Source organism: Conger conger, chromosome 15 (genome assembly GCF_963514075.1).
Source record: "Conger conger chromosome 15, fConCon1.1, whole genome shotgun sequence".
Lineage (NCBI taxonomy): Eukaryota > Metazoa > Chordata > Actinopteri > Anguilliformes > Congridae > Conger > Conger conger.
The window spans coordinates 13,616,671-13,760,849 of NC_083774.1; the positions used below are offsets into that span (position 1 = coordinate 13,616,671).

At 43.1% G+C, this 144,179-nt stretch overlaps 3 protein-coding genes across 6 annotated transcripts; 2 read left to right on the forward strand and 1 right to left on the reverse strand.

Moving 5' to 3' along the window:
* The first annotated feature begins 8,290 nt into the window (after positions 1–8,290).
* LOC133111601 (SH2 domain-containing adapter protein F-like) lies at positions 8,291–75,929 on the forward strand. Of its 3 annotated transcripts, none has more exons than XM_061222072.1 (7): positions 8,291–8,974; positions 23,374–23,503; positions 57,571–57,789; positions 58,351–58,452; positions 69,510–69,684; positions 69,863–69,982; positions 75,011–75,929. In XM_061222072.1, exons 1-7 carry the CDS (start codon positions 8,531–8,533, stop codon positions 75,195–75,197), a joined length of 1,377 nt encoding a protein of 458 aa, XP_061078056.1. In that variant the 5' UTR covers positions 8,291–8,530; the 3' UTR covers positions 75,198–75,929. The 3 variants fall into 3 exon arrangements, with proteins under 3 accessions (XP_061078056.1, XP_061078057.1, XP_061078055.1); XM_061222073.1 differs by having other exon boundaries at positions 8,291–8,962; XM_061222071.1 differs by lacking the exon at positions 58,351–58,452 and adding an exon at positions 63,955–64,101 and having other exon boundaries at positions 8,291–8,962.
* A 14,311-nt stretch (positions 75,930–90,240) lies between these two features.
* Positions 90,241–101,671, forward strand: scamp5a (secretory carrier membrane protein 5a). 2 transcript variants are annotated; one of them, XM_061222323.1, is made up of 7 exons: positions 90,241–90,442; positions 91,432–91,502; positions 92,864–92,983; positions 94,754–94,910; positions 99,667–99,768; positions 100,829–100,946; positions 101,482–101,671. In XM_061222323.1, the coding sequence occupies exons 2-7, from the start codon at positions 91,496–91,498 to the stop codon at positions 101,668–101,670; spliced, it is 693 nt and encodes a 230-aa protein (XP_061078307.1). In that variant the 5' UTR covers positions 90,241–90,442; positions 91,432–91,495; the 3' UTR covers position 101,671. The 2 variants fall into 2 exon arrangements, with proteins under 2 accessions (XP_061078307.1, XP_061078309.1); XM_061222325.1 differs by lacking the exon at positions 90,241–90,442 and adding an exon at positions 90,689–90,710.
* A 14,571-nt stretch (positions 101,672–116,242) lies between these two features.
* loxl1 (lysyl oxidase-like 1) lies at positions 116,243–131,245 on the reverse strand. The gene is made up of 7 exons (XM_061222341.1): positions 129,621–131,245; positions 125,774–125,882; positions 124,286–124,423; positions 120,288–120,444; positions 119,097–119,192; positions 118,839–118,954; positions 116,243–118,255 (listed from the first exon to the last, which is right to left on the reverse strand). The coding sequence occupies exons 1-7, from the start codon at positions 130,894–130,896 to the stop codon at positions 118,249–118,251; spliced, it is 1,899 nt and encodes a 632-aa protein (XP_061078325.1). The 5' UTR covers positions 130,897–131,245; the 3' UTR covers positions 116,243–118,248.
* Between the last annotated feature and the right edge of the window lie 12,934 nt (positions 131,246–144,179).

The window sequence follows — 144,179 nt, forward strand, 5'->3', positions numbered from 1 at the left end:
TTTTATATTCATATAAACAATTGGTTGTTTAACTGGAAACAAACAAAAAGAAAAATGCTGGTTAAGTGTCTTGCATAGAGGCACAGAGGCAGATGCTGCCCTGGGAATTTGAATTTGAATCTAATTACCAATTTCGGTTAAACTACATTTTCTATATTGATTTTGCCCGGGGAGTACAAACAAAACAAAGTGGTCCAAAGAACATATTCCTGTAAAATCTCTTTATCAGCTTGTCTCCACTCAACCCATAATCTAAGCTTTTCCTTGTTTTATCTTTGCCATCTGATTTTCACTCCAGTTTTTCCTGTTTAAAGTCCCAACAGGTATTTTCATTGGAAATCATTGGGATGTAGATAAATGCATCACCTTTCCACCATTTCAGGTCAATGGTCTGATATAAACTAGTCTAAATTACATTTGAATTGAATACCAACAAATTGTTAACTACCAGATCCGTATAGGTAGTCCTGCCTACTTCCTTAAAATGTGTGCATTTACCAAATTAGGAGCCCTGCTGTGATCCCATTTACCCAAATTAAAGGGGATTCACCATGCGTCGTAAATGGAGCAAGGACTGTAGAATCACCTGCGTGCATTTCACACGATAGAGCGTTTAAATAGTACCGTGCACACAATGACCCTGCAGTCACCACAGCCGATTGAGTCATCCGCAGCCGCCTGGTCCGGACGTCCCCCTCAGACCCCGGGATCGTACACCAATCATCAATCATCTTCAGCATCTAATCATCCTCGAGACGTCCGCGTATCTACCGAGTCCCTGAGATTTGCTTTCCCACATCATCATATTCCGCAGGAAACGCCGTATCCGTCATTCACAGCCTGCTGATCGCGCCACGTCTCTCGCTGCCCCGCAGTCAATTTAAACGATTCTGGCAACTTATTTCCCTTTCTTTGTTTCCGAAGTAGCAGCACAATCGCCATGCAAAATACGCTGCCTTAATTTCCCCTGGGTGAACTTCATTAGAATCAAATAGGCTTGTGTCTAATTCTTTCTGCAAATGTGCTTAACTTCAGGTATACTGGTGAACACTCCGACTACTTGTCTAGCCACATTTAAAATCTGCAAAATAGGCAAGCTTCCGCACATGAAAAGCACACGTGCACGTCTGCCTTAAAATGTTCTCAAATATTCCCCAGTGGACTGCTTTGTCAAACTACTGCATATGCATGCATTTCTGAGGAAAACAAGAATGGGTGATCATGTTGTACTTTAATTGATTACATTTTTGACATTTATTAATGAATTTCATAGTTGCTTTCAATTATGCATTTAATCCAAATTCCTTGTAGGGAATGAAGGTTCAGATGTTAATTGACACATTCAATGTTCACAGTGTGTTTACACATCTACTTCTGTTGAGCACTGATATCTCAATGCAAAATGTCACAAATCAATTATAACACAAAATAAAAATATTTCCAATCCTATTGAAGAGGAAAACCCTTCAAAAAGAAAATGCTCAGTGTAACTTTGAAACAAAATGTCTTGCATGGCAGGGTAGTTCATCCTGAAAGCATTTTTCTGGACTTGATTGCCACACAGACAAGTAAAAATAGCAGGTTCAAATCCCAAGTAATAAATCAATACATAATTAAAAGGCAAGTGAAATATTGATATTTAATGAAGATCCTCCCGAGTCATCAACCTAGGACATTAAAACAGAAACAAGAAATCAATACATAATTAAAAAAGCTGGAGCCTTGAGTTAACAATTCCATGGCTGCAGGACCCCCAGCTCCTCTTCATAATTTAATATTTGGTTCAAAATATTGTTGGGCACAATAAAAGACTGTTTTCTTTGTTGTGTTCACAAATTTACAGAAGACATGACAAGCACTCATGAAGTGGGTAGGTACCAGTGCTATAACAAGACTGTGTATGATTACATCACTGTAAACCCACCGATCAGGTCTGTCACTGGGCCCACAGAGCTGCCTCAGTAATCACCCAATGGGTGACTATGACAACCACCTCTTGCAGGCTACGCCTTTAACTTCCACTACTTTTTAAATAGTGAATATACGATGCACACCATAAGCACAGCATATTATTTCTGTAAGAAAAAGAAAAGCCTGAATGAATGTTAAATTCACATCCACAGTGCGCCGTATCTGGGAATGCTAGTGCGGATTACTGCTGCATTTGACCGCTGTCCTTGCTGATTGCAGACACTAGACAATCGCCTGGAAAATGTCACTTGCAGAAATGTGGCTGCTACATTTGCATGTAAATAATTGTTGTCAAGATAGGAAAACTAGGCAAATAGCTTTTAAACATGTGAATAAAATGATCAATGTATCATAGAGCTATTTTTTTCCAGGCTTTAATGATGAACTGGAGCCTGATGAACTGGGTTTTCTTTTAATATTTTAATATTTTAATATTGTATTATGTATTTCTCCCTTTGCAATTTCTGTTGATGATGATGATTATTATATTTTGCTGTTTCTTTTAATTGTCATTAAACCGTATCACATGTGTTTCATTCCACAGGAAATATAAAGCCAAGTATCCTAATTTCATAATTATGATTTTTCCTGAAGTTTACAAAAATGACTCGATGCCCTTGGCTAGAATTAAGTCATTACACGAGTAGCCCACTTGCCATATGTTTCTACTGAGACCTGAAGTACACTAACAATGTGACTGAAGTAGTCTCACTTTAACATTAAACATCTGCTTTTAACTCTTAGCCCTTTAAAGGAGCATGTTTGACCTTTTTGTTATGAGTACATAATCTGCTTATTCTCTTTAATGCTGTGCCATGGGAATGACTCAAAAGACCTGTGTTTGCTTGCGAGTGAACATTCATTTGACTAAACTCTTGGTCAATGGCAGAGTTGTGACTCAGAAAACCACACTGAGAGGTGGTCATCATTGACTATGACTGGTGCACTGCTGTGGGTCAAGAGTAACCCAGTGTTATGATCACATCTCCTGACGCAGAGTGACTCAGAGTACAGATCGTACAAACTGGATATATATATTGCAACTTTGATATGAAACCAGTCATGACAGTTCCACATAGAGTATTGTTTGTAATATTTAATCTCTATTAACCAGGAAACCCATTGATATATAGAATCCCTTTTACAAGAAGGCCTATAAAGGACTATAAATTCACAAATGACACAATAACAATTTTACACAAAAAAAGCAAATCACAAAAAACATCCAGTGAGCAGCAATTCTGGGAGCAAAAACACCTTGCTAATGAGAGACGTCAGAGGAGAAGGGCCAGACTGGTCAAAGCTGACAGGAAGGTGACTGTAATGCGAATAACCACGCATTACAAAAGTGGTATGCAGAACAGCATCTCTGAACACACAACACACCATAACTAAGTGGATAGGTTACAGCAGCAGAAGTCTCACTGAGTGTACATATATTCCAGCTTTTGCTCACTGCTCTTGGTACCCAGAATTTAAAGTATTCAGAACTCATATTGTAAGAACTCTGATTTCAACTTTTTATTGTACAAAGGTATGGGAGAGTACCCAGTATAGCTATTCAATATATATATATATATATATATATATATATATATATATATATATATATATATATATATATATATATATATTCTGCAGGTTGCCAAGAAAGACATCCCCAACATATCATACAGTAGACCTTGATGAGTAAGGGGTTTACAACCTGTGATAAATCTGAAATTCCCATGATACAAGGATGATGTAGTGTTCTCATAACAATTTATCAAAATCCAGTGCAGGAGGAAAAGTTGCAGGGAGAAGTTTCTTTCTCGCAGTCAAAGAAAACCATGGCTTATTGCATTACAGTTACAGCTTACTCTTTTATCCAAAGTGACTTACAGTTGATTAGACTAAGCAGAGGACAATCCTCCCCTGGAGCAATGCAGGGTTAAGGGCCTTGCTCCAGGGCCCAATGCCTGCATGGATCTTATCGTGGCTATGCCAAGACTTCAACCACAAACCTTCCAGATCCCAGTCAACAAAAATAAACAACTAATAATCCATCTTTCCATCCATCCATTATCTAACCTGCTTATTCCTGCTCAGGGTCAGGGGGATGCTGGAGCCTATCCCATCATGCATTAGGTAAGAGGCAGGAATACACCCTAGACAGACTGCATATCTATCACAGGACACACACACCATTCACATTCACAGAAAGATCTGAACCCAGGACCTACTTACAGTGCAACCTTCACCATCTAATAACACACAACTAATAATGTTGAACTGAAAAGAAGGACAGGGACTCAACCCCCTAATCAAAGACCCAAACACATATAGGCACAGACACATGCACATACAGACAGACAGACACACACAAACACACAGACACACACGCACAGACACATACACATACAAACACACACAGACACATACACATACAGACAAACACACACGCACATATGCATACACATACACACACACACAGACCCATACAGACAAACACACAAACATTTGTTTTCCAGGTGTTTTTTTTCAAAGGGCTAACATAATGCACACAACAGGTGTTTGTCTCTTCTGGATCCGAGATGAAACGACTCAATGTCTTTGGAATATTACACCCGAGTCCACGGTATTAAACGCATCCACACAAATCGCGGCGGTAATCTGGTAATCTTGCCCACCTGCGAGGGTCAGGGAGCCATAAATATTGCATTCGGTTTCCCCTCCCGGGGCTGCCGGTGCCTGCTTCTGCTTCCTGCATGAGCGGCTTCCCCGCACATGACAGGCAAGGGGCCCCAGCACTGTGCCTGAGGAGAGGGGAACAGAGCCGCTCAAACCAGCGCTGGAGGCCGCGAGTCTCCCAGGCTCAAATAAAGATGAGAAACTGAAGCGTGGCCCCGCTGCAATATTGACGTGTGGCCGGGGATTCAGGAGACAAATTCTGCTTCGCTTGGTGCTTACGCGCTTTAATCTCCCCTAATACTTTGATTGTTTTGTTTTCCGCGGTGTTTTCTTTATGCCGGTTGTGAATGCCGATTGACGGCCGTGGCTGGTGCATTGCTGGGGAATGTAATTTAAACTGCGTTCGGGACTTCTTCCCCAGAGACTGCAGCTATCTGTAACAGAGGTGTGTTCTCTGCCTAAGCCTGGCCATCTCCGCAGGCTCTGTGAGGCTGTCGGTAAAGCCGTGGGACTGTCTGATGCACTTTAAAACCTCACCCTTTGTATGAAATGTAATTAACCTTTAAATTGCTGTTGATCTTTTGTCAATTTGATGAATATTTTTTAATTATATAACTGATGAACACATCATATATAACTTATGAGAAGAAAAAATATGTTTAATTTCCATTTTTTTTCTTAGTTTCCAGCATCACTGCCATTGTGTGCCTTGATTTATGCAGCAATATATCAGAGCGCTCATGATGTTGATGCATATTGCATATATTTGATGTCTTATTCGGTCTGAGAAGCTGAGAAACTGCTGCCCATTGGCATTTCAGCACATATAAAGAATGGACATGTTTTACAGCTGTTCATAGGTTAATAAATATCATAAAGGAAATGCATTTGTCGAACATAAAATACTGCAAACATCTTGACAAATCATAGCCCTCTACTGTAAATAATGGATTTGACTGCAATGAAGTCAGCATGAATCCATGTGGGCTATCTGTAGACCAAGCTCCCTGTATTATCTTATTTCAGCGCTTTTAATCTTACGCTCCAGCAAAGCTTTATTGCTTTGGTTGTTAGTTTATCTTGTTGAGTGTAGCAGTATATACTCATGAAATGCCATTGAAATAAATTTAAAAAACTGAAAAAATAAAAAGTGAGAGACTCTACACAGCTCTCATTCCCTTTCTGGGGAGAGTCTATGGGGATGTGAGCTACAAGAATACATTTGGGGAACAGCTGCATTCATGATGCTTCTGTAATTAAAAAACGTGCTTGTTTCAAAAATAAGCTTTCTATTACCAAAATGGTGAGGGAATTGTAAATGTCAGTATTGTTTCAGCTGAAACCAAAGTTTTCTTTTCTGTTGTTCATCGATAAGATGGGTTGCCCCATCTCCTCTGGAAATAACTGGATTTCTGACGTCCTTACGTTCAACTGGAATACATTGTGAAGTAATTGAACAATTTGTTAACATGGAGAGATGACAGTCATGCCAAGATAGATGGAAATTAAATGAGCATGCACAATTGCATGTTTAGACTCCCTCCCTTCAGCAGTGCACTAGCTAAACGGGGGACTCTGTGGTTCCTGTGATGGTGCAGACTGCATAAATGCTTGTGAAAGTAAACAACGGCAGCCTGAATCACATGGTGTACTTGAGTTTGGATAGATTGAGTCAGGCATAGAAACAACAACTGTAAGTTAGTAGCTCCTGTATCATCTTAACAAATTCAGAATTTGGCAAGAGCTTGAGTCCTCCAACCTTTTTTAGCACTTATACTAATTCTTCACTTCCCTGGAACTTTATTTGTAAATGCTTTTCTTTTTACATTACATTACAAGGCATTTAGCAGATGCTCTTATCCAGAGCGACGTACAACGAAGTGCAGTTCAAACACAGGAACAAGTGTGAAGAGGACCCTAGAGGACAGCACAGTTCCGAGTCCTAGCCTGACCATACAGATACAGTTGGACCCCTTGAAGAATACATCAACTTCTGAAATAGCATACCACGGTTGGCAGCTAGAATACCCAGAGTACAACAATACAACATCTAATCTAATAGCTTTTTTAGTTATAACTGTAATTAGCATGTGATTGATCAGGAGCCACTACTGCTGTTTAAGTGAAATGTGTATGGATTTGTGTGTCCCTGCTTGCATGTTTGTCCATAAAAAAGGAAAAAGAATCTTGATCCAAAATGTATTCATGCAATGCTTCTTCCCATGGCCTTGTTAGGGTGACCATCACTAAAAATGCACCATGTGCTCTTCTTAGAGATGAAGATTTATTGCATCATATAAAGTCTGTGTGCCACAGCCTGGCTGTTGTCCACATCTGCCCAAGTCTGGCTCTGTGTATGCCTGTAAGAAAAAGCACTGACGTCAGTCTACCTTTGTAGATTTCAAAGTCAATTAGCCTTTACCACATGGCTCTGAGGCCTGAATTATGTGTGGGTGACCTTGGAGTGAAATGTGTGTGTATCGCTGTGAAGTGTTTTCAAGCCATATTTCTCTCCCAGTGTCCAATACACAGTCAGTGTCATCAGCATGTTTTATTTCAAATGGAAAACTACTCTAGGCATGGCAATATCGTTATCTCATGCATACTGACAAAATATCTCTTAAAGGGTCTACATTTTCACCAAAATGGTGCATCCCACAAGCTGCATTTTGAATTTGAAGTATATTGCTTCAAAGTTGAGATATGCCAACAACAGTATAGGAAACCATTGCATGCAAATAGACTAATCTGCATGCCGTGTTTGTTAGATGAAGGATTTGTGGCACCGTAATCACTGCAACTTTTCTTGCTGCTCGTGGTCATTTGCAATTCCGATGATCATTTCAGCAAGGAAAATGGACATGACGAGATGAATGTGTCTCAGCTCACACTGCACGTTGGCTGACACATCCGCCCCTGACTGTATTGTGTATTGCAGTAAAAGGATGCTGTCAAACTTGAAAATATTGAATCATTTAAGTATGTAAGGTAGAGTCTGACAGAATGCTTATCACACAATTACATTTTTTTCTCCTGAGGCAGAACTTAGACTAGGACAAGTGCCCTCCTTGTAGGACAAGACTAGGAAAGACTGCTCTTGAGACATGGAAAACATTAATTATTTGTATCAGTAACCTCGGCCAGACTTAATAGGTCATCCAATACAACTCTTAGGACAGGGGAGACAACAGCTGGACTGCCATTGTCATTAGTTTAAAGATAGCAAGAATTTTAGTTTGATACAATTTTGTAAATTATTGAATTATGTCATTTCTATCCTTTTTCTGAATTTCTTGTGTATGTATGGAGTGTTGTGAGTGCTTGTCCTCTATTCCCCCCCCCCCCCCCCCCCCCATGTAAAAGGTTCAAAATAATAAAAATACCTCCATTTATATAGTATCTGTTGTCTAATGTATAATTAGCTGTATTGTGATTTAACACAGACACACAAAAATCGCATATAGTATATGAGATTACTAGAATAAATGAATAATGGATGTGAACTGGAATCAGTTTTTTGTCCGAGTCTGTTAAATTAACATATTGGTCCAGTAGGTGGCAGTGAGCGTTCCCAGGTAAGTAGACAGAGTGGATGACTTTAAATACCCAGCTGCCAGCTCTCCCATATTGCTTAGCGTTGCGAGTGTGCTCAAGTGTACAGTAGCTACTACGACTGCATTTGCAATTTAGTTGGAGTAGTTGGACAAGATTTCAGCTCCGAAGACTCCTGAGCGGCGGAGACAGCATAAAGAGGAACTGACCTAAATAAATAGTCAATACTTCTCGTCGGGGAGAGCCAAAGATCCGGACGCGGGGAGGAGATGAGGACTTAGGACTGGAAAAGTGGATCGAAATTTCAAAACTGACTTGTAAGCGATGCGCTGGCAGCATGGCCAAATGGTTCAAGGAACACCTAGGGTTCAAAACCACCAAAGCGCCACCACCGGCTCCACCAAAGCCGGACTACAGGAATTGCCTCTCCGCTGTGTCAGGCAACCACCAGCCAAGCTCTGCGGCCACTTGTCACTACCCGAGTCCCGCACAGCCGGACATTCTCGCAGCTTACAAACTACAGAAAGAAATGGATTTCGAGGACCCTTACACAGGAGGTGGAAACGTTTCGCTCTCAACAGGTTTGAGTTCTTTAGGGTCGCCGGATATGAAATACGTGTCACCAAAGCACCGTCTTATCAAGGTAGAAACGATCGAGAAAAGCAATTCTGTTCCAGGCAGTGGCATAATACCAGCTACAGCTGTTTCTGCTGTGAACGTGAAATCTCCCACTTCCCCTCCCGCTGAGAAGGAAAACAAACAAGAAAAGGTAAGGCTTAATGTACGTGCAGCGTGAACACGCGTGCAACTGTGTAGATTGTGTAACAACAATGTAGCCGTTTAAAGTTTCAGAGAGTCTGTAAGGTTAGTGAGAAAAGTTGAGTAGGCTATAGCTAAGCATTTAGACTAGTCAAGTCGGACACGTGAAATACATACTTGCATGTAATGAGCCGAAGTGAGTAACCTACGCTAGTCTACGCCTAGTTTACTAAATATCCAGTGCCATAATTTAGTTTTAAGAAACAAACAAACGGAGAATGGCAAAACGTTCGTTTTAGTCAGTTCCTTAAGAGTGGGAATCAAATTAGCGTCAGACACTTCCACGCCTGGTATCGGTTGGCAAATATCACTTGAAAACACGAGTCCATTCCAACCAAGACATATGTGTAGACTACAGTTAGTTCTGATTTTCTGTTAATTTCTGATTTTATACAGATACTAAAATAGCCTGAAGTTGATCGTGCTTGAAGGCGACGTATGGAATAGAGCGATACATTAATTCCACAAAACGTATCCGACGTGCAGGTGCCGTATAGTATATGAGGGGTTATTCCTCTGCCTTAAAACGAACATTAGCCTGCCTTTGTTCTCACACTTCTCCCTTTTACATTGTTCATTTCTACTGGAAAATATATAGTTCTTGTCCGTACCGCTTGGTTTGCTAAATGTAACTTATTGCACATATAATTACACAGACTGATTTAAATGTGCTTCCAGAACATGATAGACTAAATAGCTCACTTTAAGCTATCCCTAAAGCAAGGATGCATTGGATCTATTCGCTAATCACATATTACTCTGAACCTCTAACTGTCCGCCAAGGTGCACAGTTCAAAAGATCATTTGAATCATTTGAGCGCGTCCCTGTGCCTTTTTAGAAATAGGGTAATCTGATTAACCAATCCAGGAATGCACGGGATTCTGTGTCGTGATATTGCTGCTTTGCCATAGGCCGATATCTATGCAAAGAGGAGGAGACGATCCAGGAAGTACACCTACGCTTTTGAGAAGGGGTGCAAAAGTAGGCTATTGCCCAATGCAGGCAACACCCTAGCTGCATAACTCATGCAGGCTACTCACCGTTACCAGTCACCACGTCCAGAAGTTTCTTCATTTCTATTTGCTAACTTGACTCACCATGACAAGTGCGATCACGGGAGCTTTGAAAGCAAGGTCCTGTCAGAACACAGTCCAATATTGAACACTGGCACAATTCTACCCTTTTACATGCATTTCTGTTGCACTACATAATTTCTGTCACCATGACCTCCAACCCATAAAAGTGTGTTACTTCTTCTGCCTCGTTCTAACCCCCGCCTCAGGGTGTGAGGGGCACAGGCGCTGCAGTTGTGATCCTTGGCTGGAACTGAGGCGTGGTTTGAGTGGGTGAGCTGTCAGAAATGAGCACGTTCCCCAGAGCTCCTGCAGTTGCACACTTTCAGTTTGGCTGTTCTGGGGGGAAATCTGGGGTAGAATCAATGAATCAATCAAGACAGTGTAACTAATAAATTGCATTCAGTCTGCAATTGCAATTAGTCTTAGAGTCACTCAGTCAGTGGGACTCAGTCAGTCAGTCAGGCTAGTCACTGGCAGGGACCGATAAATAATGTTTCACTTCCACCTAGTTGTTATATATCATAGATTCTGCTGAGATGTTTCTTTTTGCATCTCACTTTAGGCTGCAATACCTGCATTTGCTTACTGCGAGCATTCCTTGGTGACATTCAGGGGACTGTTGTGCCCAACTGAAAAAAAGCATATGGAAATGCATAAAATTTAGTTTTCTTTGACCAGAACACTTTGTGGACTGAGCTTCAATCAGAATCATACTGGCAGCGAGTGATGCAGTTGACATTGCCTTGAGAAGTTGCCTGTTGTTTATCTGTGAAGTTCATCTTTTGATACACCCTAACATCTGATTTCTGGTAAAACAAGGTGAAAGTGACACCGACAGTGAATGAGCTGAGAAAGGAATGTCAGTGGATATTATAGCTCATTCAGTAACTAAACACTTCCTTTTTGAATAAGGAATCAGGAAATATCATGCTTTGTTGTGGTTACTGATATTGTTATTTTGACAAGATGGATGTCTCAACAACCTCAAAGAAATATCAACACTTGATTTATTCTCATCACATTCAGAAGCATTTAAAATGGCTGTGCTCGATATGGATGTCAATGGCCAAATATGCTAACATTGGCAGCTGCACTTTTATGGAGAATGTAATTTTTTATCGAACAGCTAACAGGCTGCTAAATTGTGAGGGCACACAAGGCTCAATTTTGAATGGCTATGACCAGAGAAGGCCAGCCTACAGCCTTTTTATTTTTGCCACGCCACTCTCCCGTTTCTTCAGCGCCCGTATTGACGTTTTGATAGGGCTACTTCAGCAACGGGTGCTAATTATGTAACTGCTTCTCCGACGCCTGCTTCATCACGTCCGAGCAGTCCTTCAGCATTGCTTCGTAAGTTCATTATCCTCTCCAGCTGTTGAAATGGTTTGTGCAGGGGAAACGGACCCTGCGGCTGCCTTCATTGGATTCTTTGACCGGGTTGTGTAATACGCAGCGATCTAAAAACGGGGCGAGCCACCTGCGGTGGTTTTACCGTTTCACCTATTGCATGATGGGAACTGTGAAATAACAGCACAGCACACATTTTTTTTTCGCGGATGAAAGGGCTTGCATTGATTTAAGAAGTTCTCCTTTTTGCTAGTAAGGCACTTATGGTACAGTGAGTTATGGTGGATGATTAGCCTGTCGTATGGATAACTACTTTGAGCTACTCCAACAGTTTACATTGAGCTACTTTGAGCTACTCCAACATTTTACCAGAATAGATGGATTAAAAGTAAAACATGAAGAGGATGAACTCGCAAATGCAGAAAACCCAATGTTGAACCAGTCACATCCTCAATAGAATTGGAGCATGCTTGTGTTTATGGTTTGCTTGACCGGAGAAAACTTTTGTTAGTGCTAGGAGCCCTTCTGGATACCAAGTGATAATTAATTTAGGTTATGTGAATCTCACTTTCGTAATGGTGTATTGATAGTGTATCTTTTCTCTCTTGCTCCTCTGCTAAGATGCACATCTGGAACCAAAATACCTTTTTTTACTTGGTGCCTGAGTGTCTTTGTAATGGTGAATTGTCTCAGCTTTACCCGAAAGTGTTGGTCAACATGGATTCAGTCAATATCGCCTTGTACTGTACCAAATTTGTTTTGGTTTCTCTTTACATACACAATTTAGTGAGCTCAGATCTACAAAATTAATAAACCATGTATGGTTGAATAAATGCCAAAGAGTTACATAACTTCTGCTTCCATCTGCACTGGAGCTGAAAACAGAAGAGTCGGATGCAGGAGGGGGGGTTGATGATTTGGGCATGGGTTCAAATCCCTGAGTGACTTACATGCTAATCCACCCATTTTTTGATTTGACGAAGCCCGATTCTCCATCCCTACATGGAAGCAGTGCGGGAGTTATTTTGGGAAAACCACAGCTTTGGACAGGCCCCAGAAGAGCAGGCAATGGCAGAGAGGAGCAGCTGCTGTTGGGTCAGTCCGCTTTAGCTCCAGCGTGTGTCAGGCCTATATAGTCATCAGCAAGCCTGATGGTTGTATAACATCAGTGCCATTACAGACGAGCATTTGATTGTGGCCTCCTTAAAGGACAATGACTAGCTAATCATCCATCATAGCACTCCGTTTGTAGATACTCTTAACGCTGTTATCTGCAGCCTACTGAGGCGTGAGTATCTGTTAGAGTTGCTGCATAGAGATTTGTACATTTCCGCTTTTGGCAAAGCTTACTACGGGGAACTAGATACAGAGTTACAGTTGAACATTTGAGAAGATTATGTTATGTCTGTTGTATACTGTGTGTTCCACTCATTGAATTACTTAGAGGTGAAAACAAAAAGCACTTAAAACCCAGGAGTATGCTATATATTCACAAAAGACAAATGGCAGAGATGGTAAAAAATGAATTTCCATAATATTTTTTTTATTGCCTTTTCAGATACTGATCCATTTGAACTATCAATTTATTGAGTCCTCTAAATGGACCGATTGCTCTTATTCGCCATGTTATCCTTTGTCTTTGTATTTCATTTATTCTAAGGTTAGTCGTGCAGTTTTATGTTAATAGCTTTATTCTTTGTTTGTCAAATGTAATCTTCTTGCTAGGGCTCTGTCAGTATATTTGTGAATGGTAACTTCGAGGTCACTCTTACATAGGAGGTCTGAGTTGAATCAATTTTGTCACTTTTCTTTTTCTCCTGATGATTTTATAATATAATCAGGCTTATTTCTGTGATATGTGTGAGTCTTGTCTTTACCTATGAGAGCACAGGGCACCACTTCCAAAGCATTGAATGCAGGAATAACCTATTTGCCAGTTAATTTTTTCCACAATCCCATGGTCTGTCTTTGAAAGGTTTCAGTTTGAAAAATAATGTTTCAGGTCTAAGGTGAGGGGCTAAGTGTTTAGTGTATCCATGCAAGGCCTTTGTTCTCCACAGGGACCACAGTCTGCTGGGAGGATTGAATGCATATACATGTCGGCATATACATGAAATTGCTGTAATATTTTTCTTTCAAGGCATCGAGCTAGACTGATGGATATTGCACATCCCCCCTTATTAGCATCCAATTAAACCTGTGGGGTTTAATAAGCACTTCTGCTAAATGTCAGAACAGTGTTGGAAGTGGCCCTCTTAATTTAGCTTTCAGCAGCCAGCAAGCAGCTTTTTAGCAGAACAGCATCTGCAGACAAGAAATTGCATGCTTTGAATATTTCTAGTTTTATTTTATTTTTCTGACTTTTGAACCTCCAATGTAAGAACAACCCATTAATTTGCAGTAAAGAACATCTGTCTGTTTTTAGGTCTTCTAAATGTGCAACGAAAGCTTACATTTTTTATAATATTGACACAATGGGTCTGAAATGTGCATGTGATATCGGTTTTATGAAATCATGTGTTTTTATAAACTTTCTCACAGTCTTTGTGGTTCCATAGAGAACCCTGTGTCCTCTCTAGATGTAAATGAATATCCGGATATTCAGATGAAATGTAAAACAGGAATAATGCAAATGTGAATCATAAATAAATAATAAAAAGTGTTTAGTTCATTTCCATACCATTCTTATTCACGTTGAATTCTGTAGCCGAAGTTAAAACTCATATCAACCCAGTGTTGGGTGAACAAAACAATCCATATTGGTGTAATTTTAACATTAACTTTTTTACTTTCTAACCTACTGTTAAAGAGTATCCAGATCCTATTCCAGTAGAGTAAACCAGTATCCATTGACCAAATATTTAGTTATTTACTTCCGTAGTGCTTGGCTATCCAAACCGATCTGATTTGGAAAGTCCTCCTTTGAGGAAGGAATTTGACAGTTTGAGCAGTGTGCCAATACTGCCTGTGTAAGTTTTCTTTTTAAATGTTCCAGCTCATTATCTTAGTGATGTCAGAACGGCATTGCTGCAGGAAGATGAGGTTGACCTGGGAAAGGTATTTAGCTCGGAAATTTTGGCTGCACATGCTGTTTGGAGTTTAAAGCATCTAATTCCTGGCTTGTTTTTACTGTAACTGAGTGCGTGCGTGCGTGCGTGCGCGCGTGATAATGTGTATGTGTGTGAGCGTGATTGTACCATTTAGGCCTTTATTCTGTCACATTCTACAGCTTTAGACTGGACTAAATTCTTTGTCTTTTGAGGCACTGCATTACGTGAAGTGTTCTCCTTCCGTCCCTGGCTAATCACTGCCTGCCAGTAAGAAAGCTGTGCTGGTCAGTGCGCTGAGAGTGCCAGTAGACACATGGCACTGTTTTATTTAATGACAAAGTAAAGTGCTGCCAGCCAGAGGAAACCATGGCTGGGAAACCAGACCATTACAGGCTGATTAAAAGGGGTAGAAAAGAGTCCTTAGGTCCTATGACATCTCACGCGCGTATGTTAAGGCCGCAGGAAGGTTAGGTATTTTTAGCTGCCTCGCTGGTAAATGTTGGCGTGGTTTTGTCTCTGAATGCAGAGCTCTCTAATTGGGATAATCAATTCCTGTCCCAAAGCAACACCTTGATCCCATTTTTCCTGTCTGCTGTGTAAGCACGAGAGTGCTCCTAGACAATGCACACTGGCTGTTTCGGGCTCCCTTTTTAACAAAGTTACAGCAGAAGCCTATTATGGCCGACTGATATGGGTCAAAAGTGTGAGATCTGTGCTTTTGCTAGTGGTACTAGCTCGTTAGCGCCTTCAATCACTGAGGAGTTATACTGCCGGGAACCGTGTTCTCGGGTGGGCTGTGCTAGATTAGCTTACGCTGCTTGGCTCTGTTCTGACACTGGATGATATAGAGCACGGGTGGGCAATTCCAGTCCTGGAGGGCCGGTGTGTATGCAGGTTTTTTTCCCACCGATTTCTCTGGCTAAATGAGCTAATTGGCCGTATACACCAACACTAGTTCACTGAGATTAGATCACAGTAAAACCATTTCATACAGGGACACAATTCTTTGACTGTTATTCATGCATTCATCAAGAAATGTAGCTAAAATGTCAGATGGCATAAATGTTAGAGCCAATTAAATAATTAAGACCAGCAGTTGGCATGAAAACCACCTCTGATATAGAGGGTTTGTCTGGATGTGCATTTGCGTCCATCAGACGTAGAGGTGAGAGGAGCTTGGAGAGTTTTCCTCAGTCTTCCATTCAGATTTCAGCCTCATGTTCTTCCCCGTTTTCTCATATTTCAGGGGACGTGTATGCAAACCTGTCAGACTCACTGGCTGCACCCGCCAGGTCTGTACATAACTCTGAACTGATATTCGAGAGAAGCTTCGTTGATTTAAACCCAGTCATAATTTGTGTACGTTAAATTCTTCTTTCCAGAGGCAAGTCCTTCTGTTATAACCACAACTTGTGACATGCCCCTATTTGTTACTATTGCTTAATTCCTAATTGAGCATAGAACATTTACTGACTCATCCCTCTGTAACATCAGCAGTGGGCATGTGTGCGGAGGCCACTGAAAACCTGGGGCTCTTCTTTCTTTTCCGCTGTGCTCCCTTAGTCATTGTGTGGGAGGACTGCACTGCTAGCATGTCTTTGACTGATATTTGCATTTTGCATTTAATAGAAAACATACAATAGCTGCTTCTTTGGAAAATTTGCATCATTTTTATTTCCTTGTTTCTTTATTTCTTTATTTTACATACAAAGTAATGTATTCGGTTCCGTTTCGTTTTTGCAGTTCGGCTTAATTCTGTGTATTCATTGCTACAGGAGATAAGAAAAGGTCAGTGTTAGCTTCATGAAGCTGAAATCTCTTGTCTATCTCTGCCTTAATGTATGGTCTCCTTCCCTGGCAAGAACTTTGTAGTTGAGGGACACAGGAGGAATAATTTTCTTTGAGACGAGAGGCAGCCAGTGTTTACTTCTGCTCGTGGAAAATAATGGCCAAGTGGGCCATTTCAGGATTAAGGAAGTGCTCCCTTCCTGAGAGGAAGTGTTTACAACTTGGTGACATTCCCTTTTCCCTGGGCTCACCGCTTGGAATTCTGCTAGATTCAGTTTTTTTTCTCACATTTTCCCCATTTGAATCCAAACGGAATTCTATATTTTACTCGGTGCTATCTGACAGTGTGTCCCAATACGTCCTGCGGAATCATGCTCTCTTGGTCTGTATTTATACATAAAGCCATGTGAAGATGGATGTTTGATATTGGGCCCTCCCAGTGCTGGCCTCTCTCTGGTCTGACTTGCTTGAACTTCCCACCACAGAAGGCCTAACTCAGGCCTGGTTTCTCCTGAATGCGGTAACAGCATTCACTCCTCCTCCTTTTCTCTGCGCTGTTTGTTTATGCACCGATTTGTTTGTCTACAGTCTCTCCACACATCCCAGCTGAACAGTAGTGCCACAGTACAGTATTCTTCACTGTCCTGTTCCATTACACAGCGGAGTACTGTAGCGACAGGTTGTTTGTGTTCGCATTTGCAAGCCCTCTTTCGACACCTTAGATTTGCGGAGGAATAAGTGCATGGCTGTGTAAATGACAGTTCTCGTGTGTCTGTGTGCGCAGACGTGCACAAACCCGTTCATCCGTAACAAATTGCCTCAAATTACGTTCTTTTATTCTGAACAGTAGCCGTGACGGATAAATCTGTAACGCAGTGCGAAAGCTGTGCAGAGAAAGGAAATTGGAATTTGTCAGGCACGTCGTCAAAGTTCTTGATCTCGAGTACCTTTTTGTATATTAAGAGGGCTTTAATCCCGTAAAGAAACACTTAATGGAGGTCCTGACGGGAGGCGTTTCAGTCGCTGCCTGGGTCGCTGCGAGCCGTTCCCAGCGGGAAAGCCGGGACTGCGGCTTTGCTCCCGGTATCTGGGCAGTGAAGACAGATCCGGCCTTCTGGAGGGAAAGGGACTCCTGAAACATAAGGGAGTGATTTACCCACGAGGTAGAAGAGTTAAAATGGATATTTCATCCAGGCTTTGAAGGGCACGGACAGAGCTGAAGGCTCCTTCTGTAATTTTGGAAATGGAGAGGAACATTTTTAACAATGTTCTCAGAATGAGATGTGGGCAACGCTCACTGCTTGCTTTCTAATGTAACTGTCAGCCATGAGGTAATGAATATGTTCACCTTTTCCATAACTTACAAATCCCAGCTTGTGGATGAATTACACTAATTTTTACACACTTAGCAGATGCTGTTATCAGAGGTGTATACTGGACATTGTACAGCTGGATATACACTGACGCTGTTCAGTAATTCGGGTCAGGTACCGTGCTCAGGGGTGTGTCTGCAGTAGCCCACCTGGGAACTGAACCTGCACCCTTGGCACTGCTCCCTAACAGTCATGCTCCGCTGCAACCCTGCAGTTTGTTTTCATGAACTGCTTTACTGTGAGCTCGGGGAGAGGAGGATAACATATACATTGTGAAAAGAAGGGTCTGGTACAGTTTAAATAGCGAAGAGTTTGGCTGATGTGTATGCATGTATTCATTTTTTTATTAACATACTGCATACTATATTGGTTATACAAATAATATCACAACTTTAGTAACTATTATGGTATACCTATAATTTACAGCACTATCATTCAGAACTGAAATGTTTGAGGGTTTCTCCAGATATTATTTTTTAGTATCCTGTCTACCACACACAATGCAATATGCATGCAGCGTCTTTGGGGATTTTATACTTTTATTCAGGAAAATAAACCTTCTCAAATGCCCCTGGATTTATAGATTTAAGTAACTACGTTTGTGTGCTTTGAATTTGTAAGGAGCAGCTAATAAATAAATCATTCAAATCTCAGCTGGTTGTTCTAAAGCGCAGATGATCGCAAAAAGAATTGTATTCGCACGTATGATGTGCACCAGATAATGGCTTGATTAAATGCATACATCACATACACTCATTGAGCAATTTATTACGTAGACCAGTAGACCTGCTTGTTAATATTTAATCAACCGATCATGTGACAGCAACTAAATGCATAAAAGCAGGCAGACATGGTCAAGAGGTTCAGCTGTTGTTCGGACCTAACGTTAGAATTGGGAAGAAATGTGATGTAGACTTTGACCATGGAATAATTGTTTGAGTATCTCAGAAACTGCTGATCTCCTGTGATTTTCACACACAACGCGCAAAACAAAAAACATTCAGTGAGCAATAGTTCTGCGGGCAGAAACACATTGTTAAAGAGCGAGGTCAGAGGAGCAGGGCCTGACTGTTCGAAGCTGACAGGAAGGTGACAGTAACACAAATAACCACACACTACAACAGTGGTATGCGGAAGAGCATCTCTGAACACACATCGTGTCAAACCTCTAAGTGGATAGGCTACAGCAGCCGAAGACCAATAAGTAAAAAAAAAAGAAAGAAAGTCAAATAATAAAGTGGTCTGAGTGTATATTCCTATAGGTAAAAGAAACCGCATATTGATGAATCAATTAATCATGAACTAAATTTTATCACATAACAGAGTGGTAATGATAATGCTTTTAGGTACAAGCGCTTTAGGGGTTTACTGCCTAGTCATTTGTCTTGAATTGCTTTTTTCCCCCTTCCCATTTTTACAGCGCTGAGCCATAAATTTTTCCATCCATGATTTTGAAGCTTTTAATAAGGCTGAAAGCAAATCTTGTGAATTAATTTATCTGAGGACATGTATGAATTCACTGCTCATTAGCGGTTATTGTGCTGTCAGAATTCTTTTACAGTTTACATTTCTGACTGTACACCACATTGTCAGATTTGACTTATGCAGCTTTTTACCATTAACAATACTGCAGTAACAACTGCCTTTTTAAAATCTCTGGACTGTTTTTACTTCTGACACTATGGCATTGTGTGATCAATAAGGCTTTGAAGTACAGGAGATGAGTCTACATCAGACATTTAAATATGGCCTTTCTTAGCATCCTATTGCAAAAATAAAAACCCTGATCAGTGCTGTATGCAGTGTATGAAGCCTGCAAGCCTGAAAGTTCTTGATGGGCGCAGAACATCACCTGTGCGCAACGACAAGGATCTTGTGCTGGTTAAATTCTTTATTAGGGACACACAACACATTGTTGTTTTTTGGTTGGATTTGTTTTACTTATAACAAGGAAAACAATAGTTGTGGTGAGCTACACAGTACAGCAACATTGTAAGGAATTAGTGTTATGAAAGGTGTGATGCTACTTCAGATAAATAATCATATATCAACTCACAGTGGGAGCCCATTTTCATTTTGGTTCTGAAAAGATTGATCGTGTGCAATTGTGATGCTCAATTTGTTCTAAGGGCAGTTTCTTTTTAAATTAAATGGCTAAGGAGTAACCAAGTCAACAAGATCCTTCAAATGCTTGAAGGCAGTTTAGTGACTTGCTGAATCCATGAGTCAAATAGCCTTGTATTTGGCTACAATCCTATGTGTTCTGTGAATTGAATCAAATATAGTGTTTGTGATCCCTTGCGTGTCTGTGTGTGTGTGTGTACTTGAAACACAGGGCCACCAAGCACCCAGCTCCAAAATCTCTTGTTTTTATGGTAAAGTGAAATCTTTCCCTCTGTGTCTGTTTGTCTCTCTCCATGTAGTAAGCAGACTCAGCCTGGTTGCATGACTCCATTTGTCTATTTGAGCATGCAGTATCTGCCAGGTCCTTACTGGTTGTTCTGTTTGACACATTGCTCAACTTTTCAGGTTGAATATGGAGGTTTACTGAACAAGGACTTCAGGGCAAAACTACAGTCAGGCACCACTTTTGACTTTGGTTTCTGTAAAATTAAAATGTAATTGCCTTTTTTTCTATCACTTAATACGGCATCAGACGCACAATTGAGTTTTAGCCTTCAGGAATATGAACACAGAATGGAAAATGGCTGTTACACCATTACAGCTCGGCTAATGTGCTTAGTTAACTTGGACTGATTTGAAATAGACTTCAATCCCTGAAACCCCATAATGCATTTTAAGCAGTCTTGGTCCATTTTCCCACATGACTACAGGCTATCCCTGTGCTGGCAGGTGTAAGACATAGAGGGGTTTTAGCTCAGCATGGTACCAGAGAGCAAATAATTGGAGAAATCCTTCTCTATCTCTTTGGCATGGTAATATTGCTGAAGGTTCACTGGATGGAATAATATTCACTTGCAAGGTTCCTTTGTAAAGCCCTCTGAGCAAAGTTATCTTCTGAAGTATTTTGGACAGTGCCTGCTTTCAAAGGGGCCTAAGCTTATATTTGTGCTGAGAAAATATCATCGATGTTTGTGGAAGTGTTTGGTCCTACAAAGCATAATTTATAAATGTGCTATATACCGTACACTGTACTGTGTGCTTTCAAAAGTCCTTGGGTGAAAAATGCTTATTTGGATTTTACATATATTTTAGAAGATAATAAATATATTCTCCAACAGCATGCACATATTTTAAAGCAGATGACTGATCAGAGAACAGGCCACGGTACCCTTCGTGAGAGGGTTCGGTGCTGGCGTGGAATTTGACTTCCGTGAGGATCTTGATTCAGTTTTTTCCAACACGCCCGCCCTTACCAGCCGGCAGATGGTTCCTCCGTAGCCTGCCCCTCGCTCTGAAGCGGTCCATTTCTCTCCGTGTCGCCCTGTTATTACTGCGGTCCGTTAATTACTCCCTGGTAGGGCACTCCAAGGGATTTGAAGGAGGAACTCTCACTTCCTGCACAGCTAATGAGGAACACCTTTACTTACCAGTCTGCCTCCCACCACCCACCATTTTGCGAAAACTGGTGACTGGCTGTTGTAGTTCATGTTACAGTGTAAACTGTCAAACTGGTTGCTTTTCATATCTGGACTTACGAACAGTGGAGCAGTGTTGCTATAGTTAAAAGGAAGTGACCATAAAGCTGGAATAGACACTAATCATATTTGACTTGAATGTTTTATATTTCTTGGTTTGTTTTGACAAAAAAATCTTGTTCTGTCCTTATGTTCTGTGACAAAGAAACGTATTGCTGCAAACACTGTTGTCAGAGCTGTTTAATGACTCTTCAGTGTGTGATATCAGTGCACAGAGCCTCACAGAGCCTGCCAGTGTTTGAAACATGAAAACAAATGTACTTTGCGCTACTGCTGCATCCATTAGCGGAAGAGCTTGCTGTCACATTCTCTTATCTTTCTCTTCAGGGGCTATTGAATTAAATCTAGCCTGAGATAAGACACCACATATGATTCAAACAGATGGCTTTTAGCATATGGTCAAGGACTCATACATATTGTATGTTGTTGACAGCATGTAGGCCTGTTTTCTCCATGGAAACCATCCAGTCAAACTACACAGACAGGGCTGGGGTCCTTTTGATTCTCTTTCATGTATTTTGCTTGATTTATTTTTTGGTTTGGTTTGGTTTACCTGTACTTATTGTTTTGTGGTGTTATGAAGACAAGGTTAAACACAATGAGGATGATTAACTGCAGTTTTGCTTGCATTAAGCTTTTTTGTGGTGGGAGAGAGAGAGAGAGAGAGGGAGAGAGAGGGAGAGGTACATACTTTCTGCATTTATCTCTGAGTCTGGCACGCATTTGAAACCCCTCTGTGAAGTCCATCTAATCCACCTTTCATGTATCTGATGTGGTTGAACATACAGCCTGCCGCGCACCTCCATTCTTTGATGTCCTAAGCTGTTCTTGCCTTCTCTGCAGTCGCATGGCCTGTATGGAGGGATTAATATTTTACTGGATATTCTTTCTTAGTTGATCACATTTTCATGTTGTGTTCACTGATATACTTATTGCGGAGGGAGTGCACATTTTCAAAATGAAGGTCCTCTCTGGCATATAGGAGAGAGTGGGAGGTCAGAGTGGTGTGTCTCTGGGATGCATGCTGGGGAGCTAAGCATAAAGCTTGCGAGAGAGCTGTTGTTGCCACTTGGTTGCTTTCTAGCTTTCTTGTTTATTTTCTTGATGAATGATGTGCTATAAATGAAGCAAAGGTTCTTCCCCGGAGTTACCCGGCACATTCATTATGGGAGCAGCCACCCTTTTACTTTCAGTTCCATTTTATTGGTTTTATGTTTGTTCATCGTCTCAGTCTCTCTCCCTCTGCCTCTCGATGTTGGAGAGCTGACCGGAAGCCGTGCGTGTGCGTGCGTGTTTTTGTGCGTGCGTGTGTGTGTCTGTGTGTGTGTGTGTCTGTGTGTTTGTGCCGTAGTTACCTCGTATATCCTGGAGTCCAGCAGTGTTTGTGTCACCATTTCCTTTGCAGTCTGTGTTCAGGGAGCTTTCATTGGCTGCTGTGGGGTAGAGGGTGGAGCTTATTCTTAAGGACTATGCTGGCCAGTTTACTCCCCAACAGGCTGTTTATATTTGTGCTCACAACAGATGGGCTACTTTCACTGTTTTATTTTGCGTGTTTATCATATATAAATGATTGGGAAATGGGTCCTAACATAATCACATGTTTAAAAAACCTCTGTTTATGTCTTAAGATGTTAATTCTACCTTTACCATAGTTATAGCCTGATGCAAGCAAGGACCTCTCTTTTATGAATAGGAAGCTAGTTGTGGAAACAGCCCCTTTGTAATTCTTTGTTTGGTTTGTGGTATTGAACATATCACAGGTATGTGTGGATCAGAAAGTGTTTCTGCGATTATTATGCATGTGGAGAGACCTCCTCCCTCTGCCTTTGACTTTGAGTCAACGCTTCCGTCGGTAAAAAGCACGGCTCCTTGGTCCAGCTTATACTGTGGCTCCATGTGCCATTCTCTCCAGCTGTTCCTTATCCGTGTTTTTGCTTCTGTTGTGCTGCTCCCTCAAGAGCTGTGCGCTGCTGTAGAGTCAAAGAGAGGCACGATTTACTCATGTTTTCTCCTTTTTTTCCTCCCCTTTTCTTTCTCCCCCTCTGCATTTTTGCCTTTCACACTTAGCTGCTTATCCTGGAGGACTATGCTGACCCGTTTGACGCCAAACAGGCCGGCGGGACCCAGGCCACCACGGAGAAAGTCCCAGAAAACGACGGCTACATGGAGCCCTACGAGGCCCAGAAGATGATGGCGGGTAAGACCCGACTGTGGATGTATTGCTCCACAGATATGTGGTGTCTGTAGCATAGTGGTTAAGGTTCATGACTGCGACCCGCAAGGTCGGTGGTTCTAATCCCGGTGTAGCCACACTAAGATCCGCACAGCCGTTGAGCCCTTGAGCAAGGCCCTTAACCCTGAATTGCTCCAGGGGAGGATTGTCTCCTGCTTAGTCTTATCAACTGTATGTCGCTCTGGATAAGAGCGTCGGCCAAATACCATTAATGTAATGTAATGTAATGTGGTGTATTACAGTTTTGAAAAATAAGAGAAGAGATTATAAAAATTAACTGGCGATATTCAAAGGTTGTATTCAAGATGCATGAATAGCTAATCACCTGTGGAAAAACACGTACACTCCACTCTAGTTAGTTCTGTACTGTTTAGTTGGTACAGAAGGAGTGTATGGCAGTGTTGGAGAGGTAAAGCTGTATAGCGCTGGTGGCAGTAAAGTAGTTTTTGCTTATTTTACTTTTGAATCCGAGTTATTGATTTGAATCCACAACAAGACTGGAGACTGTATTATTGTCAAATGGAAGATTGCTAATGGGCACATCCAAAGGGCACATACAGAATGAACTTTTCTTTATGAGAAGTGCTCCTGTAATGTCAGTGCAATTTATTTGTCCTCTCCTTGGTGCAGACAACTCAGCTGCATTTTTTTTTATTGCACCAATTATGTGAAGTGACTTAACGTGTCTTGTCTGTTGTTGCCTAGCAGGCGGTGATGAAGTACTGTTTTGTCGTGGTATATACTTTGTTTGTTGGTGGCTGTACAAAAAGTGCTAATAAAATAAGCCTGCATTGTTCCGGCGTTTTGAAAAGGTATTCTATGCAGGGTGTGTATATGATGATGTGGTATGCAGATCGCAGCTGTTGGAGGGCTGCATACAGTGTGCTCATCTTTTATGCCGGTCTCAATAGCAGACTGCCGTACGGAAGCAGAAGGCTTTGTTCTGAGATAATGATTCATGTCTCTGCCAAACTTTACTGGGACATTAACCATTTTGTCATCTGCTGTCAATCCACAAACTCCAGACCAATTTATGACTTTCTCACTGAAATTAAAGTAAAACCTGTTTATGATGAGGACATTTTCTTTCACGTGCTTTCTTCAATCGACAACTTAATGTTTGAAGGAAGCTTTTGACGTCAGCGCTCTTCCAAGATTTTAAACAAAGGTAGTATCTGTGTGTGCAGCGTACCAGTTCCTCTTTTGTAACTACATGTTTATGTCTTCTGCAGTAGTTTAGTTTGGCGTGCTAGTATTCTCTGTGTGAGAATATCACTGTAGAAAGCAGAAGAGTGAGCCTTCTGCATTTAACTGTCATCCTATGCTTTACATGTTTTACAATGAGAAGTAGCTTTAGAGGCTCCATCTGTTCTTTACGGTATAAGAGCTGTTTCAGCCTTCCCTAGCCCGGGCAGATAGAGTGAGCGTGCCGTTCTCCGGTCTGGCGCAGATACAGGTGAGGGGGCAGAACACCTGCGGGTCTGGACGGGCTGTTTCCCACCGGACCGCAGCGCTTCGAAAGCCAAACGCCATGCAGTCATCTGCCAGGAATAATTCCATATCCGCGAGTGCTGATTGTGTCTGGACCGGCAGCCATTAGCGGCTCCCTGAGGCTTAAGTTGCTATGAAAATCGGTTTTGTGTCATGCATACCCCCCCCCTCTCCCCCTCCCCCTGCCATCCAGAGTGTGCTAACGGAACCATTTTAGACTCCTAAATCAGAAAATCCTTAATGGGCCTCGTGTCAGTCTGTTTCAAAGCTTTGACCTCTGACCCCGTGCTGTCTCTCTCCAGCACGCTGCCGATCCCCGGCGCGGGACATTAAAATTGCATGAGATGTCTAAGTGTCCCGCTATGAATCTTTTAAGTGCCTCAGTTTTCACGGGGTGAGGTTCAGAGCGTACATGTTAACAATGTTGCTCGAACAAAGATGGGTCACCCCTCCTCAATGACCTGTCTTCCTCCTGCAGATAAGGATAAGTCACACAATCAAGGCTTCTGCATGGTAGCACATTTTCATGTGTAAAAGTGTGGTTCATTCTTAAAATTGATATGGGTAGTGCTGGTATCAAACGCATTTGATAGAATCCAGAATTTGGAAGACTTGGAATATACTGCTTAAACTGTTATACTGTTTTTTTGATTGTAGGGTGTACAATTCTGGTGCTCCACAGTTGTGACTGTATCAATGTAATTTCGGTTAAAACCATTTTAGACTGAAAAGTCACAAATTCATCAGCCATTTTCTCCCAAGAACATTTCCAAACTTTGTAGATCCTCACGGAACCAGACGTTGAGTGGCACATTACAATTGCAAATGATTGGCTGTCTATGCAGATCAAGCTGGTTTCAGGCAAATGCATCTTTTCTGGTAATGATGAATCAACATTTCCTTCAGTTAGGTAGTCATAGCATCCAGGTAAGTCAGTGTTGGAACTTATTGCAGGAATAAATGTATTGCAGTTGCAACAAAAGTGGAGTGATACAGAAATGATGCATTTTTTTGGTTCCAGTTCACACTCTACGGCCAATAAATAATTAGCAATCTCAATCTGGAACTCAAACGAATGTTTAGGAAGTAGAAACCGTGACTTTCTTTGCTGGGCTTAGTGTAGACCCATTGTATAGCCGTTGCAATCCGTTCTGCTCAAATGTAAGCCCTGTCTCTGTCTGTTCTTGTTTTTCTGTGGGGGTGGAACTGCTATTGAGTTTTTGAAATTCTAGTGTCGCTCAGCCGTGGATTTATTTGACCCACTTTGAGCCAACTTCCTCTTGATAACCAGTACAAACTAGCTAGCACAAGAGAGGTCAGTTCTGCAGCATTGAACTCCTTCGTCAAGCTACTGCCAAACAGTGAGGTGAGAGGTAGTGTGATGGTTGCGAAATACTTCTTCTGAATGAGCCGTTTTTAACTCTTTCTGCATACCTACTTTGCGATTATGGTTTTGAAAAGTATTTAATAAAACTTTTATTACTTCTGTATATTTTAGTCAAATTATGTGTTAGCAGAGCTGCCTACACAATTTAAGCTTTACAAAAACAGCAATAATACTAGTACAAGTAGAAATTAATATGGCTTTGATAGTAGTCACTATCAAATATAATACAATTAGTAAAAGTATGTATTTATGTGCAACAATGTATCTAGTCTGTAATCCGTCAGACTAAGAATGAAAAGTAAGCTATGTCTAACCAGAACTCAAGGCCTTCATTAATGTATTAACTGTCCCTCAAGATAAATGAAAAAAAAGCCTTCACACTGCCCAGCATCTGAGAGAGTCACAGAGTCACAGAGTCACAGAGTCACAGAGTCACAGAGTCACAGAGTCACAGAGTCACAGAGTCACAGAGTCACAGAGTCACAGAGTCACAGCGTCACAGCTTTGCTGTTACAGCAGATCCCAGTCAAGCGTGACCTAATTAAAATCACCTATCTCACTTTGGTGTAAAAAATGAGTTGGTCATGGTTCTGTGGTGCCAGTGTTCTGGCTGGTGGCCGGGTCTGGAATTGATTCTCAGCTGAGGGGACTGAGAGAGATGGGCTCCTTCTGTTCCAAATGGCTTTTTTTTTTTCTTTTTTTTTTCTTTTTTTTTTTTAGTTCCTGACAAAGGATCTTGTGCAACCAGGTGTGTGCCATCCAAACTCCGAGTGCTTTATGTCCTAGAGGTCCAAAATTGGCTTGACAGAGACTGGCATTAGTGTTTTCACTTTTGCAGGTTATGTCTTACGCTGTATTTGCTGTTGTCAGTCTCAGGAAATGATGTAAACCCCACATTTATAATTCACACTAAGTAAATTATTTGAGTGCAAATGCATTGATCATATGTCTGTCGTAGCAGAAATTAATTAGACTTTGAGATGGAGGAAAAATTTCAATGAGCAATGATTTAATATCCTTATTCATTGTGACTGCACCTTCCAAATAAAAATCTTTTGAGATTTGTGTGATGGTTTCCCCCAGGAGTGCGCATTTTTTCAATATTCAGTTGACTGTTTCTGTCACTGCCTGTCTTTTAAAACCTCAGATTGAAAGCATCCTCTCATATAAAAAGTTCCCAGGGCATCCTTTGTGGCATAATCTTGCAGGATCTCTTTATGATTGATAACCCTAAGATGTCAGGTTTTGTGTGCCCCCATTATGCTATAGAACATTTTGAAGATATTCACAATGCGCTCTGTTATGAACTGATCATATTTTGTTAGCAGAAGAATGGCCACTGCTGTAATAAGCTCCTTGGACACTGTGGTCCTGGTGCAGGTGCTGAAGCACTGAAAGTCCCCTATCCTGCTGACCCACTAACCTCCCCTGTAGGGTATCCAGTCTGGTGGAGCATTAATCTACTGGAGACTGGGGGTCATGGCTTTGTAACCCCCACGGGCCTGCTGGTAATGTCCCCCAGTCGCACAGAGAGGCAGGCTGGGAGAGTCGGGCTCCAGCCTAACCTGGAGGTCTTCCCCACACTGCCGTGGAGCAGCGTGTGTGTGTCTGTGTGTGTGTGTGTGTGTGTGTGTGTGTGTGTGCTGTAGGCCTTGGCCATAAGGAGTGTGTCTCTCTCTCCCCCCCCCCCCCCCCCCCAGCCTTTCTCATTTATCTGGGCCGTGGTTTAGCGTTGCCTTGACGCTAGGCTGGAAATCCTTGTATCTGTCACTGCCATTTCTCAAGTGCTCCAGGAGTGCCAGGCTGAAGGTGAAGCAATGCAGGTGTGGCCTTCACAGGGGCAGTTAAAGGTGTTTTACTCTCTCGCTCTCTCTCTCTTTCTCACTCTTGCTGTCTTTCTTTCTATTTCCATCTCTCAGCATATCTTCCAGCCCTTTCTTTCTCCTTCTTTCTCTCTCAGCATATCTTCCAACCCTCTCTATCTCTCTTTCTTTCTCTTTCCATCTTTCTCTATCTCTCTATCATATTGTTCAGCTCTTTCTCTCTCCCTCTCTCTCCCCCTCTCTCACTCTCTCCCCCCTCTCTCACTCTCTCCCCTCTCCACCCCCCTCTCTCTCTCTCTCCCTCTCCCCCTCCCCCTCTCTCTCTCTCTCTCTCTCTCTCTCTCTCTCTCTCTCTCTCTCTCTCTCTCTCTCTCTCTCTCTCTCTCTCTCTCTCTCTCTCTCTCTCTCTCTCTGACACGCACAGTGTTGTTCAGGCTTGTCAGGAACTGGTAGGGCAGGGCTGCATCTTGCCCCAGGGCGGCTTTGTCCAGGTTATCGCTCCACATCTGCCGGTGGCTCTCGGCGTGTGTACTTACCTGTTGCCCCGCTGCGCAATCACGCTTCAATGCCACAGCCGGGCGGAAGGTCAGCCGCACCAGCCCCGTGTGTAATTCAGTTCAGATTAGTAAACGCAGCTAGCTGTGATATGACTGGCTGCAGGATCTTTTTGCATATTTAATGCTGCCACGTTCCTTAAAAATGCTTCCCCTCGGGTGAGGGAACGGCACAGCTAACGTGATTGTCCTGAATTTGCTGCCGTTAGCGTGAAACTATGGGTGCGTCAATAAAGTATTCCAAAATGGGATTATTCAGTTTATTTAATTTAATGAGACCAGGTGCATATTTAGCTGAATGTAGTGAAATATGTTTTTTCTCAAGGGACAGCTGTCAGTTTTGCTTTTCATCAATGCGGAATGCCTTTGTAGCATTTTACGGGGAAACAATTTAAATAAAGATTCCCCAACCCTGCTCCCTGTCTCCTTTTGCTAAGCTAATGTTCAGGTTCTGCAGAGATGTATTCACATAATAACTTGTCATAACATGGTGTCATACTAGACACTCATTCCGAAATATTTGTTCATCGTTTTGTCGCCTTGCTAATCAGCGACATGCACATTTGTCAGATTGTGGGTCTTGCTTGGTTTTATATACTTGTAGCTTATACTTGTGATTTTATTTATTGTGGTACTTATAGATGAATTGAAGGAACCCCATTAAGCAAAGTGTTTTCTAACTGTTTTATTTGCTGGAGATGCTTCAGGCTATGCATTGCAAGCTAGGACTTTTTTTAATCCACAACCTGGTTTAGTGTCTCATCCCAGAGGCAGTGTCATAATGTTTTCATGGTTGATGGAGAGTTTTATTTAGTCTATAAGAGGGGCATATTATGACTCCTTTTGTGACCGCTGCTATGTCGTAATCTGTCATGCACTCCTTGGGATTCATGACTTCCTTGAGCAAATGTGTTGGCTTCTACCATGCAATGTTTTTACATGAATTTTCCACAAATGTCTAAATCAATCTTTCTTACTAAAGATCTAATCTGGGTCATACCATAAGAGATAGGCAATGGCAAATGCAATGTTTGTTATTCGATTTCCAATATTACATCTGAACAGCTTACTGTACGTGGTACTTTGACTCGAACTGGACTGGGGGCAGTCTTGGGCATTTCATTCATGGTGATTCAGAGAATATTTGTTGAAAGTAACCCATTCTGCATGGTCACAGGCCTGGCTAAAGTACTGCATCCTGCAGATGGAAGGCATTAAGAGTGGAGGCCTGTGTGGCATTCAGGGAGTACTGAATCTCATGCCCCTGAGCAAGATTCAGCAGTTTTTCAGCATATTCACTGCTATGCTCTCCCCATAAAACATAAAAATCATAATTTTGGCTTGGTTTTTAAATACACAAACTGTAAAACTTGTTCCAAATAAAATTGAATTGCACTGGTTTTCAAACTGATAATACACGCATGTTCATTCATAGCTCCATGGCTTTTGAAGACTGCTTACGGACTTGCTTATGTCTAGGATCCATCTTCCCATAAGAGTCCTGGAATGTGCATTAAATGTGTAAGTCATGAGTGAACAGAGAGTCTTTGATCTCCTGGAGCTCCTGAAAAACAGCATCTAAATGCATTACTGTATTTCTGTCAATCAAAACCACGCCATTCAAGTTAATCTCCGGTATTATGTAAAGCAACCTCGCTGTAAAGATTCCTTTTTGCCACAAAAATAAATATTCATATATATTCTATATACTGTGTGGGTACTTTACAGGGTAGCTCTTTAGGTTCCTGCACTGCTCAATGCATCTTACGATTTTCTGGGAAAGCTTTGAAAAAACGGTTATTGGCTTTTCATTTTCCCTGAGGTGATTTCCGGTAACGGCTAAAATCAACATTTAGCTTTCTGTATTTTCCCCGCATGCTTGCAGCGGGGATCTTGTTAGCGCAGTGCTGCCTGTGTTCTGACAGTGGCTCTGCTCGGCGCGGCTGATCCGTGCGGCCGTGCCACGTGTCGCTCCTCGCCCTGATCCGCGCGGCCGTGCCGCGTGCCGTCTGCCAGCTGCAGGGCCCGGCGCTCCGAGCGTCGCTCCGGCCCGGCCGCCGGCCTTTCCCCATCTCCCCCCGCGCCAGCTGGTGCTCCTGGGGGCTCACCACCACCAGAGCTGGGCCTCGGTCTGCGCTCCTTAGATCATCAGCCTGGTTCCCCGGAGGGTAAGGAGCATATGTACAGGCCTGTCACATTGCACTACGTAGTGCATGCTACCTAGGGCAATAAATATGGCGGGTAGCATCTAGGCCCACCCGTTGAGAGAGGGCTGGCAAGGGCAGCCTGTAGCGTAGTGGTTAAGGTGCATTACTGGGACCCGCAAGGTCTGTGGTTCGTCCCCAGTGTAGCCACAATAAGATCCACACAGCTGTTGAGCCTTTGAGCAAGGCCCTTAACCCTGCATTACTCCAGGGGAGGATTGTCTCCTGCTTAGTCTAATCAACTGTACGTCACTTCGGATAAGGGCATCTGCCAAATGCCATTAATGTAATGTAATGTAGTGGCTGCCTTTGATGGATAGTCCAACAGACCAGTCTCATTCGTCATTCCACAGGAGGTGGGAGGGACATCTATGTTCACTATTGGCTAATGGGTCCATATATCCCTGTCACAGCTGAAGTAAAGATGGTCCTGATAATTCCGAGGTTCATCTGATTATCGGGCTTGGAGAGACGGGGCATGTGCAATTTCAAACATTCTCAGTGTCACATTCCAAATGCTTGACAGCTTAATCTCGTTAAGGATACCGAATCTTCTTTCTGCCAAGAGTGAATACCCTCGCAATTCAAACATAATTATGCCTCTTCACATGAGGCTGTCAAGGTAGTGTGAATAAGAATATTTTAATGGTATGATTTTGTCCTGAATTGACAGTCTTTCTGAAATATCCACTTTTCTTCCTTCTAGCCTGTCGCGGGCTTAATTTTTCCTGTGAATCGGGTGAACCGCACTGTGAATTCACCAGTGTGGGCAGCAGCAGCGGATGTTATGCTGTGTGAAACACACAGGAGATACGAGCGACCGCATATTTGAGCATCTGACAGTCCTCAGGTAATGTGATTTGTATAGTTTTGAAGAGTTGGATGGGAACTGAACAAAAGGCAGAATCTGGATGAATGATTCATAGTGTGCGCCTTCCTATCCTCCCAGTGCATTGCTGAGACTTGTTTCTATGAAGTTGGAACAATGTCCTGAAAAAGACCTCGGGGGGGGGGGGGGGGGTTTATAAAACTCTGCAGTGATCTTCGCCGTAGAGTCTGAGGTAATGGTTTGAGGTCTATATGAAGGAGAAGGCTCTGACACTGGGATGCATGAGGTGACTCTGCTGGTGAGTAAGTTGATGAAGCCATCATGTGTCCACCTTGAGCATACTCTGTAGAGCAAGAGCAGGAAGTCGGGTTGACCTAATGATCCGTGACTTTCCCCGTAACAGGCCTGCCCTCTTTCGTAAATAGCCGAAAGGTCATTGCGTTTTTTTTTTCCCCGCCTCTCCATTTCTGAGCCAGTGTATGTATGACATTTATACGGAAATTACCTTCTTCTTCTCTCTGCTTATATTTCAGAGTGGTTTTGTTAACTGTGCGCTGTTCAGGGAAACAGGTCAGAGACATAATACGTTTCAACATTCATATTTAATTTGCTTTGCCTTGCATGTTGCATGTCCGTAATCTTTCTCGGTCCAATACAGGCGTGTGTATGAATGTGCGTACATTTGCACCCACACACATGCTCACACTCCCACGTATGGTCACACACACATACACACGCATACACACACACACTCACAAAATAAGCATATAACCACATGGTTTTAAAAAAATGCTAAGAAAGTTATAAAAGGCTGTCATTGCAGTTATATCTGTGGTTGAGTAGCACGAATTTGTGTCTTGTTCTTTCAAATCTAAGCACTTAGTGCCACTGCCCCCCTCCCCGACTCCTTTTGTCTGAATAAAATAATGCTGTCTGGTTCAGCTGTATGATGTCTGATGTCTGATGATAAATAAATGTACTCCCTCAAGAAGACGTGTGACTCAACCAGTCGGGCCTTTCAGCATACTGCCTTCTAAAAATCTCAACAGCACTGCGTTTCTCCTCGGTCCCTCCCCCCCCCACACACATACGCATGGGGCTCATCCATTCTCCTCCATGAAAATCAATCACGGCCCTGTTTATGGAGGCCCTGTCTGCAGCTGTTAGACCGTGTCTCTGGCTGTGTGCGGAGCCGGTTTTAGAGGTGTGAGGCGTCAGGTCAGCGGAACTGCGCCGTCTGCTCTTAAACCCGCAGCCTCCAGTGGGGAGCTGAACTAGGTGGGTGGGAAAAGACCGAGGGGCTCAGGAAACAGCTGGTGACAGGAAGTCATAGGGGGCCATCAAATTGCCTTAAAGTATAGAGCCCACTTCCAGGATTAGAGCGAGCTGCCTAACACCTGCCTGTTCAAATGAATGCACAGGACCCAGAGAGGCACTCGGAGAGGCCCACAGACACAGACACAACTGACGGTGTCCGATGGGTTCTGTTGTTTCACGTCTGGTTGCAGGGTAGATCACCGTCCTCTGGAGATGGTTGAGTCACCCTGGAGGTTCCACACCCTGGCCCACCTGCAGGCAGACCCCCTCTTGTGGCACAGCTGTCGAGCCCCTTTAACCAGAAAGTCAATAGCGCTGTATGAGTCAATTACACTGCAACGCTGCAGTCACCGGGCATCTGGGCTTCCAGTATCCAGGCGACCAATCGCTACGTCACGCTACGCTTACTGCACCATTAATAATGTACCTCCTCCCTCGCCTCCTCAGTTTCTAACCTCCTCTGTAAACGGGCATCCCAGTCATTTACCTTAACCACTATGCTACAGGCTGCCCCACAGAGATGTTGCTCCACCCCTGGCCCATCCTCGAGGCCCTCTCCGATCCAGGAGCCCCGCGATCGGAGCAGAGCTCGCCCTCTCGCCCGGCTCGTGTCCCTAATGAACCTCGGTATTCAGATACGATTTCAAATTAACCGAGAGGGGAAAGCAATTACGACTCACCCCCGCCAGCCAGGCGGAGGCGGCCTGTTTGAAGTTCTCTGCTGTGGATTGATTAGCTCATGTTTGGCATACGCAGTGACATCTGGGAGATGGGAGGGAGACAGTGCGAGGAAGGACAGGCCACTTTTGGAAAGCAGGATAGTGAGGAAGATTATTAGTTTTCTTACCAACATAAAAAGGTTTAACAGTGGTTATTGTGTATGGAAATGCAAGCGGATTAGACCATAAACCCCACTACTATATCTTGTTAATGCTAGCATTATCAGCCAATTTAAGCTATTTCCATTTGTACGATTCAGCAAGTTTTAGCCTGTAGATTGTCTTCCACTGCTGCTGCTTATTTCTCATTGCTTCATTGTGCTCGTTACAGGCCCATCTCATTACCATACTTCCACCAGTGATGCTGTCTTCAGGCCTGTTCCATGAAAGTCCCAGCATATATGCGCTTTGCTTGAAACGGGTGTCCATTTGTCAAAAAGCATTTTGATGATGAAGAATTAGCGTCCGGTCGCATTTGCGATAATCGTCGTCAGCCTAGATAATATAATCTGTGAAAACTGGAATGGGCTGTTGTGGCATTTTTTTCTGCGAATAAATAAAAAAGAGAAGCCAAGCGAAAGGCCAGCTCTTAAATGTCACGGGTCCAATCGGGTGACATTTCCATTGTGCGGCGCTGGTGGAGGTTGCATTCCTGCGACACCCTGGCTTTGTTTTGGAGAGACCTTTGGACACGGGCTGCTCTCCCCAGGTTTCCAGGGCCTGAGCTCTAATCGTTTGTTGAGGTCACTGCTCGTCGACAGTGAGTGGATTGGACAGCACAAGGAGAGCACTTTCCTCAAGGAGACACCGTTTGCAGAGTGCAGCAGATGTCAACAGTGGTGAATGCGCGCAAGGTTTCAGGTCATGGGGGGAGACGTTTGCGCCTCCCAAAAGCCGTTGGCTTTCAGACGGATCGCTACCAGGTGGTGTTTTTCCTCAGGGGTGAAGAGGAGGTCTATTCATTATTTGCGAGAGAGAGAACATCTGACAGAAGTGAGTTATAAATCCCAATAAAAAAATGGTGGTAATTATCCTAGCATAGCATGCGTTCATACATTATGCTAACGGACCAGTGCGTTTTGGATACGGCAACAAAAATGTTGATGCAGTGTAATGGACTGTGAAAGCTCTGGGTCTTTTGTGGGTGTCATCCACAGATGTCAGGTCATGAGAGGACAAAAGTAGGAGACAGTTCAAAGTCCTGGATCTATTCATTATGACAAGCAATGTGGACATATGGCCATAAAGCACTAATACTGCCCCTCTGCCATTCTGTGGGAGTCTCATTTAGAGGCACAGGTTAAAGATTAGCAGGGTATCAACAGACTGTGGGCTCAATTACTGTGAAGGATCTCTAGCTGTTTTTATAACTTATAGTTTATAGTGTGTAGGTTGGATGAGGCTATAGATGAGATTTTTAACAGACCTACTGCCTCTTTCCCTTTAAGGAGCATTAATGCACTTAGTAAGCAAGAGCTAAATTGAAGAGAAGAAAATGACGGCAAGAAAAAACCATAGTTAAATTTTAACACCTAAGAGCCAAAGCGGAAGTTCTTGGAAAGTTGTGTTGACCTCAAAATTCCAGGGGTCACGTGCCCCGCGGGGCGCGTAAGCACCTGCCCCGGCATCCCGCCGTAAGGAGAGGCATCCGTCAGCGTGCGGCAGACAGGCGCACAGATGCCCGCCCGTCACCGCGCGCGATAAACCCCCCGCACAGTGCCGACCCCTCCTTTCAGCAGGGAGAAACGCCATCAGCCTCTCCCAGATGTAGGGAGGTCACAGGTGAGGTGGCGGTCTCCCCTCTTTCAGGAGTGGGGGGGTGAGGGGGGGTCACCGCGAGGTCTGGGGCTTTGTGCCGAAGGAGTTCGGCGTCAAGATGGCCGGTGTCTAAATGAGCACGTGACCGCGGAAGTGTGCTTGCGGCTTTGTTTCTGCTCTAAAGGAATTAGTATTGACTGGGACACAGAAAGGCCCCATTGTTTCCCTGGCAGTACGCTCTGCTCCCTTCTCTTCACACGACAGCTGTGCTCTTAGGCACGCCCTGCTCTTCTTTAGGTTTAACGGAGCCGCTCTGCGCTCAATTACCCCAATGCAACAGCTGGCCGCTCGATTGGCACCCTCCGCCGTACCGAATACGTCCCCTGATTGGGCACCGCCTCCCCAGACATAGTGGAGGGGACAGGGGGCTGAAATACAGAGGGAGAGGTGGATGGGGAAGAGAGCAGAAGGGACATGCTGTTCGGCAGATGCCCATCCAATGAGGTTGAATGTAATGGGTGGCCATTGTACCATTGTGCAAGGTGTTTGACCATACTAACGTGCCCTGTAAACTACACACTTATATATATATATATACACACACACACGCACTGCATTAAATTTGAGGTATTTAGAAGGTCTTTTATTAAACCCTGGTAAGTTATGTCAAGCTATAAAAAGATGTACCCTCAGTGAGCACTTTATTAGGCTTTTTTTTCTTCCCACCATTCTCTGCAAACTCTAGAGAGTGTTGTGCATGAAAATACCAGGAGTTTCTTGAGTTATTCAAATCACCTGTCTGGCATCAATAATCATTCCAAGTCACTTCGCTCACATTTCTTCCCCATTCCCATTTGGTCTGAAAAACAGCTGAACCTCTTGACCATGTCTGCATGCTTTTAGTTGCTGCCATATTTGCATTAACAAGCTGGTGTACAGGTCTACCTAATAAAGTGCTCGGTAAGTGTATGTCTAAAATTATGTTTGCAATATAAAGAATAATAAGACATAGATTTAGTTTTTATGTTTGAGTATGTCACAGAATAGATTCCTTTGAGGAACACAAAATTGGACATTTGTCCTGAGACCCTCCATCCTCTTGGCTGGAGCACGGTTATGAACAAGGAGCGCACTCCCTCAGGGGCACTATAAATGCCTTTTGACCCTTTACAATGTCTGCCCTGGCGCTTTGTGGGGGTGAATTATCCTGTTTCGAGTACTTCAGTGAGCTTTCAGCATGAATTGCCCCAGGTGGGTAATTTCCTGACTACAACAGAATGTTTACTACACAATCATCACCATAGCGACTCAGCAAGTGAATGCTGCTCTCCACTGGCAATGTCAATAATTTAAATGACAAAACACTCCTAAACTTGAAGGTTATAAAATCCATTGTTCTATTTACTGGTCCTATAACCTTTTTGTCCGATTACCATCAAGGACGTAGTGGAGAGTGTATAGTGCATTGTTTGCGTGAGTAACTGTTGAATTGCCAGGCCTACATAAACATACACAGTTAGAAGTGTCATACAAATGTGTTTGGACTCCCTCATCGACCGCATATATCATTCAAAACCATCTTCTGCATTCATTCTCACATATGTGCACGAAGATTAATCTAAAGTGATAAACAGACCTTTTGGAGAGACCATTTTAAAAGGATTATATTTATTTACTTAGTGCTTCTAGGTAATTACCTATTCCGAAATTCGGATACATTAATCTTTTGATAGAGGCATTGGGATGAAACATTTTTGCTTCATTGGTAGTTGTGGACAACCTTGCTGGCTATTTGTGAGGCTGGCACTGGGCGAGTCGGGGAGATGGCTCAGAGATGCATTCATAGACACGTCTGCAGAACACACAAGTACATGATTATGCTTGTATTGATAGTAATTGCACTGTTAGATACGGCTGCCTATGCATGTTTTCTGCCTTGTACACAGAACTGGTGTTGAAATAAAGCTTGCGTTCAAATTGGAGTCGTGGTGATAGGCGTATTAAATAAATTAGCTGAAGCCATCTGCCACCATTGCATTTTCCTGCTGCAGTTGCTTTTAGGTTCTGGACGGGTTATCTTTTACCAATAGCAACAAGTGAACTCAGTGTTGTCCTTATTATTGTCAAAAATCAATAATCAATTACATGTTAATATAACATTTTTGCTGAAATATAAGGAATTATGTTCTTATGTGTCAAATCTCCTTTGCTGCCATAGATGAAAAAATATCCTTTATTGGGAATGGTGTAATTTATTTACTCCTTATGACTTCCACAGTCAATGTCCTATTGACATCTGAACCAGGCTCCATGCAAACATTAATAAACGCATGTGCACTGTGGCCAAGTCTGTGCTGGCAAGCGTTCAAGGAGAGACCGTGATCTCGAGCAGCCATTAAGCTTTCAATGAAGGTCTCCATAGAGGAAGCACTTTGGTGGCCAGTTAGAGACAGATAAGTCTGCGAAAGGTCACTTCCTCATGGCTATTATTTTCTGCAGACTCTTGATTACACACAACCCGAACCCTATTATATTGGCCAGTGGTATTTTAATGGAAGTCTCGAGCAAGACTACCTCTCCCCATCTGTTCAGGTCTCTTCGCTGAATACAAAGAAGCTTTCATTTTTGTCTTTGTTAAAAATAAAATAAAAAAACAGCGGCATAACTGCTTTTTTTTACTGAAAATGATGTTTTTGTTCTTAATGTTACTTTGCTTTATGTGGCTTTTGATGGACAGTATCGTCAGTGAAATGACAGTCCCACGGTGTGCTTTAACGGGTCACGTGATTTGGCGTGAGGGATTCTGGGACGGGCGTACCCTCGCCCCGGTGAGCTCGGGCCCTCGGCAGGGAGTGTTAACGATTAGCCAACAGTAGCTCCGCGGAGTGCGATGCGTAACACTGCTCTGTGTGACCGGACTCCAGGAGCAGCATTGAACCTGGATTATTTATTCAGGAGGATAAGGCGCCCGAGCTGTTGAGAGCATCGGAAATTGGAAGGTTAAGGTGCTCGTTAATTGCCTTTGATCAGTCATTAATGCATTATTAAAGTCTTCAAAGCCAGTTCAAGTGGTTGCAAAGTATTGAATTGGAAGAAGAAAGCCTGATTGCACACTAATGAAATGGCTGACTTTGGTTGAACTTGTGGTGTAGTTGCACGAAGGGGGGAGTAAACGAAGGGAAAACGGCTTTGAATTTGAAGTGGGCCGACATACCAGACTGCAGACTGTCTGTGACATGCGGAATGAACCATTCAGATTGCTCTTCATGTCCTACACTGACTAACTGCATTTTCCTCTCCCTGCATATTGTCTTTTCAGTCACAATAACGATAAACAACGACCGAAGCAATAAAAAACAACTGAGGCCTGCGTGTAGCAGCATTATATTTTGTTCAACATATTGGTTTTGAGACTTGGTGGTGGCTTATTCAATACCTGCAAGACATGAGTTGATGAATTTAACATCATTGGGCAGAAATAAAACAAAAGAAATATTGACTTGAACGCACGTTTGTTACACAAACTGACTAAGCATGGTCATGTGATTACATCTGGTTAAAATTCAAATGGTGATGCATAGACTTGCCTGTGAATGGCTGAAATGTAGATAAAACATGCATCTAAAGAAATTGAATTTGCTTGCTAGCTGTTTTATGGATACGGTTATATTACCTAGGAGATTTTTCTTTTAAGAATATATTTAACATGTTTAGCAGGCTTAACAAGATCTCTTGTTCAAATATTCTTAAGTTTTATTTTGTCGGGCAAAAATAGTGGAATAACTAAATAAGTAAATCACTTGACTTGCCCGTCTACCCTGCATTATTTAATTGAAGGTTTTTTTTGCTCTCTGTTGCTTGTCACAAAAAAGTTTCAGACATTACCTTTTCCTGGAATTTCGAAAAATTCCAGGAAAAGGATTTACGATAAGCATTATGTTTTATTAAGAGGATAAAACATAATTCGTATTGTACTGCTGTAGGATATAGAGTCTTGCCTTTGTCCAGGCAGGCAAACAGATCTTCAAGCTAGGACATGTGCCCAGGACATTGGAGCATTAACGTGTCTTTCTGTAATGGGATTTAGGGCAGAGCCCCAAGTAAACCACTCCACTCTGCCCCCTAGGGGCCAGTGATGGCAGTAACTGCACTGCAGCACATGAGAAAAACCGTGCTCGTTCTCTTGATGTACAATGCTGTTACCGCTAGTCCAGGCAGACCTGAGAGTCTCTGTTATTAAATCTAATTTTACTTGCTGTCACTATTTTGAGGGAGACAGACAGTGGCATCAGTGTTGTCAGAAGAGCTCATTGGTCCATGCTGGTGCTGTCTTCACTGTGTATTAAGAGACAGGGCGTGGGGGGGAGATGAGGGCAGATTGTGCTTTCTTTAGGAAACTGTGATGAATTCGCAGAGCCCCCTGTCTGCGTTTGGCTCCTATTATTAGAACGTGATTAATGGGTTTGGAAAAATCTGCTCCCACAAACAAACATACATGTAATGTCCCTAGTTTAGGCCCCGAGGGGACCCATCCCGTGCAGCTGGGCAATACGGCTACCAGGGTGGGGAGAGTACTCCATTTTCACTCGTATCCAAAGCACTCAGAGAGATTGATGCAAATTTGGGAACATAAATCAATACATTGCTACTGAAATTGTAACGGTTTTTTCATACTTAAAAGCAAGTAATATCTTCACTGCAAAACAGTGGGTTTCGCAGCACAAGGGAATCACAATGACTTGTAAATATTTCATATAATGTAAATATTATGAGTTATTTTTCATGGTTTTCACCACATGCTTGACTACTTTAGAGATTTAAATTTATATTTGGAGTAGTCTCTTTGTAACTGCTTTCTCCACCCTGAATATTTCATGGTTATGACGGCCATACCTTCAACTTTCAATAATTTAGTATTGCTTTGATTTTGATTTTTAAGGCCCCTCTCCATGGGATAGTTCATTTTACATATTCTGAATTTAAATTGTGTTCTGCAATGTATTGAATAGTATTTAATTGAATATTTTAGGTGGCAGAAGCAGAACACTTTCTTGTTGGTCGCACATTGTTCTTTGATTGAGAAATCAGCTTTGTGTAAAAATCTGCATTATTATTATTATTATTATTATTATTATTATTATTATTATTATTATTTTATAAAAGAGCAAACTACCCTTTAATGTAATTTAAATCCAGTGCAGAAAACGGGAAGAAAATAAATCTGTACTTCACTTAATGATGACCAGGTGGCCAGTCATGGCACTGAACTTATAATACTGTATATTTGTGCACACACGCAAGCACCGGCTTAATAATATTGATATAAAGCCGGCTGCCTCCCGCTAATATTATATGGTAAATCATGCATCTGAATCCATAGTGATTTGAGCAGAATTGATATGCTGTAGGCCATCTTATCCCTCTCCATCATTCTTTCCCACTGCTGTTTCGCTGCGAAATAGATATGCATCGCACATCTGTATCTTCTGAAAGTTGACATGAATTGCCTCCCTGTCAGACAACTAAACTAACTACAGATACACCCCTTTCAATCTGTGGACTCTGGCTATTTTCTTTGCTCAACTGTGAGCAATTTATGTGAATTTGTCCCCACGGGTAATTTCAAAACGGCGGTACCGCATGTCCGCTGTAAAATGTTTTCCGCATTCAAGCAAATTTCCCTACCTAGGCCAGCTGTTTGGTGATCATTGAACAAGTGGTAGAATGGCCCTGATTGCTGGTGAGCTGAGCAATGTTTGGACAATGTGTGTGCTTAGCCATGAAGAGTGTTCAGTAGTGCCTGAGTTATTTTGTGATGGCCTCGAGCAAATGAGCACATGCACCAAGATTTTCATCTTTTCTAGCAAACACACAAGTGGAGACTTTCTGCAACCTTTCTTTATTAAGCTGGCCTCAAACTGGATGGTAGATTGTTGTTGTTATTGTTGGGTCAAAGAGTCTTAAGTTAGACATTGATTTGTGTCTTCTGAAAAAATCCTTTTTATCCAGTGACAGGATTGCAGGAAAATGGGAAGGTTTGAGTGGATTTATTCCATTTACATATACAGGCAAATCTTGTAGAAGCATGAACAAAGTAGAGCTCTGACTTGAACTTGCTTATATGAATATGAATTCCATCACTGTAACAAGAGGTAGTCTTTTGGCAGTTAGAAAGGATTTACACGTGAGGACTTCAAGGTGGACCCTTTCCCTAGCAGCAAAGGGTACACACACTCAAACAGGAAATAACGCATCAAAGCGGCATGTACATGAAGAAAATTTCACTTTGCTTCCATTTCGGTGAGCTATCAGCCTGGTAAACACTGCTTTGCGCTTTCTCCAATGCTCCTCGCTGTTCTCTCAGCTGTCTCCTGTTTACTCAGCAGTGTTCCAGCCTGCAGTGAAATCGCCTCATTATGCCATGTTAACTGTGCAATGCTGGAATGGTGCCTGAGTTCAGATGCATTTTGTTGGAGTATACAAGCTCCCTGAATGGCTAACTCGGCTCAAGAGTTGTCTGAATGTATATAAAAATAAATAAATAACTTGACTAGCAGTTTTGCTATGGATTTGTATACTTCCAGGAAGGTAATTTCTGTTTCCAACAGTCGTGGCTTTATAGCCGCACCCGGTCAGAATTCCGACGTAGCAGGTAACTGGAAAAGTGTCGGCTCTATAGAAACACCTAGAATGTCATTCTTGGTCCTCCGGAATGCTTGCAGGACTGGCTCTTCCTATAGTCTGCATGCTGGTGATTAGGAGATGCAGCTGAGCGATTGTGTAGGTGTATTGCCGACTGTAAGCGTGTCTTGCTCTGCTGCGGTATGTGTTGTATTGCTTTCTCTTTGCAGAAGTTTTTCTTCTTGCTGGAAGCACTGTGGTGTAGATAGATTTACACCCTCTTCTGTGATTGACTGTAAAGGTGGACAGCAATCATTTCATATCTGCATAGCATTACAGAAATCCACAAGAGAAGGGACAGACTTGTTAGACTGCATAGTACACTCCTATGAGTGGTGGCATATTCTACTTTCCATTCAGAGAAGTGGCTCACAAGTGTGTGAAAAAAAAGAAGAAAAAAGTTTGACGCTGTTCAGACTCGGGGTGAAAGAGAGGGTATGTTAATTGGGATCCACGGAAGAAGGCAGAGAGGAGTTTGCAATCTGATGCTATCTTTCCAGGATCCTGGCAGGCAGCCACGTCTTCCCATCACAGTAAACCCAAAAGCGTAATTGTCATTTTTATCAGATTGAGAAGAGCTTCCGAGCACCTTCTACATCTAGCCCTATTACTCATTTAATTGGTACTTTACCAGGGTGTGAAATTAGCAGCCGTTGACTGGCAGGGGTAGTAATAGATTTTCCTTGATAAGGTGGCCTTGTGATTTTTTTTTTTTTTCTATTTTGCCAAGGACATTTGGCTGGGAAAGGGAGATGGCTGAACAATGTTGGCTTCCACAGTTCCTGACATTAAGTGGGGTAGTACTCAATCATGTGTCTATTTACTCACACACCGGTGAGAGGAGAGCTCTCTCAAAGCTCTGGGACTGTTTACTGGAATAGAGGACGGGAAGGAAGATTCTTAGTTGGCGTGACCCTTGTGGGCCAGCTCTAATTTTAGAGGAGCCACTGGGCCCTTTTCTAATGGTCAAAAAGCCTCAGCATTTAATTGCCGCATGTTTGTATTCATCCTTTTATTAATCCTATGTTTTTTAATCTAACACTGACTTCAAGCTATCTTGTCATATGTTCTTGTGCCGGCCCAGTCCACAAGAGCAGATGGCAGATTGGCTAAGAAATGACCTGTGTTTCCGCTCGTGTGGCCAAACGCAGCTGACAGACACTGAGCTCCCTGCACAGAAAGCCTGTGGGTCAGTTGGTTGCGTGGGAGGTCCAACTCTGCGAGAGCTTCTCTGATGCTCTTCCTCCTCCCTGAAGAGCAGAATATAACGGCCTGTAGCATAGTGGTTAATACATGACTGGGACCTGCAAGGTCAGTAGGTCGATCCCCGGTGTAGCCACAGTAAGATCCGCAATAAGGGCCTTGAGCAAGGCCGTTAACCCTGCATTGCTCCAGGGGAGGATTGTCTCCTGCTTATATGTAATGTAATAACTGACACGTCTAGATTGGTTGTGGTGGTGGGATGGCGCGGGGCAGTTGGTGAACACCTGATTATATAACCACAAAGATGAAAAACCTCAACCCAAACCTCCATGCAGTCCTGCGGTCCATTTTCCCAGGCGGTGACTTTACAGAACGAGCACGTCATCGGCTTTGAGGTCCTCTGCCTGACATGCATCTGTAACAGCACTCTAAAGACTTGCATGGTCGTTTTGAAATAGCCTGGATGTTTAGCGCTCCTTTGTCAATGCGCAGCCCCTGATTATGATAAACTAGCCTCTTCGATGAAGCTGCAGCACCGTGGTGAACAAACAGCTTTCCTTAACAGGGTTGCAGAGCTGGCTTTATGTGGGCTGTGTAATCGCATGAAGGCTACCGATCACCCTGAAGAGATGGCAGCTCTTCAATCCTCTGTTCCGAATAGGTTGTGAATGCCTAATGAGGGTTATGAATGGGAAAGCCGGGTCACGTTTAAAGACCTTGTCTATGCTGGAAGATGTGTGACGGCTAAAGAAAGTGCGATGTTGTGTCTGAGGAGACCCCTCTGCTGTTGCTACACTATCGTCAATATTACCAGCTTTATTTGTCCTTCCTTGTGCTATCTCCCACGTCTCCTGGGTCATTAGGCCTCAGTCCTTCTGCACACAATCAGACATCTTCCACAGCAGTCATGCCGCGTGTAGCCCATCTCTTAGGTCTTTTATATATTTTGCAATAACGACATGAGAAGGCGACCGCACTGGAACCAAATAGCGATTTTTTTTGTAATCTTTTATTTGTATTTTGAACTCTATTCTACCAGACGTCCCACTGAGTTTGAAGTATCTTTTTTGCATGGGGGACCTGGCCAAGAGGCAGCACAATCAATAAAAAAATCATGTAATAACGTTTTCAATGCCAGGCGGCCCCATCTGCATCTCCCCGGTGCTCTTGTACTCATGCTGTCCTTGCCGCGTGCCAGGTTTTGTTCGACATGATGTGTTTTCATTCCTCTGTGCTGCGGAAGGGAGCCGGCACTGAAATTTGAATGAGGTCTTCGTAGCTTGGGAGGGGTTTATTGCTCCACACACAAGTGAAAGGAAAATAGTTTCATGGGGGGTGTGTTTTTAGAAAAAGCAGACGGTGGTTTCCTAGGTTGTCGTGAGACCGGTCGAGGGATATGGGTGTTCTGCTTCTGTGAATGAGGTGGTGGTTTTTCCGGCCGAGAGCGGGGAAACCCGAGATTCCTGACTGCCAGGCTCCTCCCCTTCCTGACAGGAATCTCAGAACTTCCCGTGTCGGGGGTGGGTGGGGGGTGGGGGGTGGGGGTACAAGAGCTTTGAGCCGCAGAACGCCTTCACTGTGCGCTCATAAACCCTACACGCCTCCTTAAAGGCTTGTGTTGTCAAGCTCTTGAACTCACATGTACACGCACATGCTGTGCACATGTATCCTAACCGCGAACTGACACAACCACATACTCTCTTACATATCGCTCTCTTTCAAGTCCTGAAAAGAGACCTTCCCTGAAGCATTCTGAACCAAGGACAGTGTGTGTGTGGGTGTGGGAGGCGTATCAGACTGGGCTGTATGCCCTGTGTGCATACTAAGTAGCCAGACTATAACCCATGTCCATTCTGATTAGCAATAGTAAGCTTTGTTGTTAATTGTATTTCATTGATTTCCCCCCCCCCTTATTTACCTTTTTTGACCCTTCACTTTCTCGCTGGGACAGGTGCGTGAACCAGCACAATAAAAAAGGGATTCTGCTGAGCCTAACCAGTGAGAAAGAATAGCCATTGAGTTTGAACGGCCTGTAGCGTAATGGTTAAGGTACATGACTGGGACCCGCAAGGTCGGCGGTTCGATCCCTGTTGTAGCCACTATAAGACCCACACAGCCGTCGGGCCCTTGAGCAAGGCCCTTAATCCTGCATTCCTCCAGGGGAGGATTGTCTCCTGCTTAGTCTAATCAACTGTAAGTCGCTTTGGATAAAAGCGTCAAGCCAAATTACATGTAATATAATGTAATGTAATGAACTGAATACGTGTCCTTCATATTCAGCCATTGGCGGCTAAAGTGGGAGTGATTCAAAAAGTAGCGGCCGGGGGAGGATGAGGCCGTTAAAAAGCCTCCCGTGGACGACGGCTCTCCTCGAGTCCTGTCAAGCGAAGCGGATCACTCGACAGCCCGTCGCCAGGTTCCGGGGGAGGCGGGCTGCTGTTCTGCTCTTTCGTGTGTCAGTAATGACCTGCGTTACTCTGCTCCGCTATCCCCGGTCTGCAGTCTCTCACATCGGCTGCGATGCTGCTCACTCTCTGTAAGGTGGAGGTTATTTATTTTCAGTGCTTTACTCGCTGCGGGGATATGATGTATGACACTTTTTTTGTATCCGTCACAGGAAACCAAAGGTTAAATGAGGAGCCGGCTGCCTGACGACTGTTTTTTTTTAAGCCGTTTGATTGGTGCGAACGGCAGTGATTGACGGTGCATGGTAGCTCCACCCATCACAGGCCTAATGCAGTCTCACTCTCCCATCTCTACTTACCACCTACTTTACCTTCAGTATACATAACAGGGGTACTTGGTGAATAGTATAGTCCTTGCCAGTGTTTATTTCATTCCTACACTGACAGTTTGGCAGCAACGGGGATTGGTTTGGTGGTGAGGCTGATTCTGTTAGTGGTTTGGTTATGACTGTAATTGGGAGCATTTACAGAAAGGCAAAATTTAGGGACACAATTTGTCTTTTTGGCATTTAGGGCATTTATCACCAGCTCCATTTCTTTTATTGATACTTTTAGCAAGTCCTGGATAGCGAGTCATCATTACAAGCCTGAAATCAAACTTGGCAGTCCGTTTATAAGGACGTTAGTTTTCAGATATCTGCACGGTTGCTCTTAAGAGGCACTGGTGCGTCGCGTGTTTCTGCTATGGTTTAGATTTTTCTGGCCGTCAGGTTAAATCAGGGGACCGGCATATGAGGGCCCATGCTCTTCGCCTGCAGTCTCTCTGAATGTCCAGGCCAGCTGGGATTCGCCAGACATTGATCTAATGGAAACCGAAGGGCTTATCAACACCCACACACAGGCCACCAGTGCTTATGGGTACCCCAACACGCATGCTTATCAACACCCACACACAGGCTGTCAGTGCTTATGGGGGTACCCCAACACGCATGCTTATCAACACCCACACACAGGCCACCGGTGCTTATGGGTACCCCAACACACATTACATTACATTACATTAATGGCATTTGGCAGACGTTCTTATCCAGAGCGACGTACAACAAAGTGCATACCCATAACCAGGGATAAGTGCGCTGGAAGACCCTAGAGGGAAGTACAATTTCAAGATAAGGACCAGGGCCTATTTGAATTTTTTATTTTTTTATTTTAAACAAACAAATAAACAAACAAAAGTTGAGAACTCAAAGGGTAACATCAGAATGATGGCTGGGGCAAAGTGTTACTTCTTTCCCTTAAAGAAGGAGCATTTATTTGTCTTTTTTTTTTTCAATATGCTGGTCAGATTCAGAACTACTATGCCAGGCTGTTGAAATGGAAAGTGGCCACTTTCTGCCTGGATTTTGAATAACTGATGGCGGAGTGTTAGTTTGGGAGGAGAAAGAAATGATGTTACAAGATCCCTCTGCTCGATTGGGAGCCATGCAGGCACCCAGCTCTTTCCTCCATTACATTACAAGTCATGCAGACGCTCTTATCCAGAGCGACATACAGTTGTTTAGACTAAGCAGGAAACAAACCACCGACCTTGCGGGTCCCAGTCATGTACCTTAACGACTACGCTACAGGCCCCCCCTGTGCAGTGTGGCAGTGATAGACTTTCAGCTCCCACACATTCACCCCTGTTTCTCACAATCAGCTTATCGGACATTAAGAAACATGATCCCTTTGCCCTCCACGAAAGAACAGCCTTTTCCTGGTTACATTGCAAATACGCTTTCGCTCTATCCTTACGGTGTGGGCTGCTTGTCGTGCTGACTGGTGCAGGCAGTCTGCAGAGGAAGCCATTGCAGATTGAGAAAGAGGCAAACGCTCTCAGACCGCTTTCTCACCCAGTTGCTGTGTGAATTATTTTTTTTTGTTGTGTGCTGTTATTATTTTCACAAAATGTAATTGGAGCACTGCCCTCCACTTTCTGCTGAGCGCTTGGAGGCAGTCCATAGCATTTCTGCCCTCTCCTATGCGAGCTACAGCATATCTGTGGCTAACCTGTGTCCCCCCGGAGATTTTTCGGGGAGAAGTACCCTGTTGCTGCAGGCCTTTAGTAATGACTGATTCAGTAATGGGCTATTGACCCCCCAGTGGGGAGGCAGGTCGAGGGGCTGTTTTTACATTACATTACATTATTGGCATTTGGCAGACGCTCTTATCCAGAGCGACGTACAACAAAGTGCATACCCATAACCAGGGATAAGTTCGCTGAAAGACCCTAGAGGTAAGTACAATTTCAACTGCTACCTGTACAACAAAGATGAGGACAAGGGCCATTTTTTTTTTTTTTTTTTTTTTTTTTTTTTTTGAACAAACAAACAAACAGAGCAAAAGTCACCAAAGTTAACTATCCAAACACTGCTTACCTAGCCAACTAAAATACTGATTTATCACCACTGCCTGTCTCCCGCCTGTCTCCTCTTCGCCATCGGCCAATCAGTGGGGGAGATCAGCCATCAGGCATGCAGACTCCTCCAGTTCCATCCCTGTGTCCGAGTGCCCCTCCTCCCGCTCGGAGCCAGACTTATCCCTGCTGATCAGGGCCCGTGTGAAAAGAATGGGATATAGGAAGTGAGACTTTCTTCCACAGGAAATGGCAGGCTTTGTTGCCAGCGTGTGCACCTGTCACCATGCCAACCACCTGAATCCGTCAGAACCCACGATCCTTCAGAGCTAGAGAATCGTTAGCCGACCTCAAGATGGAATGTTTTAACCTTGCCGCAGTGTAAATGAACTTCAGCTAATTGGACATTTCTGCACTATGATCAGGACGAGGGCAGTCTAACTTTGTGCCTTCCGTCTCCTTTTGAATCTCCATTATCTCTCTGCCCTTTATTTTCTATGCGTCTTGCAGTTCCGCCATCTTCCATTCTGACATGTAGCGTCAGCGAGTCCTGAGTCAAAGATTCAATTTATCTTCCATTGATGAGCCTTCTTCAGAGTCCTAATGATCTGTGCCACTGTGGCCTGCTGGGATCAATGCTGCAGCCTACACTGCACATAGCTATTTGTATCAAGAGGATACCATCTGATCCTTAAAATGGGGCCTGTAGAATCTGGGGCGGCCTGTGGTTAAGGTAAATTACTGGGACACGCAAGGTCAGTGGTTCTAATCCACAATAAGCCACAATAAGATCCGCACAGCCGTTGGGGCCCTTGAGCAAGGCCCTTAACCCTTAAGGGCGTCTGCCAAATGCCAATCATGTAATGTAATACCCCCCCTCAGTACCCCACTATACCTGACAGAATACAGCTTCCATAGTCATTAAATTATCAATGTGTTGGGAATTTCTTCTTTTTTGCTGTTTTTTTTGTTTGTGTTCAAATTCATTAACAGTATATATATATGTGTATATTTGCTTAATTAAAAGCTTTGGGCTTGCCATGTACACAGAATGAATGTGGCTTGTCAAGCGTGTTCAACTTACTTAAAGAAAGCTTTGGAGAACTGAATACCAGCTTGGAATTGCATACCGTTGTTCCACAAACTACTTAATAAATCTCTCATTACTTGGTCTCGACTGAATAAACCCTAAATTCATATAAAATATATGCACTCAGTGAGCACTTCATTAGGTATTCATTCGACTTGTTTTTTTAACTTAAGTCTTCTGCTGCTGTAGCCTATCCACTTAGAGGTTTGAATCATTGTGTGTTCAGAGATGCTCTTCTGCATACCTTCTGCATTGCATGGTTATTTGCATTATAGTCACCTTCCTGTCTGCTTTGACCAGTCCCTTCTCCTCTGACCTCTCTCATTAACAACATGATTTTCCCTGCCGAACAGCCGAACACACCATTCTCTGCAAACTTTAGAGACAGTTGTGTGTGAATATCCCAGGAGATCAGCAGTTACAGCAATACTCAAACCAGCCCGTCTGGCACCAACAATCATGCCACGGTCGAAATCACTGAGGTGACATATTTTTCCCCATTCTAATACTTGATATGAATATTAACTGAAGCTCCTGACCTATATCTGCATGATTTTATGCACTGTCCTGCTGCCACACAATTGGCTGATTTGATAAGTGCATGATTAAGTAGTTACTTAATAAAGTGCTCAGTGAATTGTTTTGGATCAGTAGAGTAGACTCACTCACTTCACAGATAGAGACCAGTTTGTATTGGAGAAAACCCTCAAACAGCCGTTTACATACGTCTATGGAACACCATGTGCCTCTCCCTGCTCTTTGTGTCCTTTGGATAACTTTCCCATCCCGGCTTAGCCATCGCTGCGGGGAGAGAAAGGACTGGTATCAGAGGACGTTCGGGGAGATAATGCATTATTACACAACTTTTCCTTTGGGCTACACTGAAGTGGCAGTCAGGGAGTAGGCTTACAGCAGTGTGAGGGACTGAATATATTACACTCAACTTTAAAATGGCACCAGTGCGAGTATCTAAATGTTTTTTTTTATTTCCTTAAAGAAACTGCCCTTGTGCATTTATTTGTCCACGGATCTGCTGTGCATGCATGGTAATTACTGGCTGTATTCAGCATTTCGCCAAACTCGAATTATGTTTTTTTATATGCGAGCTGTCTGACGTACACCATGTTAACGGCCACCAAACCAGGGGGGATGTCACATTTTTAAACATCGCTGTCCAATAACACCAAAGCCCCTTTGTGTTTCTGCACACAACAAAGAGCGAGCCTGCTGTCTGGGAGCAGCCGGCGTAATTTGAAAGCAGACGCCGACCGCAGAGGGAAATGGAACCCAAAATATCTGCTCTGCTCCAAGCCACAAATGAATAGGAGGCAGGCTTCAGTCTTTCCCTTGTCCTCCCCAAAATATTTTCATGGTGGTGACTGAGGTACAGCCCGTACCCTCTGGGTTTGGCAGGCCGTGAAGATGGACCAATGGTGAAGCCTGATTGGTGCTTTTTGTGTACTGGGAGCTCCAGAAGGAACAACAGCATTGCTGCAGATCCTGTGGTCAATAGAGTCTGTGACCGCACCAGCATTTGTGCACATGTGTGCGGGCACACACAACGCAGGCACGCACAGCACACGCACAACATTGGCACACACAATGCAGGCACACACCGCACACACACACACAGGCACGAACACACACACAACGCACGCACACACAGCACACACACACACACACAGGCACAAACACACACACAACGCACGCACACAACACACACACACAACGCACACACAGGCACAAACACACACAGGCACACAGCACATACACAACACAGGCACACAACACACACACAACACACACACAGCACATACACAACACAGGCACACACAGACACAAAACAGCACACGCACAACACATGGACGTTCAACCTGCCCAACTGGGTATCCAAGGAGCCTGCAGGAGTGGAAAAATAATCTGAGCTGGAAGTGATCACGCAAAGACGCACACACACACAGGCACACACAGCACATACACAACACAGGCACACACACACACAACGCAGGCACACAACACACACATACACACACACCACACACACAGGCACACGCAGCACATACACAACACAGGGGCACACACACAACGCAGGCACACACAGACACAAAACAGCACACGCCCAACATATGGACGTTCAACCTGCCCAACTGGGTATCCAAGGAGCCTGCAGGAGTGGAAAAATAATCTGAGCTGGAAGTGATCACGCAAAAACGCACACACACACACACACACACACACACACACACACACACACACTCACCTACACGCACTTGCACCCCTATGCACGCACACACACACGGTAAACTCCACATTGGCCGATGGAAAATGAGATCTAATAGGTCGGTAAGAATGGGGAACATGGAGAGAATAACAGCAGTGTCTTTGTTGCAGTTATATACGCAGGCTTCATTCAACCATTGTTTCATTCTTTTCACAGAACGCATTTGGTTTCATCATTCATTTGTGCTAATTCCCCTGTAATATCTTTCCTGAGAACTCATTTACCTCAGGCAGCAGCAGAATCAGACTCATTTATTTTCTTTTATCCATCCAAATTTTCACTGTTCTCAGGATCTTTATATGTAGAATAGCTTTTGCGATGTGTGACCTTTGGGAACCTCTATATCAGTCATCTAGTAACAATTCATATCAAGGCTGCCCATAACCTATTAATCTACAGCCTCAATTCTGAACAGAGCCATCAGATATTTCAGAAACCGGTTTTTTTCCCTCTTGTATCGTCAACGAGAGCACAGGCGTGCTGTCAAAATGACAGTATCCCCGGATATCGAGGGAACGATGTACACGCCCGCTAAAAATTGCCAGGCCGGTGAATTTCATCACCGCCGCAATTAACAGTTGTCAAAATCCTTCTCATCTATATTCGGGACGTGTTCCCTTGATGTTTGCCCGACCTCTAGTTGCTCAGCTATCAGGGATGTCTTGTTGATGGGCTTTTTCTATTGTGTAGCCGCTGTCCTGGGTGTCAGCTGAGAACAAAAGGAAGACCCTGCTCTGTCACCTTATCTCTCCAGTGCCTCCCTGAACGCACAAGGCAGGAGCCAGTCAACCCAGCGTATGCACTGGGGTCAGTGTGTGAACGGCTTTGATTGTCGACTCTTGACTCAAGCTGATATGGAATACCTCTGGGTGGTCTGAGACGGGACCGAGCCTGAGGTTCTGGTGCCTGATATGATGCTTTGCATCGATACGGCTGCAATGAAACAAAAGCCTTTAAGAGAAATAAAAAAAGCAGGTAATGAGAGAGACCTATGCAGGCATGGGAGATTGACTAATCAGCCTCTTACTGTATCGGTGTCTGTGTGCCATCTAAAAACCAGTGCAGAGAGCTCCGTCTCCCTGCTGTGTGGATTTTCACTGACTCTTTTGGGTTTATTACCGGCACGCCTGAAGCCAAGCGTGAAAAACTTAAGCACAGCTCTGCAAATGCTGTCCTCAGAACTACAAGGTTGTCCGTTAGGCAGCCTGAGTATTATTTGGGTGTTTCAGTGTCTCGCTTCACTGCAAAGTCTGAGAGATATCTGCGTCAGTGAAATTTAGCAATGCCTCTGCTGACCTACTTTAAAAATACATCATATGGGACTGCTTACAGGTTTAAAAATAATGTGTCTTTCTCTATGTATGTCAGAACAGCGAAACGCGTATAAACTCTACGGTGTCATCGAGGGAGACTGGTGACGCAATAGCCGGGGAATTAGCCAAGTTTACATTACGGCGCTGAACGTGCTTTTAAGATTCGCCTTCGAGCGAAAAATGAAAGTCCGGGCCAAACCCCTGAGCTGTGTCTGGTCCTTTTTTTCGCCATTATTTCAAGAGCTGTGAAGTTAATCACAGGTAATCCAGCGCCAGGGAGGGGGACGATCTATCTTAATCATTACAGCCCTGACAGGCCGAGAGCCACTGCAGCCCAAGCCCAGCTCTCTGATGAAGCAGAGGGGCGTGCAGGCGGCATCGAGTTGGAAGGGCATGTTTATTTTATTTTCTTCTCCAATGCCCTGACTGGCCATTTGTATTCATATGTGCAGTGTAGCAGCAGCTGCCTTGACACATATCTCTGTGCTAATGTGCAGACTTGCATTATGGTCTCAGTGTGGCCTGGGATTCAGGTGGTCTCGTGTGTTTTGCGTGTATGTGAGCCTCTCTCCTGCACTGTGGAAAGACCAACTCCAACAGGACAGGGACTGATTAGGATTTTAGATTTATTTCTGCAGTATAAGTAGGTATTCTTATGAAGACATAATGCATACGAGTTTTGTTCAAGCATTGTTTTTTTTTGTTTTTTTGTTGGAGATAATGTTGATCCAATTATATACAATAATGCAATGTGTTTGTTTTGCAGAATCTGCTATTAACAAGAACTTGCATTGCTTTAATTTAACAAAGCATCCATTTAAACTGTACAGTTAGCAGGATGTCTGATTAAGTGCTTTCCTTGTGGGCTCAGCTATAATGACCCATCTGCTTCTTGCACATGCTGCCCTCCGATAACAAGACAAGGGTCCGCACCTCTATTGGAGTGCTCGACAGCCTGAATACATTATCTTCCATAGGCTGGAGAGGTTTCACTGTAGAGGGAAATGGTGTTGGAGTGTAGGGGGACATGGAGTTTGGACTGTAGGGGGTAATGGAGGTTGGAGTGTAGGGGGTAATGGTGTTGGAGTGTAGGGGGTAATGGTGTTGGAGTGTAGGGGGTAATGGTGTTGGAGTGTAGGGGGTAATGGAGGTTGGATTGTAGGGGGTAATGGAGGTTGGAGTGTAGGGGGATATGGAGATTGGACTGTAGGGGGAAATGGAGGTTGGAGTGTAGGGGGTAATGGAGGTTGGAGTGTAGGGGGAAATGGAGGTTGGACTGTAGGGGGTAATGGAGGTTGGAGTGTAGGGGGAAATGGAGGTTGGACTGTAGGGGGTAATGGAGGTTGGACTGTAGGGGGTAATGGAGGTTGGACTGTAGGGGGTAATGGAGGTTGGAGTGTAGGGGGTAATGGAGGTTGGAGTGTAGGGGGATATGGAGGTTGGACTGTAGGGGGTAATGGAGGTTGGAGTGTAGGGGGATGGCAACAGCCAGCGGTTTGGCTCCAGTCATGGTCAGGCTGTCAAAGCTGTGGGAGGTATTGTGAGAAGAAGAGGAGCAGTCTTCATGATGCGGGTTTGCCAGATGTCTGTCAAACATTAGTCTGCTCTGTACTGACCACAACTGAGCTCATACCTGTCCCTCAACCCTCCCCACCTCCCCAATAGAAAAAATAAACTCTAAAAATAGAAAAGCCAAACGCTGGAGTGAGTGGAGCATCACAGAGGCCACATGTCCGAAATCCGCCCCCCCGCCCCACACCTGCCTCCTTCTCACAGGCTGCCACACAAAAGACGCTGTTGTCTAGCGGAAAAGCAGCCTACTGCGCCTTTTAATCGGCTGGTTTTTGGTAGAATACTCCCAATTATCAGTGTCCTTAAGCTATATTCACCTCAGACCCCTCCTTCACCACTACTCCAGCACACTGGTTTGATCTCTCCTTTCATCAACATGCTCCCCCCCTTCCTCATGTGTTTATTCTGCAGGCAGGAGTTTGGAGCACATCTCAGCAGGGTCTTGTAACGCCCCAGACTTTTAACAAGGAGATCAAAGGGACGAGCCTGTGACTTCTGCAGGATTATTCAGCATCGACCACCGCCATTAGGATCCGCACTTTTCTCATTTTTTCCACAAGCGCTCCCTTGAGCTAAGAGGCAATTATGCAGTGGTGTGGCGTAATATTTCATCCTCCCCTCTACTTTACACTACTGTGAGACAGAGCCAGCTGCTCACAGCTTCACACTGCTGGAGAGAAGGAAGGAGGATGAGAGAGAGGGAGGGAGGGAAGGCAAAGACCTTAGAGCAAGGGTTTTGTTCTCCCTTTCCTCTCCTGCCCAAATGTAACATACAGGGAATGTCCTGGGGTCCACAACTCCTAACTTCTAACTTCTATTTGGAGATGCTACTGAGAATGTCGCGCTTAGTACATATGCTCTGTAACCTGCATCTCTTCCCTCATTGGTGCTGTATTATATTACATTAATGTAATTAAGCCAATGCTCTTATCCAGAGCGATGTACAGTTGATTACACTAAGCAGGAGACAATCCTTCCCTGGAGCAATGCAGGGTTAAGGGCCTTGCTCAAGGGCCCAATGGCTGTGCGGCTCTTATTGTGGCTACACCGGGGATTGAACCACCGACCTTGCGGGTCCCAGTCATGTACCTTAAACACTACGCAACAGGCCGCCCTACTATGTTGGCATGTTCTGCGTTTTCCTAGCCAGGTAAAAATAACACAGGTGGAGTGTATTAGTCATTGCCTTTTTTTTATTTGGTGCTGACTTGCTGCCTAGAAGGAAATAGTTTAAAATGTAGGCAATTCTGGTCTCAGGCAGGTTTTGGTTCACTGTGTTTCAGCCCCGGGCTCTCCCCCCCCCTTCCCCCTTCCCCCAATACTCACAGCCAGCATGCCCGCTAGAACCGGGCCTTCATAACTTCTCCTGTCAAACACGAAGGGACGTTTCATAGCCAGGACTGCTGCAGGTGCTTCTGAAACACTGCAAAATGTGGATTAAATAGTGGGAGAGAGAGAAAGAGAGGTTATATTTTACCTGTTTAATTGTGGTCAGAATAGTCTAATTCCTGTACTTTACACTGTTGTTGTCGCTCCATAGGTCTGTGTGTTAAAAAGGGCCCATTCACATCAGAGCATATTTTGTTCAAATATGCACTTCTGCTGTGTGCTTTTGCAGTACTGGGATGCTCCAAGAAAAAAGCATGCCCCGTTATCTAGCTATTCGTCTCTCCTTGGGTTCTCCATATCGAAAGTCTAGCAATGGGAATAACTTGAGCAGCCGAGATGAACCAATCCAGTGACCTCACAACCTGGTTTGTTCCAAAATGGCTGCACCTTACTGCTAGTTGCTACAGAAAAGTGAACATTACTTATTCTTCTCACAAATATGGGTCTATTTCATGTTTGAATTCACAGCCATATCTTGTCTAAGGTAAAAAGCAGATGAACTAGAGTCATATTACCGAGTGCTTCACGTCTGCTGTAATGGTGCTTAGTTCCACAAATCAAGTAATTGGATGTCAAGGTGCAGAGTCGGTTGGGCTGAGACCATGTGTATTACAGCATAATGCAATAACGATCACAAAGTTCTGTACTTGCCAAGCTGTTCGAAAATGTCTTCGATTTATTTGTACTGCAACCATGCTGAGTGGAAGTAAACTCCTAAAGTTCTAATATCCGGAATGTAACTTTTTCAATTTCACATAAGCCGAGGTGAACGTAGAGGTAAATGTCATTTTTCCTGTCATGAATGCAATAACATTGAATTTAGTTCCAATGAACTGTAAGGACATTGAGTTTCAGGTCTGTTGATGCAATAGAGCCCCAGGAGGCTATAGAGAGCTGGCTGCATGCTGAATCTCAGTGTGACATTGAGAGTGCTGAAAGGGTTTTTATTTATTTAGTCGCTGCAATCCCACACATTACAAAATGTCCGTTACTGATTGCCAAAATGTGGTTGCTGATTGCAATTCAGAAATTGCAACAAAGATTAGGATGCTTCCATTATTAATTTAGTATTGTATTTAGTATTTAAATATGGTGTATGTTGCCTTTGGCTCAGTGTCAAAAGTTGCTATTATTCCTGTTTTCCTGTGAGACCATGTAAGCATTGAGACCAGTGCGTATGGGATGTTCCCAGCAGATGTTTGTTTTCATGTTGTAGCTGCAAAGCTCGAGGTCAGCCATGTTCAGGGCTCACCTCAGAGGGCGAGTAGATCCTCTAAAACAGGGGTGTCAAACTCCAGTCCTGGAGGGCTGCAGTGTCTGCAGGTATTTGTGGTTTCCTTTCAGTCAGCAGCCAATTGAGAAAGGCCTTGAGAACAAGGTGTGTGGGCTCTTTGAGTTTGAGACCCCTGCTCTAAAACCTGCATTATTTTGGTTGGAGATTACTTCTCATCGGTGATACAAAGGCGAAACTTGGCGAAAGTGAAACGCTGTGTGCCAGAGTACCAGTGTATCAAGACCTGTGACAAACACTGCAGCCGTAGAGGGTTTATTCGGCTTTGTGTATCTCGTGCAGTGAAACTTTATCGTGGTTTAAGCGTTGTCTTTCCCCCCTCCTGGCAGAGATCCGCGGTGGGTGGGGGCAGAAGGACGGCCCGGGACGGGACCAGCTCCCGCTGTACGACACACCCTACGAGCCCTTGGAGAACAGCGGGGACCCGGACCCCGAGCGGGCCCGCTGCCCCCGGGAGAGCCGGCTGCCCCAGGACGACGAGAGGCCCCCAGAGGAGTACGACCAGCCCTGGGAGTGGAAGAAGGACCGGATCTCCAAGGCCTTCGCAGGTACGGATGGACTGAGGGCACTTTACTTCGCTGCACTGCTGGGCTGTAATGCTGGGCTGACCTTTCAGTTACTGCTTTCAACAACAGCCTGACTTGGATGGGTTTGCTGTAACAGGGCTCTGTCTTCTTGTGTGTGTGTTTTGTGTTTTCCGTTTGCTTCCCCCAATGTTCTGCGTTGTTCACCTGTCGAGTGGAGGCTTGTCTTGCGTTGCTGTATGAGGGTGAGACCGGCTCAGCAGGAAGGCATTATGGGCCTTAAACACCGGGCTTATGGGAAGATTGCCCTTGTGCGTCTCTTTATGGTTACCGTCTGAAAAAAGAAACATAATGTGTTTTCTGTGTTGGAGAGAGTGCCAGTGGCGAACACGGCTATAACTGAACGGGGCTTTTCTGAACGGAAAAGGTGTTAAAAGGAGAAAAGGCGGGCAATGTGAGGGAATACAAATGCAAGCCTTTCATCGATTTGCACATTTTGCCATTTAAATCCTTGAAAGGTTTTTTTTTCTTTTCTTTTTTCTTTCCTTTTCCCCGCTTTTCTTTCCTCTGTTTTTCCTTGAATAGCCCTGCTTTGTTATGACTGCATTAGCTACGAGGGCACTGTACCTGCCATTGGATCAGACTCCCAGAAGAGAAAGGAAGACAGCATCACTAAACCACTCAAAGGTACCAGAGAGAACGGGTCAAAGGAGGCCTGGGATGTCTCTGTCTGTCGGTCTGTCTGTCGGTCAGTATGTCTGTCTGTCTGTTTGTCTGGATGTTTGTTTGACTGTCTGCCTCATGGCGGTTGTTAAAAACATGAACTCAGAAACACCACTATGGTGTGCAGTGCTGATTTGCATTCTTTTTTACACTGTGTCTTTCCCTATTGATCAGTTACTCTTTTAAAAACAAGGGTTTTTTACTTGAAGGTCATTCAAATTAATAGTTTTCTTGCTCATTTTTTATTTCATTAATTCTTTCAAGAAATATAGGATTTTTCACTGATATTTACAAAATGATGTATTTTTAATGTTTAACTTGAAAATAATGAATTTTGTTTCAAGTAAGACTTGGACGATCGGAGGAAACATGAACCCTGTTATGTAATTGTGAATGCATTTATAAGGACAATGTTATCCACAAATACTGTAGGTATCTGCAAGGTGCATAAATTGTGACACAACTACACATTAGTGGGTTTCAAGCCCTTGAATATGCTTGTAGGTATTTTGAAAAGGCATTTTATAATTATACTATATTTGTCTAGTTAAGACCTGTTAAACTAATCTTAACAATGAGTGAAAATCGCTGTTGGGCTTAATTAATATCTGAAGAACATCACGCATGAATACTGCCCAGCGTCATCTCTGGCTTGTACTCACATCTGCAGCCAGGTTTCCATGGCATCACCTGAAAGAGGAAAATTGCATGCATTCATGGGACCTGCCTGTTACTTGTTGGCCTGGCTCTTACTTGTTGTCATCCACCCCAGGGTTATTGGCTCAACAGATCTCTGCTATTAATAGAAAACATACTTCTTCTCTTATTTCAGTTCAGCGTTTGTTTTCTAATGCACTCCTGTTATATGCAACTGCAGCTGACTCTTCCCTGGTGCCCCCCTGTTTTGAGTCTGATCGAGGAGAAGAGGGCAGGGAATATCCGATGAGAATATCCGATAGTCATCTTATGAACAGTGTCTCTATAGGGGGGAAGGGTGGGGGTGGGTGTGGGTGTGTGTGTGTGTGTGCGTGTGTGTTTTCACCATAAATAACTAATACACAGACGTAGTCATGTGGGCAGTGGGAACCTGAGAAGCATGTCAGACAATGTTACTTAATCTTACTCCCCACCCCCCCCATGCCGTTTGCTAACTGCTTGCTCCATTAACTTGGAGCAAGGCCAGTGTAGTCCCTCCACTTAAAGCAGGCAGGATATGAGCGCATACTTCAGCCTTCAGCATCAGGTCCGCTCATGTTGTCATGCAGCCTTATGGGTTTTTAATGAACCCTCCTGGGCTTAATGACTGGGATCACGACTCATAACTCCAATAAATAGCTTTATATGGCTAAATTGCCTTATGATTATTTCATTGCAGGCAAAATGCAGGGAATTTGCTGAAAAGGTGACACGGGTCATAGAGCTTTGTGATTGCTGTGCCCCCCCCCCCCCCCCCTCCAGCCCACCCAAACCCCCCAGAAGAGCCTGACCTGTTCCCCCCCGCCATCACTCTGAGCGAGTATTTAATTTCCCCCTGTGCGCCCCGTGCTGATAAGCACTGTGACAGGCTTCTGTCATTGCGTTTCTGTGAAGCCCCGTTCGCCTAAAAGCCTGCACGCGTTTCCCGCTTATCTCCACTCGGACACATTGCCTTCTCCCGCTCGCGGACTTCCTGCGCGTCTCCGCGAGGGATAGACTGACCACAGCGCTCCTCCGCGCCGCTACCCGTTCCCCAGAGTCAGCTCCTCTCTCTTCTCAGCACTGGAGCCAAACTAACAAAATGGCCGCCATCTCTCTGTCGTTCATTTATTTAGGTTCAATTTACTAATCTACCGAAATGACAAACCACTACTGTGAGTCTGTGTTTTGTTTTTGTGTGTTTTTGTTTGGGTTTCCCCCCCCCCCCCCCCAATGAAGAGCTTTAGTACACTGTATGTCATTGAATTGCATCAGGGCATCTCTGTACACAAACTGTTGTACCCTTGAACCAGCACTGCTTCAGCATATATCCAGCTGTATAAATGTTGTGCAAGTTGCTTTGGATAAGAGCCTCTGTCAAATGCCTGTGACATGATGTAACTCTACCAGGCCACCAGTTTATCCATCTATGGAGGCATTGTTTCACACCAAAATGTCAAGGGGGTGTCTTGTGTGACCTGGTCCCAGAGCGCTCTGTCACCATCAGAGACAGGCTGTCAGAGAGCAGCCCCCTCCCTGCCCTGAGAGTCCCTCAGATATGATGTCTGGAGGAGTGAGACTCGGGTCGGGATGACCAGGGCAGCCGTTCAGTACAGAGAAATTAAGGTTCAGGACTATTTTTTAGAAGACACTAAGATTGCACATATAATGGAGTTAATTGAAGCTCCTGCAAAATGTGTCTTTCCAGTTGAATTTGAATAATGAAGTGTATTTCCCTGAAAATCCAGGTTCATATTTTCTCATTTCAAAACTTTTTTAGGTTACATTAAAAAAATATATTTTAAATGAGGGCGGCATGGATGGTCCAGTGGGTAGCACTGCCGCCTCACAGCAAGGAGGTCCTGGGTTTGAATCCCGGTTGGCCGGTGCCTCTGTGTGGAGTTTGCATGTTCTCCTGTGTTTGCGTGGGTTTCCTCTGGGTCCAGTCCAAAGACATGCAGGTTAGGCTGATTGGAGAGTCTAAATTGAGTGAATGGTGTGTGTGCCCTGCAATGGACTGGCGACCTGTCCAGGGTGTGTTCCTGCCTTTCGCCCAATGTATGCTGGGATAGGCTCCAGCCCCCCTGCGACCCTGTTCAGGATAAGCAGGTTAAGATAATGGATGGATGGATTTTAAACAACATAATGGCTTGCCTACGTGCACGACACTGTTTGATGTTGAGTTATTTGATGAAATACGTAAAAACCTTCATATGTTTTGCATATTGGCTTGGATCTGTTGCTAATGAATGAGATTGCTAATGATATTTCTGCGCTGGAAAAGTGTGTGTTTTTCCAGCGGTGTGAGTAGTCTGGGTGGCTTCACCCTCTTTCTGCAGAGGGAGAGTTATTCTGGTAGAGAACAGCAGAAAAGAAGTCCTGAGGTGAATACCAGGTCATGCCATTTCACCAGGGAGTTGAGTGTTTGGAGCACAAGAGGTATTTGTAATGAGAAATATCTCCCCACGCAGAACCTGGTTTAACAATGCATTCCTCCACAGGAATAACTGCCACTAGAATCTGTGCCAGCTACAGTGAACAAAATGCATTATGTTGTATCAAAACTGTAGTATTCGTTTTATCTGTTTGAGTTTCATGAAGTGCGTTAGAACTTCCAGTTTGGGTCTTTGTGTGACTCTATTCCCTTCACTTCTACCACAAGTTTTGAAGGAAATATTACCCTGTGTTTAGTTCCCCCCAGCTTTGTATTCATTGGAAACCGTGTCAGCGGATGGTGTCAAGGCCTTTCGAGGCACTCATCCGTACAAAAACACAAGGTGAGGCGGAATTGCATTCAGAAATGCCCTTCTGCTGACAGCAAATTTAAACAGGTTACACGGGTGAGGGGAAAATGCAGTTGCTTAAAAAATATAAAGACAGCAACATGAATCAGGTTTATTTTGTCAGTCTTTTGTGACAGCTATTATTGCATGGTATAACTGACTTGACTGGCTTGTGACAATCTACTTCACTTTCTCTATTACAATCCATAGTGCGTGGTAATATGTTGTGGAAAATTGTGTTTCTTAATCGTTGTGCTGAAAGACCTTGGTTTTGCCCCCTCAGAAGCCCAGCTAATTGCAGTAATTTAGCATTCAGTAGTCTGACCTCTCTGTGACCTTGTCTCACCATTCCATTGATTGTCATTGTGAGTCTGAAAATGTCGCCATTCTGAGATGCCGACACCCTGCCTGTCTCTTAAACGACTCGTCTTCCTTAATCTCTCTTTCTTTCTCCGTAGAATAAGCTGACATCTTTATTCATTAAAATAATCCGCGGTCTCTCCCGGAAAAATCTAGGACACATTTTTATTGTGTTTTTCACCCCGCATCCAGGATGAATATGCATTTCAGAAGCCTGCAATACCAAGATACACAGACTGCTGTCATCGTTCAATCAACACTATTTCAATGCCTGTAGGTTAAGCTGTTCTCTGGGAAATTTGACAAGTTTATGATGCCAAATGTGTATTGCCGTTAATTAAAAAATTATTCCTTTTTGGTGGCTTTGGTCCACTTGCAGTTAATTGTATGTTGCCGCCACACTGGTTTGGTGCTGGTTTGTATTCCAGTCAGTCAGCCTGTCTGAAATAGTGTCATCACCTGGTCGTGTTTTACTGCCCTTTTCGATTAAAAGACGGCCAGGAAAAACTGGTGGGAGAAATGGGAACAGTCCTTGACATCCACCCACGTTTCATTAAAACTAAGGACTCTGACTCTGGCTTCTAACTCGCATTGAGGCAAACATGTTATTACAGTTGCCGAGCTCCCAGTAGTTTTATTAGTGGCCGCAGCATGCACAAGCCGAACAATATACGAGTAAGTGCTCTCCCCTCCCTGCCTCCATTTTGAGTGTCTGCTGCAAGTAAAGAGCCTGCTGTACATTTTAAATGTGCTCATGGAACGGTCACAACGGTGTTTGGTTCGCCCTGTTAATGCCCCCACCTTGGGGCTGAGAGAAATCTTTAACCCGTCTGTGTGATTCAGGTTCACCTGCAGTTCTGTTTGAGAGGGACGAGTGGGCGAACTCTATTTGTGCTGAAGTTTCTGCCTGTCATTTCAGTGGAGGATGTTGCTCATAGCATTGCGCGTTGTGCATGATAATGTGACCAGGAATGCGTTTGTATTTTCTTAAAAGCAGTCAACCTTGGTATAGCTAGGTGTCTTCAAGCTAATTGGCCGCTGTGCATTCATAGATTCATGGTTCGAATGCTTTGGTTGCTGAGCCCAAATAAGTAGTCAGAAATTGTACCCAAATAGCAAATCCTTTGGGCATTTTCCCTTGTTAAGTGGAGTCGAAAGAGCATGACCGTTCCTTATTGCAGTGACTGAAGAATGAAGATTAACTCAAATTATTTTCAGTGCTGTGAAGTCTTCTGCTGCCTTTCTCTCTGATGATTTCTGCTCCCTGTACTGTGCCTCCCTGGGCTGGTTTGTGCTTGCTTCTTTTGCTCACTCTGCTTTTCTTCTGTTTCCCTATTTCCCTCTCTTTTTGTCTCTTGTCTTTCTCTCTCTCTCACTCTCTCTCACTCACACTCACACACCCTCTCTCTCTCTCTCCCTTGCTCTCTTTCTATCTGTCTCCCTTTCTCACACTCACACACTCTCCCTCTCCTTCTCCCTCTCTCTCTCACACACACACTCTCTCCCTCTCCACCTCTCCCTCCCCCTTTCTCCCTCTCTCCCTCTCTCTCACACTCACACACACACACACACTCTCTCCCCCTCTCCCCCCTCTCTCTTTCTCTCTCTCTCTCCTTCTCCTTCTCTCTGAACCCCGCGCTCCTCGCAGTAGAGATTAAAGTCATCAAGGACCTGCCCTGGCCTCCTCCGGTCGGGCAGCTCAGCAACCACCCGCCATTGGTTGAGGGCGTGGAGGCTCCGCCCCCACCGGCGCAGCCCTCCGCCAGACAGGCTGCCTGCGACCAGCATCATCACGGTGGGTGTGTCCCTGGTGCCCCCGATGTCCCTCATCTCTCTCACCAAAGTCCACGGTGATCCTCCCACCATCACCCCCTCGCGCCCTGCGCGCTAACCTCATTTCCTCTCTCTTCCTATGCATTTCATTTCTCTACCTTTCCATTTTCATCTTGGTCTGTAAATGTGTAAATAAATAAAAAAAAGTGTTAAAAGTAGCTAAAGGTCAGTACTGTAGCACTTTATCACAAAAGAACTAACACATATAACACTGTTCTACTGGTCTTTTTATATTAGAAAGAGAAACGTAAAATGCTGGCATAAAATACGATTATGAAGCTTTATTTCACCAGACAGATTGAATTATATATGAAATGTATGCAGCATTGTCCTATTACTGAAGGGTCTGGAGGTGGTGACTGTGAGTTTGTTGCCAAAGAGGCTTTTACGGGCACGTGCAAATTGCATTTGTCTGCACACCTGCGTCCTGAATGCTTTGCTAATGGTGTTTTCGACGGAGTTGGGTACGATTAAACATCTGGGTTTGTTTGAGGCAGGAAATGGCTCGCTCTGATTCAGGCCAGCACAACAGGGCTGCTTAATTGTGATTGAGCTTAACAGCGTTCAACATTCAACACAGATAATTGCAGATTTAGTGTACCCCTATTCCCAAAGTTCATACGTGCTCATTAGTCCCATCAATCTCATCCCGTGCCTTTCCAGACACTAGACGGGCTGAATTCTGAATAGTGGAGGAATAACTGATGATAATACAATCATCTGTACTTAAATTATCATCTCATTTTGAGCTTACTAGTGTAAACTTTCATATGTTTCCAACATTATTGTGGTATCTTCTAATGTGTCTTTAATAAAAGCATAAACGAATCCCCTGCCACCCCCTTTATTATCATTGTCATCTCATTTTCCATTAAGGAATGGCTTTAATTCCACTGTTTCTTTATTAAAATGTATTATATTTGTCTGAAATGATAAATGGCAGGAGAATATTACCAACATAATGGCATTGAACATAGTCCAAATGCACTACTGTACAGACGAATGTACTAAATAGAATTAATCAGTTTATTTGAGTTCATGCTAATAATTTGAACTCATTTAAAATAAAATATCAGCTTTTAAAGAATTTGGGGTTGCGACTGCTTGAACGAACACCAGCCAGCATACACAGCATGACTGAGGTTAAAACTGCCGGTCTGGCAGACACACAGGGGAAGATTTAAGCTGGGATATTGTGTGGGACTGTGGTCCAGTCTCACTTGTAGTGCCAGAGGAAGCCAGTAAAGATGACCAGTGTAATTTTCCCTCTCAGAACAACCCTCTCTGTCTTCTCAGCATGTGCTGTATATACACTTAGGAGCCATATTGTCATGGGTTTGTGTTTGTCCAGCAGCCCAGTTAACTGTTGAACATGCTGAGAAAGTGAGCCGTGAATCCGTCCTTTCCCCAGCTGGTTGGTCAGATCCGGGGAGTTGTTGGGGATTTTATTCAGGGTGAATCTCAACAGGAAGTCTGATCTGCAATTGCTGACATTATACTTTTCCCAAGGCCATACTTATCTTGTTTCTACCCGAACTTTATCCTGACAAACATGACGATCGCTGTACTTTGCTGTAACTGCGCAGAAAGACAGGTCACTATCAACTGTCTGAAAACTGTGCAGCCTACAGTGTAATCGTACACTAATCTCAGTGCCTTTAATGCAGTTTTTTAGTGCGGGTGAGAATGCAGGGGGGGATGGAGCGTAGGCTGTGGGACATTTTAAAGCCTGCGCGTTTTCATTACCGCCGCTGAGCTGCGGAGATCCGCCCACACTTTCAGAGTCGAGATGCGCCTCTCATATCCAGCCTCATTAGCATATTTGAAAATTTAGTATCGGGAAAAAAAATCATCTGCATATAAATGGAATGACATCCCTTTGTCTGGGCTGGATGAAGAGCTTTGTTTTCTGATGTGAATTAATTATCTAGGCTAGGGCCGTCTCATATTCCTCATCTTTTCTCTGCCGCTATGAACGGAATCCAGATTTGATCTCAATGAAAGTTTATATTTATTTATATATTTATTCTTCCCCCCTGTGTGCCTTTTTCTGTTACACTCTTACTAGACTATTCCTGAGTCTGTTCACTGAGGAGAATGTATTGATGCTAAAATATTTGTGTTGTTATTTATTTACAGTACACGCTTCAATCAAAGCACCAGATATTATTGTAATATTTTTTTTGGGTCAAAACAGTCATGCCTGCACTCTTCATTCTCAATTCCCCTAGCAACTAGCAGCTCTCATAAATCATTTCAAACTTTAAACTGGGGGAGGGTGGGTGTACGTTTTCAGTACAGTAGGAGACTGCCAGCTGCTCAGTGGAGCAGAGTTCAGATATATGACCTGCCATTTGTAAATGAGTATTAATGAACTCCCTTAATTAGTGAGTCTGCTTTCGATGCATGGGTCACCTCTCAGTGTTACTATGGGACTGAAGTGGCTTCCCTGCCATTGACGGCTCCATCACACACTGAGCCTCTCCTGTGTCCTGTGGCTGATGAGGTTAGGTGGCATGATGGCACATGCAGTAAGCACAGTCCACTCTGCACCCCTGGTCCCCTCGTGGACCCCACCCAGCCTCCACCCCCCCTTGACTGTTTTTCACCTACAGAAGCTGGCTTGGGGAGAGGGGGGCAGGTCTGAGTTGGAAGTTAAGTGCCACTTTTGGCTTTCTGGTTGAAGTGTTTGTGATACAAAGATTCCAGACATTCTGCTATTATGGACACTGTGTGGAGTCGCAGTTACATTACATGTAATTTTTCTGGCGCTTTTATCCAAAGCGACTTACAGTTGATTAGACTAAGCAGGAGACAATCCTCCCCTGGAGCGATGCAGGCTTACGGGCCTTGCTCAAGGGCCCAACGGCTGTGCGGATCTTATTGTGGCTACACCAGGGATTGAACCACTGACCTTGCGGGTCCCAGTCATGTACCTTAACCACTACGCTACAGGAAGAGAAGTTAGCGATGCTGTTGGGGCAGAGGATGTATACTGCAATGCTGGGAGGGTGTTCCTCCCAGAGCTACTGTATGAAGGCAGGGCACAGAAGAACAAGTAGGCCTATGTAATCGGATATGAGTGGCAGCTCCATGGGGAAGTGTGTTGAGAAGCCTAGTTTTATAGGCTTGTTCTTAATGTGCTGCCATTGGTTATTTCAGGGAGATGTGAGATTCTGTATCACACGTACCTGTATCTACCAGAGTAAACCCGCAGAAAGAGGGCATAGAAAGCAAGACTGAAGACCACAGTGGAGTTCACAGTTTGGCCCTCTATTTATTTTGTGATCTGTCACAAATGACAGATGTTGGGGGCAGACTGCGGATTCGCCTCCCCTCACTCGAGACGTTTCCATGGAAACTGACCCCTTAACTTACACACTCTTACTGTACGAATAGGAACACAAACATGAATAGCAGAGGAAAAAGTGTTTTTTTATTATATCTGAACTACTCTCAGTAGCCAGTCACATACAGCTGGTAGATGGTAGGTGGGCAGGTTGGTAACGAGGGCCGTATCTGTTTTGGGTTTTCATGGCAACATCTGGCCTTAATTATTTAATTGGCTGTAACGTTTATGTTATCTGACATTTTAGCATTTTAGACATTTCTTGATGAATGCATTAATGACAAAGGCTGTTCTTGTGTCTCTATATGATATGGTTTTACTGTGATCTTATCTGAGTGAACTAGTGTTGGTGTATATGGCCAATTTAGCTAATTTAGCCAGAGTAATTGGTGGAAACAAAAACCTCCAGGACTGGAATTGCCCACCCGTTTGGTAGACGGTTACATTAAAACAATATATTTTCAAAAGCAATTTTGATTTTGAAACAGCAATTTTGAAACCACAGATTGGTTGTTTGTGTGCACCTTGGAAATGCTGGTTCTTTTTGCACCAAGCTTTTTGCCACAGGAAGCAGTGGGGGAGCCCCTAGTGTTCAGATTGGAAACAAGCAATGTCAGAAAGTGAACCATGAACACTGCTGCTTGTACATTTATCCATTCTTGTTTTTTTCTTCAGTAATTTTGACTGCACTATTTAGTATGTTTATTTATTGGTGATGCAATGAAGCTTATACTTTGTATTGGCCCTCACATTGAAGTCAATCGATATACCTGCTGTTTTTTGACTGAACTGAATCCTCAGAGATTTGTGTGAGGAAACCTCACACATCTTGCTAGCCATCTTGCTAGCCATCAATAATCAGTAGAGCCGTCTTCTGGCCCCAGATCTGGTCTAGATGGCAGAATTCTTCCCCAACATCGACACGTTGTGATTCATGGGTCTCCTCATCTGTGATTATTTTGTTGAGTCAGTGTAATTATAGCCGTCCGGCGAGATACTCCATTAAAGTGTGGCAGAAAGCTTAGAGAAATGTGGTCTACCACTGTTTTACATTCCCTCCTTCCATCAGAGTGATATTTTGACATGTTGGCCTTAAATCTTCAGCCTTGAGCAGCCTTCTCCCTGCTCTCTGTAACTAAACGGAGCTAGCCCGTCGTTTCCAAGGTCCCCTTCGGCCACCTTCTGCTCCGGCTCCACCTCTCCTCACGGCAGGAGGTTTCAGAGATTCGGTGACTGCCGTGTCTGTTCACACTTCCTGCGCCACCGCCTGACCTGGTGTCAGCGGAGAGGAGAGGGAGGGGGGGGGAGACTACAGCACTCTGCAGTCAGGCTGCACGCATACCAAACCCCCCCCTCCCTGGTCCCACATCCTCATCCTGAGACCAGAGTATCGTCAGCGCCCTAAGGATTGGGTTTAAACCCCCAGGCACTGGCTGTACTGCTTTAATGGCTCTGTGGCTTTGTCTCTAGGGCCAGCTCAGTGGCCACCTCATACTTGCTTTTTTCTCACTGGAATTTGAGTCCAGGCTGCTGTGTAACAGTATACGTTGCTGTATAGATTTATTCTATTTCGGTTCTTGCGTCGGCGTTTCAAAAAGATCCAATTTCGAAAAATGTTTCAGAAGCATACAAAGACTGCTCGTCCTCTTCTATCAGACCTTTTTCACCAAACATCGACGGATAAGTACAAACAGAATTAGAATTCAGAATGATTGGAAAATGTATTGTGCATAATAAGATATTGTACAGCACTTTCAATAAAAGCCCAGTAGTGCTAATGTGAATTTTTAATGCTCTACCGATTAAAAATGGAATGCTTTACAAATCTAAAAAGAGGAAATGGCTGACTCACTCTACGGTGACTGTAAAATCCACTTTATTCATATTCATAGAGCTGTGGTCGACAGTGCTCTCAAGGATCTAGGTGTTGGTCCCCTGTTGCACGACAGGAGAGCTGAGAGGGTGTTCTCTAGCAGGACACCTCCATGAACCTCCTCCTGTTCCTCTCTCCTCCGCTATAGTGCAGTTTGACGGCGTGGAGAAGCCCCAAATGTCGCCCACCAAGGAGGGCAAGGTGCGCCTGTCCCAGAGGCACTCCAGCGGCTGTCTGGTGAACACAAAACTGGGCTCGCTGGACCACTGCGCCCCCGCCCTAGGAGAGCGAATCAACCCCTCCATGCCCCTCGAGAGCCAGTTGTGAGTGAACAGTCTCTCGCTCCACCATGTTTTCCTTTTGGCCTTATTACTGTGGAGAGGTGTTCAGTGCACTGCCATCTCTTACACTGACACATTTCACTAATATAAATTATCCAGTCATGAAGAGTCATACCCTTTGACCTTTTGTGTAAATATAAACATATTTTGTTCTTCCCAGCTGGTACCATGGAGCCATCAGCCGGATAGACGCAGAGTCCCTGCTCAGGCTGTGCAAAGAGGCCAGCTACCTGGTCAGGAACAGCGAGACCAGCAAGAATGACTTCTCCCTGTCCCTCAAGTAAGACTTTCACACGACTTTCACACCCGCCATCTGTGCAGTACTGTGTCACACCGTACACAGTATGTGTACAACAGCCTCTCTCACATGTTTACTCTTGGAGGTTCTTGTTTAAGCAAACCGTATACAGTTCAATGTACTCCCCCACTAACACAAACCATGCATAACACGGACGGTATACGCTGGCTGTGCATGGGTCTACTTCCTGCAAACATTGTGAACAGCTGACTCAGACCCTCAATATCAAATCCTGGCCCCCACTTCCCTGACCTGGGTGACCCCACTGTGTCCCCCCATCCATAACTGGGCTCACTAATGCTCGTCATTCCTCCACACCCGCCCACACCCTGTCGTGTGATTTATTTAAGCTCTTCGTGTCATTGTGGGCAGGGCGCCTGACCATGACCCCAGCTCTGTCTCTTACCTGACTGCAGTCATTCCCATCATCTCTTTACATCAATTACTGGAGGACACAGGCTGATGCCTGCCTCTCTCCTCTCATTATCGGCGTGGCACAGGATATAAATGTTCTCCGTTTCTGAAAATGTTTTAAAAAATAATTAGGAAGGATTACCGTATTTTAGTGAATCCATTTCAGTGCGGGGGTTTCGTTCACCGTAACTAAATGTCAAATTATTTTATTCTTTCACTTAATATATTTCATAAATGTTATCATCAGACAAAGTAATTATAGAAAACTGCCTTCAGTCAGAAGATTTCACAGACGTTAGCGCTGGGGGCAGGAGTCCCTGCCCGTTGAAGGTGCGCTGACGGCCGCAGACGTGGGGGAGTGACGCTGTCCAGTGACTGGCTGCCAGTTCCATTAACTTCAGCTCTCCGCCCCCCACTCTGCCTGGCCTGGGGACAGAGGCCATTACTGTTCAAGGCTTGATTGGACCGACAGGAGACCACTGGTACTGTGGCAACCTGCTGCCCGGTAGCACTTCAGTGACAAGTTCAATGAAGGCTTTATCTGTGTTAATAAGGCATAGGTACCATATAGGTACCTATAGATCCTATACTGGTTTAACACAGGTGAGCTGAGAGGAAGTTCTCTGCTTCCTTGAGCTCCCCCTGTCCCCCTATATCGCAGTTTGATGGTGTGGAGAAGCCCCAAATGTCCCCTGACAAGGGCATTGGCAGGCATGATGAGGTAGTTGGGCCAGGGTGGTATTTTGAGCAGCAGTAGGCCTTGGGAGTCTCATCCACAGCAGAGAGGTATCTGCGCTGAAACAGTGACACGCCACCATTTCTGTCCCCTCATCTTTCTTATGTTTTTATATTGCTTTATTTCGCTGTGTGGTCTTTATTCTGTTCTGCTCTGCACTCATTACAAAACCCCCATGCTTTGTCATTTGGATTCCTCGGAGCTACGTCTCGTATTCCTGTGGGTGTAAGGCCATATATCTGTGTTGGAGATGCCCCACTTCCTGCCTGCTCAACTAGCAGAACCGCTCCTAGCATTGCAAATGAGAACTCCGGATAAGAACAGGAGGTGACTGTCAAAGAGCTATGTGCATGTAGCTTGAAACCCTATGCAAGCAGTGCACAGTCTATCTATCTGCAATTTGCAAACACGGCGCTTACTCACAGATATGTCCCTTGCGATATCTCATTTTGCTTTTATGTCAGGGGAAAGTGTTTCATGTTTGTGCGCGGCTCTTGTCATTTCCTGTCCTCCAGACAGCTGTGCAAATGTCAGCCAGGGAATATGGTTAGCAGGGTATTTTGCAGAGGCAGAGACGATGAACGCTGATTCTAAAGGAACACGCGTACTGTATTTGTGATGCATTACTTCTGACTTTGGTTGCTTATATCAACCCATCACCTGATCTCTATAGCTTATTTAACAATCTTAATCATGTCTGAATGTCTTTTGCTGGAGACATAGATGTTCATACTCTATATATTGGCTTTGAATGAAAACCAGTATTCACATCACTGCATTGTTTTTGACCCTCCTCTCACTGTAAGGGCACCGACAGCAAACTGCCCACTTTACTCTGGCTTTTCTCACGCAGAGCTCGCAATGGTTCTGTACACGGAGGGTAACGGTCAGGTTCAGCGTGCTAATGTTAAACATGTTTTTCCCCCTTGGAGATTTTTACACCGGGGACCCTGCACGTAGAGGCTTCACGTCTCACGCCCGCTGAAAAATTCATGATGCCATTAAGCTGCGCTTTTGTGCTTTCCATCGCTGATGAGGGTACCGCGCTTACTGCCCCGAGTCCGGTCTTAACCTTCCCGGAGCGGGAGAGTCTTTTTATGTCGTGCCGGAAGACGAGTGCCCTTTCCAGAATTTTAACACGCCTCAGTCTTTCATGACCCTGTTTAAACCAAGCGCACCTTTGTAGTCGGGGAAGGGGCTCTGCAGGAGCCTAGGTGGCAGGGGTGAGGTTGAAAGAGTAATGGCAGATGAAAGAGAACGCATGAAGGGTCAGGCTTTGAGGCCGGTTGATGTTTGACCACATGGGAAAGTTGAGAGGTTCAGAGTGTTTTTAAAAAAAAGCAACAGTGGCTCTTAAAATCGATAATTCGAGGCAATGTGTCAGAAGGGTAGAGAGAACTTCCTTTTCCAGGAGAGCCATGTAAAGATTTACAAAATGGCTTCTCTAAATTGTCATCTGGAAGCCTGCCTCAGGAAGCATTAAGACATTATTATTTTTTGTCAGCCTAATTTACAGTATGAATCAGTACACTGATGATAATGGTTATATATCAGATATTCTTGCATTCCTGAGTTTTTCTACATGCAGCATTACATTTTAATAGCAACTTGCCTTTTTTGAACATTTGTTATTTGAGAATAAGCTTATGACCTCTAATTAATAGATAGGAATGTGGATCTTAGGAATAATTTTGAATAGACTACAGTTCTGGGAATGATCTTATGTTAGGATAAAAGTTCCATTCCATCAAACTATACTGTATAGTAATTGTGGTTTATTAAGTTTTAGGGCCTTTGTTATTAATCTGATTAATCATTCTTAGGGTTTTATTATTATTATTTATTAAGTAAACTCCTTATTACAATATTAACCGGCAGCCCTCAACAGTATCTCCGCACTACAAGAGTGCTTCCTTCTCAGAATGGTGGGTAACTCTAAGCCCAAAACCCCAGAGTACAATAAAGTCCGACCAGACAAACACGCACGCAATCGTAAAGGATAGCTCTTGCCGGAAGAACAGCAGTCTCCGGGACAGCCGCTGTTTTCTGACCAGCTGTTCGGTTTCTCTTGTGTCATAGCTTCTCGATTCACCTGAAACACGAGAAGCATAAAGATGAAGCATTTGTGAATTCAAAATGCGTATATTGATGCCTGTGGCTTCTAAATGGTAACTTGTGTAACCCTAGTAATCAGTGAATATCTCGACCTAAGAGTTATAGCTAATTTTAATAATTAAACAAGAAAGACATATTCAGAATCCCCCTGGCATAGCCTAGAAATTGATTAAATTCCCATCATGAGTTGAACATTTCATGCACATATTTAATATTATTGTTATTGTTAAAGTGAATATCCCTGCATTTTTCTCCCTCTGCGTCTCGCTGTGTCTGTATTTCCGTCAGGGCTGCAGTGGCTCTTCTTGCTCTGTGGTCAGTGTGCCTGTTACCAGGTCTCCTGTGGCCTCTGCTCGGGATTCTAGTTTTTGTAATCTCTTCACTGGTTAGACCTCCCGCCGCTCTATGCTCCAGCCAATCTATGCTCCAGCTCCTCTGAACACTGATCTCTGATCTCTGCTGCAGTCTTCAGCGGGTCAGATGTGCTTCTGCTCTGATCTTCAGTCAGTCTGAACTCCAGTGTCTCTGACCTCCAGTGGCTCTGAGCTCCAGTGGCTCTGACCTCCAGTGGCTCTGAGCTCCAGTGGCTCTGACCTCCAGTGGCTCTGACCTCCAGTGGCTCTGACCTCCAGTGGCTCTGACCTCCAGTGGCTCTGACATCTGAGATCTCCTGGTCTCATGAATGTGATTTGGTGGCTGAGATGCCCTGTATGGCACCTCTATGCTGTGGGGTTAATCCTTCATCTTCTGACCATCCAAACGTGTTTCTCTGCGGGAGGCAGAGTGAAAGCAGACCTCTAAATGCAGAGCAGGATTAGCGCTAATATAGCATAGAGATGCCATTAAACAGCTGCGTGCTAGAGTGGAGTGCTGAAAATTGAGAGCACTGTCAATAAATGAAAGTGAAAATGATCTGGAAATCTGAAAAGCTTTTTTTCATGTTTTATCTTCTGCAGTGGACTTGCTTCTTGAGACACTCCTTTCCTGTCAGTGTTAGATATGCCCACATGCATAGTACCCAGTAAATGCACGCCCTGGTCCACAGGCACGGCGTGAGAAGCAGTTGGAGTGCGATTAGTTCCCTCGGTTGGAGCCCGGCAGGCTTATCTTGCGTTTTTGATGTGTGCATAGAAGCCGAAATCTGCAGGAGACCTACCCCCACTGCAGATGGCTCGACGTTTTTCACATTCTTAAAGAGCAAATGGTCGTCTTCGCCAGCGAGCTCGCATTTTAATCTATCAGTGCTGCTTGTGCCAATGCAGCGTTTTTCCTGATAGAAATTATTACACGTATCCCCTGGAGGGTCTTTTACAGGGCATTGAAACTGACTATATTTCACAATGCTGAGCCGGTACGGTGGTGTCTTAAATATTTGCTGCTCTCAGAGATATTTGCTGGGCCGCTCTCCCAGTGGTTGCAATTTGAACTTGAGTATGTGGTGGAGTTTGCCAATTTCTCATTTGGAGAGGCTGCAGAGTCAAATCACACTTACTGTAACTGCCGCAGAGGAGAGAGATGGTATTCTCTCTCTCCCTCCCTCTCTCTCTCACTCTCATACTCACTTGCTTTCTTTCTCTCTCTCAGGCACTCTCTCTAACACTCTTTCTCTCTTTCACACTCACTTGTTTTCTCTCTCTTACACTCACTTGCTTTCTCTCTTTCTCTCTCTCAGGCACTCTCTCTGACATGCTGTCTGACACTCCTCTCACACGCACACTCTCTCTTTCTTATCTTTGTGATCCCAGGAGCAGCCAGGGCTTCATGCACATGAAACTGTCCCGGACCAAAGACAGCAAGTACGTCCTGGGCCAGAACAGCTGCCCGTTCGACAGCGTGCCCGAGATCATCCACTTCTACTCCAGCCGCAAATTGCCCATCAAAGGGGCGGAGCACATGTCCCTGCTGTACCCCGTGGCCATCAGGACACTGTAGCGCGACCGCGTGACATGCAGAGGGGTCACAGAGGGGTCACCCCGGGACACGAACGACTTCCCCTCTGGCCTTCGCTCTACTTCCCCCTCGCCAGAGTCCTGGTCAGAGGGAGCGACGAGGAGCATAAAGGTCAAAGGTCAGAGGGAAATGGTGGTTACACGGCTGCCCTCGCGGACCCTGCACTCTGACCTCAGAACTGAACTCTCTCCATCTCCCACCGCATTCCTCGGACCTCTCCGCTGGAATGTATCCGAGCGGCCAAACGGCTCAGCCAGAGCCAGCGCACCACACCTCCTCTTCTTTAAGTCAGCTCTCTCGCCATTTTGAAGCCAGGAAGTAGAAATGCATCCATTTTAAAAAATGCGTTGTTTTGTCTCAAAGTGGAAGATACTACTGTTTTTTTTTCTTTTTTTTTTCTTTTTGTACAATCAAATGTGATGCTTGTACTTTGTATTACAGTACTTGTGTGTTTCACTGCTACCATTTTGTTGCTTACAGTGAAGACTTTGAACTCGTTTTAGGGAAAGGAACCTTCTGGAAACCTATATCTGACTATAATGGGGTGGGGCAAGACTGGCCGATGCATGTTTCAAGCCTACCCCCTTTTAAACATTTTGTTTTCCCCGAGACATATTTTGTTAATGTAATTGCTCTTATTTGGGTTTGGTTGTGCACACAAGACAATAAATTATTCGTAAAGTAAGTAAAAAAATAATAAACAATATGATGAAATTTCCTGTATGTCACCACTGCATATTTGTCACAGTCCCGTTGGTCAAAAGTAGTTGATGAAGGAATCAGCTACAGTACATGGGGAAGCAAACCCTTTGTCAGGGAGACACTAAAATACAATCCTGTCTCACAGTAAGAGCATGTGGTTGTATAAACGTTCACTCTCTCATTTCTGGGAGACGTCCTTCAAACCTTGAATGTCTAAAAAAATGTCCTCTGTAATATATAAAAACTAGTATACATCAGTATACTGTCTGTGTAATTACATACATTTATTTATACTTTGAGTATGCTAAACTTGAGCGTTAAAGTCTATTTTTCATACAGCTATGCAGTAGAGTGTCTGTGTTTTTCGCAGTGTCAAAAAGCTTATGCCAGTCACACAACATGGTTGCCCCCTGTTCGTTCAAACTTGCATCCACACCAGACATTTCCATCTATCGCCTCTACGAGACTGACAGTCTGCAGGGCTACATTCACGTTCCTCCTCCATTGATCAGAGAAAGAAAGGAACCTCTGTAATGAGTGAAATTACCTTCAAAAGCCCCGTACTGCCACGGCATTGAATGGGGCGAATGAAATATACAGTACCTGTGTTGTCTACCTCAGAAAATCAATTTCATTCGCCCATCTACGGATCAATAGGTACAATGGGATTGCAAATATAGATTTTTTCAACAACAAAAAAAAAAAAACCCTGCCCTCCCTTCCATCTCCTGTTTCCAGAAAATTGCATCTTTCATTTAAAATTACTTTTGAATTAAGATGAGTTAATCTGAAGAGGCTTCGTCTTTTCCCCTAAATTCCATGGACACTTGTTAGAACGTGAAGTCTGTTGTATTGTGAAATGTCAGTAATACATGTTTGGTCAATGCCTTCTACTGCATGAGTAAAATAAGTACAATATTTCTTCTGATTCAAGGATTCAAGGATTTTTCTGCAGCTGTCATTTATTATTGGGGAATTATTACTGATGTTTTTAATAAAAGTTACTGTGAGACATTTCAGTCAAGCTTGCTGCCAGTATGTTTGTGTACTGTATGATAGAACACTTTACAGTATGGTACTGTAGTTCTGTGCATTTGTGTTCTGATATCTGCTTATTATTTAAGGGTCTGTGGCCTGACATAGTAAGGACACACAGGGTGTCCAATAACACTGGTATGGTTGAACTTCAAGTAATTACCTAAGCCTCTGGATTAGAGCAAGTCCTGTTCCCCATTGAGGCTGTAAACAGATAAGATGGCCTCTCCCAACACGACTGTGTGCATTTATGAAATGGCCTATTTATCTTAACATCTCAGAAATTTCAAGGTTTACCAAAAATGGTGGATTTCCAGTACGTTCCACCAGACACTAATTGGCGTTCTACATTCTTTACGGGCAGCATACAGATTAGATTCATTCCTCATGGTCATACTTTTTTTACTCTGTCATTTCCACTGTGGTTTTTTGAGCGTAGACTGAGAGTGACACGGATTCCCTCATTTTCTGTGTCCACAGGAGCAATGTTCTGCCTGATGTGACCACTGGAGGGCACTAATGCTAGCTTTGTGGACAGAGAAATTTGCATTTGTGGTCCAAGAGATGTTTAGTCTTCAAAACAAAACTGCAGTCAGTTTGCAACAATACCCAAAGAAATAATATAGACTGGATTGATCTGTAATTATCCCTTGCCACTGACCAGTTCTTATTTTGACTAACATAATCTCTAATTATCCCTTGTTTCTCCCCATCTTAACCCTTAACTTTTACTGTATGTAATACGTCTGCATTATTCTAACGGTTACAGAATTCATATTATTTCAAATTATTTCTGGTGATGAATGCATATCAAACTGATATAAAGTGCTTTATACTTCTAAATCATGTATTCTAAATATACCACTTTGCCCTCCTGTCCAGTCAATTGTGAATATTTATGTTGAGAATATTTTACAAAACCCTGTGGGGACAACTTGCCTATTTCAGAACTTAACTCTCCTCAATCCTGTAGAAGATGTCTTGGTGTTATTGGTTTGTACATTGTGAGTTTTATTTCTTTATTTAAAAATCTTTTTAATCAATCATATTCATAGGCCCTCACACGTGGAGCTTATGTAAGCACTCCACTGAGGCCCATGTTGCCAGCTACTGTTCCTATGTACCCTATAGTCATACACTTTGCTGACAATGTGCAGGTTCACTGTTGACCAGAGGAATCACCCTTGGACTACAGTTTGCGATGGAGAATTTTCTGAAAGCCCCCTTCTCTGGTTATGCTCCGACCTATTGCAGTATGCATGTGCTGTGATGTAGGGCTGTCGAATGTGTGCTGTAGGTCACGGTGTGATACTAGACCGCTAGCAGTGCTACTACTCCTTTAGTATTCGCATCCAAAAAGCCCTGTTCCTTTTCCCTTAAAAAGACAGCCCTTCTGTTCCAGCTGCTCACCCTCCAGTGAAGGGATTCATTTGTGTCATCTCTGGTTCTGTTTTAGTTGCCTGACTTTTTTAAAGCAACACACAGAGGCAGCTTGTACTAGCGTAGTGGTTATAGTATATGACTGGGACCCGCAAGGTCGGCGGTTCGATCGCCGGTGTAGCCACAATGAGATCCACACAGCCTGGAGCAAGGCCCTTAACCCTGCATTGCTCCAGGGGAGGGTTGTCTCCTGCTTAGTCTAACCAACTGTAAGTTGCTTTGTATAAAAGTGTCAGCCTAATGTAATGTAACATTTGCCACCATGTTCAGTGCACACCATCAGGGCTACCTGGTAAGCCTGTTGCCCATTGGCAGCAGAATGAGTCTAGCCTGTATGCTGCTCCCTTGCTTTACTCCAGCGTAATGTGAGTTTGAGAATGATACTGTTTTAAGATGTCTGCATAATGGCTAGGGTCTAATGTGCATTGTATCAAATCATATACTGTACCTCAAGATATTTTTACAAAAGAGTTACAAAAGTTCTGCTTCTTCTGCTGTATGCTTTGTGCGATGCCTTACATTTTTCACTTTTCACTTTAAAAACTCAGTTCTAAAATCACAGCAGAAAAACACCCAACACCCACTGAACAGTGTCACAGTGCTTTGTAAGGCCAAATGTAATATGTAAATGTAAATATGTATATAAATATATTTATGGATCATTGTGCGATGCATTGTTATACTTCTCTTTTCTTCTCCGTTCCTTAAAAAACGCTTTGTCCGAACTGCTGTGGAGTAGAGCCTGTGATGGGCGGAGCGGGGATCTGGTGTGCCGTAACACGCCTGTCCCAGGGTGACCTCGGCAGTCCGCACCACGGCGAGACGAGACGCCATTTCCCCCACCAATCACGTCGGTCCTCAGGCTGCTCTGGTGGATCCTGCAATCATCCCGTTCCCCGCTTCCAGACGCTCGTCCTGTGTCCTGTGTCCTGTGCCTGACCTCTTGGGGCCCCGTATCTTTCTTCAGCGCGCGCTGCTGTACGGGAGTGGTTTCAGTGAGTGCTGGCCTGCTCCCACGGGGCTAAATGTATATACCGAATGTATTGTGTGGGGGGATGGAGGTTTCGAGATGCTGTGACTATGAAAATAAAATGCAGTATGTGAGTTCAGATCCTCTGTGTGCTCTTTCTCTGTGGGAGGATCTTATAATTGTTTTTAAACAACTCCAGCTCTAGGTTTGAAATGGGGTATTTTCTGGCGTGCTAATTCAATGCCATTATGTGTTGGCATACTGTAGAACAAAACTGAGGCTAGCTATCATGTTCTTTATTTCTCAAACAAGCCCCTCCGATATGTTGTAAAATGCTGGTCTTCATGCGTATTGCTCACATCTTAGTCAGGATTTAAAAGCTATCCTCAAAAGCCAATTGCCGACAACGGTAGAATGGAAGCCGATTTAATTTGGAGTTGTCAAAAGCCTCTATTAATTAAGCTGTGAAGCCTTCATTTACAGGGATGTGTTATTCAGCTGCTTCTTCTGTCTTTAAAAAGAAAAACACAGAAGGTGTGGATTGTGTGCCCCTCCAAAGCACTTGCTCATAATGCAGTAATGCTCCCTGTGTTCTGAAATCAAACCTCAATCTTCCAGAGGGACAAGTATCCATAGTGTAAACCAAGGAGGCAAGGTTTCGACTGGCAGGGTTATAAAATCACCTCGTCAAACGATGGCAATTCCTCCGGTATGCCCGTCGCAACCTGCGCAAGATGGAGTCCTCCAGAACAAAGGCTGTACAGGCCAGCTGGTAGGCTGTGGAGCGGACAGAAGAGGTGGCTGGCTGCATTTCAGAGATCAGCGCTGCGCATGCCCCAAGATGTCCCCCTGATGCGTTGGGCTTACAGTTCCAGTTTCACGTGCCAATCATGGAGCGATGCTGAAAGATCACTCTCAAACCACGGTGGTCCTTCATTAAGAGTTACTGTAGACTGGCCTTTGTTCCTAACAGGCATTGGGTATGTGGTTAGGAACAGTCTGTGATTTTTCAGAGTACACTTCAGTTTCCCTTGTATCTTCCTGATCAGAGTGGAGTTAACATTGCCTTCAAACCCTCACTTGCCCCCACCTTTGAGATTGCGCATAACGTTAATTAGTCAACAGGAAAGAAACTGCTAGCTCGGATCAGCCGGGTTTCGGTTGATACCCCTGTGTTTTGTTTAAAAACAGAACAGTTAATTATACAAATGGAGAGGTAGATTGAGAGAACTGCGAGCCAATTAAAATGAGAACAATCCCCTGGCTTGGGTAGTGCTGAAATCCCTGCACTACTGCGGATCCAGCTGAGGGGCTTGCCTCTAATCAGGAGTCAGGAACAGGGTACTGTGAGGCAGTGCTTTGATTCTGTGATGCACTGCTTCTATACGGACCCGTCTATAACGTACTGCTCCTATACGCACCCCTCTATTTCTGAGAGCATAAATATTGGGACGCCAGGGCTATTCATTCGGAGAGCTGTTCATTCGGAGAGCTGTGCAGGAGCTTGCTGAGGTAATGCTCAGCCAAGTTTCTGCGTCAAGGACAATCTGTCCCAGTGAGCAGGGTGAGGACAGTACCTCTCAGCTGTACTCTGGAGGTGAATTGTTAATGAGGCGGGGAGCTATGGAAGCTTGGACCGGGGGCCAGAATGATTTTCTCCGCCACAGTAGTCATCCCTACAAAGCTACATTACAAAGCTGCATTATATTACTGGCATTTTGGCAGACGCTCTTATCCAGAGCGACATACAGTTGATTAGACTTAGCAGGATCCCCTGGATCAATACAGGGTTAAGTGCCTTGCTCAAGGGCCCAACGGCTGTGCGGATCTTATTGTGGCTACACCAGGGATCGAACCGCTGAACTTGCAGGTCCCAGTCATGTACCTTAACCACTATGCTATAGGCCGCCCTTGTTGCATTGTTGCTACTTTAATTCATTATCATAAGCATGAAATGTGACATAAATCCGCTCACGTCAACTTTGCAGTTTTTTTTTCCTCTAGGGTCTGAAAAAGCAAGTGAGGATGATGACTTGGTTGTCTAGATGGTTTCATGGGGGAACGTAGATGTAAGTGTTTGTATATACCCCCATTTAAGCTGAGAAAATAATTGTATTGATTTTGAATCTCCATAAAGTATGTTCAACAAAGCCTTAAGAATGATATGATTACGTGGAGAGAATATGTGTGAGTGAGACTAGGCGTCTTCGTACACCGTCGCCCTGAATTTTGGCTGCCTGGGAGAGAAAGAAAATCTCAAGCAGAGTGTCCCACCAGAGCAGGGCTGTTTCGTAGAGAAATTCAATTATTTCCCTCCTTGGCTGCTCTCGTTCTCCGCTCCGGGGAGATTGCAGGTTTCTAACCCCCAGCTGCCTGCCACCAGCTCCTCCGTATCTTCTTCACAAAGGGGCTTATTTACCGAGGGTTACCCCACACCCACGGAAGGGGATAAAGGAATCCTCTGCGGACAAAAGACGAGCAGGAGGAGATGGAGGAGATGAAGGCCGGGCCTGAAAGGCCCTGAGTGAGTCTGCAGAAGGGGGAGAAGTGGCGCCTGTCAATCACTGGCGCATTTCGAATTCTCCTCAGTCACCTCCAGCTGAAAGCAATTTCGGGTAACCGACCTGATGCCGGCAGTCCGGGAATTGCTTCATTAAAAGCCCCAAAAAGAAATAGGGGACAAAAGGTCTCTTTTCGACACACAGTCACAGATGTGGCTGAGGATCACCCTTGTCTGAGACATACACGCCGTCGGTTTGATTAGCCGGGAGTTTAGGAAGCCCAGCGTATCGTAAGGACGTGAACCTGCCGTAGATTCCCACTGACCGCTCCCAGGAAATAGAGTGGCAGTTCAGATACTGGCTGTGTCCAAAACCGCTTAATTGTCTACTATTGCACATGTCAATTGAATACACTGGATGAGAAAATTGTTAAGTAGGCGAAATGTTTCTCTAAATTTAATGTTGATGATATACTGTACGTATTTCCAAGGTTTTGCTGAGTGTTGGCCTGCCCGAAACTAGTGTCCTCAAAATATATACCGTCTACAACGTACTGCAGACTGTCTGACATATTCTCCATGCTATTCTCCAAAGGTACTCCTAAAAAGTATAGTCTACTGCCTGAAAAGTGTGCTTGTGGCTACACTTAGCCAAACCCCAGAAATACTGTATGTACGTTAAGATACACTACATTGAGAGAAAAGTTTTCCTTTTTACTTTCTACTTAATTTTCTTTTTCAGTGTACACACAGTACTGCATTCAAAAGCACATCACGCAATAATTTAAGTAGGCGATATGTTTAGTAGATGGTACATACTGTATTGAGAACATGGTAGTTAGCAGCCTGTTTTGGACACCGCCCCTGTGTCAGATTAATCCCTATCATGAGCAAGAGGGTGGGGCTGGTAATGTGAGTAGCCAGCAGAAGTTGTTTAAGGTGTGGGGCAGGGCAGGGTGCAGTGCTACATTACAGTTGCCACTTCTTCTAGTAACATTTTAGGCATTTCAATCACACTCTTATCCAGAGTGAGTTAGAAATAATCCACTAAGAAAAGGCCTCAATTGGTAAATCACCAACATTCCAAGTAGCAGTTTATGATAGTGTAATGGTTGGGCCATAACATGCCAGCGATAGGTAATCGTAGCATTAGCACACGGAAGGGAACATAGAGAGAGGGTGTTCTTTGGGGATAGATAAGATAAAAGAAGACTGGAAATCAGAGTGGAGAGGGGAGGAGAGGAATTTCCTGAACAGATTGGTCTCCAGGTTACAGCAGAAGGTAGGGAGGGGCTCTGCTGTCCTGACTGAGGTGAGCAGGTTGCTCCTCCATTGGGGAGTCAGTGGGGAGAAGAGTTGTGGCAGGGAGGAGTGGGGGCCAGTCTGTCACACGGAGGGAGAGCTGGGCGTCTGGTGGCAGCAGGGCGTAGAGCACCGGTTGGGTCAGAAATGCTAAATGGTTAAATTAGATAGCGCCTTTAGCCAAAGCACTGTAGAATGAATGCGTCTCATTCACCCATTCACACAGACACACGTCAACTGCGATTGGCTGCGATGCAAGCCACCAATCAGCCCGTCAGGAGCAGTTGGGGGTGAGGTGTCTTGCTCAGGGACACTGAGCCCCAACGCCGTACGTTGTTGTAGGGTGAGATGATGGCCTGAAGGTATGGGGGTGTAGCCTTCACAAGGCTCAGGCTATATAGCACATACCCCCCATTGCCACACACCCCCACCATGAGAAGGTGAGTAATACAATCATAGTTTTTGTTTTGCTTCTTCTGTTTTTCCATTCTCATTCTTTCGACAATCATCTCTTTTTCTCGTCGCCCCTCCTCCTCTGTGTCTGATCTCTCTCTTGTCTCACCAGCTCTTCTGCTGGTCTTACCCCCTGCTGAGACGGTGTCCAGACAGACGCCTTCAAATGAACCTGGAGAAGGGGCTGCAGCAGGGCAGGTAGGCTCAACACACATGACTTGTGCAGAGGCAGGTTGGCCATCTTAAGAGCAGAGCTGAGTCTACTGTAATGTCAACTGGCAAATGGGGGTGGGGGGAGAGTGGGGGGAAAAATCATTCATGTGACCATAAGCCTGAATGTCACTTTATGTTTTTCTATTTCTGCGTCTCTTCAGCTACAGTGTTGTCATTCTGCAGGATTCCTCTGTGAATGTTATAATTCAACAGGATCCTCTCTGAATGTTGTCATTCCACAGAATTGTGTCTGAATGTTGTCATTCCACAGAATTGTGTTGGAATGTTATAAATCAATAGGATCCTGTCCGATTGTTGTCATTTCACAGAGTTGTGTCTGAATGTTGTCATTTCACAGAATCCTGTCTGAATTTTGCCATTCCACCGAATTGTGTCTGAATGTTGTAATACCCTGTCTGAATGCTATAGTCGCACAAAATCCTGTCAGAAATGTTCTGCACAAAATCACTGAGGCTACACTGATGAAGACAGTGAGGGGTCAGGGATGTACAGCAGGGAAATCATGCTGGTGAGGAGCATCACCTCCAGATCCTCATCACCATGGCTCTGGAACATGGCAGGCGGGCGATTGGTAGATGCTGTTACTGGATTGGACTGGAACAGCTTCATTTGTGCGACTCGGCCTCTTCTGCACATATCTCCAGCCGAGTGAGGTGGATTCTTACAGCATTTTATAATTCCATACTGAATTTGTTCCTGATTCAATTCTGTGTCATTGACTCAATTTACAGCGAAGAAGCCTGGTATTGCTACTCCTAGATAAAATCAATAACAATATAAAGCAGGCAGTATTGATTTTTGTCATAATTGAAACAACGTATTTTGTTTTGAAAAAGGAAAGAACAGTTTGTAAGGTGTTAAAAGTATTGCTTTCTTAAACTTATAGCATAGAGATGTTTTATGGTCATGGACAAAAGAGTCAGTACTGAAAACTGCTCTTCTTTCAGAGGAAAAAAAACAGAAGTACATTGATATAAATAATTCAGTAACCACATTCAAGAAAGATCTACACTCAAAGTTTCAGTTAAAATGAGACTAAGATTAAAATGTTTCAACACATTTCATAGAACGGTTTTGTGAAAATGGTAATTTCTTTGGAATTAGTGCGATATCAAGTGACCATCCGGAACTGTATAATTTCATATATTCTTTAAGTCATGAACCAATAATTGTATTTTCTGGAAAATAAATATATTTATCTACCTCTAAAAACAAAATATACATACAAAATATTTCAATGTATTTGCCAATGTAATTTTAATGTTAAAAATGTAAAACTACACTACACTACACTACAATTCCTACCATAAAATAATATAATTTTTGGCAGGGCTAAAGGCACAACATAAAAAATGGTCACATTTAAACTAGCTGGGAAACTGACTTTTTTTCTTTTTTCAGTGTATGTCGCCATCTAGAGTATAATTATGGACATTGCATTGGTGGTCTACATTTGTTTCACATGTTTTTACCTTTTAGCCATTTAGCAGACACTGCTTGAACCTTGATTGGTTTGGCTTTGAACCCAGAAAGAAAATCCCCCGTTAAATTGCTTTTGGGTTTTTGTGTACTTAAGTGTTTATTAAGGCAAAAAAATACAAGGAATAATAAGACAAGTATACACAAGCACAAAATATAAATTATGTATGATTATTAGTATCAAGCACTGGGCTGGCCAATCAGACTGCAACCTATTTATGGTTAAAATGTAATTACTTCACTTATTTCTTCAGATAAAATGTTATAATTTTAACAGGGGGTGGCCGGTAGCATAGTGGTTAAGGTAACTGACTGGGACACACGAGGTCGGTGGTTCTAATCCCGGTGTAGCCACAATAAGATCCGCACAGCCGTTGGGCCCTTGAGCAAGGCCCTTAACCCTGCATTGCTCCAGGGGAGGATTGTCCCCTGCTTAGTCTAATCAACTGTACGTCGCTCTGGATAAGAGCGTCTACCAAATGCCAATAATGTAATGTAATGTAACAGTTTACTTCCTGTAATGGGTCTGCTCTTGAGAGAACAACTTTTTCTAACAATAACACATTTCTTAAAACTATACACACTCATTGAGCACTTTATCAGGTATTTATTAGACTTATTTTTCAGACTTATTGGTCTTCTGCTAATTTGTAGTTATTTGCATTACTGTCACCTTCCTGTCAGCTTTGATCAGTCTGGCCATTCTCCTCTGACCTCTCTCATTAGCAAGTCGTTTTTGCCCGCAAAACTGCTGCTCACTGGATGCTTTTTGTTTTTCGCACCATTCTCTGCAAACTGTAGAGACTGTTGTACGTTAAAATCCCAGGAGATCAGCCGTTTCTGAGATATTTAATCTCAGTGCTCACTGAGTGTATATAAGTGCTTCCCTCTCCACCCATGGAAACCCATAGTGTTTACCGTCACAATTAAACTGAACAAATTATAGTTATAGTAAAACTTATTAACAGAATGTTAGTAAAAATACTGAGAGCAAATGCATTGTCAAAAGTATTTTCTTCATGAAAAACTGATTTTCCTATTTGTCCTTAAAATGAATAATCTTAAAACAGTCCTCAATACATGTAATATCCCTGCAAATTGTCCTGGGCTGTTGGAATTTTATGAAGTTGAATTAATCCATGTTCATTTTCAAAGGCCTTTCAGAATTATTGTTATTTTAGAGGTTCTGTGTTAATGGTTTGAGACCAATAGAATCTGTTTGGGAAAACGTCACTGGATTGGTTAATTTCACTTGGAAATAATAATAATAATATGAATAATCCATTCATCCATTATCTTAACCCGCTTATCCTGAACAGGGTCACAGGGGGGCTGGAGCCAAACAAACAAACAAACAGAGCAAAAGTGACCAAAGTTAACTATCCAAACACTGCTTACCTAGCCAACTAAAAATACCGATACACAAAGCAAGTCACAGAGACAACAATTAAGGTTCACAGGGAGGTAGGGAGGGATAGGGAGAGGTGCTGCTTGAAGAGGTGTGTCTTCAGCTTGCGCTTGAAGGTGGGGAGAGATTCTATAGTTCTGACCAGAACAGACAGTAGTCGTGAGCGTGAGGTGGAGGTTCTGAGAGGGGGAGGTGCCAAGCGGCCTGTGGAGGCTGAACGAAGAGGTCTGGCAGGGGTATAGGGTCTGATGATTTTTTGCAGATAAGCTGGGGAAGACCCTTTAACTGCTTGGAAGGCTAGCACCAATGTTTTGAATTTGATGCGAGCCATGACAGGCAGCCAGTGGAGGGAAGTAAGCAGGGGGGTGACGTGTGAGTATTTGGGAAGGTTGAAGACCAGACGAGCTGCTGCATTCTGGATGAGTTGGAGGGGTCTGATGGCGAACGCTGGGAGGCCAGCCAAGAGGGAATTGCAGTAGTCCAGGCGGGACAGAACAATCGCTTGGACCAGGAGCTGGGTCGAGTAGGGGGTGAGAAAGGGGCGGATTCTCCGTATGTTGTATAAGAAGAACCTGCAAGACCGGGTCACCGCCGCAATGTTCTCGGAAAGGGACAGTCTGCTGTCCATCACCACGCCGAGGTTCCTTGCACTGGGTGACGGCGTGAGTGTGGTATCCCCGAGGGAAATGGAGAGATCCAGATGGGGAGAGGTATTAGCGGGGATGAATATCATTTCAGTTTTACCTGGGTTGAGCTTTAGATGGTGGTTGTCCATCCAGCTCTGGATGTCCCTCAGGCAAGCAGAGATACGGGCTGAAATCAGACGGCGGGAACGAGACGAAGAGTTGGGTATCGTCCGCGTAGCAGTGGTAGGATAGCCCATGTGCAGTGATCACAGGGCCAAGGGAGCGAGTGTAAAGAGAAAAAAGAAGTGGGCCAAGGACTGAGCCCTGGGGAACTCCTGTGGCGAGGGGCCGAGGTGTCGATACCGAACCAGCCCAGGCAACCTGGAAGGAGCGACCAGAGAGGTAGGACTCAATCCAGTCCAGGGCTGTGCCACAGATGCCCGTTGCTGACAGGGCAGACAGGAGGATGGAGTGATCCACAGTGTCGAAGGCAGCAGAGAGATCTAGAAGAATGAGGACAGAGGAGAGGGAGGCTGCTCGTGCGGCATGGAGTGACTCACTGACGGAGAGGAGCGCAGTCTCTGTCGAGTGGCCCGATCTGAAGCCAGACTGATGGGGGTCTAGCAGGTTGTTGTTAGAAAAGAAGGAAGAAAGTTGAGTAGAAGCGGCTCGTTCTATAGTTTTAGAAAGGAAAGGAAGAAGAGATACCGGGCGGTAGTTCTGGATGATGGAGGGATCCAGGGTAGGCTTTTTTAGCAGCGGAGTGATGTGGGCCCTCTTGGAGGATGCCGGAAAACAGCCGGAAGACAGGGAGGAGTTGACAAGGGAGGTGACAAATGGGAGAATGTCAGGTGTGATAGTTTGGAGAAGAGAAGGGGGGATAGGGTCAAGGGCACAGGTTGTAGGGCGGTGGCAGAGCAGGAGTTGAGAAACATCAGAGTCTGTAAGGGGGGAGAAAGTGGAAAAGGAAGGGATGGGCCTAGAGGGGGGGAAGGGCACAGTGAGGGGGGCGGTGATTGTAAAGGATCTGCGGATGACTGTGACCTTCTCATCGAAGAAATCAGCAAAGTCATCAGCAGCGAAGGAGGACTGAGGAGGAGGAGGCGGTGCGTTGAGGAGAGAGGAGAAAATGGAGAAAAGTTTCCGGGGGTTAGAAGCGGAGTTCTGAATTTGTGTTTGATAGTATTTTGCTTTGGCGGCAGTGACATCGGAAGAGAATGCCGCCAGGAGAGACTGGTAAGTCATGAGGTCTGAAGCGTCTCTGGATTTCCCCCACTTCCTCTCCGCTGCGAGGAGGCTGGCCCTGGAGGTACGGAGGGTGTCAGATATCCAAGGACTGGGAGGGGATGTGCGAGGTGGCTTTGAGACAGGGACAGGGAATTTAGACCCTCCAATCAGCCTAACCTACATGTCTTTGGACTGTGGGAGGAAACCGGAGTACCCGGAGGAAACCCACGCAAACACAGGGAGAACATGCAAACTCCACACAGAGAGGCCCCGGCCGACTGGGATTTGAACCCAGGACCTCCTTGCTCCATTATCCTTATCCTTATCATCATCATCATCACCATCATTAGGGCAGATCACCCTAACGGCCCACCAAAACCACTCCCAAGGAACAAGTGCAGCTTTGCTTAGCGTGTTTAGTTACAATACTTACAGTATAACATAGCAGCCATATCATCAAGCTAAGCAGGTGTGGGCTTGGTTAATACTTGGATGGGAGACCTCCTCTGAAAACCAAGTTGCTGCTGGAAGTGGTGTTGATGGGCCAGTATGGTTGAATAAACCCCAATGCTCCAATGCAGTGAAGGGGACACTGTGCTGTAGGAGATGCCATCTTTCAGATGTAATGTTAAACTGAGATCCTGACTCACTGTGGTCCTATGACACTCATCGCAAGGAGTCGGTGGTTCCCTGGTGTCCTGTTTGAATTCCATACCTGCCTCTTTCAACCTGCGACCTAATTATCCCCTGATTTAATTGCCTAAATAATTGTCCCTCTCCACCTCAGCTGATGTGTGCTGTGCATCACTGCTACAGCGGTTCCCTTCTCGTCAGTGCAAAGTGCCCTATGTATGGGACAAGCACTAAATGCAAGGATTATGATTATTATTATTATTATTATTATTATTATTATTATTATTATTATTAGTAGTAGTAGTAGTAGTAGTAGAAGTAGTAGTAGTATTACAGATAATAAAAGTCCTGCCTATGTTTCTTCAACCCATGAACCAGGTGTTTTCACTAATTAGTTCTACTTTTAGCTGAAATGTTTTGCTAATGAGCAAATCCGGATGATTGGAACAAAATATTGAGGACTTTAATTTTCTTGATTGAACACATTCAAAAATGGTTGAATATACATGTATAGAAGTACCCAGAAATAAAATGTCATATCCTGTACATAATGCTTGTGTTATGTTTTTACTTACAAAACCTACTTCTTAAGTACAAGCAAAAATAAACATTTACACTTGACTGTTTCAATACATTGCATACAGTAGATGTGTGCATGTTTATTAGGGATCAAGCTGGGAAGACCCATGTCCATAACCAAGCCTGCTGGTGTTCATATTATCAGCTAGTATCATGTAGGTTAGTAGCTAGAACATCCGTGGCAGTAGTATAAATACTTATAATATCAGAGTAGGAGTCACACCAATGAGACCCACAGTACTAGGCTACTGTATTACAAAAATTACATTCACGGATGAATGTATTTGCTGTACTGAATATGTGATTTCAGTACCGCGGAGAGCAGCAAGGTAAGCGAGGACAGAGCGAAAAACGGGAGGCGAGAGATATCGCGAGCATGTAGCGCCTTCGTCTGTTGGTCAGAAAAGCAATGACAGCACAGTTACGAACATAGGATAGGAGGAGCTAGACGTCCCAGTGTTTTTTCATACACCCACGTCCTCGGTGAAAAAATTGAGTAGAAGATAGGGAAGATATATCCGTTTCCTGCAATTGTTAGTTGGATCTTTCTTGTTTATTGTATTTCATAGAAAATAGTTCATAGAATGCAACCACAGGAGACTGCATTGTAGTTAGTTGTATTGTTGGACTGAGAAGGAGGTAAGGAGATGATTTTATGCTATCCAGTTGAAGCCTATCTAATTCCAGGCCCCAATGATTCAATGCAATCTGGTTTTATTTGCAAATAATTTGTATTTTTGTAACACTAATCCCGCATGAAAATCCTTAGCCTGTGGTGGTAGGCGTGTTATTTTTGCCTGTTGTGTGACCGTGTCGTTGGTGCACGGTTATCTACAATTGCCAGCCTCCAGTGCAAAGTACACCAGTCGTCTTAGAACGGTCAAAGCGAACACTATCCGAGATATCGGTACAGCCAGGTCATTTTATTGGAACATCTCATGCCAGTCAGTTTCATCTGTTGTTGGCGTTGGAATGTATTACTATACTCGAGCGTTTTTTAACGAATTTCCATTGAGTCCATGTACGTTAGCTGCTAAACTGACATAGCCTGTAGGGCGATACGATGGCCTTCATCTTTTTTCTTTTTCTTTTTTCTTGAGCACCATACCGTAGACACTGAACAAGCTACGGCATGTAGTATATGCACGATCATCTTGGAATTATGTATTTAAAAAAAAATTGAAGTCCTAAAAAACCTATGCTTGTCATTCATAGTAACGTTAGGCCTTAGATGTCGATAGCGCACGTTCCGTGTGAAAAACCATAAAATGAAACGCAATGTTACAAATAGTATATAATCATAGTAGCATAATTTCTACCAAGGGACAAACATAACCTGAATATGACGATTATGACTCTTTATAGAAGTCAACTAGTTACCTTCATTGTATGTTCATATGGATTTGAGTAAGACCTGCAGTAGGCCAAATGCCATGTAAAAAAAAAAAAAAAAACCCAGTATGTTTTACACGTTGAGTTGTGTATTGAAATTCCAAACTTGGATGTTTTTTGTTGCCTTGTTTTCACAGTTGACATGCCTTGCATAGATTGTAAAACAATTGTGGGCCCATTGAAACTGAATGACACCATTAACATTTCCTCTAAACACGGGGAACTTTCTTTTTAAGGCTCCATAGAGAGAAGAGGAAATTCATTTTAAATACAGACTGTGGAAAAAATCGAGTCTTCTTCATGGCAGGTAAGAATATTTTCACAATTTGATGTTTTCAAAATAAATAGCCTACATGTTTATGGACAACTAGATATGGCATATTTGGTTTTTGAAGGAGTATGTTCTTTACTTCTCGGTTCTGTTTTGCCTTAAATGAGTTGTCTCAGAAGTACAGGTACTGCAATGGATTAAATGTGGAACATTTCTTATTTTTGAATATTCCTTAAACAGTGTCAAATTCTTCAGTAGTCTAGTATTGGAAATGTGGGTTATTTTTTGGAACATTAAATTAGTCTCACTAAGAAAGTTGTATTCTATTATATCGTATGCATTTTCTCACTATTAAGAAGTGCTACTCATTACTTGGGTGATTCTTTGAAAAGTTTTGAAAATGACCTGACAAAGTGCAAAAATATAGTTTTACATTTGAGTTTCATCTTTTAAAACAGTACTAGTTTGATGTGCCCTTTATACTAGTGTGCCATATTAATGCTCATGAATCCTATATTATGAGTAAAGATTAGTTGTTGTATGTTTAGGGAAAACAAAGATTTTTTATAGAATTTGTTTTGTTCTGAAGGTGGTAACACTACAGAACATAAAACATACACTTACCATAGGCAATGGCACACAAATATGGCAGTTAGCAGTAGAAATATACAAAAAGGCAATTTTTCCTAACTAGCTAATTAACACGTATGTAGACTATTCATTATCAGTTATTATTTTACATCAACAACTTTTGTTTATTTTATAAATTAGTAAACTTTTGGTGATTTTTTTAACAAGCCGTCAAAGAGAAATTTGAAATGCTGTAAATTGTGCTTCAAAGGTCAGGAGACCCTTGGATGATCTCCCAATAAGATCAAAATAGTTTCTTATTTATTTTCAAAGTGACATTTTCTATGAAGTGACATCAAATTTTAATATAACATTGAATAATGTATTTTTCTTTTTAATAATCTTGACCATCAGTTAACAACATTTTAACATCTGATCTTTCATTTTTACCATAAGAAAGCCTTCCCAATATAATGTGTATGCAGTTTAATTGCCATTACACTGCAAATGTCCGGCTCCGCACATTGTCATGGTCAGCTGATACGAAAAGTTGTCTAAAAATAATTCAAATTCAGAATTATAATTTGCTCATATTGTATAATCTTAAAAGATTGAATTAAACACATCTCCACCATTTTCTTACAATTACTAGATGTGTACGTTTTGTATGCTGGGTGAAAATGCCCCGATACAGCTTGCAGCACTGAAGTCTAAAAAAAGTCAAATAAATACCTAATAAAGTGCTCGGTGAGTGCCATATAAGAGCAAAACTTATGTAATATAGATGAGTGAGTGGAATGGTGATATGAATTTGCTTTGCATTGCAGAAAACAATTTTCCTCCCCTGCCACGGTTCATTCCCCTGAAGCCATGTTTTTACCAGGACTTCAATGAGATCCCTGACCAGCACCGCACCATGTGCAAGAGGCTGTACTACCTGTGGATCTGTGAGTACCAGCATAACTCTGTACCTGGATGAATATACACTGTTACATGTCCTGTCTTTTAGCGAAAACGTGAAAGTGAAAGATTTTAGTCAGGCGATATCCAGTTAAACCTGAGCTATATTGCGGTTAACCTGGTTTGTTTATGCCAAAACATCTATCAACCTAGATTTCCTTCCACCCCTCTAAGCAGCTAGATTCTGGGTTTTGCTCACTGGGTGCTGTCTCCCTGGGAACGATAAAGTAATTTACACATCACCCCAAAGACTGTATTCCACAGTTCCACAGTTGGCATGGTCTGGGTTCAGCACTGAATTGTGGAGTGCACCATCGCATAGGGAACCGGTGCTTTAACTTTTACACCAGAGAGCCCTATACTGTTGTAGACCTTTGCTGGTATACCAAACTGTAACTCCTGACTCATCATTTGCCCAAGGGGTTTACCTTTACAGTGTTTAACATCCAAATAATGTGGGAAGAAAACACGGTCATCAAACGAGACAAGCAACTTTCACCATCCTGTCAACAGTGGCCTTTTCCCACCAGCTGTCCTTCCGCTGCGATACCTAATAACTAATAACCTTTACTTTTTTTGCAGATCGTCCCCATAAAATGATAAACATACAAAAGGTATTCTGTACCTCTGCTTGAGGTTTGTCTGGTTGTACACTGAATGCCAGTGTGAATTTGCTCTATCTTTTTCCCTGCTGCCACAGAAAGTGTTGCCATTTCGGTGTTTGTGCTTTTGTTTTGGGCTAACAAAAGCACAGTCCTTTTTTACTTTGTGGGACTAACTCACTTCACTAACTGGATTCTTGTGTCTTTTTTCACATACTAAAGCCAGCACCTGGGCAAAGAGAACACAGATTTCTTAGAGAACATATTCAAGTCCTTCATTACCAGAAACTGAAATAAACAGACCTGCAGTGTAATTGTTTCAGGACTGGTTTGGTTAGATTGCAGTATATGCAGGGGGTAACATTAGCTCAGGAGGTAAGAGCAGTTGTCTGGCAGTCGGAGGGTTGCCAGTTCAATCCTGCACTGGGTGTGTCGAAGTGTCCCTGAGCAAGATACCTAACCCCCCAATTGCTCCTAATCAACTGGTTGGTGCCTTGCATGGCAGCCAGTCACCATTGGTGTGTGTGTGAATAGGTGAATGGGAAGCATCAATTGTACATTTATGCTTTGCATAAAGGCGCTATACAAATGCCAACCATTTACCATTTATATTCTTTAACTTTCAGCATAAGAGCATAAGACTGAGATGTGATTTGTATATAAAGGATCAAAAGATGGCTTGCCCATAATCCACACTTCCTTTCTGAAATGGAGAGCTACTAGACACCTAGTTTCGCACTCTGGTCCCGGTAACCATAGATCGAACTCCTAGTGAAAAATATCCTGTTATTAAGCTGAATCATTGAACACTGAGCAATAAACATGAATAGTTCTTTCCAGAAATGTGAATAGTTGGTTCAAAAAATTTCAGTAGATCAATTATTTGAGATATGCAGTACATGTCTAGCTACAGTAATCAGGCCAATAATGGGTTTGATATATTGTCAGTTAAAGTGTCTGAAAGACAAGTCTAGCAGAGGAGACAAAGGGATGAACTCCTGGACCAGAAAGCGAAAGCAATGCTCCCATTGTGTGCCGTTCTGTGAGTGATGTAGGTCACTGTCTCTCTACTCTGACAGATGGGTTTGTTTCACGCTGTGGCTCTGTGTGAACTTCAGTATACATACAACAGTGTCCTATTTGTCATCCCTACAGTGAACAGTGCCACACTGGCATTCAATCTGATTGGCTGCCTGGCATGGATGTGTGGTGGGGGCGGAGCCACTAACTTTGGCATGGCCATTCTTTGGCTCATTCTCTTCACACCCTGCTCGTATGTGTGCTGGTTCAGGCCCATCTACAAAGCCTTCAAGTAAGTGACCTACCAACAAGCTCTATTTCCAACACGACTGATGGTCCAATGTTTTAGTAATTCTCAGGGCTTGAAGTTCTCAGGCATGGTGCCGGTTTTGGCCGTTTTTTCCACAAAATAATATGCTTGCAAAATAAATAAAGAAATAAAATAAAAGAGAAAACACAACAACCACTTCCCGGCCAAGTCAAGATAACACATAACTTTGCTACTTTCCCCCTAAAATTATAGTATATACATAGTATATAGGAATATAATCCCGGATAATATATCAAAATGTTAACATCCCTTCTTTTGTAACATGCAACACAAGGTCTTAAAACGTAAATGTCATCACGCAATCCCACGTGTCTTTGTTTTTGTTCTGGATGCGTCCTATCCAATCACGTTCATTCTTCAGTTAACAACAGTGCGCAAGTAAGGCATTTATTTTCATCAAATGAGTAGGGAGCTCCTGCCAATCGGTCAGTCTCCGTGCTGTGCACGAAATTCAAAGTATGAAACATGGAAGCAAAGTTCATTCAAACTCCGGAAGACACAAGCCTACTTGAGAGGGGAGTGAAAAATGAATGGGCTTTGGTTTGAAGAAAATAGTGGGGACTGGCAACCGCTTAACACTAGGTGCAAGAAACTCTGAAGAGTCTACAAGCCTGAACATGGATAGAATTATTCGTGTCCTAGTTAGCTATTATGATAATGATCTTGGAGTTATAACACATCATCTAGCATATTCAGTGTTTCCCGTAGTGGTTTATAGTTAAGGCGGGCCGCCTTACGAAATAAGAAATCTGACTTCAACAGAGGTTTAAAATAACATTGCGCAGTTTGTCAATGAATCGTTATCAAATTGGAAAGTGAGTAATCGTAACTCCATAGCATTACCCACCCTGTCAGCCACCACCTTAACAGAATAATTATTGTGAACAATATATTTCAGGCACTGAATTTTTTCTTGCTCTAAGCCCTGAATTCTCTATCAAAACCTATTTAACTGTATTTGCAATATGTTGCACAGCTAAATTATAACAGACATCATGCAGGCCCACAACAGAAATTGTCAATATACTGCACACTTGAATAAAATTAAGTCTTTAAGCCCAAATACCTGCAAAATAATGTGTCTACAAAACCTATCGCTGCCATTTTTGTTAGTAATGTGATTTTCCTTGTTTTGGTTCTAAAATCAGTTGCTCAATAGTGAATATAGTACTTGAAACAGTTTTCAATGGCTGTGGGCAGTTGTGAAATGTATGAGCAAACATCTCTCCATTAGAGATCATTAGAGTACACCAATTTTATATTTTACATCCATGTTAAGTATTTGATAATACTTAACATGTCTTTACAAGTATTTGATAATCTACTGCATTTAATATACAATCACATAACCGTATGTTGGGTGTATCTACAAATAATATTAAACTAAATCATGAAGACAGGACATGTAATTACATTTGTATGTGTCATGAGAATCCGCTCTTCAAAATGGCTGAAAGCTATTTCTTCAGAATTTGTTTTTGACTCTGCGGCTAGGGGTAAATTCTGAAGCACAATCCCATTTGTCTGTGATTGCAGGATTTTGTCAGCAAAATAACGCTGAAAGCCAGGTGTTCTTTAAGTGTGAGGTGGCTGTTTTAAAAATAACAAAAACTCTGCAGCATTCACCTATCCTATTGGAACTTGCTAGATTATTTTAGTGCATGTTTTTGTTTTTGCTTAGTTTAATTATTTCTTCTCGATTTTGTAGTCTTGCTCCCGTAACTCGCTCAATTCGAAATTCCTTTGACTGCGCTCTTGATTATAGGCCAATGTGAATCAGCTGTTGATCAGCGTCTTGGAGTCATGCAGTTAAGTTGCCATGGAGAGCAGCTGTGGTCCATTTCCTCTTGTCCAATGAGGGTGTGACACACCCTTCCTGTTGGCATGAGGCAGGAAATGGCTTGTTCTGGTTGATTTATAATTCTCTCCCTCTTACTACGTGCCTCATGGCAGCTGCTTTATTTTAGCTGTGGACACCACTAGTCTTTTAGTTTTAGTTCTAGTTGAGATTTTCATTGTTGTAGTTGTCATGCTGATGGTGGATAAGTCGAAAGGGAATTAATAAGCTTAGCTATTATCAAGGTGTTCTTTTTAGAAAAGCTCATAGGCTGGGTCACACGCACTAGGGCAACTAGCAGAGCTAGCCTTGGCTAGTCATTCAAGTCTGTATCGCTTGCCTAGACTGTCTAGCCTTTGCAAGAGGCGTTTGTTTGTTGCAAGTAGAAGGGGCATTTGTTACTTTATAGTCCTGCTGAAAATTCCAGCTCAGGAATTTTCAAAGCTGGTAGAATAAAGCTGGAGACTAGACTGATGCTCTAGCTATGCCGGCTGGTGAACAGCTGGTGAAGTTGCGGGAGCCTTTTGTTAAACTGGCATTTGTTCAAAGTAATTTTTTTTTTTTGGTGGTCGGAACTAGTATTTCGACTCACCTGGGGCATGGGGATGATGTTTACCTAAAATGACGGTTCTGCTGTTACAGATGTGATAAAACCCTGTTTATAAACTGTAGTCTGGTTTATCATTTACCCATTATCATCTGAAATGCATAAAAATGAAAGACAAAATCACCAAGTGATTTAACCGCCCGGAACCCTAATGTTCACACTATGTAGCGGCCTGTAGCGTAGTGGTTAAGGTAAATGACTGGGGCACGCAAGGTCGGTGGTTCCCCGCTGTAGCCGCAATAAGATCCACACGGTCTCCGATTGTCTCCTGAGTCTAATCAACTGTAGCATCTGCCAAATGCCATTAATGTAATGTAATTAATATCCAACACTTTTCTTGGGCCCTGCATTTGTGCTTAAGCGCCCTTTTGCGTGTGCAATCACTCAACATTTCCCGTGTCGATCGGACAGAGCTGAGAAGTGTGCAGCTGTCCCCCCCCCTGCAGTTTACGGCCGGTCCGGTAAAGCTGACGGACACAGACACATGGAGCGCACAGGTGGCCGCGTCAAACAGCATGGAAAGCAGCAATAACACGCGTACAATTGAAAGATAATTACTAAAGCAGGTTTAACGGGAACACAGGTGGTGAGATACAGGACAATATACAAGCTGGCGTTTAGATGAGTGTATGCCAGGCTGGACTCTCAGGGCACAGTTGGGGACAGGTCGCTTCAGATGAATCTAATGAAGTGACTGATGATTTGGTTCAGGGCGCACCTGGGGAACCGCGGGAGATGGTCTGGCTTTGTCACATCGTACGCCTGCAGCGTGATGTGATTACACTACCATGCGAAAGTGATGTCATACTTCAAAACTGACACGAACCCTGTCTGACAGATGTAGAACCGCAGACAGACAATGATTGTTCTGATTGTGAAACCGGGCATCCCACATGATTGTGACCTCAAAAAAACCTGGAAAGAAATAGTTATTTGGCTGACATCCTTGGCTACGCCATGATGGATTTACTGGTCATTTCTGTTTTTTTATATTTGGGGTATAAATGAGTCCATGCTAGTCAAACAGATCAATTCTGACACGTGCAGCTGTTACTCCTAATTAAAATAAAAAACATGATAATTTGTCATTTTGTGGATGGATGTAATTGTTTCTGAAGCCTCTCGTGTTTCTGTAAACTGTTTTGTGTGATTGGATCTACTCTGCTAATTGTGATGTTAGAGTTGTTTTTCATAGGGGCCTTCATATGCACTCTTTCTTGCTAGGTGTATTGAAAATCGATATTTATCCCAGTGAAACTCACCTGGTTAAATACAGTCTTCAACCTCATGCCATCTGATTCCCTCCTCAAAGTCGAAATGACAATTTATACCAGTGCGGATATGCGTAATGTGCATGGCATAAACCTCCAGCAGTAACACAGGTTTGAATGGCATAAACCTCCAGCAGTAACACAGGGGAGTTTGAGTGGTATTAACCTCTAGCAGTAACACGGGAGTTTGAGTGGCATAAACCTCCAGCAGTAACACAAGAGAGTTTGAGTGGCATAAACCTCCAGCCGTAATGCAGGGGAGTTTGAGTGGCATAAACCTCCAGCAGTAACACAGGGGAGTTTGAGTGGCATAAACCTCCAGCAGTAACACAGGGGAGTTTGAGTGGCATAAACCTCCAGCTGTAACGCAGGGGAGTTTGAGTGGCATAAACCTCCAGCAGTAACACAATGGGGTTTGAGTGGCATAAACCTCCAGCAGTAACACAGGGGTGTTTGAGTAGCAAAAAACACAAAAGAAGAAGAAGAGGAGGAGGAGGAGGAGTTTGAGCACAGTTGTCTATGTTTGCAGTAACTTTACAACAACGGATAAAAGTACAAGTCGTAAAAAAAAGGAAACCACACAGACAATCGGAAGGAAAGCACGTGAAAAGGCTGTATGTCACGGGGAACTATAGGAATTGAAGAGTGGAATAGAGCTTTAATGACCACCAGCCGCCATGGGTTGCCGCTAAATCCACCAAAACCGAGGAAGTCATAGATTGCCGCTTTGAGAATATGGGTTCACACGGACTTGCACGGTTGAACACTATATTTTTAATGCTCCGTGTGTACGTGCATATTTGCATCAAACCTGATAATGCAATATTATTATTAGTATTAATATTATCTGTATATTTTTGGCTTTTAGTTGACATTATCTTTCCTGCAATGTTTCTGCAAGTGTTTGAAGCATCAATCTCTAACTATTGTGCTTATGCATGCCCTCACTTCATTTGTTTAATCTCTGTTCCTGTTCCTCCGTTCTCCTCCGTCTCCTCACAGAACTGACAGCTCCTTCAACTTCATGGCCTTCTTCTTCGTCTTCATGGCACAAGTGGTGATCAGTATTATCCAGACAGTGGGCATTCCAGGCTGGGGAGTGTGGTAAGAGACCAGGCTCATTGCCTTACAGTGGGTTACAGAGGTTCTTATCCAGAGAGACGCACAGCAAAACAGGACATCAGCACATCCAGTACAATGAGTTATGTGGCTGAGTACAAGCGCGAAATCCTCAGACTGTTCCAGTTTCTCAACAGCGTGGCAAGCCCCGAAGGCAACCTGTGAAATACAGTATAAGATAAGATAAGATAAGATAAGAACCTTTATTGAACCCTGTGGGTTAATTTGTCCTCTGCATTTGACCCATCCTAGTTACCTAGGAGCAGTGGGCAGCCACAGTGCAGCGCCCGGGGAGCAATGTGGGGTTAAGGGCCTTGCTCAAGGGCCCAACGGCTGTGCGGATCATTTTTATTGTGGCTCGACCGGGATTCGAACCACTGACGTTGTGGCTCCCAGTCATGTACCTTAACCACTACGCTACAAGCCACCCCATATGCTCCATAATGTTTGGGACAAAGACACATCATTTCTTTATTTGCCTCTGGACTCCAGAATTTGAGATTTGTAACAAGAATAATCACGCGGTTAAAGTTCACATTGTCCGATTTTAATAAATGGCATTTTTATACATGTTGTATTCACCATGTAGAAATTTCAGCAAATATTGTGGCTTACAGAGGGAAATAAATAAACCTATATATGGGCACAGTGGTGTTTCCACATGCCTAAAGGGGGAGTGAAGTGTTTAGTGCATTATCATACAGTACAGTGTTCATAGTTATTTTTATGCTGGTAATTGCTTAAATGTGCCTCTCAGCAGCAGGGCTGGATGATGGTGATGATAATGATGAAGATCCTGATGATTATAGTAATGGTGCTGATGATGGTGATGATAATAATCCTGATGATTATAGTAATGGTGCAGTGTGTCGTTTGTGTGTGTGTTTCTGGTCTAACCCTTGTCCCCTCGTGCCTCTCTCTATCAGAGTGGCAGGTGCAGTGTGTGTGTGTGTGTGTGTGTGTGTGTGTGTGTGTGTGCGTGTGTGTGTGTGTGTGTGTGTTTCTGGTCTAACCCCCTGTCCTTGTCTCCTGCTCTTCATCACAGTGGCTGGCTGGCTACCATCACCTTCTTCAGCAGCAACATTGGCTCGGCCGTGGTGATGCTGATTCCCACCATCATGTTCACCGCGGTGGCCGTCCTCTCCTTCATCGCCCTCACCAGGGTAGGACGACCCGCCGGCCCTAAACATTCACCTCGACAGAGGCCTTTCCTTCATCAGAACACAATTCAGATGGCCTGCTACTGAACACTTAACACCCTAAAGATCTTTTCCCTCGAACGGGATTTTGTTTAGGATTCCCTCAGGAAACTGGCTCTCCACATCTGATTCAGCTGGATTGTCCTCATCTAAGCTTGTCACTGAGAACATATGAATATGATACATGAATGAGAATATAGTACAGTTCTCACTTCTTAGTTGACATGCATGGTTAAGTAAAATGTAAAGATTTTAAAAGCAATTAAAAAAAACACTGCATTCATATTTAAATGACGGGACCCTTTAAGTGTATGAATGGTGCTTTTCCTCTTCAGTTCATTCAATTAATTTTGATTCAAAACAGCTTTACTGGCATGACGGCAGAGAAAGATGGTGTGCCAAAAACATTTCAAAATGACAAGACCCATATTCCACCAGGCAATCTCTGTATGCTGCTCCTTATCCTCTGCCGGCTGACAAACTTCCCTCTTCTCTCCAGGTGCATAACCTGTACCGGGGGAGCGGGGGCAGCATGAGCAAGGCGCAGCAGGAGTGGACCTCCGGGGCCTGGAAGAACCCGCACGTGCAGCAGGCTGCTCAGCAGGCCGCCATGGGAGCGGCCCAGGGGGCCATGCACCAGGAGGACTACTCCTCCACACCCAGCTACAACTACGACAACCAGATGTAGGGCAGCCAGGAAGAGGGGAGGGGGGGGGGGGAGAGGAAACTGAGGTAAGCATGTCAAAGCGCGAGCTGGCATTCAGCTTCCGCCAGCTGAAAAGCCGGAGATGAACATCCCGTCATTTCTCACCGTCTGCTTAACGAAAACAAGCGGGGCTTTTTTTTATTTTTTATTCAGTATTTTATTAGATTTTTCCTGCCTGACCCCAAAGAAATATAGGTGCCCCAATTTCCATTTTAATGTCCACTTTAATGTCTGACAGGTGCTGGTTATAAACAGGGCTGTTTTCAAGCACTGGAAAGGGACAGCTTTTGATTCCCTGTGTCACACACACACAGTCCAAACACTCCCAGCCAGAGCCAATTCAGACTGTTCCTCCATCTTCACGTAATATTCTCTGAGCATTCTGCATTTACCAAATCCGACACTAGGTGGCAGCAATATCCATTTTCCCCAGACACGTTCCACAAGCAGGTGAGATATCTGATACTGCGGGCTATTTAAATGAGTCAGTAAGACAGGTCTGCTCATGTGCAGACCACTTGGAATCTGTATTCTCTTCCAGCTGCATCAATTCTCCGTAGTTCTATCAATCTTTTATTTTTTGTCATCTTAGGTTTTAGGCTGTGGTTTACCAGTGCCTGCTCGCGATTTGTCATGACTTGGCAAATGTTCTAGTGTTTTGCAATTTTCAATTTCTTTTTATTGGATTGCATTTCTTTTACAGACAAATCCTCTCTGGGTTTCAATGTACACTAGTGTCTGTGAACGTAGACATCTAAGCTGCCATACTTGAGTGTTAATGTGCAACAAGTATTTGTTTTTTGATTTGTTTGTTTTTTAATGTGGTAAGAATCAGAACTTTCTTTTTGTAATCCTGTAGCAGTATGAAAAAAAACAAAACACATATAATCAGGAAAAAAAAATGTAGTTAGATTATGATATAGTGTTAGCTATCTAAAAAATAAACAAACAAAAATTGAGTGTGCAACTTAAATCCAGCCTTTCAAACAGAGGGATTTTCTATTAGCTATTATTTACCTTTGAGTATGTTTGTGTTTTTAATTCTCAGGAAAAGCAGAACTTTGGACTATGAATCTTTTCCTGGTTTTAGGGCTTTTAGTTCCTTTCTGTACTATTAGACGCTGAACTGAGTCTGTGAGTATTGCTGTTTTAAGGACTTCGATGAGTATGCCTCATTTAGCGTAGTCAGAGTTTGAGTGTCACTAGCAGAGATATGGCTGTGTTCGTATGAAACAACACTCTGTTAATTTAAAGTCATCACACATGCTGGTTAGTGCAGTAGGAGTTGACTGTGTTCGCTCACGCAAATCTTTAATATTATTCATTTTCTTGTTTGTAGCCAGTGATTACATGTGAGTAGACCATTGAAATAACAATTCACACAGCGCAGTAACGTAATGTCCGTCTTATCTAACCCTACGTTATCAAACCATCACTCTGGATTTTGCAGTGTCTTCTGTAACAGAAGCGGGCCGAAAATTGTACTACAACTCGGGGTCGCCAGGCTCTGGCCTGTGACCAAAGCACAACTACGTCAGGTGTAGGAAACCAAACAAAACAGGCCCTCTGCTGGTGACACGGGAGTGCTAGCGTACATGCTATCACTTTGCTGGGGCTTTGCCTCACACTCGTTAGCATGTCTTACAGCACACAGAATCGTTCCTTCTTTTCACCAGTCCTCAAATACCAATCCTGTGTGTTCAGCTCCTTCGTCTGACTCTATATAAACAAAACTAATCGTGTCTGTGATATTTGGATGTTGTGGATGACAAGTGTAATATAAATGTTGCTGTATATGTGAGTGATTAACACAGAATGTTATCATGATAAAAACCTCTGCAAGTGAAACGGCCCTAAAGCTCCGCGCTACAATCGGCTCTGTAGCTTCGCAGTTGGTGTGTGGTTCAGGACTGGAAATACAGGCTGTGGAATCTCTTGCGGTCCCTTTAACAGTGACTCGGGTCTAATCCTGTGTGAATAATTAGTTTTACTTTGGGGCAATCTGTCTCCAGGTTTAATTAAGCTCTGCACTGCATTTTAGAAAAATGCTTTTTATGACAAACACTGAGCTGCATATTCCTGCTCCTGACTACAGACACTTAAGGGTCATAAATCATAATTTAGCAGAAATAGAGACGCGTCTTTATCATCTCACAAGTGGGGGTCCAACAGGAAGCTTTCAACAGAGCTGCCGGTCCTTTTTCAGACACATAAGTTGTATAGTTCAAATGTGTATGTTGTCCAAGATGTCCTAAGGGTCCTATTATAGGCATGTAACATAGTGCCAGTAATTTCAGTAACTTGTGAATTGACTGAACTGTAGGTGCAGTGGTGTTCATGTGCTTTTTATTTTTTATTTTTTTCTAAATGAAGTTGTACAGTACATGAAGCCTGTTTTTCATTATTATTTATTTTATTTTGTGTTTTTTATACCCATGTAGATGTAAGAGTGTATGAAGCTGTGTTGTTCTGTGTCTTATTTCTTCGGCTGTTGGGGATGGGGACGGGCAGCAGGGGGCGCACTGGTGCACATGCAGAGCTGAGCGAGAGCTGCACTAACACTGACTTCAGCCATTTCTGCACATAGACATTCAGCACTCTGTGTTTCCATGGCATCAAATACAAAGAGACCTGGGAGAAAAAAGGCAGTTAACTCAAAGGGAGAATCACAGCTTCACTTAACGTTTACACCTCGTTCCGAGTATAGAGGTCTACGGGTGAGAGGAAGGTTGATATTAACATGGTAGGACCAGTTCTGATGGAAGACCGTTTGCTGAACAATTTCAGTGCGACCTCCATCCATGTGATATACGGACAGCTAAAATTTGGCACGAATAGTTATTGTAAGCTTACAACATCTATTCTGTGTCCCATTGGTGGTAGGTCCTAGGTAGCAGTCAGTTGAGGTTATTTTTTTGTTCTTACTGTGACTCAGAGTGCAACCGTAGCTTATAAACAACACTACTCTGTACACTACTCTGGTGATGTTAGAAAATGCACTAGTGCACTGAGCACGGGCACTCCAGTGCCTCCTTGGCAGAACAAGCATAGGAATCTAGAACATTCTATCAAGACGCCAGCCCTTATACATGACGTCAGTGCCCTCCCCATCTTTGCCAACGCCTCTAGTTTCAACCTGCCCATATGTATATGCATTAATGTACACAGCAATTTACATAGACTATTAAAGAAAGTAAATTACTATATATAGTTTTAGAACTAAAATATTACAATAAAGTCTATATGTTATGGTTAAAATACATGCAAATCAGGTGGATTCAATGGTGATTAATGTCCTGTGTGTACAGCTTTCGTGTGTTGGTGTGTGCAGTCAGGCGCAGTTGTACTTACTGTGCTTGGGCACAAGGGAGTATTGCTACAGACTACCAGGAGGCAAGAAAAGCACTGTATTCATCTAACCCAAGTGTGTCAAACTCCAGTTCTGGAGGCCTGCAGTGTCTGCTGGTTTTCAGTATGTTCTCAGCACTAGTGGTAAAGCAATCAACATACCTTGTTCTCAAGGCCTTAATTGGCAGCTGATTGAAAGGAAATTCAAACCTGCAGTTTCTGGATTTTGAGTTATATTGACCCCTGATCTAACTGGTATTTTTGGGTGTTAAGAGTGGCTATGTGGTGTTGCCATATTCAACAGCCTTTATACTTGTGTGAAAAAGGTGGAGGCCTTTTGTGAGAAAAAAAAAAAGATAAATGGTTAAATTCCCCTATGTAAATGTAATAAATAATAATGTAATAGTTGATTCTGCTTCCTAGTCCTGTAGTTCCAGTTGTTGATATTGATTCATTACCTAAGCAGTGGTAGGTGGCTCTCCCATCAATTCAAATTATTTGGTGTAAACTTGTGATGATCATATGACATTGTCCTCTTGGGAGATTACTTTGGTCTTAGCTCTTTGATGCACAAGCTATGCAAAGATATTGAAAATAAGAACTGTTGGGTGTCACTTTTGACCCATGTTGTGCATCAAAGGGTTAACGTGCTGAAAATCAGTTATTTTTTTGTTATTTTTAAGCATTTTATTTATTTTTCCGTATGACTATTAAACAGATCCTGATGAAAATTGTCACACATTTCTTGATTTCTTGTTTTCTTAAATTTACTTTACCAAAATGCTTGGCAGAAACTTAGTTTAGTATTAATTCTCATATACATTATCTTTTGTTTGTGGATGTTCATAATTGTGTTTTAAATAGAAATATGTTGAATGGTTTATATAACACTGCCATCTGTCACCACTTCACTGGTGAATGCAATATGCTGAAATCTTATTTAGCCTCATCTTTAATATAAACATGTGAGTGTGGATAACTCTGTGAAGAGTTTAACATACCTAGGGTTTCTTAGCGTGACCTGGCCAAACCAAACCTAACGACCGAAGTCGGGCTTAACCGGTACTAGCGTAGGTGGTTATGTACTTGTTAACTGAAGACGGGCTTTGTTAATCAAGAGCTGTGCGCATTCCCGTAAAAGTGGCGATGTATGCACAAAACTTGCCTTCTACACCCGTTAAGATGCTATAGAGCTTGGTATATAAATCTGCTTTCAGAATATAACACCGTTTCACTGACAAAGAAGTGATGGTCATCTTTTAGCACATCTTATCAAATATTGAGTGCAGATCTCTACTGAGTTAGATAGAACTAATAGTGCGTTTTAAATACATGTATGTACTTTTTGGACGTGTTGCCACTAGATAAGCACTTGTTCATAGCCTGCTTGAAAATGGTTCTGATTGGCTGGTATACCTGTGGTGATATTGTGGTTGGTTATCCTGGATTGTAAGACTCTTCAGCATATACTACTGTTTCACAGATGAAGGCAGTATGTGGGGACCAGTGGGGACATTTAAATGATTGAACTTCATAACTAAAAATTTTGTTTTAATCTTTCCTAAATATTGAATTATTTAGATCTGCGCACCTCAGTTTCTAAGCCAGAGGGTTGAATTGGGAGCGCAATCCATTTATATTTAAATGGATATTACTTTTTGGATTTCCTGCCGTGAGTTAAGTACTCATTGATGGCCTACATCAGAATGGAGGCTCTGATGCTTAGTTCCCTTCAAAGTAGTTTGTGCAGCTGTGATGCAGTAAAGTTGGGTGAAGGACTGCGGTATATCTTTATATAATATAAAGAAGTTTTTATCTTTTTATCTTGTAGATTTTTTCTTTATCTGTGTATTTCTGGAACTCTGGCCCATTTGTGTGCTATGGGTTGTGCATTTATTTGTAGAGTACGGACACAAGACAAGCAAACAGACAATGTTTGCCTGTTTGTTTTATATTTTCTTGTATGATGGATATCCGTATGGGACAGCAGTGACCGTTACACAACATTTTGTTTCTCTTTTGCATTTGTATTGTTTTCAATATCAGAACTTAAGAATGACTAAAACTTTCAAAATGTATTGACTACATGCCGCATGACAAATATGTTAAATATTTACTCTAGCTATAACTACATAAGTGGATTAATTATTGGTTTTAATGAACACAGGTAACCACACCCTGGAAATATTCAGGGTTTCACTATTGACGCTCGATATTTAGGCTCTTACCAATTGATTAAATCAGGGGTGCCTAACTCCAGTCTGTGCTGGGTTTTGTTCCAAGCAATTACCTTAGTTTTAGTTTTCTGACAGTCCTATAAAATACACTGGTTCACTCCAGCAAAGTAAAATCTTTAGGATGCACTTGCAGCCTGTGGCTGTGGCTAGTGCTTATACAAATGTCATATCACAATATGATTGAGCTCAGATGGAAGAAAACCAGAAACCTCACTGACACTCCAGGTTCAAGCTTGCCTATTCCTCTATTACAGTTTTTCTCAATCGCTTTGGCCCACTCTTTTAATGACAATAACATAACCATAACATCACTTGTTCACAACAGAATGCCATTTCTCATTGCTTTCTACAAATTGCGAATGTGAAGCACATTTTTGTACAATTGTCAACAATTGGCCCAATTATCAATCGCATAAGTCTTGTTGATCAGAACAGATTGTTGTTTTTCTGTTGAATAGTTTTACTCTCAAACACATCTGTGCAACCACACTTAGCGTATGTCATCATATGCAAATTGTCCATCCAGCCATCATAACATGTCAAGTAGATATTCCCTAAATGTCAGTGACATGGTATTGGTATAATTGATGTAACTGCTAAATTAATAAATGGTTGTATCTTGCGAAGGGAAGTTTCAACATCTACAACTACAATTACTGTAGGGCACAGCTGCAACATGATTACTGTACAGCACTACACTGATCATGGAGGAGCCTGCTTCGGCAAACATTGAACATGGGCAAGTGCTCGCTCATTCAAGAGGAAGAAGATGGTGGTATGGTTAGGAGAGGCAGAAGGGTGAGGAAGAGGCAGAAAAGACACTTATGATTGTCTCTGATTAAATGAGGGCCACCATTTTGGACCATGTAATCAGCCATGGTCTTACAATGTTATTATGATGAAAACCTCTGCAAGTCGATGAAAAGTACAACCTAACGTGGGCCAGTCCACAGTGTCATCAATCACACAAACATTCAGAAGAGAAAACAGATGCTCAATTGTGCAATATTGGAATTCGCCATGCTATTTCAGTTTACAGTAAATGCATGAAATTTATAAAGAAATCATGAACTGTGACGTATTGGTGATTTCCAAACGATTCCCCTCCATTGTTGTGTTCTCCTTATTGTATTGCACTGTGTCACAGTGTCAATAAAATGGATTCTCAGCCAGTAATATTGTTGTCCAGTGTCTTACAAGTGGTCAATATCAAATATTCTTCCAGGGTGCATGGCCCTGAAGAAGATATGTCTAAACATTTTGATTCAGACATATCTTGATTTCAAACAATGAATCATTTTCATGACATTCACTAATTCATTGAAACATTTATTACATTTTGAATCATGAGTTAAAGATTTTGAGTGAGGTACACGCTTTTGAACCATAATGTTTTTCTGTATGCATAAAATGCTCCTATATTTAAAAGAGCGTTAAAAATGTTGCGGGAATTGGGACAAAGCGATTGAGAAACTGTAAGCCACACACCAGGGACACTCAATTCTGAGTCTGGTAGACCTGCTGGCTTTCATTCTTCCCACTTCCCACTATTCAGGACTGATTTTAACCTGGGACACCAGGTGGGTTAACAATCTGATAGTAGTTAAAAGCAGCTGTACTTCGCGGTTTGTAGCGTAGTGGTTTAGGAACATGACTGGGACCCGCAAGGTCTGTGGTTTGTTCCCCGGTATAACCACGATAAGATCCGCACAGCTGTTGGGCCCTTGAGCAAGGCCCTTAACCCTGCATTGCTCAAGGGGAGGATTGTCTCCTGCTTAGTCTAATCAACAGTACGTCGCTCTGGATAAGTGCGTCTGCCAAATGCCATTAATGTAATGTAATGATTTTAACCTGGGACACTGGGTGGGTTGACAATCCGATTGAAGTTAAAAGCAGCCGTACTACTAGTTTTGAGGCCCAGATTGGAGTATCCCAAGACTACACAGTGTTATGTATTTCCAGCAGGTGGCAGTATTGTTTTTCTGAGAAATGTCATTCACTCTGTGGAAGTATGCATTGCAGATTTCCCCAAACGCCCAAACATAAGGATCTGCACGTCAAATGAACAGGAGAACTTTCAGACAAATGGTGAAGAATATTGTAGGTGTGCCTTAGCTTAGCTTTTCTGGTTCATAAATAGAAAAATAATAAAGAAAAAACAAGGATAATTCTTCATAACAATTTTACTGTTGACATCCTAGGAGATGATATCTCATTCTATATCAAATTTAAAGGACTTTCAATTGATTTATCTATGCTTATCCCTTTACCAGTTCTATGCTTTCCTTACTGTGGAATCTGATGGAATCACTGAGAACTCTCGTGGATGAGATTAGACTGTAATAGGCCATAGGCACAGATTGCATGTGATTACTCTGAACATCGAAAAAAGAACAACAAACTATTTTCTCATTCTTGCATCTTTTGAATTTACCTATGAAGAACAGACAGAAAAAAAGTACTGCTAAATTATGTAGCAATAAAAATATTATTTTCCCCCCATTTACTAACAGGAGTGCACTTTTAAGCACCCACAGTTGCCTAGCAACCAAGCACCACAGCCTAGTTAATGCTAGCTAAGGGTGCATTTGGAGAGTGGTGTTGTGGCAGTTTGATTGAACGCGTGTGTTAATGAACACAAATGTAAAATGTTGTTTTTTTCATATGAGACAAGCTTGCTATCTTAATACAGTATTTCACTTTTATCTGACGATCTCAAAGTCTTTTGCGGTGATGCACCTGGGTGGTTGCGTGGCCACCATTATGCGCCAAAACTCTCACCCCACATCGACTCAAAATTAAAACCACCACATACTGTACAGCCTCAGGGATAAAACTTATGCATTTGTGACTGACCTCCTCTGCTGAACAAAATTTTTCTATCTCCTTGAGATCATCCAATCAGAAGTAGGTGAGAGATCATATCAGTAATGAGAAAAATAGGAGCTCTTGTGGATGTTGTGATTGGAATTTGTTTACAAAGCAATGACGTTAGGCAAAATGAAACGGCAATCCTATGAAAACTGGCAGTCACTGTACTATTAACACAGTGGCTTCAGCGACAGACTTTATTGTCATTATCCAAGGAATGTAGCTTTCGAAGCTTTCAATTGTGTGCTGTTTAATCTGCCCAAGAGCTAGAATTAAAGAATAACGCCTAAGAGATGGAAAGTTGAGGCAATATCAAAATGTAAAACACATAAAAGTACTGTGAAGGTATATTGAAATAAGTTTGGTTGTTTACCAGTGTAGCTTGGGCAGTGCTTATTTATTTGGCTGTTGGCTGTTTGTCACTAAGTAACAGTACATTGAAACATAGTGAGTGAGTAATTGCCTACACAATGAAGTAACTCTGAACTTGTTCAGGGACCGAAAAAACAATAGTAGCTGTATCCAAGTGCAACATTTAATGCAAACCACATGCGGAATGAAAAAGCTCACATTTTGTCCCTCCAGTTTAACATTATCATGAGCGCTCCTTCGCTCCTTGCATGTTGCACTGGAAATAAAATGAAGCGTTTCCAGCCTTTTGCTCGGTGTAATGTGATCCTCAGTTAGCGTTCGCTTCATCTGGGCAGCATTGAAAAGGGAGGGCGCGGTCAGAGGAGAACAACTCCCCGAATGTTGCATATGCAACCTAATGTCAATAGCCATTTCTCAAACATGTTGGCTTCAACTCTTGACCCGGCTGCGCCCCCTCCTCACCCCCTATCCCCTCCTCGTTTCGGTGTTATGGCAGCGGTTTCCATGGCAAACAAAAAATAATTTCTGCAGAAAACACGTCTTGTCACCGTAGGCAGTCAGACTTGCACAAAATGCGCGTTGTGCAGGAGGACATGCCTAACACAGGGGCCACTGAATATTACGCTTAACTGAACAGAGACACGCACAGAGCACTGCTGTACAAAGGGTGTGGCTATAAATGGACTGTTGGGCTATTAAAACGCATGAGCTATTAAAAATCCACAGAGGCTGTTTTCTGACTCTCCTGCTTGGTCTCTCTGGGTAATTGACTACAGGTAAACCTGGAGCTCTGACCCCCATAAAATGTTTCAGTCAGATAAACTATGGGGTTGCTGTGCTAGTGGGGCTGCTTTTGTATGTATGTGTATGTGTGTGTGTGTGTGTGCGTGTGCGTGTGCGTGTGCGTGTGCGCGTGCACGCACGCGCGTGTGTGTGAGTGTGAGAGTGTGTGTGTGTGTGGGGTGGTTTCCGGCCCTACGGGCCTCCACACTTGCCCTGCTATTGCTGTTTTTGTTCCTCTTTTCATCCATTCTCCTCCTTGCACGTGTCTTCACCCTGACCACGTTTCTGACCTCGATCAGAGGGTTGCGTGTTCAAATCCCAGTCATTGCTATACCCCTGAGCAGGGTATTTGAGCTGATTTGGCACAGTAATTTTTCAGCTGTGTAAATTGACATTTACAAAGTTTTATCCAGGGTGACTTGCATAGCTGAGGGCAGCAACTAATCAGCTAAATAAGTAATGTGAATGAATGTAATGTCTTGTGTCAGGGTTGTTCCAGTGTCTGATTAATCAGCATTCAGTGAGTGTTATTTATTCATCAAAATGGAACAAACTGGAGAACCCAGGAGAGTTCTTATACTGGTAGGGGCATAATGTACAATTTTGTTCTTTCTTATTGAATGTACTGAGCTGTGGTTCTTTAATCTCATACTATCAATAAGCCACTCTTGACCACTCCCATAGTTTAGAATGTCATAAACCCTGCAGAAAGTATTCATGGTTTCCTGCCATGAGAATTCATGTAGTAATATCTCAAGTTTACACAGGAAGATATTTTGTAGAAGAAGATCTTAAATGGCTCTCTTAATGGACATGTTAAGAGGATAGTGGACCAAATGAGCTATGGAGGACTTTGTAGCTTCAGGTCCTGAATTCTTCACAGAAGTGTCAATACTCATATAAAACATGGATACATTGACTGTTCATACATAATTTACTAATATAAACACCATAGATATCTGAACATTGTAAGCAGTGGACTGTAATAAGGAGACTTTCAACTGTGTTTTTGTAATGCGTCACCCCTGCCTTTATTTATGATTGGTTCCATACTGATTTAATATTTTAATATAGCATTTCTCAGAACAAATATGCAACGCGTCATTTCAGACCTCCAGGGTGAGTGTCGCACAGCAGTAAACTGGCTGGGGTTCAGCCGGATGCCTGTATCCAGTTACGACAAGGACGCCGGGGTCACAAGAGGATGACACCGCACGGAAACAATAGGTGGGAATCATCCTGTTAGCTCTGGAGGAAATGGAAACAGCAAAACTGACAAAAAATTGAAATAAACAAATGGCCCTGTCAGAGAAGGCAAACATCACTGCGAGGAGGCCACGTGATCCGGTTCTGCTGACTTCATCGCAATTCCCAACAGAACTGACATCTGCCAACGGGCCGCAGAACAAGAGAGCCGGATTAGAGGGGGGAGGGAGGATTGTTATCTTCCTTTGGAAAAACACAGGCATTTGTTCCAGTTGTCTGGGGCTATAAACACGAATATCCTGCCTTCACTTTTTCGCTTTTCTAAGAAGAGCCTTAATGAGAATTTATCACCCTGCAAAGACCCTCAGCCAATGCCCTGGGATGCAAGGGAAAGGGCAGTTTGCATATGTCTTAAAATTAATTTGTGGTGAAAGCGGTGGAGGTAGATCCACAGAGGAACACGTCTTTATGGCGGACAAACCCAGACCAGGCAGATGTTCCAGGGGAAGCCAGAGCCATTTTACCCGCCCTGTGGTTCAGTCGAGCGTGTGATGAGTCCACGGTGTGGTCTACAATCCAGCCTCTTACCACACACATTGGGTTCAGTACATCAGGACCGTGTTGCTGTGTGATATCTGTCGACTCAGATATACACCGCAACGCCTCCCAGCATACCTTGAGCAGGAAGGGCTAGGCACCTAATGAGCCAGAGACTGCAGCTGTATGTAGAACAGCGTGTTATATGTTCTGTAAATTGTGTACACATCTACATTTTACTTCGACTGCTACGTGCAACAGCAACTTTTATTTATTTGTCACCTTCAGTCTCCTGCCCTCTCTTTGTCTCACGCTGTCTGCCAGGAGCAGGCATATTGCGCTTTTCACACTGTAGCTTTTTTTTCCCCCCTTGATGACTGTGGCAGGTCTTGATTCATTCTCCATTCATTTAATTAACTTGCCAGGCACCGCAGATGAACTCGTACCTTGCCTTGGCGTCACGGTGCTGTATCTCAGTGCTGCAGACACCGGCTAGGCACTTCTGCAGGAATGAGGTGCTTGTCTGGAGCTGTCCAGGCATATAACACGCACAACAGCTCATTCCTACGCAAGTGCAACTGGTCGCATATAAGGGAACATATTCCGGGAGATTTATTTGGCGTTCCCAGGTTGAAACCTGAAATGGTGTCTCGCATATGAGTTGCTTTGAATGATAAGATTAGACACCCTGATGCTGTAGAGATAAACAGGCAGACAGAAACCCAACAGACAGACTGATAGAGAGATAGATTCTTGGTGTTAGAAATAAGGACAAACAGTCCCGATTATTCATGTCTCTGTGACTGTCAGTGTGATTGGCAGGAACAGGTACAGTTTTATCTAGATATTTTTAGAAGGTGATGTTGCAGGTGGTGCAAAGTTCTTTTTCCAAATGACTCTGGATGTTTACACTGAACACACTCCATTTCTTGTTCTGGTCCTCTTCTAACCCTGGTCCCCTCAATGTTTCCTCTTGAGAATCAACAAATCTCTGCTGATTCACTGCTGCCATACCTAGCAAGAGGTAAAAAAAGGTGACTGGATTCAAAACACTGGTACACTCTTTCTGAAAATGTAATCACAGAGATTACAAAATCACAAATTCTGGAGAGCTTTGTTCACTTTTTTTGTTGTTGTTTTTTTTCAAAATGTGATTTATCTTCAATCGGCTCTTGAACCTGATGACAGACTTACAGTATGCAAGACTGGCATCATAGTCATCCACAAAACACTCGAGACATCAAAAGGAAAACAATGCTATGTGTCTATTCACAATGCATCATGAAAGATTCTTTGTTTTTCTATTTACTTGGAGTAAATAAAGCTGCTGTCGAGTTTTGTACAGGAAGGGACTGTGACTCGTGCATTATGGGTAAACAGACTTCAGAGTCTCTGGTTCAAATAGGATTGCTCAGTATTTGTGTCATAAGAGAAGATGCCTGAAATGTATGCATTAGTTTCTAGTCGATGACATTGGGTGAGACATGGAATGAGCCAAATTAATTTTGTATCTCCTTGAGGCTAAGGGTGGCCTCTTTAGCCCTTCCTTAATTTACGGTGACACAAGTGTGATAAATGTCCTAAAACATGTTAAATGGGGTCTCAGCTTGTCAGTATATATAATACAGTGTGAACTTGAGGTCAGGTTCAGTATAAAGACAGTGGTTTCTATTAAAATCGTATATCCTGCGCACACACACAGGCAGAGTACTGACAGCTATTTGCCCCGTAAGTCAAAAACATTCTCTTTCCTGCCATTTTCAGCAGTTTCAAAGATCTGTCTGTCCATTCACCATCTATCGGTTTGTTTCGTCTTTTCTTTTTTTCCTGGCTTTCTCTGTCTATCCAGCTGCACATCCCTGAATCAATATATTATGCGATCCAAACGCAAAACGCAAAGCTCATTTGAATAGATTTTCTAATTACTCTCATTCTATAATTACTACATAATCAGGCGTGCTGGCGCAGGGCCCGGAATGACTGGAGCTGTGTGCTGGCATTGGGGGGAGTGCTGGAAGTGGGGAGGAGGGATTAGTTGTGTTTGACTTCATGACTCTGTGTTCCATAAGTGCTTCCATTTGGAGCAGTACTTCCCTCCCGCCTGATGCCCCACAGATTCCAAGGCCTGAACAGTTGAGCGGGGCGAAATGGTGCTTCAAGGGCAAGAATCCATCTTACGCTACCTACAAAGGGTGGTCAAGCTGGGGGAGGTCAAATGTGCGTTGCTGTGTATTGACAGCCTAAGTTTGTCCCTTTTGAGATACAATCACACTCTATTCATGTTACGTGTTTACATTATTGTAATCCTCAGGTCTGAGTTTACCATCAAATACATGCCCACGGACAATTCTCCCTGGTCTCATGTGTTCCTCATTGTTAGTTGTTGTTGCCTACCAAATGGTAGAACGAGTAGCCTATACAACATGCATCTGTGGATATTCACTCTGATTGTGGTACCTCCATGCCACCTAGCTTACATTTGCATGGGATTTCTTTCCATACACTCTCAGAAATGAACCGACAGTGGAGGTAATTAACTTACACATAGTGTAGACCCTTACATAGGGATGCGATGACATGTAAAGTGGTATTTTATAAATAACCCGTTCTGCATACAGTGAGCCACTACTAAAGATACAATTCTTTCGCAATACCATTATATAAATGAGGCCCCAGTTCTCCTGGCTAATCTGATTACATGTGGGATATGAGGAATAAAATGGCTATCAATTTCTGAGAGGCTTGAAGGGGTCGAGCTGGAAAGATTTCAGACAAATGTTGACCGATCACAATGAAATGGAACATTTTTGAGGTTCCTGTGTAATAAGGAATTCAGCTAATGTAGGATTGTCCACATCCTGGAGCTGATGAAAATCACATGTGACTGAATTTGCTGTAATTATCTCTGCATGTTGCACTATTAAACCTGTATCGAATGTATTAAGTACGATGCATTTTTGTGGGATAATGGTATTTCATGAATTGTGCAATTAGGTTTAATATTTATTATCTCTATCCAAATGGCTTACATATGAGGAAGTAATGTTCTGTTGGGGTAAAGAGTTTGACTTGCAGTCTTGGTTTTACACAAATACAGAACCTTACTGATCCTTTCTGAGTGACCAATGATCCACCATGACCAGAAGAAAAACATCCACACTACACATTGCATTCTTGTTTAAAACAGCACTTTGACATGCTTTTAAATGTAATTATGTCCTTTTTATTTGAAAGTATGCCACTTCAGACAAGGATTCAAGACATAAAGGGATTTCAAAGACAAAGACAAATGACATTTTAACAGTTGTGTTAGGCAGCCTGGTGAATCACCCAATTGTAAAGAAGCCATGTGCAAGGATGGCACAGTCAATGTACAATACTAAACTAGCTAATGTGTTATATGGTATATAAAACTGGAAACAATAACAAGGTCTAGTCTGCATTAATTCACCTCATAAGTAATTTACCTTTTGTGTTCAACAGATCTCAAAGCACTTATCTCATTTGAGCCTTGAAGTTCAGCAGAAACAGTGTTCGGATAAGAACCGAAAGCAAAGTGTGTAGTCGGATACACCAAACTCTAACCCTCACTTAGAAATGCGCTGTGCATCCGACCAAACGCTTTCCTAGGGTTTACATTAATCTGGAATAATAGCTACATTTTAGAGGTAGGTAGAGACAGTATTTTGTAGTTTTGTGGAATTACCACAGTGCTGTAAAATCCAGCTATACCAGCTTGACCAGCTCAATTTTCAAGCTGGTCAAGCTGGTCATGAGCTTGTCTAGCTGGGTATGAGCTGGTCAACCAACATGACCAAGCTGGTCATAAGATGGTCTAGCTGGGTATGAGCTGGTCAACCAGCTAGTGCTGATAGCTTGTCTGTGCTGGTAGCTGGTCAACTGGCTATCAGTTTTTCAAAACATAGCGTGAGCTGGTCAAACCATGTCAAGCTGGGAGCTGGTCTGAACTGGCAAACCAGCTAAACCATGTCAAGTTAAGAGCTGGTCTGAACTAGTCAGCTGTTTTCAAAACTTAGCTTGAGCTGTTTTTTTCAGCAGGGCAACCGTGCTTGCATGAGGCTAACTGACATTTTCATGATTTGTGGCAGTAGTTCTACAATAACCATCTGCTGCACATACTCTTGTTTAACATATTTAAGTATTCATTGGATCTGTGATAAAATACGTATAGTATTTCACAAATACAGCAACGATTCAGACAGTATAATAGACCGTTTTTCATTACAAAGAGAAGAAACTTAACCAAGACAAAACAAATGCATTTTTTAAATAAAAGTATGCATCAGTGTGGAAATTATCTACAATGTTACATTATTAAGATCACCAACTCGACATCTGACCAGTGTTGATATCTCAAATACATAGAATAAAATCCATCTTAAATGCATTGTAATAGTATTTATGTCAAACCTCTAAAATGCTTAGTCACTCATATACAGTAACCTTGACTGCTCAGTTGATTATGGGTCAAACAAGAGGGAAAGATGCAAATATTCCTCTTACAGTAGAACAAGGCTAAAGCATTTGTTTGCCTTTTTTCATAAAACAATTGCAATATTGGACGCTGTACCAATAAGATTGGACCGTTTAGTGTTTGCACCATGCTACATGGCACAAAGACGCAAATAAGCTAGCTGTATGAAAACGACAGCCAAAAAAAAAAAGTCTAGAATGGTCCGTTGCAGTCATTGGTCATCAGCGTTCTTCATTCCAAGAATGTCGATGAATGCCAGTGGAATACTTGCAGATTTTATGTGTTGGACTGTAGGTGAACCTTTACTCATGGGGGACCTGAAATCTCAGCCCCGCTCCCTGTCACACCTTATTTAATGCCAAACAGGGGCAGCTCCAGAGCGGAAGGTCACAGGGCCCAGTTACGCTCCTCTGTCGAAATCTCCGGGACACCTGTTGGGGGCCTCCCCACTTTAAGGAACAGGGGAAAATGAAAAGGTGGGGCGGAGGGATGGGGGGTAAGGGTTGTCTCAGATTCTTGGATCTCCTATGTTCTGCAATAAGTCTTGTGCTTGTGTAAATATCCCATATTGTCACCAGTGCTGGCAGAATACTGGCTCTCAGTGGGATCGTGAATTTGTAACAAAAGAAAAATAAAGAATCCCGTGTACATTCCAATGGAAGAACAGCTCCCCTAGACAGCCATTCCCAGGTATCAGACCCGGGTGTCCCATCAGGACCTGTAAGATGCACACAGAAAACACCACTGAACACTCCATACCAAACCCAGTTCATCCCTGCTAGAGTCATACCCCCTAACTATTTACTTCCTGGTAATTCAATATTTATTACTTCCCTCCCTATAAGGTGTTAAACATATATAAAACTCAGGTATGAGTATTATTCTGTATGAAATGTTTTGAACTTCTGTTTTTGTTTCTATTATGTTTTGGTTTTGTATAGCCTAAACCTAGTAGTGAAATACTTGACTATTTGAATATGTTATGTAAAATTATTTGGTATAATAAGCTAAAGCTTCAGCCTACACCTTTTAGGTCAATATTGTTATGTGCATCCATTCTGTAAAAAATGTTAAAAAGGAAATAAATGAATTACTACTACTACTAATGTAATGCTTTAAGACAATGTACTAACTATCAGATATGAACCTGATGCCTTTGCATCAGCACAGTTCATTGGCTGTAAATGTACACTCTCAAGTTACTCTATGTAAATGTATGTAATAACAATAAGCACTCATTTCACTGAAAGATAACCCTGCTTTAGGCCAGAGCAGTGGGCAGGTAGATGTACAATACTCACTGGACGATCTTGCAGTTTGTGGTTGTGACAAAGCGACCTGTGTAATGGATATTACACCTGACCACGTTGTTGGTGAAGTCTGACTCCAGCACTGTGTACTTGGGGTTCACTTTGAGCTGAAACACAAATTGGGACTTGATTCTTCCATACACTCTTCTTTAAATTCTGTACAGCTACAGTCAGTTACCTTCCATAGTAACTTATTAAAGGTTCAATTGACAATCAACGGAGCGGCATCACACAATTGCTGGTTGTCACCTTTAGTATGTAGTTTCCTGGCTGAACGTCTGTGATGTCAATCCACTGGCAATCAATGTCAGCATTGTATGTATCATAGCAACCTGGACTCAGACCCTGAAAAATAAACCATGCTGACATTAACATCTATTGACATATACATGTTAAAAAAAGAGTTGCGCTTTAAAAATAATGTTCTTCTGAATGAACACATCTAGAAAGAAAACAAAAGCATATAAATTCAGTAAAACCTGAGATGCTTAGGTCAAACTGGAAGTTTCTTATTTACCGAATTGCCAAGGATAAAAACTTGAAATACTAGCAAAATTAGCCAAAGGGTCACAATGTGGGGAAATGAACAGTATTTAATATAAAGAAGGACCAGGACAAAGTCAAAAAGGTTGAAAAGATAGTGGGTCACTAAATAAGATTAATTCAGAATGTCGATGTGCAGGAAAAATAATGTTACTGTATACTGTAATCCTGATTAATGCTGGCTTTTTGCCAAGATTAGGAGCTATGAATGTGAAGTGCTCTATATAAAATGAGGCTATTGATTGCAAACAATAAATGGTTCAAATTCTTTAAATTGGTGTATATTGACTTTACTATTGGTTAGTTTGCGACAGCTCAGAAGATCTGAACTGTGTCATACTATGTCAGATATGATTTCTGATAAAAGTCAGAAATTATTATGGATTTTTAAATAGATTTTTATGACACTTTATTTATACAGGGTAGGTTGACTGAGCACACATTCTATTTTACAGTACTCCCCTGTGGAGGTGTAATTGCCCATTATGTGCAATTGTGTGTGCCAGTGTGTGTGTCTCTCAGTGAGATGCTATTCCCGGATGTGTACCTGAGTGTGTGTCTCTCAGTGAGCTGTTACTGCAGGTGTGTATCTGAGTGTGTGTCTCTCAGTGAGCTGTTACTGCAGGTGTGTACCTGAGTGTGTGTCTCTCAGTGCGCTGTTACTGTAGGTATGTACCTGTGTGTGTGTGTCTCTCAGTGAGCTGTTACTGCAGGTGTGTACCTGAGTGTGTGTCTCTCAGTGCGCTGTTACTGCATGTGTGTACCTGAGTGTGTGTCTCTCAGTGAGCTGTTACTGTAGGTATGTACCTGTGTGTGTGTGTGTCTCTCAGTGAGCTGTTACTGCAGGTGTGTACCTGAGTGTGTGTCTCTGAATGAGCTGTTATTACAGGTGTGTACCTGAGTGTGTGATGTGCAGGCATAGCGTTTTAGGTGCCCAAAGTCGCAGGTGGTATCCTCCAAACAGAAGCTGGCTTTGTGGCCCTCCGCCACCTTCCTCCCTGTACTGATTTCCAGGAGGTCATAATGGCTGAATTCATCCATACTGTGGTAGTGTCTGTGGGAGAAAAAGTCGTTTAGAAAGTATGGTATAATAGCAAGCATAAACTGATGAAATGCTTGGTCTGGATTGCTTGGACCTATGATTTGCCATGAAAAGAATAATCAGGCATTACATATTTCCCACTAAAAGTGTGTTGTTCTGTTGAACCAACAATATGAATTCCAACTACAAATGACTGCTGCTTGAACAAATACATACTTTCAGCACCTGCATGTCCCAAAAGCTCTACTTCTAATAAGTTATACCCAGCATGGGTGCAGTTTAATGGAACATGTAAAGTTCCAGTGGAGAGTACATTTTAATTAATAGCAACAATAATGGAATGATGAATCCAGACATTAGCACTCTAATGAGGTAAGAGGGCATAATTAATGCCTCGTGAAATTTGCATGGGCTTAATCACTACTGCGAGACGAGTGTTTGCGTGTGTTTGAGTGTGTGTGCGTGCGTGCGCGTGTGTGTGCGTGCGTGTGTGCATGCATGCTTGTCATTTCTGAATGCTTTGTTGCTTTTCACTACTATGAGAGCGAACTCGTGGGTTTAGAAATGAATACCCTCTGTGATCATTTACCACAGTAACAGAGATTGAGACCAAGTGCCTGAAAATGCCAGGGGAAAGCAATTGTCATTGCATTCAAGCACTTAATACTTTATTGTGCATGACAAACTATTTACTTTTTGCAGAGGTTTCAGGTGATTTTTTTACTGGTCAATTTACAAACCATTATTCATAACAATGAGAGTGAAGTGCATTATATTCGCTCCAGTAAAATATATATTTTACTATTGGTGATACAAATGTAGAACACCACTTAAAAATGATAGCTACATAGTAACTAACAAAATGATTAAATGCATAAAAAAATAACACCTTAGTCAATCCCTTGAGTGTGTCCTCGGTTTTGACTACAGGGGTAATCGTCTTGAATTTGAGCCAAGCTGCATTTCCCATAGCAGATGTCAGATGATCTGTGAACAAAGCTTTTAACGCATAAAAAGCAATGAACTAAAGTGAATTACTGAGCCATTCATCCTGCTGTGCTGGCCGTCTTCATCTAATCATAATTATCAAAATAAATCTCTTGATTTTTATTGAAAGCCATCAATGACATTAGAGGTCTAATTTGCATGAAGGCACACAGTGAATGTGGCCTTTGGGCTTGCTAAGTGTTCCCAAAAACTATTTCTGTAGTTTTTTTTTCTGGAAATGTAATGCAGGTGAAGTAACCGGTGGAGTGTGTTGAGTTAGAAAAACCCTTCTGAGTGAATAATGTGTCATATTTTAATGGGTGGATTGTGATGGTGTGTTAACTGGGAAAATGGGAGGAAAACAGCTTGAACCTATATAAATGTACTTTTTGCATAGATGGGACCTCATCACATTTTATCATTCAAAACAACGTAAATTCCAGAAGGCAACACACACAACCTTCGGTGGGCTGAATGACCTTCTGTTTCCTGACAGATACAGATTTGGTCCTTACACAGAGGCACCTTGCTTGCATGTTCCTTCTCCCCAGGTTGACTCTTGTGTAAGATGCCAGGGATGGCGTGATGAACAGTACACCAGTCATCTCCGCAACACATTTCTGCTCTCTGACACATTTCTCCTCTTCCTTCTGCTCTTCATTCCTTCTGCCAAGTGAGGGTGGGAGGCAAGGGGAAGGTCACCACAAACCTGATGATGGTCTACTTATGAGGCAGAGGAATTGTTTCTTCAGCAGACATTTTAGATGCAAGATGAGGAGATCTTGTCTTGCTCTTGATTAAGGGAACACTGAGAGAGAAGCAAAAGTGGAACTGCTTGACTGGAAGAACCTTGGCATCTCATTTCCGCAGCTCTCTCATTAGGGGAATCGTATGCTGGAAGGAGACTGATTGACTTCAAGAAGAAAAGAACGTCTTCTAACCCTGACGAAAAAAGCCCAATCCAACTGTCTAATTTTCATTAGTCATTTTCTAGTATGATATTTGCATTAGAATCCAGGAGACCGCAGACTTATTATGCTCGGTTGTATTCGATAAGACAAACGAAAGCGCTGACACGGGGTGATGTTTGGCAGAAGCCTGACATTTGCACACCACCAAGGCAACAGGAAGCCCGGGAAACTCCCATGCAGCACCTGCACAAACAACAGCCCTGACCTTTGACCACGAGGGTGAAAAGTCATTGAAGCAATTAACTACTGCGTAATCATTCTTGCCCTTTTATGGAAACATAGCCACTACTGCTGCCTTCCAGTTTAATAATGATGGAGAACAGAAACTTAACGTGCATGAAGTCTGGCCTAGCCTACCAAGAGTTGGCGGCGTATCGATACTTTGAAATGACGTTGACAACGTAGAAGCCATAGAGCAGAAGGGACAGCGGGACACACCCTCTTTTATCTTGCGGAAACCATTATGCATTGCCTGGTGGAACATGTCGAAGAGTGATATGTGGGACAGTTGAGGTGTTGCAAGGATCTGGGCTATTCTCCGGCTGTTTGTGTTAGCTTTCCTTTCCTATGTGAAAGGTCATCTCTGCGGCAGGGCTCCAACGCATATACGTCACTCCGCGTCTCTCCCAGGCGAGAGAGGAGGCCTCCGCTCCGCTGACCCTCGACAGCACCATCGGATGTGGCCTGAGGCTCCCGGGTGAGGCAGTGACGTGGGCGGAGGTGTGTTCGGTTCCTGTGTTGCGTTTCCCCACGCCGCGGGCTCTCCCGGGAGCCCGGGAACGCACGTGCGCTCTGGCGTCACTCGGAGTTTGGTCCCGCCCATTCGCGGTCAGCCGGGTGACTTTCTCACAGCTTTTACGACCGCGTAGGCGCTTTGCACAGATCTTAAGTGCCAGATGTTCACACGCTGGGCTCAGTGACCATGTGGGGTGCAAGTGCATCTGGGCAGCGGACGCACAAATTAATGAATTTAATTCATGAAATAAAACATAAAAACGAAAGGGGAAAAAAATGCACTGACACTGGGCTTCAATAGCAATTTAGCCGCAGTTTAACACAGCTGTTTAGAATAATATTCTGGTGCAACACAGGGGGCTGGAAATACACACATACACCAACAGTGAATAAGCCAATACATATGAGAATGATTACTGATAACAGTCTCTATTTAACTATCAAAATATAGCCTTATGAGTTTAAAAAATTACAACTTAATACTGGAGATGTATTTAATATGGTGATCTTACTGTATAATTATAATAACCATAATAACCCTGCCAATCATTTTGGTAAAATTGGTAAAATGGTGCTTTTATGCTTCTGAACATGGGCAAAGATTTGACACTGCAAATTCAAATGATGAAATACAGTGATTTTCTCCTTTGCAGTCATTCTATCTACGTAGAAAGTAGGTCTTTGCTGAGAAAGCTAAATAACCCCCACAATCCTTTGACACCTCCACTATTGTGCTACTTCCTTCAGAACCACACTGTGTAGTACGAACTGATGACACAGTGCACTCAGAACCACACTGTGTAGTACTCACTGATGATACAATCAGAACCATACTCTGTAGTACTCACTGATGATACAATCAGAACCACAATCTGTAGTACTCACTGATGATACAATCAGAACCACACTCTTTAGTACTCACTGATGATACAATCCGAACCACACTCTGTAGTACTCACTGATGATACAATCCGAACCACACTCTATAGTACTCACTGATGATACAGTACACTCAGAACCACACTCTGTAGTACTCATTGATGATACAGTACACTCAGACCCACACTCTGTAGTACTCACTGATGATATAGTTCACTCAGAACCACACTGCAGCACTCACTGATGATACAGTACACTCAGAACCGCACTGTAGTACTCACTGATGGCAGCTGTGCCACTCCCAGGTATGACGTGGGCGGTTTGGCAGGAAGTCGGCTGTCCCGTGGTTTTTAACTCTTTGTGGGAAACGCAGAAGGACCCTTATGTCGTAATCTGTTACCTCAGATCCGTAGGCCGTGCTATGTAGACACAAAAGGGTCAATGATGAACAGCTCAGTACAAAGCTTTTCTCAAGAGTATGGTGTGGACAGGGCAGAGCAGGAAGTTTCTTTGAATCGTCATTGAAAGGTTATTTGAGGATTTCTTTCACATAATTAGTCATCGGAAATAATTATTGCTCCTACTACTGATAATAATAGTATAACATATTATTGGACACATGCATGTTTCGAGCCATATTACATTATAGGATATTATTGTGACTATTATTTTTTTGCTGTTAGAAATAGTCCCTCAAAAGAAATGTATTAAATATGTCTGGGATACATTCTGTAAATGCCTGAAAGCAGTCCATTAACATGAATTGTTATTATTTCCATTTTGCCTGATTGTCTTCATTATATAATACACAATGAATATATTATAGTGCATGATATGATTATTATAATTATACAAATAAATAGTATCAGTATATTCAAATAATTACATATTTAAAAAATTTGCTAAATGATAGATCTTTGCAATATTAGAGATGATTAATACCATGTAAATATTTGTCTGAGGTCTGTCTCAGTCTAAATAGAGCCCTTCAAATTTTCTTCAGTTTTAGACAACAGTTTGCTTGTAAACCTTTGTTTGTAAACATAACTAATATCTGCCCAAATGCACCATACAGGCAGATAAAAAAGTGACTTATGATAAAAACAGCAGAATATAAGCACTCTTCAGAATGACACCTATAACTACAACAATGTGCAATTCATCTCTCAACAGTTGTTGACTTTGCAGATAGCAGCGAATCACATCAAGCCATCTGTCTGCAATTACTGTGATACACTGGCAGGATATGAGAGGTCTGAGAGGAATTACTTTGCTGGAGATATTAGGGAGTACACAAGAGCCAGCAGGGTAGCTGACTGTAAAATTGTCATTGTTTTGTCTCTTGGAGGGCCTGGCGTCACTGCCATACTGACAGAGGAAGGTTAAAGATGCTGAGACTAAACTAGGAACAATGCGGAGAACCAACACTCACAAATACTGTAGACTCTCCACAGAACATAAAGAACTAGTGGATTTCCCCAGGGTAACCAGGATCTACTCAGGATCTATTAGGATATACTGTGCATGAAATGCAATTTGATCATCAATTTAGGAACATTTAAGTGGTTAATATGCCAAAATAGACTAACATTTTTATGTTTGTACTTAACTATCATGTTTACAGTTAGGGTTTTGCTCTGCCATTAACAAAATGTGCCATATTGATGAACTGATGAACTGCATAAGGGAATGAAGAAAAGATTCAGGAGTCAGAACATGACACGTACAGGGCAATGAAAGTCATGCTGCGTAAACATTAGGAAGCTCACCTGGCCAGACATTTTTCTTCAGCGGCACAGCGAAGGGAGTAGAGATGGGCCCTCTGGACGTACGTGGAGGCCTGGACGTAGTTTGGGTCAGGAACCAGGTCAGGCAAGCCTAGGGCAGCATAACAGAACTATACTTAAAGCGATATATTGTCTTTTCCACAGAAATAGTCCATAGTGTACCTGGTTTTACTGAACTTGATTTAATGAGAAAGCTTCATGAGGCGACATTGGCTCAGGCAGTAAGAGCGGTTGTTTGGAAGTCTGGCAGTTGGAGGGTAGCCAATCGCCATTGGTGTGTGAATGGGTGAATGAGAAGCATCAATTGTGCTTCAATCAATACAATCAAGCAATCAATACAGTGCTTTGGATAAAGGCGCTATATAAATGCCAGCCATTTACCAATATAGAAAATGCCGATATATGGTAAAATATCAGATTTATCTATTTCTTTTCAGTTTATTTCAAAACATTGACATCTCAGAAATACTTTTGTATTGCTGAGTTACAAGGTGTGCAGCGTGCTTAGTTCAGGACACAAACAGAGTTACCACTGTTCTGTAATCTGGACTCTAATTGTGGCAAATTCCAGATTATCATCACTATGACCTTTGAGTCACTGAAAAGAGTCCTGAAAGAGACTTTTCACTCTTGTGGCCTTGCACTGTGTGGAGAGGGGTGGCTGTGTGGGGATAATGGAAGAATAAGGGTTCTGTTTCCTGCTCCTATGGCTCTATTCAGGTACTGCCCAGAAATATGATGTAGCTTCATTGGATAATATTGGACGGATTTGATGTGCAAATTGCTAGCCAACATTACTTTGGCTGTTTCCTAGCATGTGAATGATAGCCTGCTAAGCACCTAACTGCAGCATTCTGCAGCCAACACCTTATTGGTATTAGTTTAACACCCTCTAACACTAGCCAGCATAAAACTGCTAAAATATCTTGGTACCTAGAGAACTCAAGAGCTAGATTATGTGCTTCTAAAATGTTAGTTCCTTCTTATCACTATCACAACATCTACAGTAAGTGGTAAGAAGAGAGAGGGCAAGGGAAAGAGAGAGAGAGAGAGAGAGAGAGAGGGAGAGCAAGAGAGACATGAAGACAACAATGACCTCACTTGCCTGCTGTTTTAAAACTGGGCATACGACCAGCACTGTTAGAAAAACATAAAAACAAATACAAAACAAATCTAGCCTGTCAGAGTTAATGCCAGAGAAAGTCATACCTAAAATGTTAAAGGGGAATGTTGAAGCTTTTTTTATTTTGCACAATTTTCTCTTTCAACTAAAAATAAATACATAAAATTACAACAAGCTGGCGAGGGTTTTAAGGGTTATAAATGCCACTACGTGTCTTCATGTCATCCGTTTGGTTAGACAAGTCATATTCAATTGAACAATGCTTTGTTTAGTCTCTATAAAACTGCAAAGTACCATCTTCAAATATTTGGAAGATACTTTGTGTAGAAAACAATGAGGATAATTCCACTTCGCTAAACTGAAATGCATTATGCATATTGCTGAGAACCTACCTATCCTCAACTAATGTATTGTTTCCCCTTGTTGCAGAATGGTAAGGCTATATCAGGTGAAGTCATTGAAAATAACATCAGCTTCACTCCTTTACTTAAAATGTATGAGTGCTATTTAACTTTTGTATCACTCAGAGGAAACAGTACTTTCTAGAAACAGCACTACCACCGAATTGATAGGTTGAGGCACCTCCGGGTCTTCTAAAGTCATGCTAATCTGCTGGTCCGCCAGTTTCTAGTAATGGCTGCACCTTTCACTGAACCGAGTGCACATCCTGTTGTTCACCTCTCCTCTTGGCAGACTTACAGTCCGGAGGAAGTTTCCCGAGCCTGGTCTGAAAAGCACTGAGGAGCTGTAGATAAAACACGGTGGCATTCCTGGCTGCAGGAGACTTCCCAATCCTTTACTCTTCACCGCGATGTCACCACATGCTCCTCTTAATCAGTGCTAACCACAGCTTTCCAGCACTTGCAGTAGGAAAGGATCTTAACAATGCTCGTATTTTACAAAAAGAGCTTTCCAGGTCCTGCGTTAGATGTGAGGTTATTTAATGCAATTATAATGTCAAATAATATGTTTTGCCCCTGCTGACAAATCAAAAGCTAGGTTTTGAAGTAGCTGATAGCTGGTTGAGCAGTTAGACCAGCCCCAAACATGGTTTGACCAGCTCAAGCTATGTTTTGAAACAGCAGGTAGGTGGTATTTTAAGCTGGTCATAGCTGGATCTTTCACCATGAATCTGTCATGAATCTACTTATCTAATATTTGCACTTTGAATTTGATTCTGTAAGATCTTGTCAGTTTAAATTAATTTCCATCTACAAGCCACACTGAGTGATATTGTATGCTCGGAATGTTACCCAAAAATGTGTTTGTCAAGTGTATTAATAGGTGCGAGCACATTAAAGAATCTGATATGTAGCCGGGCAGATTGATCATTATTTGCGATGTGTCTGGAATCTTCCATGACCTCAGGCTATGTATTCCCAGCAGCTGGAGCCCGTGGAAACACCCACATGTTGACAGTTGCGTCACCTCTTTATGTCTCAAATTCCTTTGATATGAAGAAGTGTTTCTTTTGTACAGAGCCAACGTGGAGTCAAATAAAATGGCTGTTCCTCCCTGCTCCCCCCCGAACCTCCAATTCCACCCCTTCCAACCTCCAGCTCAGAGTTTAATAACAGAGCTGATCAATGGAATGTGGGGGGGGGGAGGAAAAATATGAAAAATGTGTTTCACATTAGCAAATGTTTGGAAATCTGTGCTCTTGGCTAGAGATCAGAATATGAGAATCCCATTGATCTGTTTCTTGTTTTTTTTAAAGTATTACCCCCGGTAGAGAATTTTGTTCTTATCCGGAGCTCTGGGACCCCATGCGTTACAAGAACTTTCCACTACTACTACACAGTGTATTACACACTGTGTGAAAGCCCACCAACCCCCCAATCTGCCAGTAACCCATTTCCCCCAAAGTCTGCCACCTTGTTCCAACATTATAATGTGTTCATTCAGCCCCTCCAGTGAGGTCATAATGATTAGTGTTTTCCACATGGAAACCAGACTGATCCAGACCCTAGTCAGAAATGAAACCTACTCTGCATGTACAGCACCAGAACTGCAGCATTAACAACAAGAATAGGGAGAAACAAATATGTGTGGATACACAAACAGTTTGACTTGATTTATGATTCATCGACTTGTATCGTTTTTTTCAGTGCTGTCCACAGTGGGCCCTTAGACACAGGTGAACAAATGAAACAAGTATCCAAAGACAATGTCATCTTCCAGCTGCAAAAACAAAAAAAAGCTTAAAGTAATGAATTTATGTTCCCCTGGGTCAGGTTGTGGCTGCCAGGAAACTCAAACATTTTCAGATCCTTTCCTCCGCATCTTATTTCCTCTGACTTTGGGCAGAAGTGAGGAAGTGGTCTGACACGTGGGTCCGGCTCACATTGCCTCCCTCCGCTGACCCCAGGGGCACACGGTTCATTCCACTCAACGTGCTCAGCACGTTTACTTCTACAGTTTACCTAGACCGTGCTGGAGAGGCACTGCCGTTGATGTTTGCGGAGAGACTACGTAAAAAACCTGACCAAATTCTATACGCACCACAAATCATATTTGAAATTCTCTTTGCAAACACCAGAATAAGATTTAGGTGCAGAAAAAACGGATGTTGAGACTCATGTTGAGATTGCACTCAACCTAAAAGGCATTTATATGAAGAAACAGTACATAATCTGGTAATAGCTTTCCGCTTCATTATGCATGTACAGTGTGTGTGTGTGTGTGTGTGTGTGCGCGGGATCTCACCTCTTTGCTCTGGCCGGTACACGCTCCCCACGCTGACGTGTTGGTTCTCCGTCGCCGTGTTGGGGGACTGGGGGCTCCTGCCAGGCTGAACGGGCAGGAAGGGCGGTTGTGGCTGTGGCTGTGCCTGTGGCTGTGCCTGTACTCTCCTGAAGGGGGGAAACTGCTCGTACTGGGGGCTCCGCACCGGCGTCTGCACCGCCGGCCCCATCCTGTCCACGGGAGCGGCCGCGGGATTGGCCACGGCCGGCGGGTTGGGGTCTGGGAGAGGCCCTGAGGTGTCCTCGTTGTACAGGCTGTGTGTGTACCTGCGGTCCAGGCCGTCAGGCTGGGTTTGGGCCGGCTGGGCCGGCTGGGCCGGCTGCGCAGGCTGCGCAGGCTGGGCAGGCTGGGCAGGCTGGGCTGGCACGTAAGGCTGGCCGTACGGTTGGTAGTAACGGTAACTGTCATCGCCATAGTCCGGCGGTGACCGTGGTAACACTGGCCCTAATCCTCCACCAGCGTACCCACCTCCGTTATACCCACCTCCTGTGTAGCCGCCCCCACCATACCCACCGCCAGTGTACCCCCCTCCTCCACCATACCCTCCGCCTCCACCATACCCTCCTCCTCCACCTGCACCATACCCTCCACCTGCACCATACCCTCTGCCAGTGCCGCCCGAATATCCCGTCCCCCTCTGGAAGGGAGGCTCGTACCCCAGGCCGGGTCCCGGGCCTTCTCCAACGTTAGGATCGAAGGGTACGGGGTAGGATGGCTGCTGGGGAAAGGGGAACTGTGCGTAGGATGGTCCGCTGAAAGGAGGCTGAGGGATATACGAAGAGGAAGAAGAAGATGACGATGACGAAGAGCCAGTCGACGGTCTGTAACGGGTGGGAGAAGACGGCAGGCGGCTGCCGGCGTCTCCCGTGCTCGCTACACCTTGCCGCCAGTTGTCTGGGACCTGCCCGAATCCGAAGGGGTGCCTGGTCTGGCCTCTCACGGTTTCGGAGCTGCTCCTGGGGGGAGCCTGCCTCCGCACGTTCCCGCCCTGGGGCCTGCGGTTCGCGCGGGGAGGCGTGTCAGCCAGCAGCACGCGGTGGCTCCTGTCCTGATCCTGGGCTCTGGCGGGGACGTACTCAGCACCGCTGTTGAGCAAGCTGAACCTCCGGCCGTTATTCTCCCACTGGATCATCTGTCTCCAGGGGTTACCGTTAGCGTTAGCATTAGCGTTAGCATCCTGCCCCTGTGCCTCCGCAAACAGCACCCACGCTGACCACACCACAACCCAGGGCAGCATGTTCAGCAAAACCGGGCCTCGAACAAATCGGGTTACCGCCAAGAGCCGGATTTCCCAGAAACGATTTTTACGGCTGCTCTATCGTAGGACAAAGGTATCCTCCTCGTAAGTCTCCTTTAGCCGGTATGGTGTGCAAGCGCAGAGCCGGTCGAGTCCGTTCGCAGAGTTAAAGCCAGGAGGCGTGGAGGCACAGTGTGCCCAGGTGAAGTTCCCCGGCAGGTGTGCCCGCACTGTCGGTGCCAGAGCTGTGAAGTTCACGTGTCTCCCTGTCTGATGTCACGCTTGGGGCTGGAGCAGTTCTCTCAGACCTCCGGGTAGGTGCGCCTGCTCTTGAGTGTGAGTCTATCTGCCTGTCTGATTGCTTACAACAGGCTGCAGAAAAAAAAGACCTCTCTCAAAGTTTTTCTTTTTCTTTTTTTTTTGAGCAAATCCACATGGCCCTAGTGCTAGAGCTGTTTCCTGGATGGTAACAGGCAGGCCTCTGTAAGCTTTCCAGAGTCAACACCCCCATCTGCAGAAGTGCTCACATTTCTGACACTCCAGAGTTTCCTGTAATTCCATTCTTCAGCCAAACATGCAGCTCTGTGGGGGCTGAGGTCTTTCTTTTAGTGGTTAAGGTGTAACACGGTGTAATTCTTTCAATTATAATTTTTCAGAAGTGAGCAGTAAAAGAAAAGTCAACGGCTATGGAAAATCTGAAATAAATCAATTTAAAGAAATGTATGCATGTAGAGACAGGAAAGACAGGTAACGGAGTATTTTAACATTAGAGAGATAGAGAGAAAGACAGAAAGAGAGAGAGAAAGACATAAATAGAGAGAGAGACAGAGAGCAAGACAGAGAGAGAAAGAGAGAGACAGGGAGAGGACATTTTCATGAAGTCCTATACTCTAGAACTACAGAGGTGGCCTTATTCCTTGATGTCCTATGTTTTCAGAGGAAAACAACAACACCCCCCCGCTTTATATATTACATCTAGTAGCATGTAGCTCAGCCCACACTGACTAGTGGTTTAACAACTCAGCTGAGGTCATTTTTTTTACCACATTGTTTCCACAGAAACCCCAAATACACCCCCCCCCCCCCCACCACCAACACAACAACCACCAATCTGTTCCCAGATGGACATTACATTATTCAGGAAAGACATTTGGCACAAACTGTCTAACCAAACAGGAATGCCTGTTTCAGCTCTGGGCATTTTTGAACACAGGGAGTTTATCCTTTCTGTAATTTATGGAAATGCAGCAGTATATTTTCAAAGGAGGATGACTGAATGCTGCACTAGATATACGGATTACATCATTTTGTATAATCTCTAAGAGAAAACTGTTTCCAATTAAGCTTAAGAATTTATGGTTAGGCTGTTGGGCAATTCTAGCACAAAAAATCTGAAATTACACAGATTTACATTATATATGGGTTTCCCTACATCTGTGCTTTCCTGAAACAAATATATGCCACTGTACAGTATGTTTTAAAAAATATGAGTAAAAAGCCCTGTTAGATGTGAACACAAGTTAACACAAGTTACTGGGTAACAGTACTGTCTGTCCAGTAAGGCACGACTAATTTGGTGGGGAAAATAAAATTGTTCCATTTATGGTAAGCCCTGTGATCAAAGTGTGTAAACCTACAATGAGGTGTCAATCACTGTTTGAGACAATGAACATTATTTGCTTTCCAAACAAAGTGATTTATTCACGCCAATGACTATATAATAGCTGTTTCCATTATGGATTTCACAAGACCTCATGAAGACTCATCTCCCATCACTGCCTTGGCTGGTTTGGCCAGTAAGTTTAAATGTCACTAAATTCAAAATGACTGCAATTCATTTCCAGGAACTACTTTGAAAGAATGTGAGAAGAATTATGGGAAAATAAATGTTGAAGAGTAAATTTCACACACTGACTTCTCTGGGGATTTAGCTGTCTGGGACTAGAAGAGAGCATGAATATAAATTTGATGGGTCATATAGGGGCATTTTGAGAGACCATATCTCTTTTGGCGAAAATCATATCCAGGTGCCTCTTAGCAATGATTCTTGGCAGCTACGAGAGGCAGTCCCATCTGGGACAAACAACCATTGATCCAGTTAGGGAAGAGAAAACAGGGTTGGTTTTATTCTTGAGAAATAATACAGTCACAAAAACCACTGCAGATGTACTTCGCCCCCTTGTATAGTTCCATTTCATACACCTATCATTCCCTCTGTATAAGAGCATATACAATATAATTTTAGGTACTACGTTGATATTACAATTGTCCAAATCCCCACTTTGTGTCAATGTGTGGTTCTCTCTAACTTACCCTTGTATAGGAAGGTCAGTGCTGATACAAAGTAAGACTTTATGGTCCTTGTTTGCCCTGCTAGAAGATAATGGTATGTTATCTTCATTGATGGTGGATAAATAATAGGGTCTTGTACTTGCTGTGGAGAGCCAGCAAAATTCTTTGTCTCTCTCTGGCATTAATCCGTCTAAAATAGCTGTTAGAAGTTACCGGTCACTGTGGTTTAAATGCATTACTGTACATGGATTTGCATCTGGCAGTGAATGACAAGGTGGCAATCCTCTGATGTATTATTTATGTTTATATGCGAGGACGGCGATTACAGGGTGTATAAATTGGTTTTGTGCAGTCAATACAGGGCTTAGCGAGAAAAGTACATTATTTCAGATTGAAAATGATGAAAATGAGTAGCTCTTTTTTTAAAAATACAGCATGCTATGTATTATAGGGTATTAATCCTGTTATATTGTATCTGACTGACTAGTTTCCCTCCTTCCAAATGTTCTAGCTTCCTTGACCTTTAATGACAGTAAAGGTAAGCTCAACCATAGTGAAATATATTAGGAGTCAATAAAACAAGCTGCGAAAGATAGCCGCGTGGTGTCTAAACAGGGGGCTGAGATTTACTCTGGCCTGCCTTGCATGAAGCCGGGAGCATTTGTCTGTATTCTAAAGATTCACTCTCCTTGGATGTCCTTCCTCTGTAAAATAGTCGATTACCTTTTCATTGGAGATTCACTGCAGCCACAGAGTGGGGTACTGTGATATCCAGAGTCTTACAGTTCATCACCTTTAGCTTCCCACGTGCAGATCATTATGACTGGTGCATGCTATTAAAGTGTCAACCATTCAGTCACAGAGGGGAAGTATTAGAGGTTGGCTGTAATCGCCATCAATTTTCCCCTTGTTAGTTACCAGCAGGAGCTCTGTTGGTATCAAGAGGAATATTCATTTATACAGGACAGTTAGAACGGTTATGCTCCTATCCTTCCTGAATAAGAGTTCCCTTAATTCAGCAGAATTAAGGGATTAAGTTCCCTTAATTCAGCATAATTCCCTTAATTCTGATGTCATTTCCGCCCCCACTACATACAATAAAATAACATAAAACTTGAACATATACTGAACACCATTACATAGACCAGTATGCTCAAGTCCAATGTAAAATGATCTCATGAAATCTTTTCTTAACAAAATTCAGATTTCAAGGCATATATTATGGCTTGAGGTTTGGTAAATCAATCATTGATATGTACAGTATGGGCCACAGAGTGTAAGTCTCAAAGGAAGCCTCCTTTATCTGTGGGTTCAGTGGCTGGAGTCTCAGGGTTTAGGGTTTTGAGGAAGAGGTGGGCAGGCTGTTTGCTGCCACACTGACATACGTCATAAGCTACACATGTTTTTAATTCCCTCTGTTACATACATGCAGGCAGCATTTTAATTTGTTAAAATTCTCGTAAAAATCAGGCCTGTTTCACTGACTGTGTTTCATAAAAGGGGTAGGGTTGCTGTTTGTGGGGCTTTTTTTTCTCTGGCAGGAGTTCCAAGTGCCTTCGATGATTCAGTTAGAAAGAACAAAGTCTGCCACAGCTGGCTCATTGATCTAAGTTGTTAACAAAGATTCATGACTAAATAACTTACCCCCGCCCTGATGACGGGACGTTTCAATTAGTGTTGAAGACATGACATTCCTGTGCGTGTTTGGCTGGGCCCAAACATCAGACATGCCACACACCTGCCACCTCTTTAAATTCAGTTTAAAGGTACAATAGGTAAGATTTTTGTGTTAAAACATTCTTACCAAACCATTGTAAATCCCTTCCTATCATTGAAAAAGGCTCACCTACATGTTGACTCACCCTCAGCCTGAGTTTATAATCCTTAAATTAGAGTTTCAAAATATGCAGTTGACGGCCCGACACTGTACCAAAACATTGTATAGCTGTACAATAGTTTAAACTCATTGGTTGAAAACTGGTTCTAATCGCCACCGCCAATGGCGTTTAAATTATTGTACAGAAGTAGGAGGCATAAACAGTGTTGTGGTTTGAGGGTGTTTGTTGCTGCTATTCCTATCTTGACCGTTAGAAGTCCGAAATTAGCTATTGCACCTTTAAGTCAGTAAAAAGCAATGCACGGTACACTTTCTCCTTGACTTCTAACGAAGTGAAGTGAAACAGAGAAAATCTCTCACAATCAAGGTCTAATGAATACCTGTTTTCTCACATTAAAGTGATTTAGCACTTAAGGGGTAGACAGGTGTACAAGAGTGAATGTCAATTCTAAGCCCAATCGGAAAAGAACAGATAGCGTTCCTCCCATTACACTGTCTGTGAAATCTTCATCCCTGGCAGCTTACAGCGGTTTTTAAATATAATGCTGCCTGTTTTACATAGAAATGTACATATTTGCTGAAGCAGACTTTAGTATCTCACTCAAGGGCACCTCACCAACAATTCCACCCTGTCCCTTTTGGGTTGCAAACACAGTTCCTTTCCAACTGAAACACAGCTAAGGATGTGTTATACTGTACTTTATACTGTCACTCACTCACTCACAGTAATGAGGGTAATGGAGTTTAACTGTTAAAAATATATTTACACAGCGCTTTGCACAAAAATGATGCCCGTTAGACAAAAACATTCCCTAAATACCCCCTAAATTAATTACACGGCAGTATGAAGATCTTTAATTAAAATCCTTGCTGTAAGAGGCCCATTTTGATCAGATTGGGGGGGGGAGAGGGCTGAAGGTGTAATCTACTTGATGGATGGTAGGATATAGATTGCTGGGATTGATGTAGACCGGTCTCTGTGGGGAATCCAGGGGGTGCTTAGATAGCAATGGGCCGTCACGGTGATGTTAGTCGACCGAAGTGAATGACGCTGGCTGAAGATCCTGCACGCAAGAGGGGGACTTTCTTTTGCGCAGTGGTGTAATTTCTGAGCTATGAGGGGAGTTTGCAGCATCTGGAATGCATGCAGGAACCGTGGTAGATATGGCATCACAAATTTTGTTACAATAGATTAGTATGTGTATTTACAGCATTCCTGTAAGTGTTCAAAACTGCTATTTCAATTGTTTGTGATTCTAGAGCAATTTACAACCAACATATGATTCTTACCTACTTACTGTTGCCATAATATCGTAGCTGAGTTTGTGCTGAAAACAAAGATATGAAACACTTTGGAATCACTGTATATAAAGTTGATTAAAATGACACGAATGTCAGAGCATGGCACAGTCACCAGTTTTCTTCATTTTGCCCTCAGACCCCAGATGGTTAAATAAATGTATGGGATTTGCAACACCAACTTTACTCCATTGCAGTGCCCCTCTGATCTCCAAAGCCTCTCTTCTGCATGCATTTCCAGCCAAAAAACACTTTTGCGTCCCCTCCCACACCCCCAAAACAAGGGGATACCAAAATGTCTCCACTTCTGTTTACTGTATGTCTCTTATCAAAAGAGTCCATCTGTTTCCCAAATGCAGACATTGTTAACACAGAGCACTTGACAAACTAACGCACATGCCAGCAGCCTTTGCCCCAGAGAAAATAAACACGAGGAAAAGGCTAACCAAAACAACACACGGGCAGTAACTGTGTTTATTTTGTTTATGAGGGAGGTCTCGAAACTTTGCCACCTGATGTGAATCCAGTCAGGCTTAGGCACCGGAGACAGTTCCATTCAGGTTTCTGCCCGATGGTGACCTTTGCTTAAATGACACGAGTTCTAGGCGGCAGGAGTTCCAGACGCTAGCAGAACACAAATGGGAATGTCACAGAAATTCAGGCCGACATCCTGGCGATGCATAAAAAAATAGAGCAGTGATAACCATGAGGTCAGCTGCAGGCCACAGCATAGAAACCTGGATCTGAATATTAATCAGGACTTACCAGGACAGGTAAAAACACAGCGGGGTGGCAGTGTGGCATAATGGCTGGAAAACTGGACTTGCAACACCAACGTTTTCAGTTCAATTCCCAGTTGAAGCACCACTGGTGTTCCCTTAGAAAAATGTGTTACTCAAACTGGTAAAGTAAATATCTAGCTGTATATATGGACTGTATATAACTGGTATGGTACTAGGCTTGTAACCTCAATGTTGCAGGTTTTATTCCCATGCAGGCCACTGCCATTGTGACCTTGAGGAAGGTATTTCACTTGAATTGCTTAAGTATATATATATATCTATCTATCTCTGGCTGAGGCGGCATGGATGGTGCAGTGGGTAGCACTGCCGCCTCACAGCAAGGAGGTCCTGGGTTCGATTCCCGGTCGACCGGGGCCTCTCTGTGTGGAGTTTGCATGTTCTCCCTATGTTAATGTGGGTTTCCTCCCACAGTCCAAAGACATGCAGTTTAGGCTGATTGGAGAGTTTAAATTGCCCGTAGATATGAGTGTGTGAGTGTGTGTGCCCTGCAATGGACTGGCGACCTGTCCAGGGTGTATTGCTGCCTTTCGCCCAATGTATGCTGGGATAGGCCCTCCTGCGACCTCCAGCCCTCCTGCGACCCTGTTCAGGATCAGCGGGTTAAGATAATGGATGGATGGATGGTTGTCGATTTTACGATGTAAAAATGCCAACAACAAAAAAAATGTGTAAGGATAAGAAGATCTGCTAAATGTCCATAACTTAATACAATGGTTGACTGGAATGATAAAGTCTGGTCTGTGGGTTGATGGCCACATAGTTACACATTCCAGGGACTCAACAAAACAAAAAACAATGAAAAGAAGAACACATAACAAACAACTGGAGAGAGCACATTGGTCCATTTCTCTTCCTCCGTGTTTCATAAAACAAAACAAATGTGCGATTGATGGTCATTTCAATTAGTTGCAGACACAAACAACTGTCCCCTGGGAGCTATTAACACAGATGTGGAGTTTTCTGCTGGCTTCAGACTCCAAGGAAAGAAACCACCCCAACCTTAATTTCTGCCCCAGATAGACATCATAGACAACAAAGCATCGTCTGAGCATCACAGTCTGCAGTCTGGGAGATGTTGGTGAGACAAGGGCCTGATCACTCATCTGAATACTTCCAAGGTCAAACTCTGTTTAACACTGTAGAGATACTGACTGACTGATGGATAATAATTCATAATAATATGAGTGGACTCCAGCATTTCTCATCAATCACTGGACCACATCTTCAGTACAAACAGTACATGTTGGATGAGAAGCATCAATTGTACAGCGCTTTGGATCATTTTGACCATTTACCATTTACATGTAATACCATTTAGAATGGAAACAACACGGGATGTGAATGTTTTCTGCATGGGTAATTTTCCTTGCTTGAATACATTGATTTGGGTGTGTTCTTTCCATTCTACTTCATGATTACACTCACAGCCACTGACCCTGACATGCAAACACGCACATGTATGCACGATTACGCACATACACGCGCACGTACTCACGCACATGCACACGTCCGCTTGGTCTCTTGTGGTCACTGGTCACCTGGTGCACATCTGCCCAGTTTAAACAGACAACACGGTTCATGTTCAAGTGGGGTCCTCCACTCCATTATGAAATATTTCATAGATATGTCCTGAGATAAAGTGATTCTAATATTCAGCATTGCCTTTCTGCAAAGCAGTCCTATGTCTTATATATACAGAAAACAATTTCTTGAATCAAGCAGAAATAGCATGACAAATTGATCTTTGCCAAGACCCTATTATTACCCACACAAAGACTTTCATAGTTCTATTGTCATCACAGTCCTTTTACAATTTTTGCAGAGAACATTAGTTTCTGTCAAAGAAAAAAAAAAAAAAAAAATGACAGTTCAAATTGTGGTACATCCAGATTTTCTGCGAGAATCGACCTACAGTAAGCCGCTATGGAACCTACTTTCTGTATTAGAGGATTTCAGACATATCGTTTCAGTGTTGAATGTGGAGCCCTTTCCTGAAATTCACACTTTTAAAGGCCTGGATCCTCAGAGGTCAGGAGTAGGAGAGGAGTGAACGGGCAATGTCACTGAAGCGCAACGGTCCGCAGAGATGGATCTCCAAGTGCAAACAGCGGCAGCCATAACTGACGATACCCGCGCACCACAGGCTATTGCTTACTTCAGCTCATACGTTTGGATGACACATTCATTTGCACAGCGCCTTACCTGAGAATGATGCATGATGGGATAAGTTAGACATCCAGCCGTCCTGCATGGATAAGAAGACTAACTATACAGGCTGTATCAATTTAAAAAGTGCAGTGCTTGCAAATCATCTGCGAATTCTACTTTTGGATGTTTTTTGTTTTTTTAAAGATGGCATATACTTTAATCCTCGTGTTGTCTTAAGGGTAAAAAATAACCCACTGCTATGTTCAATTCATTAAAATTCAATTAAGCTGCTTCATTTTAGGGGTTTAGTGAAGGCGGGTCATTTTTTACCCTTAGGACAAGGGGAGTATACAGAATATTAAGAGTATTAAGGGTTCACAATAGATGGGTTCACAACAGATGTTTAAAGGAGACCAAATACATGTATAAATGAATTGTAATTCATTGTGATAATCTGATTTAAAGTTTTTTATTGTGAATGTGCAGGTACACTGAAAGCTACAACCAATATACCTCTGGGCAGCAACCAATGTTGAGAACATGATCTCATAAGAGAATCAAATTGGCAAAGAACATGTCACTTTCAAAAACTGTATTTTGCATGGCTGTATCAATTATAATGTAATGCCTCAAATTAATGTAGCAAAACAAAACACATTGGAATTATTGAATAAATAATTGAGTAAATAATTAGTACCCCCATTCAATGTGACGTTTATGTTACCATAGTGACACATCAAGACATCTCCTTCACTGGATGCCATTGACAACCTCAGCGAGTGAATACAGATACTAAACAGAGATAGGCCTGTGCTTAAATAGAATCTCTATTTCAGTCAATAAGTTCATACTGCCACTTTTATAGATCCGCAGGTATGGAGAAAGGCAAGTGAACCCCTCTGAACTATTTTCAAAATGCAATGTGCCTTCTGAAGAATTACATTGGCTAGATGAGAGAATTATTGTAGGTAGAGTTGTGGCAGAGTCAGTGAGAATGTCTCTAAATTGATTTTTTTTAGATTTAATGTGGCCACAATACCTGTTTCCATTAGTGTATCAAAACATATAGCACAGTGCTTTTAATGCCCCCTCATATTGCTTTATATTTCTTCACATTTTGGCATTTGATGTGCTCATTATTTCACATGGACTACACATGTGCTTCAGGATGGTGTTACCAGGCTGTCTTATGATAATATCTCAAATGCTAAGCACCCGCAGTTTAATTATCCGGAATGAAAACTCTCTTGTAATGTGATATTTCTGATCTATGGCATAACCTTTCTCTGTATGTTTGATATTGATTTTCACTACACTATCAAACATGACCATGTGATGAGAAAATGAATAATATATACACATATAAGAGAGAGAGAAGGAGAGCTAGAGCAAGAGCTAGAGAGAGAGAGAAAAAGCTAGAGACAGAGAGAGAGATAGACAGAGACAGAGAGAGAGAGAGAAAGAGAGAAAGAAAGCTAGAGAGAAAGAGAGAGAGAAAGCTAGAGAGAGAGATAGAGAGACAGAGAGAGAGAGAGCTTTGAAATACATCAATCTCATGCATACCATGCCAAGTAAGTATTTTCAGGCGATTGGATTGAAAGAGAAGAACAGAGAGACGGTGAGAGTTACACCCAGGGCACAGCTGCTCAAAGTGCTTGATATTTACTTTTCATAATACGATTTACCACTCTAGATGCTTTTCTGATTAAGACAGGCACGACACTTTTCAGGCATTTCCTGATTACATGTTTCACCTAAACAGATATACATGCATATGGGTTTAGAAATGTGTATTTGCCCATATACCGTACACCATGGGGGGCGACATGGCTCAGGCAGTAAAAGCAGTCGTCTGGCAGTCGGAGGGTTGTCGGTTCGATCCCCCGCCCGGGCTGTGTCAAAGTGTCCCTGAGCAAGACGCCTAACCCCTAAATGCTCCTGACGAGCTGGTCGGCGCCTTGCATGGCAGCCAATCGCCGTTGGTGTGTGAGTGTGAGTGTGTGTGTGAGTGGGTGAATGAGAAGCATTAATTGTACAGCGCTTTGGATAAAGGCGCTATATAAATGCCAACCATTTACACCAAATAGTGGTGCTGTAAGCAAAAATTACATCCAAGACTGCTGAGAAACTTGGTGTGTTAACTCCAGTTACAATTAGTCAGGATAGCATTGCTGTGGCCACATCAGCTGTGATTTTTCCATGAAATATTCTAGTTTTGTTCTAATATGTCTGTTTCAAAGAAAACATACTGAATAATGATAATTTTGTCAATAGCTATTCTCAATGAATATGTTTCACCCTGAAATTAAGTAGATGTGCACTGCACTCCCAATCTGTGACCTTTGTTAAAAAGAGACACTTGAAACAGGACAAGTTCTCAAGCATGGGTGAAAAAACAGTGCTGGCTCTCAACATAAATGTCTAATTTATCCTCCTGCTTCCTCTCCCACTTCCTGAAGCATTGGCACTGTAGCGACATGTCCCGGCAGACTGTAGAGCTGGAATTGAGAGGGTGTGCTGTCAAGAGCTTGGCTGCTGGTCAGAGGAATTGCTGGGAAAACGAGCTGGAATGCAATGAAAGACACCATATGTCTAATGTAAAGCCAGCCGTGTGCTAATATCCCTGTCTCGTAAAAAAAACAAAAACACTTTGTGCAGTCATTTAAATCATTTACAGATTGATTTCAGAATTTATTAGCTTGATGGGTGGGTACAACAGTACAAGTTCACTCTCAGCTACGCAAATAGTTTTAGCTGACCGTTTAGGAGTCCATTACCATGGTCTAGGATGAAAAACCAATCAATGGGAAGATATGGGCCCTAAATAACAAATATGTGTGTGGTCTCCTTTCCGGGTTTGATGACAGCAGTAACCGAGCCTGCCCTCAGCTCTTCGTCTCTTTTTAAATACACAAATTCATTTTGCACTGGATTCTGAACCCATTTCTGTTTCCAAAAACATCTGTAAAAAATGTAAAGCTGATGAGGGAATGAGTGCTTGGCCTACCATTCCTTTCAGGCAAGGTACAAATATGCAATACTCATTACAGTCATATAAATATTTCAGAAAGAGAGGCAAAGCTCTATTTGTAGTCAGAACTGTGCAGTGTTGCCATCTAGGGGCTTGGTTGCACTCTGTGAATGCACACAATCCTTCCCAAGAATAGTACACAAGCAATAAGTGGGGCTTGAGGTGACCTTAATATTGAAGTCACTCTGCCAAAATACTCAGGTATGATTAAAATGCTAATGAAAGCATCATTCTCTTCTACTGCATGGAAGATGGTCTACTTGGGGGTACTTTGTATTTTATGCATGAAGAACATAAGTACATTCACCTATTACATTTGGAAAGTTTAATTATTGATTTATATTCAATATTTACGTCTTGAGATTAGCATTTTATCCCTGTCATCTTGCGGTACAATGAAACACTAAAACTCAGTTACAGCTAACAGATATTTTCCCTCTTTAACTGAAAAATGTCTCGAGGTACTCAATTTGTGTAATTAAATAAAGTCATAAAATCAGAAGTGTGGAGTAAGCAATTTATCATGGAAGTAATATTCATTATTCAGATTAAATATTACTGTACACCACGTTGCTCATTTATGGGGTCTTTTGTATTGATGTATAAACTACAGTACAACAGTTTAACCCACCTCACACTAACAACTCCTAAATCAGAGGTAGACAGGAGCTGCAAAATAAAAGAGTTTCCTTAGAAAGGAATAGTGTGCTCGTTTCCAATGTGCACTTTGAGAAAAGAAGAGGTGAAATTAATTAATTAATGAATCAATAAAAGACGGGCGTATTATTGTAAAATACTACAGTACAACAGTTTAACCCACCTCATGTTAACAACTTCTAAATCAGAGGTAGACAGGAGCTGCAAAATAAAAGAGTTTCCTTCGAAAGGAAGAGTGTGTTCGTTTCCAATATGCCCTTCAAGAAAAGAAACGGGGTGAAATTAATTAATTAATGAATCAATAAAGGACGGGCGTATTATTCTTCTTTCGGGGTGCCCCTCCTCTTCCCATTACCTACCGCTATCCCCTCGCCCCTCCAGAGGAGAGCGGCCGGGTTCTCCTCCAGCTGAGCGATAAGAGGAGTGACCTTTATTCACCGGCAGACTGCCGAAGGAACCATGAATAATAATGTGTTGTATGTCCCTGGTGCTGGAGACGGCAAGAGCCTCGCATCCTCACCCTGATATCATGTCACCCTCGCGACAAATCACACAGCGCTCCGCGCTCGGGCAAGCAAAAGAGGTTCTGTAAAGAGATGCATACCACCTCGAGTGAAGGAAAAATAAACAATGGGTGGTTTGTTCACTTTACTGAATGGTGAATGATTGTTTTTATCTGATTTATATTTGATTGGTTTTTATTTGATACTTTGCTCCAACGTATGAAAGCGGCATGCATTATGTATGACAGCCATTTGTACACTGACGCCTTTTCTCATTCCCAGACCTCATGCCTATATCTCATGCCTTTGACGTTGTGATGTACTGTGGTTCAAGCCCATGTTTGACCGGGGTGGTATAAATCCAATCCTGACAACACAATTCTTCCTTGAAGCATGCTTGGGATGATGGTCTACAGTTCTTGGTAGGAGTGAGCTGCATAGTCGGATTTTCCAACAACTTGGTATGGATAACGTGTTTTTGTCCCCGATATAACTGTGGGGGAGTGAAGTGAGAAAAATGAGATTATTTTCTGAATCAATGCCCAATTTATTGCATGGTATTTTACATGATTTCATGATGCAAAGCCTGCAGAGCTAGTTCACTCAGGCAACTCAAGAAGTGCTGTCTGCTCACCTGATGCTTACGTCTTAATAGAAGAAGCTATTTAAACCACCAACCTGTTTCTGTTATCTGTTCACACCATTGCTCATCC

Coding starts and splice junctions, on each gene's coding strand:
- scamp5a (XM_061222323.1), top strand. Junction 92,984..94,753: donor GCTGTACTACCTGTGGATCT/GTGAGTACCAGC, acceptor TCATCCCTACAG/TGAACAGTGCCACACTGGCA. Junction 100,947..101,481: donor CCTTCATCGCCCTCACCAGG/GTAGGACGACCC, acceptor TCTTCTCTCCAG/GTGCATAACCTGTACCGGGG.
- LOC133111601 (XM_061222071.1), top strand. CDS start 8,531: ATGGCCAAATGGTTCAAGGAACACCTAGGGTTCAAAACCACCAAAGCG. Junction 23,504..57,570: donor GGCCCAGAAGATGATGGCGG/GTAAGACCCGAC, acceptor CCCTCCTGGCAG/AGATCCGCGGTGGGTGGGGG. Junction 69,685..69,862: donor ATGCCCCTCGAGAGCCAGTT/GTGAGTGAACAG, acceptor TGTTCTTCCCAG/CTGGTACCATGGAGCCATCA.
- loxl1 (XM_061222341.1), bottom strand. CDS start 130,896: ATGCTGCCCTGGGTTGTGGTGTGGTCAGCGTGGGTGCTGTTTGCGGAG. Junction 125,883..129,620: donor GTACCGGCCAGAGCAAAGAG/GTGAGATCCCGC, acceptor ATGCTGCCCTAG/GCTTGCCTGACCTGGTTCCT. Junction 124,424..125,773: donor GAAGAAAAATGTCTGGCCAG/GTGAGCTTCCTA, acceptor GTGTCTACATAG/CACGGCCTACGGATCTGAGG.